The sequence below is a fragment of the Corapipo altera genome, unplaced genomic scaffold (assembly GCF_003945725.1).
Source record: "Corapipo altera isolate COAL_440 unplaced genomic scaffold, ASM394572v1 57, whole genome shotgun sequence".
In the NCBI taxonomy this organism is placed as follows: Eukaryota; Metazoa; Chordata; class Aves; order Passeriformes; family Pipridae; genus Corapipo; species Corapipo altera.
Window position 1 is genome coordinate 7,558,773 of NW_020884905.1, and position 136,310 is coordinate 7,695,082.

Sequence of the window (136,310 nt, forward strand, 5' to 3'; positions counted from 1 at the left end):
TTAAAGGATGCAATTTATATCTTCCTTGTTCCCTGTGCAAACGACTGGCAGAGCCTCCCACTCCTCGGAAAGCAGCTGAACAGCACTCAGAGAGCAAAGAACAATTATTATGATGCTTAAAAAAAAAAAATCAGTTTAAAAATAAATCCCCAGAAAATGCACGCCAGGCAAATTTTCCCCCTTTAGATTTTTAAGCTGATTTTTTAAAAAATAGACTTCATGTTCCCTCTGTGTTTTTATTGGGAAAGGAGTATAATGCACTAAGCCTTGCTGGGCTCCACAGATAAGGGAAATGCTACAGATCCCTTGGGATTAGCTGGATCAACAGTGTGGGGAAACTTAGCGTGCCACCACCAGCTAATGCAGTCCTCGATTTACTTGATTTCCTGCCCCTGATTTACTTCTTCCCCTCCTAAACTCACCCAGAGGTTGCTCTGCTCCAAGAGGAAATGTTCTCAGATCTCTCTTTCCCCTGTGGTTTTTATGGGAAGAGGAAAGTTCAAATAGGCAGCAAGAAGGATTCTTTTCCTTTAATTTTTCTTTCTAATATTAGAGCCGTGCAGCAAAGACAGACAATGACCCCAAGCTCAGAAGAGCAGAATCAAGCCTACAAATAGAGACCATCCTTGGAAGAACACATCCTCCAGAAGCCTTGTAACACAGGAATATTCCCAACCTTGCCTTTGATTTTGAAAAAACACTAAAGAATAGTGGGGAAAGATGAAATGAAAAATCAGGACAGCAAGAGGTCCCTGGAGAACCAAATTAAAGCTGAGATCTGCAAAAGAGTGACCTGGTCTAGTGGAAGTTGTCCCTGCCCATGGCAGGGGGTGGAGCGAGATGGGCTTTAAGGTCCCTTCCAAACGATTCCATGATTTCCAGATGACTTATAAAATGGGATACGAGGGGTTGAACAAGCAGGACACAGCAGCATCTTCAAACAGCACCTGGGAAAGGAGCTCTCCATGAAGCAGCCCCGTGGTTTTCTGTCCAAGACAGTGATGCTCAGGTAGGTCCTGCATGTCCTCAGAAACACAGCCCTGTGGGCCAGGAAACACCACCCAACAAACAATTTCATCACTGGGGGCCAAACCTATCCCATGGCTAACTGGAGTAAATGCTTTCACAGAGACCAGGTAACCAGCTCTTCTGACCACAGGCACACACGAAAACCAAATAAATGGGAAAAATGGGGCTCTGTGCCAGGGTAAACAGATGCTGGTGGTTTTCACCTGCCCCCGTGTCCCCCCTTCCCAGGAATGAGGATTCTGCAGCTGATAAACTGCATTTCCATAAATCCTTCATCCTAGACTGCTCATAAAAGACAGCCCTCTAAGGAGTCCAAGGAAGGGGAGATCGGAATCAGGGAGAGACCTCTGTGTGCTGCTAAATGAGGACAAAATGAGGTTACTTGTAGAGTAACAGCATCCAGCCACACACAATTTATTGTTTCTAACACTGCCTGTCTGCAGAATCATTTTTGTTAATGAAATACAAAGGATTTCTTTTCTTAGATCACAGATTTTGTGCAGCAATACCTCTGTTATTAAGTACAGGAATAATCATTCCCTGCTCTGGTGCATTGGCTCAAAAATTTTATAAATTTTATAAAATACCCTGGAACATGCACATCATCCCTTTACAGAAAGTTCCCTTTTCATCCAGGAGCAGAGAATAATTCCAATTCAACTCCACATCTCACCTGCAAAGGCGAAGCCATTGGGAGTATTAAAGGCATGATGATCAACTACAAATTTGATTTATCCTGGGTTTTCTTCCATGCTTGCAATTTCCAGAATGAAATTTCTGTCTGCCCATCCAATAAAAAAAGAAAATGAAGACTAAAAGGAAAAGCATTTGGTCTTCTGCAAACACACACACTTTCTACCAGCCACTGGCTAAGACCACATCTGTTACAATATATCACTTCATATATTTTAAGAGGCATCTATGACAACACTAATTTATAACAGGAGGTTTACAGAAAAAAATTGATTTAGAGGAATATTTAAGCTTTCTTATTCCAGGATTTTACTTGTAGCCAAAGCAGATGTTACTGTTTCCTTACATTACTGCTGTTTTCTTTTCTTCAGTATCTGATATTTTGCTTGTTGGGAAAATATTTTGCATTATCTTAGATTCCAGGCTGAAATTATCAGCATTTTTTTAAAGAAATGAAAGAATACTTCAGCTCACTCCGCAATTTGCTCCAAAATCAAGTGCTGTTAACTGAGGTGAAAGTGAACATTTGCTTCAAACTTCTCATTGTAATTTTTCCCTGGTTATTAAAAACTCTTCAAACCTTTAATTAGGGGGGGAATCATACTTCCAGCACTCGGTGTCTGCTTCTTGCTGAACACTTTAGAAAGTTTTTATCCAATTCAATCACTTCAAAGAGTGCAATTAATGAAGAGAGCCCTGTTCAGTAACCCCTTCTTGCAGCATCTCAGTGCTCTGGAGCAAGGAATTATCATTTCACAGGGATAAGCTCCATGTCTCAGTCCTTTTGTGTGCCCCCACAAAAAGTCTGGCTCTTTTTTTTTTTTTTTCAAATTATTGTCAAAATTCAAATATATGTTCAAATTATTCAATGGTAAAGGTGCAAAGGGAACTGCAGAGCTGGAAAGTCCAAAATATAGGGATGTATGACAGTCCAAGGTTGTTCGAAGTGTGGTCAGAGGAATCCCAACCTGGTCACATCCAGAAAATTCCTATTTCTCTGCATGCAGGGGGCAATTTTCAGCAATTACAGCAACTGAAAAGGGAGTCTTGATGTCAAAATTACTTTAAGCTGAAAGAGGATAGATTTGGATTGAATATTGGGAAGAAATCCTTGGCTGTGAGGGTGGGGAGGCCCTGGCACAGGTTGCCCAGAGAAGTTGTGGCTGCCTCATCCCTGGAAGTGTCCAAAGCCAGGCTGGACAGGGCTTGGAGCAACCTGGGATAGTGGAAGGTGTCCATGGCAGAGGGTGGAACAACATGGGCTTTAGGGTCCCTTCCAACCCAAACCATGATTCTGTGCAAAGTCAAAACTGGTATCTGTAGGTGCAATAATTGTCGTTGGCCTATAAAGCAAGAGAGGCTCAACTACTGCTGAAGAGGAGGCTGGAAACTCCAATTAATATTCCTCTTCTAAAAAGATTTGAAAATTTGGTGGTAAAAGGCAGTTCCTCACCTTTGCTGCCACAAAGCAAAAGAATGTATTTGAATTATTTGAGTTCTTTTCAAAACAGGCAATTCTCTTGGCCATAGATGCTCATGTATTCCCTCATGTATCTTCTTTCCAGAAATAAAATACTTGGGTATTATCAGTACATTATTTTTTTAAAGGAGCCTTTGTTTAGAGTAGAAAAATATGATAGTTTAGCCTGTTCCAGTGCAAAACAACAGCATGATGTGGACATGAAATGATCTTTTTATGTCACAAGACAAACAATCTACAAAATTATAGAATCTCAGACTGGTTTGGGATGGAAATGACCTTAATGCCCATCTGGTTCCACCACCTGCCCTGGGCAGAGACACCTTCCACTAGACCAGGTTTACAGCAGGGATTATTCTCTCTACCAAATTTAAAGCAAAATATCATCATCTTTCTTACAGTTGGAGAATATAATTATTAAGGAAAAAAAAAAGTATCAGCTTTTCACCTTGTCCTTGTCACTCCTGTGAGGAGCAGATCAAAAAATCCCATATCATACAAGAAACAAGAGTATTTTCTTGAACTCTTTACTACAACCAAATACTCACCTGCATTTTTGACACAGTTAAATATACATGCATTTATCTTGTATGAATACAGAATCACAGAATGGTTTGGGTAGGAAGGGACCTTAAGATAATCCAGTGATAACAGACCTTTCTATTGAGTAAATGGAGCCTGATTACTTTTCATCTTAATTGTTAGCAGATAAAATGTTAGGTTTGGATCAAAATTAAGTAGCTGGACATCCTTAAATTTCACCAGAAATGAACATCTACCTACAGCACATAAATCCTACATAAGCCTGAAGTAACTGAAGCTGAGAAATCAGACCAAACACACACAGAGAAATCTCCACAGGTTGTTCAACAGTCAGCTTCTTACCTCTGTATTTTTTTTTTTAATAACTCCAAATTCTTGCCCTTTTTAATATTAATTTTTAACTGAACAGATGCAATAAACCACTAGTCATTCCCTAATGATTTTCAGATCAACATAGAGCATAACGTTAGCAAATTACTTCCAGCTTTAGAGATGCCATTAGGCAATTAATTGCTCAACAAAACCTTGGTTATTCCTAAGGCAGAGGCTACACACAATCACGAAAATTATGAAATGACAAGCCTTTGCTATTGCAAAGGTTTATTATTAATTCTGGATGCAGAACTAAATATTGAGAACCAGATATACTGGGAAAAGCAGAATCACAGAATGGTTTGAGATGGTCCTTAAAGATCATCTCCTTCCAAGCCCCATGGACTGGGGGAAACATCTTACACTAGAGACATCTTCCCACCAAGCTAAAATAAACATCCCAGATTTCTGTACTGCTCTCCATTCACCCACATCATTCCCTGACATAAACACCTGGAGGGAAGCAGGTAAATGTTTATGAACTATTGGGGAAGCAGCTGCATCCTGAGAAAACACGGGCTGCAAATAATGAAAACACAGAGACACACAAACAAAATCAACCCTTTCCCATATTCTACACGAGCAGTCTTTAATAAGGTCAACCAAATCAACGCACTTTTTTGTGTAAGGTCCCACATAAATTATAGGGAATACATTCAGTAGATATCCTCCTTCCAAGGGATCTCCAGAAATGAGGTGGTGCTACTCTGCAGGACACAAGAACCCACAGATTCCTTATTACCCACTAGGAAGAGCCTCTTGGAAAGACCTGCTCCCACTATCACTTCTTTTGGGTGAGTTTTGCCAACTTTCTTCAAGGATCACCAGAGAGGCAGATAAACAAGAGGTGTAGGGTGCAGCAGGGAGAATAAGCTTGTCTTAAGGGTTTGGGAAGAACACTGACCATGCAAGGTGCTTCCACAGGAGCTTCCTGGGGCATGGACAGAGAGGAGCCCCAGGAAAGGGAAGCTGCCAGCTCTGTGTGGGCTTTCAGATCCCTTCCCCCACAGCTGAGTCACTCAGATCATACATTTTCAACCTTAGCTCCCCAGTTACTATAACAACTTAATGGATTTCTTCTCTTATTAATTACATTCAGTTTAATCTGTTCATACAGGACTTGGGGGAAGGCTCTATATCACTGCTTCTCTTCTCCTTTCCAAAGGCTCTTTCATTCCTAACCAGCTCCAACATTCAGGTGCTCCCCTCATAAATCTGCTTCCACTGAGATAAGGAAATGCTCATATTCCTTCCTTTGAGAACTTAGAATAGAAGGAAATGGGTTTTTTTCCTCAAAACAAACAAGATGCCCAAAATAAAACTGCGAAATATGTCCCCTCAGCTGTTTTCCTACAGTAAACACAGAGCACAGAACAGCTCAGAACCTGGCTGGGAGCAGCATTTCTAACACATCCCATAAGAGAGAGACTGAGCCCTTTGCAAGCAAAACCACTGAGAGCTTGAGCAAAGGAGAATCAGAATCTAATTTATTAGGTCTGCATTTCACAGCCTCAGGGTATGACCAGACCTCTGCAGAAGGAAAATGCAAGGAACTCAAGGATAATCCCAAGGTCCTGAGGTGTTGCAGCGAGTAGAACGAGCCCCTTTCATTTTCCGTTGTTCTGGCTTTGGAGCTGGAGATCACAAGTGCCACCTCTACCCAAGAGAGGAGAAAAGAGGAGACTTCACTTCCCCTGGGGGCACCGTGGGATGGGGAGGATGGAAAAGCTTCCTCAGCCTGGATGGCAGGGAAGGAGGGCACTTGCCTGTTCCATTCATACAGGGATTAAACAGCACTGGCCTCACAGAATCACAAAATTCCAGAATACTTTGGGTCGGAAGGGGCCTTAAAGCTTATCTCATCCCCATGGGCAGGGACACCTTTCACTATCCCAGGTTGCTCCAAGTCCCATTCAACCCGGCCTTGGACACTTCCAGGGATGGGGCAGCCACAGCTTCTCTGGGCAACCTGAATTTTACCCTCATAGTAAGGAATTTCTCCCAAATTTATTGCTGTATGTCCATCCAGAAGCAGGTATTAGGTGTGGGCTATTTTCCTTCCTCCACAGTTTGAGGCAAGAGGAGCCAACATATCTTTTCCCTCTCACAGGCTTGAAAGACAGTCTGTGAATCCTTACAAATGACTGCAGGTCTCTGACAGAAGTTTTGGCAGATACCCAGAGAGTCAATAAATGAAAATTACAATATCACTTTAAACACTTATTTTTAGAAACTGTCTCCTGCTCACTGAAAGAAAAAAGTCCCATTTCAAAGGGCCAGACCATAAGTATGAAGACAACAGGGTGCAATGGAGAACCTGAACTTCCTACAGCTTGAACCACTCAGGAATGAAACATTCCTGCTGCTTTCTCCATTTAGATTTCCCAATTTTAGGTGTGGATTGCAGAACTGAGCTCATCTGCAGAACCATCACCACACAGCACTCGGGATAATTTTAACCCCCCAGACATATGGAGAACACTCCTTTCACCCTCCTCTGCAGAAAAAGGAGAGATGATCTGAGCCCACAGACTTCCAACAGGGAAAGAAATCTTCTCCAGCTATTTTATATCAAAAAAAAAAAATCATGGAAATTATAACTTTGATTATATTTACAGTGTAAAAACATGCCCTGTGCTTTAGTCACCAAGGATGCACAGATAAATACAAGAACACGGGGGGAACGATTTTATGCTGCCTGCATTTTTTTTAATCTCAAATGACTAATTTTTATGAATTTAATTACTCTGATTAAGAAGTGCAGTTGTTAGACACCTACAAGTACCCTTTAAGAACCAATCATTGTAACCACACTTACAAAAAATTCATATGTCTGATGTCAAAACCAGTATAAAGTAGTTGTGGGTGCCACAGGACTGCATTTCACTTAATCCAGGCACAACTTGTTCGCTCCCAAAGGCACAACATCAATAATGAAACTCAAAATAGGCTTTGTTTCCTGAAAAGTATAAGATTTCTCAAAGAAAATCTGGTTTATGTAACCACAAAGTAGCTGGAACTAATGTAGAGAGAGACTGAATGTGCTCTGGATTAAAAGTGATGGGAATAATCAATAAAACATGGATGTATTTATCCTGAAGTATTAGAGATGGGAGTGCCATGGATCTGGGATGGGGCAGGTAGAGCTAAGCTGGTTTTATAATGGAATCATAGACCTTAAGATGGTTTTATGATAGAGTCCCAGACTGGTTTGGGTTGGAAGGGCCCTTAAAGACCATCTCATTCCATCCCCTGCCATGAGCAGGGAACCTTCCACTAGAGATTCTAATTATCACTAGCTTTATAACTATTACTTGTGTTTTCCCAAACCCACAGCCAATCTGCAGACCAGGAAAATCCCCTGCACTGTGTCAGTACCAAACAGCAGCTCAGCAGAGCTACAGCATTGAAAAACCGAATTCAAAGCTTTGCCCAGCCTAACCCATGCAAAAAAAGCTGAGCCCAGACGCAAGAGCTGAACTCTGATCCAAACACTCCCATTTCAGTTCACTTACTGGTTTTACAGTGCTAACTGGGAAGCAAGTGCTGGTGTCCACCAACACCAGCAAGTCTTGGATCCATTAAACAGTCCAAGACCTATCAAATAAAGAAATGATTACAGATCTCTGTAGAGTAAAATGGAAAAAGCAAGAGCAAAAATTACTCCAGGGGTTGCACCTCATTGCAGCCTAAATATAGAGTGAATTATGGGAAGGAAGAAGGGAATTTGTTGGGGGGGGGGGCTGACTGCAAATGCCTTTTCTAATGCATCAATCTCAGCATGGCAAATTAGTTTCCTTAAGGATAAGGAGGTACCTCATTTTTATGAGGCATCATTTCCACTGCCCTAAGGTGAAGCAGAAGAGGAACATGTGCTTCCTCCTGGTAAAGAGAGAGGTGGAAGCATGAGCCATTCCATGGGAGGAGTTTGGAAGGTGTCTCCTGCTTGGTCCTTGTTTTATAAATAACCCATGATGCTCACAGTCAGCATCAATTCCTCCTGATAGTGAGAGCAACAAGCAAAGTCCAGCATAGGAACACCTCAGGACATGAAAGAACAGCAATATTTAATTTAGGAAAATTCACCAGTATATTCTACTGATGTGCACAAAGTCAGTAAGTGTCTACTCAGAGCTAAGTTACTATTTTTTAATCATAAAGCTTCTCTATTTTACATAAGTATAAACAAATACCTTATCTTTTGCTTACCAAATTCTTCCTAAATTTTATTACACATAACTGAACTGAGGAATTAATTTTATACTGTCCCACTCCAGGACAGTATAAAATAGTTTTACACTAATAGTGGATGATTAAGAAACAAGGAAAGATGCTAAAGAATGTGTCTTTTTACTTCCTTCTAGCCATTTTTCCTTTTTTAAAAATATCTGGTTTTCTGTGAATATGCCAATTGGCTCCAGAAGGAAACCAAGCATTAAGTAAACAATGATTTATTTTTACAGTTCTTGTGCCTGACTTTATTTGAACACTGCCTTGTTCTTGCCTTTCTGAGAAAAGGCAGTTAAAATCTTCCATTTAGAATTTAATTGATTCATCAGTGACCCACAAGCAGCTTGGAAAAAACCACAATGGTCCCGTGGCTCTGCCAGAAATAAGAAAAATGGAAAAAATGCACGGGCACAATTCACCTATGGAACAGGGGGAACACTGGACACACACAAATAACACCTCAAACTCTACCAACAGCAGCAGGGGATTTCAGGATCCCAAAATATCCTGTATATGCTGAAAGCAAAGGACAAGCTCAGAATGGGAAAATAAGAGCTATAGAAGTGCCAGGCTTCTAATCATCCTGCTTTTCCAAGTATTTCCCTATAGTAAATGCTTTTCACCCAAAGGTCTGTTAGTTCCATACATACATAATTCATTAGGAAGGTGCAGTGAAGAGGTCTTAGAATAGAAATTCTGGGATGAATTCCAGAAAGGAAATGCAGAATTGAGGCAGACAAAGGAATGAAGGGAACAAGAAAAGTGACACAAAACCAGCTGAGGCACATTGACTTCTCCCAGCCCGGCACACCTGGGAAGAACCAGTGGGGAAGGGAATCCTAACAACTATTATATTCATTGTAATGGTAGCAATAAATCCTTGGTCTAGAGCTTCCTATGATGTACCTGGTTTGGAGTTACCTCAGCTAAGAACCTGCCATGAAATCTTCAGGATCAGCAGCCAAGGACGAGATCTCCCAGCTCTGCTCTTCTTACTTGGCACCTCATCATTAAGGCTCCTGGAGAAGCTGCTAAAACTATCAAGGATGACAACCTGGGATAAGTTTCCTGCTCTCCTTTGAGAATCCCAAAAGATGTAATGAGAGTTTTCCTCAGTGGGAAGATGAGAACTTCTGGAAGAATCACAGAATCCCAGAATATGCTGAGGTGGGAAGGACACATAAGGATTATCCAGTCCAACCCTCAGCCCTGCACAGAACCATCCCCAAGAGTCACACCACGTGTCCCAGAGGATCATCCAAACACTCCTGGAGCTCTGGCAGCCTTGGTGCTGTGACCACTGCCCTGGGGAGCCTGTTCAGTGCCCAAACACCCTCTGCGGGAAGAACCTTTTCCTGAGATCCAACCTAAACCTGCCCTGACACAACTTCAGGCCATTCCCTGGGGTCCTGTCCCTGGTCCCCACAGAGCAGAGATCAGTGCCTGCCCCTCCTCTTCCCCCCTCAAGGAAGTTGTAACTGCAATGAGGTCTCCCCTCAGTCTGCTCTTCTCCAGCTGAACACACTAAGTGCCCTCAGCTGCTCCAAATGACACTTAACATCCCCCGTCCAAATGTGCTTTACTCCTGCCCAAGCACAGCTGGTGAACTCAGATCATGACCACCTATTCCCAGATGAAAAATGGGAGAATCCTGTACTATTTCAGTGACAATTTTCCAAGCTGATGCAAGGGAAGTTGAAGCTGAAGCTGATTCCAAGGGATTAAAAATGTTCTCCATGGACACCTTTTCTTCCAGTGGCACGACCAAAATAGGCAGCAGTGAGTTCAGCTCCTGCACCACACTCAGGCACTGGGAGATTTGTGATTAGTATTCCTGAGCACACTGTGCATCCTGAGAATATGATTTGCTTTGAACAGAATCCCATCAAACAGAGCAGCTTCACCCTGAAGGTTTCCATATGTCTTATACTTATTTTCTTCTCAAGAGCTCTTGTGCTGTTGGATTATTTTCTGCTTCTTATTTGGGCTTGGAGTTTCAGCAGTGGTTACTCCCGAGGATTAATCATTTTGGATTCCTCTCCTCCTGAAGTTCCTGTTCTCACTATTTATAAGCACTCTTGAAAGTATCCCCCTTGCAAGGAGCTCCACTCTAGATTTATCTTTCACATTTAACAAGTGCTCTGGTAATTTCAGAAGATTTTTTGGTGCTGTTTATTCAAGTGGGATGTAGCCTATTGCTTCCCTGAGCAATTACTGAATTACAAAATCATGAATGAAGCAAAAATCAATTGCAAGAATTTATTTTCTGAGCTGAGCATGGTACTAATCCTTCCCCCAATGCTCAGGAGTAATTTGTTCCTGGGTGCCCATCTTACAGGCAGAAAACATTCAATCCAGATCAATCTGTGTGTCTCAGAGGGCGAGCTTTGTTTAGCAACAAGAAGGTTCCTCCATCAAGGGAAATTTCTCCTCATTTTTCTTGACATGCCACAGTATAGGTACCAAAGCTGATTTTTGCATGTCAGTGAGAAAACACCACAGCTCCCAACAACTCCCAGATTTCTTCTGTGTTGCAGGCAGCCACTTTATTTGACTTGGTTCCCAGGAAAAACACTGTTGGTTGTATGTGTCAGTGGCACCTGAGTTCACCAGGACTCCAGGGAAAATCAAAACTGAAAATATGATGGTTATCTATTCTAGGAAAGGAAAGGGTCATCTTCTTGTTTACAAGTTTAGAAACACTGTAATGAAAGAAAAGCATCTGAAAGAATACTGAGGAGAAAATCCTCTGTGAGCTCTCTGTGGCTGCCTTGTGCACCTGCCCTGAGGTACCTTTGTCAAAAAAACACACAACTACCTCATTAATATTGTCTCTACAACAGGTTGAGCTTAGTCCTGGGTTTAGGAGAGCAGAGCTGACTTCTCTTGCAGACATGACTTACAAACCCATGCCGTGGCATCACCTTATTTGCTGCTCCCCATTCTGCTGTTTTGCCTGGCTCTGTGTAGGCCTCCAGACCACATCATTTCCCTGGATTTATTTTATTTGACCTTTATTTCCCCTTTTTTCTCTTCCTACTTCTTCACTTGTAGAACAGGGTGTTGTTTCACAAGCTCTGCATTTAATACCTTGTGAAAACCATTCTTTCATTGCAAACATCACACGAACAATCCCTGTCCTAGTTCTTGAGAGCTGAAAATTATTTGATAAAGCAGGTATTAGTACCTGCTGTGTGGTTACTCTTCTGGTCAGCCTTTTATTACCTGTTCTGTGTCATTCTAGTCCTGTGCTGCTCCCCAACCCTGTGGCAAAGATCGTGCCACAAACAGCCACCACTCCCTGCAAAATCTGCTGCTTAAATCAGGTCAAACATAGGGTATTATCAGAGAGCAAATTAATTAGAGAGCAAATGGGTACATATTAACCATTTAGCAGCTGGGGCAGGTCAGCTGAACATTCTCAACAGGCAGCTGTTGGCAAATGAGGTGCATTGCAGCAAACAACATTCAAAGTATTCCTCAAAAATGTCATCTCACAGTTTGCGTCCGCGTGCTCCCATTGGAACACGGCCCAGACCTTCCACAGAAGGTTTTCCATCCTCTTCCAGGCAACACTCCTGACATTCCAAGGAACAAAGAGGACACCAGTTACCTCAACTTCTCTGATGCAAAAGATCCTGGTGGCCTCCACTGCTTTTCTGCTACCAGAAACTAATTTAATATATGAGAGAGTACATTATATGCTGGAATACTGGCACTTCATCCAATCACCTGAAGCCCACAGGAAAACAGAAATGCTACAAGATTTCTTGGTCAAACCACAGTGAAATCTCAGAGGCTTTAAGCACCTGAGAAGAAAAGCTCCTTTGAGTTAACTGGTGTTTCAATTACAAAAAGAAACTTCAAAAATCTCAGTCAGCTTAGTACTTTCATTTTCAGAGCATGGAATGCAAACAGTGAGGAAAATACCTCAGAAGGGCAATAATAAGGATTTAGAGCCTTCAATGATACAAAAATTCAAGCCTGCAGCTCTTTTTGATCAAGTTCATCTTTCCTGTAAGCACCCAGACAGGATACTCCTTGGGCTCTGGCTACCCCAGGATGGCCTCCACAGCTTGGTTTGAAGGAATTTCTGGAGTAGGGCACTAAAGGGGCTGACACACAATTATTACAAAAGGTAACACCAGAAAGACAAGGGACAAATGGCTCAGTTTACTGTCAAGAAAGGGTCAGTATGGGATGGAATCTTTCCTGGAGTGAAGGCTCTTAAAACCTTTCCTGCTGGCAGGAGAGCAGCATCTACATCACTGCTCACAAAGGTGAGTGTCTAACGGGGAATCACAGAACCATAGCAAGTTTTAAAGGAAACCTGGATCTTAACTCCAGCTCAGCAAGGCTGCTCATCCTCAGAGCCCATCAAAAGGCATTTTGCCTGCTTGGCTTCAGCCACAGTTTAAAGACCATAACTCAGCACACTTCTGGTGTGCTTGGTGCTCTCATTTCCAAATCCATGCTGAGAAACTCAACCGGAGCGGGCTGTGGCTTTAACTACCGTCTAGTCAAGACTTCTCCTTCAAGGCACCCCCCTGTTAGTATCAGCCCTTACCGGTGTTACAGAAATGAACAGTCACCAACCCACAGCTTGCCAGCCCTAATTTTAGCCACACTACTACATGTAGCACTTCCACACATGGGGAGAAACACCTAAACTTGTGACAGATCCCATCCCTTTTCCAGTGGCTTTTTATGCCACATTGCACCTCTGAGCTCCTTCCACTCCACCAGAACCTACTGTAACTTCACAGGAGTCAAAGGTAACTCTGTATCACCCACTCACATCCTCCTGAGCTCCAACACCAAACCCAACCCAGCCTCACCCACTATCCCACAGCCCATCACAAGCCATTTGTTTGTGCTGGCACAACTTTTACCCGTCTCTCAACTCTTTAACAACTTAACAGTAAAGATGTTCAGCCCATAAGGCACCAAGTTTTATAATTCTACCCCAAATAAGCTACTTTTTTACTACATAAAATAACTCACTCTAAACAATACCTTTGCTCTATACTGTCCCAATTCCCAACCTACATTTTCAGTACCACCAAGACTGTCCTTACTTCTTCCAGGTCTTGGTTCCTCATTGGTAAAAATATCCATAACCTTCTTTGCTTGGCCTCCAAAGAGGAGAGAACTTTCAGGAAAGAGATGGATGGAGGGGAGTAAAAAAATCCCTCAATCCACACACACAAAAACCCAAATGGACAGAAAAAAAAAAAAAAGGGAGAACAAAGACAGCTGTAGGGAGATTTTCTGGCTCTTTCTCCCCTGATTTATGAATAAACAAAGTGTACCATTAAGTGGCCAAACACGAGGAAGTGCCAAACTCAGAGTGCACATGTGCACTTCCAGAATTGCACTTTGTAAGCACCTGAAGAGGCACAGATCTAATCCCTCCCCATCCACTCATCTATTCCCTCATCACTCACAGTAACACCAGATGCTGGCAACACAAAGTGCAAGAAATCCCACTGCAGGCAGACATGGAATAATCTGCTCTCCCAGAAAGTTTCCTCCAAGTCTTATTTCTCAGACAGTGGCTTAAGCTATGAGGGATAACCAGTTATATCTTTTTTATTATTATTATTATTGTTCTCCAAAATTTTCTTTTTAGTATTTGCAAAGTTTCTCAGACTTCTGGACCTCTGTGATTTACAGTAATTATTTTGGATTCAAGTTCTGCGCTTGAGGAGCTCTCTGGCAAGTATTCCCTTGGTTTAATTGGACATCTAATGAAAAATTAAATTAAATTAAGTTAAAAAATTAAATTAAAAGTCTTGAATGCTGCCTACTTGTTTTTCTATTGCATGACCAGGGAAAAAGTTCTTAACTTACTTTCTCTGTATCATTCATGATATTCTCTCTAACTTGTTAACCTGAATAAGGGCTATATCCTTAAACTATTTGGGATGTACTGGCATGAAGGCCTCCTAGATTAATGGAACCAATTGCATTTTACACTCAGAGAACTAAGAGGAAAGAGAAATTGGCCTTTCCTAGATGTTTTTAGCAAGGAACATGATCCTATCAATTTGTTCTTCTCTTGTAAAAACAAGCTTTTCAAGCTGAAAGCTGTTTTCATAATTAAAGAAATCCAGCTAAAATGTTTTACCTACACCACTTAAACCATTCCTCTGCATTGCCTGAAACCAAAACATTGCAGCAGCAAGAAGCTGAGAGTGAAGCTGACAAATTATTTTAATTCTCTCAACTAAGGGAAATACAGGGGCAAAAAGAACATCCAGAGCATGAGTAATAACAGCAGATTAATATCCCTTTGCTTTAGAAGCAATATTTAAAGTAGACACACATCTGTTTGCAACAGTCATCAAGTTTATGGGAGTGCTTTCCCATCATTATTTGTCCTACACCTTTCTAATACTTTTTTTTCCCACCTACTAAGGTTGGATTTATCCTACTGCCCTAATTATACTATTTTATTTACTGATGGAACCAGTGTAAAGTCTTACATGCTTTATTTGCATAAGAGGCATTTAATATAAACGACTAAAGGTATTTCTAAGCATTGTTTTCTCACCATTTTCCTCACTTTGTAAGAGCTTCCCACATCTATATGAGGGCAGATCACCCCAAGGAAGGGGTGTTTGGGTAAAACAAACTTATCAGCACTTAAAATTGCCATTTTAGGAAGGATTTCACAAATCTATCCATGGTTATTCATTTCAAATATGGGAATTCAAGAGAGTTGATTGTAATGACTTTTTAAACGAGACTGGTGTTCCCAGAGACGATTAGTCAGCTAATCTGGTCTAAGCTTCCTGCTGGATAAGTCAGGCTCTGGAGCAAGGATTTGAATGCTGAATAAGGAGAGGTTTCCATGTGACGTGAAAAGAGCTGGGGAGTAAATACAGGGTTGGTTGAGGAAAAACCTGAACGTGATTTTGGAAGAAGCAGCAAACAAGGCTGAATCTCACATTTTACTTCAGGTTCCCATTAAAGCATTGCATTGGAAATTATTTACTGGAATCTAAAATGTCTAAAGATGAGGATAAAGGGTGATGTAGCTGTACATGGAGTACCTGAGCAGGCACATGGAAAATTATTAAAACAGATTAGATGACAAGAGAAACATAATTACAATTAATAATTTGCTATATTCAGCCTAAAAAGTGCACTAGAAAAGCACTCATATGAAAGAGCCTTAGATTCCAGATGATTTATGTATCACAGATTTACTTATAACCCGGCCACCCTCTCTGGACCAGTGAGGGACACAGCAAACGAGCATCTCTCTCAAATTGGTCTAAAAAGTTCTGTGTTTCATTGGCTTTACAACACGCAGATGCAATTATTCACCTTATTGGCTGCTGACATCAGAATTTCAGAGGAAAAAGATTGAAAGCATTGTACGAATTCTGCTAAAAATGTACAAATCTCTCAGGAATTCTCTCCTCAGTGTAGGTGATCTCTTGGGACGTTTCCTATTGCAACACATGCTGAGCACCACACAAAGCAATCCAATACCTTCATGGCTACATCCTACCCCGAGAGATCTACAGTGAATAGCTTGTTGCACATCAGAACTGATTTATCCCTCCTCAACCTCCACCCCAAGGGGGGAAAGGAGCAGCTCTCCTTGCTCCATGGGCTTGCAGGCAGCTGCTGCCGCGGAGCTGATGTGGAGTTACACCAAGGAAACACTCAACTTCCACATCCTCCCTAAACTCACAACTCCCACCAGGCACCGAACTGAGAAAAGGAGAAGCAGAAAAAACAAACTGACTCAAAGCACATGTCAGAGAACATGATGCAGAGCTGGAGAGCCTGAGAGGGGAAATGTCTCCGGGAGATGAACACCGGGAGGGCTGATCCCACCAGGATTCAGGAGGACCCAAGGATGCAGATCGCTCGGGAGCTTTGGGCGAGGGCTGACCTGTTTTAGAGGTGGAACGTGGCCATGGCAGCCCCCAGCCCATGTGCTGGAGGACACAAATCCTGGGCACACGATTCAATGGACCTTAACAGGTTCAGGATAAAAGGAGCGATTCCAACAGAAATTTGGAATAGAAAGCTTATAGAAAGAAACAGAAGGAATATAAAGATACAGATAGAATATCCATAAGATGTAGAAAGACTAGAAATAAAATAATTTAAAATCAACAAATAAGTACATCTTCACTCTCTGGAAAACCACAAGCCCCCACCCCCGGCCCCCCCTTTTTTTCCCCCCCCTCAAACTATCAGTTCGTAACACCATGTGATTCTATAGGACCAAACTTACTGGAATCACCCAAACACCCCACAAGTGACTCAGTCGTTTTCCTCCATCGGCCCCGCACCGGGCGCGCTCCCCAACCCCGGGCACGTAACAGGTACCGGGACCCCCGGGACCCGCCGGGACCTCCGGGCAGGGCCGGGCAGGGCCCCCCAGCCCCGGCAGCGCTTACCTCGGCCCGGCGGCGTGTCCGTGGCTCGGCCGCGGGTTCCGCAGCCCCTCAGCGCTCCATGGCGCGGGAATGGCAGCGGAGCGGCGGCTCCAAGGCGCGATCGGGGCCGGCACCGCGGGGCTGCGCCGGCGGCTCGGCTGAGCCACGATCCGCTCCTTCTCGCACCGCTCTGCTCCTTCCCTTCCCTCCTCGCTCCTTCCCTTCCCGCTCCGCTCCTTCCTTCCCAGCTCCGCTCTGTCCGTCCCTCCCTGCACCGCTCCGTCTCTCGCGGCTCCGCTCCTCCCCGCTCTGCTCCTTCTCTTCCCTTCCCGCTCCTTCCCCCTCTGCTCCTCTCCTTCCCACCCCACACCGCTCCTTCCCTTCCCTCCCCGCTCTCTCCGTCCCTCCCCCGCCGCAGCCTCTGGCCCTGCCCCGGGTGGGGTCCAGCCCCGGCCCCGCCCGCCCCGTGTCCTCCCCTCAGCCCAGGGACCCCCTTCCGGCCGCCGGCCGAGTTTGGCCCGCAGCCCGCTGGGCCAAGGTGAGTTCTGTCACACGGGCTGCAGCAAATCCAGCACAGTTCCGGGCTGGATGGTGCTTGGAGCAACCTGGTCTAGTGGGTGGCATCGCTGCCCGTGGCAGAGGGAAGAACGACGTCCCCATTAAGGTCCCTTCCAAACTAAATCAGTCTGTGGTGCTATGGAATCACTCAGGAATAAAGCACAAATTTATCAGTATATGTGCATCCGTAGGGGCAGAGCAGGGGAGGGAGCAGCTCTGAGGGCTCTCCTTAGGCAATGCTCAAAGGCAGGGACAGAGGACACCCCACACACAGAGGGACCACCAGCAGATACAAACAACAGGACACTCGTGATGGCACAGCTGGGCCAGGCTGGCAAACAAGAGCTGCTTCTACCTTAAAGATGCAATGGCAGAGTGTGTCATGTCTGTATGTGATGGTCACACCACCCCCAAACATCCCTGATGTGGGAGATAAGGAGAACTCATATGGTTTCGTTATGGCAGGAACTCCTGTTTGATCCTCACTGTCATGCGAGACCTTTGGGTGTTTGATGTCTTCATCAAAGGGCAAGTTTCTGGAGTAATAATGTGAAGAACTTGGTTCACATGTTAAAAGAGGAAGTTTCCAGTCTTCGTGGCTGAGGAGCAGCGTTTAAGAAGCTTAAAGAACCCACCCCAGCTCCCAAAACCTCAGAGTCCAGAACAGAAAAATAAAATCCATTCATTATAAAACCTTTTAAATTAAGAGTTAAACTGGTTATTTGTGGATGACACACAGCCCCTTGATTTTTTCCAGGGATTAATGACTGCCGGCTCTGAAAACTGAACAGAAGGGCTGCTGTGTTGTAATTCCTGCTCAAGTACCATCCTATGGCCTTGTATCCCACAGACCCACAGTCCAGACCATACCAGACCCTGATAAACCAGTCTTTATGCAGTAAAAGGACAATATTGAATGAAAGTTTTGTACAACATAATCACAAAGAGGAGAAAAGATTGTCTGTCCTGCTCTCCAGCTTAATAAAACTGACAGTTAATAACTGCTTGATAGATCTATATAATATACAGGAGTTTCTTTTTGCATGCACAAAATATAAAAGTAATTATCAATCAAATTTCAGTTCCCCCTCCCAAAGGCAAACTTATTTCTGTACATGTGTAAAAAATGTGTAAGACTGCCTACAATTCTAATTCAAATGATGATTTCAGGTATATACTGAATTTCTTTTATTACTTCATATTACAAACGAGGGTACAGAAGAAGGACAACCTCCATGAGCACACGATGCTGAAGTGCTGGAATCTTTACAGCCATGAAAAGTATTCTCCTGAATGTTTTCCCCCATTATAACTTAATCACCTCATCCTTTCCTTTGCCAATAAAATATTACTCCCGACATTTCCCTCCATTTGTAGCATTTCAGTGACTTGAAGGAGCAGCGGTGACATTTTCCCCTGCTCTGTTTGCTGCCTTGGACAGAGTCAGGTGTGAGAAATGTGGTTGAGAGTCTGGTGTGCAACAGTGTCAAACTTTGTGAAACTCCATAGAGAAGTCAGTTCAGCAATCATTCCCTAGATTCCAGGTTTAACCTTTGGGGTTTAGATTCAGGCAGGTCCTTGGTTGTTGGGTATGGAATATTTAGGAGAGTTGTCTCTTAACTGTAAGCACCAAACAATACAAGTTATGGGACAGAATTTTCAAATGGTTAAAAGAAATTCTTCTAGACTACAAAGACAGGAAAATGAAAATCTTGCTTTTCATCCTGCACAGCCTCCAGGCAGCACATCCCAGATTTTAACTCCCTGGCAACGAGACATCAGTAATCCTGGTTTAGACAACGATTTATGGTCATGGATGAAATTCCAAAGCCTGAGAACAGACAGCAGAGCTTCACCCTGATGGGGAGGACCTGCTTGTTACTGCTGCCTGTGAGCTGGCAGGAGCAGCCCCAAGTGTTCCTCCTCTCTTTCCAGCCCTCTGGCTGCCTGACATCCTCTTGGAAACTTGGTAGCGAGGGCTGATATCAGGAGGATGAAATTAAAAAACTCCTCAGAGCTCAGGCTGTGATTGTATCACAGGCTCGTGTTATTCTTATATCCTCCACTGATCTGCCAAGTCAACTCCAAGAAGTCATCCCTGGCATTAAGACATTCCAGAGGCCCTGAGCACTCATAATCCACACTAGAACTGAACACTGAAATCTGCAGTGCTCACAGCTCTGACACTGCTGTGCTACAATTATCAAATGCCACTCAGGAGCACAAATTTTTCATTGTCAAGAAGCTCTAAACATTCTAAAGGACTTAATGCCCATAAATCCGCCTGAGATCCTGCCAGCCTTGGGAAAAGGTCACTTCTCAGTGACTTACACTGACCAATGTTGTGCAATCAGTGCCTTTGTCATTCCCCACAGACATCTATTGAGCTCTCAAACACACAATAGTCAGGCAAATGGTCTTTAAGATCATGGTTTAGATGAGCTTTAAGATCCCTTTCAACCCAAACCATTCTTTAAGTGCCAATACCATAGAGGTGATTCCCAAGGGATCAGTTCAGGCAGTAACTCAGGAGTATTTTTGGATGCATTGTTGATGTGTTCTCACTTACCAACCCCAGTGATGCTTTTCATCATTTCCAGGTTACCATTTCCATCATTACCATTTCTGCCCCGTTATTGTGCAGGATTCTCAATCTTCTGTGTTGCAACCCAAAAAGCTGCCCAGTAGGATGAAGAATATTGGTGATACCTTCCTTCCTGCTCCTCAGTGGAGGGATAGTACAGCTTTGTGTCCAGAAAGTAGAACTACCTCTGGATCAAACCTGAGGATGTGAGCCAAGAAGTAAATATTAGTAATAACTGTGTCACCAATTATTGCTCCGTGGGAAGTGTACATCCCTTGGGCTTTGCTTTCTCTGTTATAAAAAAATAAAGAAATGCATATGTAAAAGAGGACGGGGTAAAAGTCCAACTTACTAAAATAGGACACTATTGCATTCATTTTATTTTCTTCCTGAGGAGACTGAGAGAAAAAAAAATAACCTGGCAGATGTCTGTCGTTTTGCTTAATGCACTGAGATCCTGTGGAGAAATATGTGGTAGGAGAGCTTGTACAGAATAGAATAAATGGCTTCAGTGAGGCCCTGTCAAAACAGTACAAAGATACATTTGCCATTAAAATAGAAAGGAAGCAAAAGCAAATGTGTTTGGAATGATAATGGCTGATTTTAGGTAGAAGGAAGTTCCTGTACCCTCCACCACCACTCTCCCCCCAACAGGCAGTGCAACCCCAGAACCTCCACTGACACCATTTTGTGGTTTTTTTTGCAAATTTTTCTGGGTTTTCTCTTCATTTGGTGCCCTCCTCTCTCCAAAATCCCTCTTTTCAGAGAGGAACAGGAGATTTCTTGGTGCTGCCAACACCAAGCAAAGACAGCAAGTACCCCCCCACACACACAACTTCCCTCTGTGTCCTCAGTTCAGCAAACCCAAATGGTTTTGTCATCTTCTCTCCTCTTCTGTTAAAGTTTTGGTACCAGAAAAGGGGATTCAGGTGAAAACTGGTGGGAGGCTGCAGAGTGTTAAGGGATTAATAGGACAGTATGGAAACAGAGAAAGGAAACAAAGACTTTGGATACTGTAAGAGATCAATGAATTAATTCATTGGGCAGAATTAAGGAACGTTTGTGCTCCCCTCTCTGTCCTTCCACTGCAGCTGAAGTGGCTGAAGAAGCTCATATATATCAAATAGAGAAAAACTGAATTAAAATAATTTTATTAAATTAATAACAGATGCTGTGATCAGGCAAGGAGATTTACCCTCCATATTTCATACCAGAAGTAGAAGAATTGTTGCTTCTGCTTTCAAGAGAGAGAGAAGAGCTGAGCAAGGAGGGATGAGGTGCAGGGCAGGCACTCCAGCCCTCCTTAGCTTCCTGAAGCATTATTAGGGACTTATTTGGGAGAAATGTATGGAGCAGCCAGCTGTGCTGGGAAGGATGAACTTTCAAAAGTTCATTTGGGAGGCTGCTAATAAGGCTGTTCACTCTCACCTCTCCTCAGGATGAGGAGGTTGCTGTGGATTCCCAAATCATGCATGTAAATGGATAAATACAGCAATCCAGGCAGCCTCCAGACTGGCTTCCCTAACAAAGACCAACCAGCTTTCCCTGGGAAAAGGGAAAGCTTAGGAAATCAGCGAAGCTCAATTTATTAATTTTAATATCTTCTAAAATGCTGTGCAGCTTTTAAATACAGGCACTCCCTTGCAGCCATAAAGTAATGCCAAGGACAGAATGCAACCACCGGAATTCCTCATTCCTAAACCAGCATGGAGGTGCAGCTTGCAGCTGTCAGGATGACCGGAGATGGGAAGTAGTGGTGGTATGAAAGGTTTTATCATAGTCCTAAGCCAATAAGGATAACTACATGGATGACTAGTCCTTCTGAAATAAGTTTGGAAACCAGAATATTTTGGTTAAAGACAACCATGCAGAATTACAGCACTTCCTGAGATCTCAGATTCCCAATTTTCTCTACAGGCTGGGTTCTAAGAGGGAGGAAGGGCATTAGGAGAATCCTTAGCCATGGGCATCATCACAGACATAGCTGGGAAGTGCTGGATGTCCTGGAAAATACATGCAACAGAGCAGAAAAATTACCACCAGGAAGGTGGATTGTTTTGTGCCCTGCTCTGGAAAAGGTGGATGTTCCACTGATTCAGCTCAGGGTTCCACAGCTTTCATGGCAGGCCCAAAAGGTGCCCAGAAAGGATCAGGTGTTGATTTTATCAGGGAAGACAAGATAAGTGGGTTTTTCCAGGCAAAGAATTGAGGAAGGAAAAAGCTTATGTCAATTTGCAGCTTCCCCACAGCCTTGGATCAGTACAAGCACTTCACTCCTCTTCCTCCTCCTCAGCCACAAGACTGGCAGACACGGAGCTGATTCATTCCCCTGAGCTCTTTGGGAGGATCCCAATCCCTGAGAGGATTAAGGTGGTGCTGGGGGTCGTAGCTGACACTTGCAGAGGGTGCTGCTGGTGAATATTCTCCTGCTGGCAGTGAGGACTCTCTGGCTGCCAGCCTGGAACTCGAGTGTTGTACCCAGCCCAGTTTATAAAACCGTAGGAGGGTCTGTGTCTAGATGTTGATGAATTCTGTGAAAAAACAGCCACTAACAATATTTTCCAGTTCTTGTCTTGCATAACAACAAAGGTCCTGGTATTTTATGAAGGAATCAGCCGAAGTTTCATCTAATAAAGTGATCTAAACTCAAGTAATACACGTAACAGACAAAAGGAATTGAGTCATGACATTAAAGCTTGAATTCTGCATGGAATAGAATCCTAGAATGGTTTGGGTTGTCAGGGATCTTAAAGCTCATCATGTTCCACCCCCTCCTAATTCAATGTCTATTTTCATATCCAACTGATGAGGAAAAGAGAATAAAGGACCCACAGTTACAACATGACAGATCATGGAATCATTAAGCTTAGAAAAACCCTCTGAGACCATTGAGTCCAACCATTTCCAAGCACTGCCAAGGCCACCATTAAACCATGTCCCCAAGAGACACATCCACATAGTTTTTAAATCCCTCCAGGGATGGGGACTCTCTGCCCTGGGTGGCTGTGCTAGGGCTGGACAACACTTTATGGGAAGGAATTTTCCCAGTATCCAACCTGAACCTCCCCTGGTGTGACTTGAGGCAGTTTCCCCTTGTCCCTTGTTCCCTGGGAGCAGAGCCCACCCCCCACTTGGCTTCACCCTCCTGTCAAGGAGTTGTAGAGAGCCAGAAGGTGCCCCCTGAGCCTCCTTTTCTCCAAACTGAGCCCCTCCAGCTCCCTCAGCCACTCCTGGTGCCCCAGAATCTTCCCCAGCACCATTACAAGACAAAGCAGCAAATAAAACATTGTCTGTACCTTCAGAGTGCATTTCAAAATCCTGTGGATTGAAAATAAAAAGAAACCCAACAAAGAAACCCAAGGAAGACCCAAAAAGAAACCCAACAGGAAGAGCTGTTGGAAGAAACCTCTCTGCAGCTATCTCTGCCCCTGCTCCAGGCCAGAAAGAATTTCCAGGGTATGTGGGAAGGTACCTGGTGCAGAAACAGGGATCAGGGCTGAGCCCCCACAGGTCCCTCAGGGTCCCGGTGCTGAGGAGTAGGTTGGTCCCCACTGAGGCAGCAGCCCCTCAGCTGGTGTTTTCATGCCCACCCAGCTGGAGCAGAGGAATGACAAGCTGTTCATGCAAACAGCAGCAGGTCTCTTTTGACATTAGGCAGCCACAAGACTAAATAATACTTTCAGTGCCAGGCTCTTCCAGCCCAGCTCTTTAGTCATCAGTTGAAGCTTGAAATAAGTCTCTGAGTGCTTTCTTACAGCCTGCACTGGGTCTCCTGCCCACCTGTGTATGTGCCTTGCCAGCTTGGATTTGAGAGAACTAACAGGGACTCTAGTCCTTGGTTTTCCAACCCTGTTCATTCATTGGATTATAGAATCCCAGACTGGTTTGGGTTGGAAAAGACCTTAAAGCCCATCAGTTCCACCCCCGTTCCCTGGGCAGGGACACCTTCCACCAGCCCAGGTCGCTCCTTCTCCTTTGCCAAGTGACACAGCTGGTGCCATATGGAAATGAGTTTCTCTGCTGAGAAACAGCTTTGTAGAAGTAGCACAAGGCAGTTCTGTGCTTGTTACCTGTTCTTAATGCTCCTCTCAGCTTTGAAGGCACAAATGGATGCTTTTGAAGTAATTTTCAGTGATAGCAAATGAGCTTCATTTGCATCCAGAAAGGGCCCATCCAGGACTATGGAAAGAGGGGGGCTGCACTTCACTGGCGGTGAGAAAGGCCAGACAAGACCCTCTAATTAGATCTGAACTGCAGAGGTGGGCACTGTCATGACCTTTATCACACACAGGCCCCACACAGCCCAGAGACCTCGCTGGCCACGTCTTTCCATCCACATTCAAAGCCCCCCCAGGATCTCCTTTCCTCCATCTCTCTTCATCATTTGTTTTTCCATTCATTCCCTCCCAGCAGGACGCTGCATTATTTCAGAAGCCATCAAGACTGATTTTCAGCTCTCCTAGGGAGAGTCTCTCAGTGCCTGGCCCTGCTTTGCTGATGACAGCTCTTGCATAAGCAGCTCCTGATGGGTAGTAATTAATTAGTCTCACACAGACAATTCCCTTTTCTTTTGTATGGGATCATTAGTGAACAGAATGGCACCTGCCAAAACCTCCCGGTTTTCCATCCACAAGGATTCTGTGTCTTTCCAGTTTGGCTCTTCTTGAAAGGCAGCTATTTTTTGGTCCTTTTGGTGTTGCTAGGGCTGGGTGCCAGCACTGCAGAGCTCTGCTGTGAGAGCCACAGCGCTGCCACCATGTCCTTGTCAACTGCAGCATCTGGGCACTGGGTCAGCACTGAAATCCCAGAGTTTGATTGCGGCATGTTGGAAAAATCTGGATGCACACCACGGCCTATGGACTTAATTCAAACCTTGATAAAAGTAATTCCTATTGCTTTCCCAGCAGAAGGAGGACTGGAAGAATGGGATCCTTCCTCTTGCAGAAATTCCCACCAGAAATCTGCATTTTAATTATCTTTTCTGCAACAGAGAACACATAATGTGGAACATCCACAGCAAAATCACAGGGTAATGACTTGAAGGATGTATCACTCACTTCCATGCTTTAAAATTATGGAATCCTGGGTTGAAAGGGACTTAAAGGTCATGTAGTTCCAACTCCCTGACATAAAAGCAGTTTTGTGTTATTATCATAAAACCCTGGCTGAGGGGGCACACTGAGAGTTAATGGAGAGCAACAGCAAGTCCCTGTGTCCCAGAGAGAAGCAGGGATAACTTGTTAGTGGTAGTGGTGGTTCACTGCAGTAAAATTATAATAAAGTGGGATAATAAAAGCAACTGTTTTGTATATTATATTATTACTTAAATAATAGTATTTGAGTATCATAATATTTGCATATATGTATTCAAATAACTATAGAAACTCCCTCCAGAAGTACATCATACTGAAGTATTTATTAAAGACAACCTTAGCAGTTTCCAAAAATTAATACTCTTCCCCCAGCACATTAATTTCTGAGTTTGATCAGGGTTTTTTTATAGAAGGACACACAAAAGGAGTGTGTCCTGTTCCTGCCTCCCCATCCCCAGCTATCCATTGGCTTCCCAGTTCCAAGAAGGTTCCCCAGGAGCTGGTCAGGGTGAGCCCAGCAGTGGGTGATGCAGAGGGGGGAGGCAGGTGAGGATTTCAGGCCTTGCTCATAGAGGTGTCATGGAGATGGTGGCTATAAAAAAAATATCTAAAGGGGTAATTTTCTTACTTCTGTGTTTATTTAAACACCAAAAAAACCCCCTACCAGCCCACACCAACCCACCTGGGTATTTCTTGGAAAAAACCTCAACTTCCCATGTGTTCACTGCTCACCTCCATTGATCTCTCTCCCCATCCAGTGTCCAGCTGCAAAGCCCACTTGCATCACAGGACTTTTCCTCATGTGTCCCAAAATAAGTGATCCATTGATCCTTCACACTTCTCAGGGCAGAGGTGGCCATGCCTGGCCTGTCCTCCAGGCTCTGCAGTCCCTAGAGGGATGATCAAAGTGCAGGCACATGGGGGGTCCTTCCCCAGGAGCAGGGAAGGGGAGGTGGGGACAACCCATCCCATGGGACTTGATGGCTTTCCAGGGCACTCAAAGGCTTTGTGTTGCCATTTCAGTCCCTGAACTGTGACTGTGGGCAGCAGGAGCTGCTCACAGTGATGCCTCAGCTCACTCCAAATAACAGGGAGACCTTGCAGAGTCTCAGCATGGGAGTATCCCACTCAAATCCAGGAGGGAAATGCCAAGCCCGGAGCCGACTCCGTGCGGTTCGTGCTGTGCCAGCAGCACCAATGGAGGAGGATTTGGGCAGGAAATCTGCTCTTCCATCAGTTACTGCTGCACCTGCACACATGAACACAACAGGACCAGGTGTGTGTGCAACAAATGAGCCAGATCAGAGAATTCCAGAGTCATTTCATTTAGAAAAGACCCTTAAGATCATCCAGCCAAGCAAAAGCAGAGACACCTGCCCCTGATCCTCTGAGCTCTCCCTGTGCCCGGTTGCACAGTGTGGAGCACTGCAGGACAACAGGATCTCACACTTCCAGAGCCAGCTGAGAAAAATGTGTATCAGGCAGCAGATCTGGGCTCCTCAGGTCCAGCCCCATAAAGTATAACTCTAAGGGTTTTCCCAAATTAAAAAAAACCAACATGTTGATAAGCGAGTTTTCCAGTGGGAAACCCTGGGGCAGGACCAGCTCCCACACCAGGTGATGGCTCACTGTGACAGGCAAACACCTGCTCACCAGTGACAGCCACTGACAGAGGAGACCCCATCAGACCAGGGATGAAGATGAAGGGCATCAGCTGAAACCTCTTTTGTCCCCAGCAACCCTGTTCCTCCAATGCAGATCCCAGCATGACCCTGTTCCCTACTTTCTCCCTGTTTCTTGGCAGGGACTTCCCAGGTCTCCTGCCAAGAGAGGCACTGAGCACTAACTCTCGGCTCTGTTCCACTCCAGTTTCAAGGACAGCTCCTGCTACAGAGCTCCTTTCAGCTCCTTCCTCTGTCCCTTGGGCCCCATGGACAGTTGTTTTGAAATGAGTGAGAGCTTCTATTCTGACTATAACAAAAATCACCTTACCTTCCAAAACCACCTTTGCCCAGGCACTGCACCATCCCGTCTCCGTCTCTCCCACGATATTTTGCTCCTGCCTCAAACACATGTAGTGGCTGCATCGTGGCAGAAGGAGCTGGCTGGAAACATGGAATAAACCCCTGTGATCTGCCACAGCACAGGAAGGACTCAGCTGTGTTACACAAATAAACTGACCTGAAGTTGAGGGGAAAAAATAATGGTGGAAAATAACAAGATAACTTGTCCCCGCTCCTAATTTCCTCTCCCAAAGGCAGCTGCTGCCTGCAGGAGCGGCCGGAGCTGAAGCTGTAACTGGAGCCAGGGCAAGGCAGACGCAGCAGATGGTGGGTTCAGAATATGCAGATTTTGGCTTTATATGTGAGCAGAGAGAGGTGAAGAGAGGGATCGAATGTCCGTTTGATCCGGATGAAAATGCCAGACTGAGAAGCAGTTTCAGGAATTATTTATGGGATAAACTGGTACAGCTGTGGCCTCAGCTGTGGGTCAGGACCTGGGTTCACCTGCACGACCAGGAACCCCAGGAAGGGATTCTGTCATTTGGTTCTACACTAATTACACTGAAAATCTCTTTTTGCTGAAGCAGAAGAGACCAGCTCACATTTGCTGTATTTCTGACATCCACAGCAGGATTTCTGTAGAGCAGATGAATTTGTTTTCCTAAGGAGCAACACTTGGTCCGGCCATTTGGAAAAAACGTGGGATAGCAGTGGGAGGACAGGCTGGACTCCCAAAAGTGCTGATACCACCATCCATCGAGGGAAGACCCCTGAGCACAGCTGGAGGCACAGTCCTGCATGACAGGGACAGAAGGTTAACTCCTGCATTTTCCCACATTCCCAGGAAAGCCTTCCCTGGTTCCCCCAGCTGATCCTCCCCATGGTTAATGCTACTCCTGTCCTTACAGAGTTACTGGGTAAGGACTGAGTGCGCTAAAATCAACGTGAGCTTTTCATATCTTAAGAAGATCTTCAAACACAACTAAATTATTTTTCCGGACACTCACCTCCCACATCTTCACACTCCAGGGGATGTTGGATCTGGTGGACAAACCCCCTGGAGAGGCAGAATCCAACAGCCGAGCCCATTCCCAGGATCCTGGCGTTGTGCCACATCAAGTTCCCATGCCGGCAGGAGGGAATTCCTTCTCTCAGATAAATCCTAAGTCAGCATTCCCCTCAGTGCTTGTCCTGGAATGCTTTACCCCTGGAATGCTGCAGGAACCTGCAGGTTTGTCCCACAGCCTCCAATCACAGTGAAAGCGAGTTCTGGGGTCCTCAACAGAAAACATCTTTTAATCCCTCACCACACACAATACTTTTGAAACCAGAACATCAGATCTGCATCACAGTCAACATCAGAAACAAAGCAGCCCACAAGAGCCAGGTCAGCAGCTTGTCCAAAAAAACCAGCAGTTGGGTTTTGTGTTAAGCTGGTCTTAAATTCACACTTGCTTTGGTTTTTACTATTGTCTCTCGGGTTTTCCCTTTTGGTTTTGCCTCTCTTGAGTTTTACAGAGATTTAGCTTTGGAATACACAATAAATTCATCCTTCTTAGCTCCTCAAAATAGTTCTCTGAAAAGGCACATGTACAAAAATATTTACCAACTATGAAGTAAAAAAACCCAAAAACAACAGATTTGGCTTGCAAATAGGTATGGGCTTTTTTACCTGGTTATCCCAGAAAAGACAGCCAGAATGCAAGACCTGATTTTCCTCCCACCTGGAGCTTTCCCACTGAGTGGAGTAGGGCTGTAGAGGCAAACTGACTTCTCCAAGACCTGATTTTTCTCCCACTTGGAGATTTCTGGCTGAGTGGAGCAGGGTTGTGGAGGCAAACTGACTTCTCCAAGTCCATACAGACAGGTTAGCTCACACAAGATCAAAAATACAGGGTCCTTGGATCAAATTCTTGTCTTTTCTACTGCAGAATCTTAGGAAAGTGGTTGGGAGAGATGTCAGTTTATGGTAGTACCATTTGCACTGGAATCTTGTGTTCAACAACAAAACTGTGGATGTTTAACTTCCAAACATCAGTTTATCCAGCTAACACCCACAATTAATGGAAACTTAAGAATTTTGATTCTCTTCCTCTTCTTGAGGCTTCCCTGAGCCTTTCACTGCTTGACCCCTTCCTTCCAACCACATCCAGCTCAACTTGGTGTCACAAGTCATTCCCAGTGAAATGACACATTCAAGCTTTCCCCCCCCAAAACCACCTCCCATATAAATATTTCAGTCTACATATTAGGTCACTCCTTGCTCCCTCATCCTTGGGGTCCCCAGGTGAACCCTAAAACCAGAATAAGCTCTTTGAATGCAGTTTGAGGAGACACTTCACTCCTAATCAGAGAGAAGATGTGTGCATGGGTCTGTGCTGCCAATACATGTGCTCTCCCCAGGGGAAAACTGTTGGACAACAAGAAATGGAGAGAAGCCCAAGGCTACAGAACGGGATGGAATCCACACCAGGACAAAAGGACAGTCAGTGACTGTACAAGAAAGGCACTGGGTTCATTTGGTGGATGGTGTTGAATCCTGAGCCCCTGAGGAGTGTTTGGGAATCTCCCAAAGCCTCTCACCTCAATGTCTACAGCACCCAATCTGATTTCAAGTCCAATTCTTCACTGGAGTTGTCAGATGTAACACCTCTAACAGGCACTAGCAATAGGTAACATGGTACCTGAGGTAACTTGGACAATCAGATCTCTAAAGGAAGGCCTCACATTTGAAAATTAGGTCAAGGAATGGAATTTTTTCCTACTTAAATCCTGGCACTTAAATACAGAACCCAGCTCCAAGAGAGAAGAGCTCCTGGAGGAAGTCAGGAGAGGGAAAAACAGGGGAATGCATCAACACCTAAAAAACCACTAGCAATCTCAAATTATGGTGTGATGACAGCAGAGTTTTTCTCTGTGGCCTCCTTTCCCTTGGCAACAGCCATCCCAAACTGTGGCACATATGGCACCATGGCTTTGGGCTTGAGGCTACTTTGGATAAACCCATGGACATCCGTCGGTGTGTGCTGAAGAACTCCCGTGTCTGTGAGCAGATTCCTTGTATGGAACTGACACAGCACCTCAGAACTTTCTGTTAGAAAAATACCATTTTCTCTTTTTTCCAATGGTGTTATCCCAAGGTAACAAAGGCTTCGCTCAAGACTGTCCGTGAAAGCATCGTCGTGGTCGGAAGGCTCTGAAAATCCCTCTGAAGAGATAAGGGACAGGGTCTTGCTGGGCTGCCTGCCCGGTGAGCCAGGGAACACCAGAAACACTCCACTTCCCACCTCCCAGGTGCTACTGGAGAAGGCACCTGAAACCACGGAATCTTCTGCTAAGAAGCATCGATCAAAACAACTCCTTGGATTCATTTTCCGCTCGCAAAGCCCATCGGATCGGGAGTTGCCGACAACAGTCGCATATTTGAGGTCAATTCCTCCACTGCCAGGAGGTGCAGCCTCCTGGGAGCTCTGGGAGGAGCTGCTGCTGTTGAAGTGGCTGCTTGAGCAAGCAGAGTCACGTTCAGAGTCTTGGGGGTTTGGAAATGTGGAAGCAATTCCTAAAAAATCTTGTGTGTCTTCTTTTTCCGAGGCTTTGGTGACACTGATGTCTTCCAGCACTATCTCTGCATCTAGGAGAGGTTCAAATGAGGTGGCTTCAGGGTGCTTGGTAAAAAGATGCTCAAAAGTTTCAGGCTGGAAGAAAAGAGATATTTTAATGCTCATCTCTTGCTTAAAAGTTTTACTGCAGTATCAAGGTACTGATTTTATGGATCACAAATCCAAACACCTGAGTGCATTCCCAGGGCACTCTCAGGACCCTGGAGTTTTGCCACATCAGGTTCCCACATTGTTTTTCAAGAGCATACAGCTGAAAATCCTCTACAATATATTTCCCCAACAGATTTAATAATTTATATGGCAGCTGAAGTAACTTTCCCTGCTAGGATTGTATTATTCAGGGTCAAATTCAGCCTGTCCATAGTATTTTTGGAACATCTCCATCTAAGCAGCAGCTCTATGTTTTGGGTGAAGAGAAACACCTTTACTTCAGAGAAATATAGGATTTACTACTATCTAATACAGGTGTGTACAGTAGGATGAACTGACAGCAACACCAGCACTCTGAGAGCTACAAAGGAAAACTCACTTGAAAAACATGTATTTCCTAATGAATTCAGGACAAAACAGACTAAAACCAGGTTTCATGTATATCAACAAACCATGTTTTACAGCAGGGAAGCTGCCAAAACAATGAGGAACATGTCAAAACACTCAGAGGAGTGTGCAATTATAGCAAAGAGTGTACAACTCATGTATCTTGGGCTTCCAGTCACTCCAAACTCGCTATCAGTGTTGCCTCAGCCCTCGCGTGACAGGACTGATTTCTTGTGACTTCAGTACTTGTCCCACACAAGTCCATCACCAAAATTAACAGGAAGCTTTTGAACAACCAAAAAACCTTGTGTCCCCCTCATACACCTGCTCGCCTAAGGCAAGTGGTTTATCCTGAACACAGATGTTTATATCCCTTCCCTCATCCCAGCCCCCGGGATCTGCTCTCTGGGCACCACAGCAAACACAGATAGAGTTGCCCACAGAGATTAAACCCACCACATCCAAGGATCAGGGGTGTTGTGTGGCAAAGGCCACCATCTGTCAGCTCTGACACATCACTCATTAAAGCCTGTCAGATATTTATCAAATACAATGCATAATCCAGTGTCTTGGGAAATGGAATCCTCTGGAGTATCAGCCAGGACACAGCTGGATTTCCCGGTGCATGTATGGTGTGAGCCAGGTGCAAACTGCATTAAACAACAGGCAAAGGAGCTCCATAAAACTCAGGAGAAAAGTCAGCCTCAGGTCACCAGCTCCCAGACTTTGCTGACCAGATGGAACTAGATCCAAACCCACAGGGAAGCTCAAGCATGGCCCTAAGATGCTCTTTTGGAATTACCAGACCTAAATTTGGATTATTGTCTTGGTGATGATACTCTGGGACCAGGAGAAACTTTGTTTGCTGATACAAACTAAGGTGCATAAATGTTACACCCATGGGATAATACAACTGATTCACTAATTGCTGCAAAATTTAAACATTCAAAAGAGGTCTTAGGGTCTGGTCCTGGCACTTTTCCATCTCTCTGTATTGCTGACTCCAGAGGCTCCAAGTTCTTCCTTCAGAAGTTAGGCAGGGTCTGGCCTAACCCACAGGTAGAGCCCAGTCCTGAACTCCCAGCAGCCAGAATCCCTGGGCTGGGGGAAGCAGCATCACCAGGGAAATACACACCTGCTGAAAATTAACTCCTTGTGCCCACGAGCAATTCTTGGGGTTTGGAACATCCTCCCAAAGCAGCTTCTTCATTCTGAAATGTCAGGTAAATGCTGGAGTTGGTACGTCATAGGGGCTGTACTGTACAGAAAAGGAATCTCTGCAATTTTATTTATCCAGAGCACTATGACCATGAAACATTCATTTTAGATATTATAGGTGGCTGAAATTTAATGCAAAATATAAAGAAATAAAGAAGTGACATACCAGTTGGCAGTTTTGCAAATTATCAAAGGTACAGACAGTCTGTGCTGGATGACCCCAACCCACCAATGCCTGAAGGGGCTCCAAGAGAGCTGGAGAGAGACTTCGGGCAAAGGCCTGGAGGGACAGGACAAGGGGAATGGCTTCCCACTGCCACAGGGCAGGGTTAGATGGGATATTGGGAAGGAATTCTCCCCTGTGAGGGTGGGGAGGCCCTGGCACAGGTTGCCCAGAGAAGCTGTGGCTGCCCCATCCCTGGAAGTGTCCAAGGCCAGGTTGGACAGGGCTTGGAGCACCCTGGGATAGTGGAAGGTGTCCCTGCCCATGGGAGGGGGTGGAACTAGATGAGCTTTAATGTTCCTCCCAACCCAAATCAGTCTGGGATTCTGTGAAACCAGTTCAGCAGACTGGGACCAGTGAAGCTGCACCACCTGGGACTTTTAGATGACAACAAAAAACATACCTTTGGTGTGAAACCAGCAACACTCCCAGCAACAAAACAGAGGTTGAAATAACTATTGGCAGAACTACGGAGAGGTTGCCATTATTCTCATTTTCAAATCCACCTGGAAACAAAGAGTTCAGATAATAATGCAGAAAAATTTGTCTGTGAACAAAGAGTTTGCAATAGGGAAATAATACACAATAGAAACAACTGCTTAAATGGAAAAAAGCCTTGATAAACAGTGTCATTGCAAACCAACAAACCTTTCCCCTGAGAATAAATAGACAAAAAGGAAGGAATCATTTTAAATAGGAATTTAGTCTCTCACTGAACTCATCCCACAGAGTTTTCAAATTAAAGCTACTGAAGTCTGTTTGTAGTTACATTACAATTGCTTCATTACTGATATTTTTTTTCTGGTAAGACAGAGACTTTTGCATTTAAAGGTCACTTTTACAAACTCCTATTTCATAAAAGACAAGGACAAAGATCCTGTCAGTCACCTTTGCTAAACTGATCTGTTGCTCTGGCTCTGCCAACTCCTCCAGCAAACACAGGGTACAGGCTGAACTGGTACTTCTCAATCAAAATAAAGTAATCTGGAAAGAGGAAATCAGACATTTGAATCCAAAATACTATCCAACTTTTAGACAATTCCCTCCACAGAGGCTCTGGTCACAGTTCAGAGTTCAGATCAACCCAGAGAAGGCAATAAGGGAAATAATCCTTTATAGATCCCTACTTTAATATCACAAGATTAAAACTATTAATCCATCCTGGATAATCCAGCATTATTCTGTCATGGAATTAACATCTTCATGGAGCTACTGTAAAAACTTTTAAGGTTAAAGCCAAAATGCAAATGAAAAGCACATACTAAACTAATTAGTTTCTGTACTCAATATTCCAGAACTAATTTTATTGTATTGCCACAAAATGAACACACTCCTGAGCCTCACTCTGTTAACTTGATTATTAAAACAGTCAATCCTCTAATGATCATCAAAAATTTGTCTATTGGTCCTTACCATGAAAGACATCAGAAATAAAAATAGGACTCCAAAAGCTCAGCAAAATAACATATTATGTGTTATATTTTCAAGTGCACACTCACCATAAATGTAATATTTACTCATATTTGGAGGAACTCGCACCCATTTTATCTCCTCTTCTTTGTTAAGGTTCTTCCACTCAATAACAAAGGATGTTATCATATAGATTTGGGGTGAGAGAGTCCAGACCACAATGACACAGGTGCTGTTCACGGGGTAAGCACTCAGCGACCGCACGGCATCCACTGAGGAACAGGGGGAACAGACACAATCAACATCCCATAAACTATACAGGACTGCTAAATTTCAGCACTTGAACACTTGTTTAGTTGTCTCCTACCTAAAAAAGCCTGATCTTCAGTTGACATTAGCAGAGATGTTTCTCTCTAAGCTCAGTTTACACCAACCAGTCCCAAATGCTAAATAGATCAAGTTTCTTAGACATCAAATATCCCGATTCTCATGTGCACCTCCTTATTTATCCTTAACCAAAAATTATCAGCAAATACTGAACTGTCAGGAATAAAAACAGCAGAGTGCAGCCAAATCCATGAACTGCTACTCAGGAAGTCAAGCCAAACCTCTGAGAACTCTGCACCCTGGCAGCCCATCAGGTGAGCAGCCAGAAACACAACCACATTTCATTTTGGAAACAACAAAACATTCCCCAGCAGGAATGTTGGGTGTTCCCAAGACAAAGTAGATGAAAGATTAGTTCTACAGTAGGATTTCATTTTTCTTTGACTAATTACTTTATATTCTGTTAGGAGGGAAGTCAGCCCAGTGACAGACAACTCTTTTCCCAACCCAAAGATCATTAGGATTTTCATACAATGGAAATTTCAGTTTTCACATAGCTCTCTTGGTGCTGAATGTATCCCCATAAAACATTTCTTATTCTAACAGAGGGAATTTTATTACAAAGAAAGAGCATCACAAGGATTCCTTGTGATTCCCAGAATGGCTGTTCATCATTGTTCTTACCTGTGCTCATTTGCTGTGAGAGAGTTAAATTAAAATTAACTGAAGAAATTCCAATAGAATTCATGGCTAAAACTGTGATGGTGTGAGTGTGCTCCGTCCATGGAAAGGACCAGGTGGTGCCATGATCAACATATTCCACCCAGGAGGTGTTTCCTGGTGTCTGGTGCTTTATGATGTATCGGCTCACGCTGCACAACGAGTGGTTCTTCATCAGTGGCTGTTGGAAAAATGGGCATTAATTCATTCCCCCGGCTCTGATTTCCAAAGCAAATGTTATTTGGGCAGTGCTAATTTTAAGAAAATACGACCCAATATACATATATTCTGTAGCCTGGCTCCTGTCCTTTTAGCCAAGGCACTGGAGTCCATGTAAAGACTTAATTCCTTCTGTGCCTCTCAGAGAGCTGACACTTATTCCCTCTCTTCCCAGAACAAGGAAAGACAAACTTTTAGATTCCTACAGTAATTCACTGTTTCACACATTTTTTAGGGCTCAAAACCCAGAGCAGCCAACTGCACACAACATGGGCAAACAGGAGTGAGCAGGCACTGAGGGACTTTTTCCTCTGTCCTGTCTCAGCCTTTAAAAGCCAAGAAGGAAAAACCATCTCCAACTGCATCCCAGTAGTATAACCAGTATTCACCAGGATTAGCCAAGCAAGAGGCAGATCCCAAGTCCCATAAGCAATGACTGCCTGAGTTTGCCTCACAGGGAAGCATGTGGTTGTCAGACTCCCTTTTTGGCATTTCTTGCCATTTTTTGCATCAAAATTAAAGACTGAAATGTGGCTGCTCTCACCTTCCACACAAGCGTAACGTTCTTCTGCCTCCTTGCTGGATCTTCGGTAACGATTCTCCAAAATTCAGGGCCTTGCAAGGGAGCTGCAAAATGACAGTTTGGAAGAACAGTGTCACTCCTCAGGCTGGAAAACACCGGCCCAGATCTCAAAGTGCCCCTGGAAGGACACAGACCTCTGATGTCCTGTACAAGTGTTTGGGCTGGTCTGCTCCAGTCGCTCCAGTACCCGGATCCATCCAGCTCCCTGCACCGCACCTGGACAACGTACTCCACACAGAGCTGCTCAACTTCTATCACAGCTGAGCTGCTTGGGGTGTTTGAGACTTCACAGAGCTGTGACAGAAGGTTAAAAAAATGTAAAATAAGAGCAAAAGTCTATTTAGGCAGCTCTTGGAGTCAAAATCCCTGAAAATGAATCCAGTGAGAAAGTGGGATAATCAGTAATATTCCTTTCCTAGATACTGCAAATGCTTATGCCTGTGATTTCTTCCATGCCATATATTCCACAAAAAGCAGCTACACACTAAATGACAACACTGCAGTGATTCCTGCTCCAATTCAGACTAAAAAAGACAGTACCTCCCATGGAATCTCTTCCCTGTTCACTGCGTACCGGATCTGGAATTTCAGATCACTGTTTGTAAACACAGGGTTTGTCCAGCTCACGTTCAGCAGCCCCACATTCCTGGTGAGTTCTGCTCTGACATTGGAAGGGGGAAGCGGCTTCACTGGAAAATTGGAAGAGAAAAAAAATGGCTGTAATATCTGCACTGACATTCCTCATTAAATCCAATCATCATGGATTACTTTTTCCTCATCCTGAGGGTAGCAGGTAACACGTTGTGGCCTCTGCAATTCCAAGGAAAGCAGGACTGTGCTGCAAACACATAATCCATGGGCACGTTTCCTTGTGTTTTATTGTAATTTAAGATACAACAGGTTATTTTGGTGCTGGCATTCAGTACCTGCCCTGGGACAAACAGCTAAAGATGTTCACATTTGTGTCTAAAAAATACTCAGTGAATGCTCTGAGTCACAGAACAGATTATAAACCGTGATTTGCACATTTTTGAGTCTTTGAAAACACTCAAACGCTGCTCCTGCCTCTTGATTTATACAAATTTAAGTGCTGTGTGTGTCACAAAAGAAACTTTGCATAAGTATGAAAGAGCATGAACAGTCCCCATGATCTTAAATAAATATATAACCGTGTAATAATACATATAGTGCCCTACTTATCAAAATAGAAACTAATTGAAGGCATAGGAGGTATGAAAAGTTAGATAACCAAAAATTACCTAATTAAAAACCGAGCTGCCTTTTTCAATATAACATTTGTATTTTGTGTAGGGAAAATAAACATGCAAAACTGGATGTTTAATTTTACAAGTATTAGGTGCAGTTACAATCTGCTCCTGTGCCAAGCAAAATGTATGGAAATAACGTGTAATCCAAGACAATATCAAAGTTTTTACGTTCTTTAAGTTATTTTAAATGCTGTGGAAAACTTTAACTACACCATCTAAGGACTGAAATCCAAAGTCACAAGTGAAGAGAGATGTGCATGAACCTCAGCCTACCCACATCTGCTGGAATGACACAGGCTGGGGAAGATTCAAGTGTTCCTAGGAAGTGCTTGAACTCTATCCACAGAGTATATCCAGATAAAAGGAAAATAGGCTGAAATGTGCACTCATAGGAATGATTCTTCTGCAAATGGCATTCTTTCACCTCTGATTCTGGAGATGGGCTTGGAAAGTCAGAACAATAAATCTGGCTCCTTAAAAGAGAAAAAAACCCACATTCAGTTGATACATTGCAATTCTAAGCTGCTCGTGGCAACAACAAAACAGAAGTCTGGAGGTAATTAAAACAAATAGTGTCACTGGAACCGTCCTGGGGGGTTTGATGATTATTTGGGCAGATCTTGAATCTGCACTAAATGGCTAAATAGCACTGCAGTGTCACTCCTCAAAGCTTTGGCTCTTTGCCTGGAAAAAGCAGGACATGAAGGCTCTCCCCAGTGCAAAATGTTTTGATAGGAGACTAACGACAAGAAGAAACAGGTACAGCAAGAGCAGCTCCATAAACTCATCAATCATGTGATTTGAGGTGTTAGCAATAAACACAGCAAGGCAGATCTGCTGCCAAGAATTCACTCCAGTCAGGAATGACTTCCAAAATACCAACTGGAAATCAGGGGAAAGCTGCCACACAGACCAGTCAGACATGTACAGTGAGGTCTCCAGGAGATGGAAATCCCATAAAATATCAGTTCTGGAGGCTGCTTTTAAAATACAGTTATCACATCTGGCAACAGAAGAGAGGAGACTGGCTTCTGGATAAAATGGCCCTGGATAACTTGTTGGAAATGGAAAGCTTTCAAATTTCTCCTAAGCTTGTGCACAGCTCAGAGGGTGTGGTGAGAGGGGCCAGAGAGGGTATTAGTTACTCAACCGAACCACAAGAGTTACACTTGGTTGAATCTCTCCTCTTCCTGTCCAGTTTAATACTGATTAAAGCAGTGCCTTGTGCTTTGGAGGTTTAGCTTGGCATTCCCTGTTCTCCCAGAATGATCCTTTCGGAGCTGTTTCTGTTGGAAGCACTGACTGTAGAGGAAGATGTAGTAACAACCCAAGCAAAACAAAACTCCAGCAGCCAAACCATCACACACATCACTGCAGGGCTGCATTTCAGCTGCAAAATCTAACAGCAGCAGTAACTCAGAAGATTTTTTTTTTTTATTTTCTCCTCTTTCAGATCTTACTATGAGCAAACAACAACAACAAAAAAAAAAGAACAAAAAGAAGGATCACAGCAAGCACCAGCATTTGGGAAGGATTTGCAAGCAGTCTTAAAGTCACTCTTTGATCTAGCAGGAACACTAACAAATGTACAGATTATCACCTCCTACTAGAAAATAACATTTTTAGCTAGACCTGAACAGTGAAAAGGTGGGAATAAAAAACATAGCAAGAACAGCATGGGTTTTATTCCAAACTCCCTGCCCAGTAGTACACTCATTATATTCATAGTTGTGAAGACAGTTTAAACAAAACCTACCTTAGCAGTCAGCCAGTCACTAATCCTACCTGAAAAGCCTTCACTTGTAGTTTCAAGCATTCCAGTTATTTCTTTAGTCCAGAAAACCCTATGAAATATTCACCTTGGTACAGGATACTTCAAAATTTCAGCCTATCTCCAACAGAGAAGACAGTTTGGCTTTCCAAAGGATTAGGCCCTCAGCAGTTTGCCAAAATTTCTGCATATCCAGTCCAACAGAGCAGTAAGATTGGAGATTTTTTCTCTCAGGAAGGGTTGTCTGTCTGTCTGTCTTGTTTATAGAAAGACTAAAGTGGTTCTAGGAAACTCTCAAGATCAATATATCAGTAACACAAAGGGATTCTTTAGTTTCATGGTAAAACAACACTACCAGGAGCAACTCAGGTATCTCTGGTTCCCTTCTGCACACACAGTTATACCTCTGCAGTTCCAGTTGGAAGAAATCCAGCTTACAGAAACTGGAATTTTCTAATTGCATGTATTCAGAATTCTTCGCTGGCATATTTTGAGCAATGCTTTCTTATCATAAAGAGAGAATTAAAAGCTCTACATACCTGTAGTATCTTAACTGCAAGGAACTCCCAGGGAGTAACATGTTTGGGTTTGCAGACCAACTGCAAGTCATTTTAGTCAAGTATCCATCTGTTTCACAGGTGATATTAATATTCATATCTAATTAAAACACATTGAAAGCTTATTAATAAAGATACAATGGTTTATACAAAAAACAATGCTCAAAAAAAGCTATCGGAGTTCAAATGGAAATATTCTGACCTTACTATTAAAATGCACCAAAAGGAGAATTTAAAATCCAGCTGGAATCTTACCTACTACATATAATTCAGCGTATCTAGGATGACATTCCCTACTTTGGTGACAACAGTACAATGTGTCATAGAAGAAACTTCCTCTAGGTTTGGTTGCTTTCAAGTTGAAAAGAGTAACTTTGCTTACGCGATCGCTCACAAGGGTATAAAGACTGGCTGGGATTTCTTCTGCTAAATTCAGCCACCAAACAACCTCCTGGGGCTCTACAATCTTGCTTTTGTTTTTATAGATGCAGTGAAATGAAACATTAGAACCAGCACTGGTCAGGATCTGAGGAGGGAAGTACAGGACTTCAGCTGCAGAAAAGGGAAGAAAGGGGAAAAAAAGCTGTTGAGATTAGAAACTGAACAAAAAGAAAACATAAAAGCTAGAAAATAGTAATTACAATTATTATTATCATCACCATTATTATTATCATTATTATTATTATCATTATCATCATCATCCAGTTGTACTTCTAACTTCTTAATCACTGTTAACAACTACAATGCAGAGGAGCAGAAATTACCCTTGGACTGTCTCTCTCCAAAACTGATGTTTGTAAATTCTGATAAAAATAAACTTTAATATCCCCAGGCAAACATGAGTGAAATGAGCAGAAAATCACTGGAGGGTACAGTGGAAGCAACACACAGCAGCACAAGGGAAACATAAGAAAATTAACCAATCTTTCCAGGAGTTGCTGCTCCTGCTCCTACTGAAGTCAGCAGATTAAAGTCTCAAAAACTTGTTTTACAATCTCAGCACTGTAATTAACACCAAATGGTGGCAGCAGTACAAAAATTCACCCAAGCATAAAGACACTGAATTTCCCAAGGATGTAAAGATGTGTAAGCTAAGCCTCCATCAGTCAGGGACTCAGGGGAGGTACAGGTGTTGAACACCTGCTGGAATGGAGCAGTTTGCCAAAGATCATCCCAAAGCCAGCATGAAAATCCTTAAAAGGTCAGGTTTACTTTCCACAGCTGAGGAACCACTTCAGAGATTTGTAGAATTTCCCCAAAATACAGGCCTGCTCAGAAAGCAGAGCACACTTAGGATATTGTCACTGTCAAGGATTTTCATGTTAAATATAAATCAGAACATGAGGCTGGTCAGCTGTAAAAAACCAGAACTCCCTGCATGAAGAAATTAACCCCTCTCTGCTGCCATCAGGTTGTCACATTGGGATTGTTCTGCTGATGAGATGTATTTTTAATAGAATTACATATCCCATAAATGGGATTAATAAAAATAATCTAACAGTAACTACTGCACCTCTTTTAAATCTGTATTTCTCACTACACTCATAAACCTTTGAAAATTATCAGTATATACATATGTGAGAGAGAGAAAATGTGTATTCACCCCTAAAAAATTCCCAAAGTTATATAGTTCTATACACACATTTTTTTTTTTTAATTTATATGTCTATATAAATGTAAATCCAAAACATTAAGGGCCAGTTAGGCCTCTAGACCTATAATCAGGCATCCTGTGTATCATGTTTATTTGCCTTAAGGGTCTGTGTATTTTCAGTTTTCCTGGGAAAAAGCTCCATTTCAAAAGTCTAATTCTTTCCTTAGTACTTGGTTTAAGCACACACATGACATGTTTAGCCACAGTAAGAGATGTCCATGTAAGGGCTCAGGTAAAGCATTAGTTCTGGCATGGAATGGTTCAGAGGATTCTTGTGACAGCACAGGTCAAAACATCTCCAGTTAATCCTAAGCAAAGCATGGAAAAATCCAACAAAAAAAATCAGAAAGTCAGTTTATGCATAGCATTACACCCTAAATGGGTTGTTAAATGTACATTGAGCTCTGTTCTGGGTGTTCAGTTCAGCTACAAAGTGAGAGAAAGCATTAGAAGAAAAATCTTGTAGTGAGTAGAGATTCAGCACTGCCAACTGTCTTTTGGAATGGAAAAACTCTTGGAAAAACCTTTTCCTGGGTCTGAACAGGTGCTGGGTGAGCAAGGCACAGACATGGAGGTGTCACGAGCTGCCACTGCAGTCTGCACATGTTATCCAGAACTCCTAATGCAAGTCTGGCACAGAGAAAAGAGCTGAGCCTCAGGCAAAGCCAGGCAAAAGAGGAGCAGAAGGAGAAAGTGCTTCCACAGGATTTTTCAGCCCATAACGCCCTCAAACTCATTCCACAAAACAAACAAACTGGGACATCTGTTCTGTTCCAAAAGACTACTCACTGCACGTGACCTACCTCCCAAACTGAGGTCATATGGTGTGCTCCAGTCACTCCAGAACCCCAGACCCTGGTGATTCCTGCACCTCACTTGAACCAAGTAAGAGGAATCAAGTAGGGTATTGTCAATGGCCAGTGAGGCTTCCAGAGCAACTTGAACCATCTGTTGGATTATCACAAGCCATTATTTTTGTATAATGAAACAGGAAAAGAGAAAGACGCAGAGGGAACCAAAATAATTAGTCTAGAGAATAGTTTTTAGGTAGAAAGTTGGGTAAAAAAGCTTTCTTCTTTAAATTTACTGTGAATTTGATTCTGGTAGAAGTTGCATAACTCTGTGGAAAACAAGTTATTTCATTATGGATTGCTAATTAACGGCTGCTTTTTATTCCAGAGCCAGTTGCGTGGTAGAAAAAGCAACTCACTAATAAAATCTATAAATATTAAACATACACACATGTATCATAGAATTTGGGGGTTGCTGAAAGTAAAAGGCTTTGCCTTCAGACTTCACAGAATCTAGGATTTCATCCAAACAGAAAGATGGAAGTTTGTTGTAAGACCCAAGAGGAAATGGGCCTTTCACCCCTGTGTAATGGCTCTTTACAGATGTAAAGTCCAGCTTTCCCAGCTGAGGGAAAGGCAATGTGCCACACCCAGCTCCACCAGACCTGCCATGTTCCTCAACCCACCAGAGTTTCTACCCAAAGACAAGGAGGGGTGTGAGAAATCCTGGGCTCTGGGAGTGCCCCCTGATCTGCGCTGCTTCATGGGAAAACCCTGGGAAATCCAAGAGCATGGAGCTGCCTCACCTGCCAAGTGCTGTGCCCTGGCTTTGCAGAGATCCTCACTTGGTACTGCAGAGGGTATGGCAGCAGTGCAGGCTCAGACCAGCACATCTTCACCTGACCTCCCTCTGTCATTTCCAGATGCAGGTTCAAAGGAGGTTCAGGCTTTACTGCAGACAAATTCATTGATAAGTTCAGCTCCAACCTCATTGCCTGTGACTGCTGGGTTTTACTGAGCCAAAACCCCCTCTCACACCTTTTCTTTAAATTCAGTTTTCACAAGCTGCTCTACAGCTGCTATGTGACACTGCTATTGTGTATTATCACTGGAAAAGTGTGCCCTGGCACTGTTATATAGCTGGTGATCACAAAATGCTGTTTCACCTAGTGTTAGCCTTAAATCTACCTGAATTCCTTGCCTTGGGCCATGACTCTTCCCAGCAACCAAGCACCAACCTGCCTGCCTGAAAAGAGGGGATGGGTAAGAGAGGGATGGGAGAGCTGAGCAAATCAATCTGCTCCTCAAAAGGCAGGAGATAATGTCCTCATACAAAGACTGTATACAAGGACTTTCTAAATATTCCAATCCTTCCACAGTGATTATGGTTCTGAAAGAAGGTCTCTAGGAGAGCTACCTTAGGGCAAAGTAAAATGGAGGGTCTGGAAATTTCCCACGAGGATGGAGAGAACTCTCTGGAGAGGGGAATGGATGGGCAATTGAGAATGATCACTAGGATTGTAGTCCCACTTCCTCAGACAAAGGCAAGGACCCCAGATCCTACTTCTATCTGTCTCTCAGACCTTTACAGATCACCAGTCTTTTGGTTGGCCTTGTCCTCATTCACAGTTTCGCTCTTAGAAAGCATTGCAGGGTGAGCAGCAAGTGCACAACTGAAGAGAAAACATTTCCCAAACATTCCCATTGGGCAGTGGGGACGTGCTCCCTTCCAGTTCCATCTGCACTGGGTTTCCATCTCCCTAGAGTGTCTCATATAAGCAGTATTACTGGAATCTCACTCAGTTATACCACAAACCTGTTCTTATTTTCAGTATAAATTCACTCCACTAAGTCAGATCTTATTTAATTATTACTTATAAACCATCTCAAAGCAATTAAATTCATGCAGCCCAGCAGGGAGTGATTTGGGAGGAGGCAGAGCTTTGAAAACCAAAGTCAGAGGCTTTTACATCACACTCTTATGAATCAGATCACACTTTCTGAACACAGATAATGATTTCTATTCTGCTGATGCCACTGCTCTACTATAAGCAAATAAAATACACATTACACAAGCATTCATAGTTTACATTCAAAATAATTTTAATTGAGCTGAATCTTGGCAGAACATATACTAATATTATGCATTTTTAAAACATACTTCACTAAGCAGAACTAACTAATTATGTCATTTTAAATACTGGCAGACTCAAGTTTGAATTTTTAATTTTTTCCTGTAGCATAATTTAAAAGCAGCAGATGAAAAACACAACCTCTCCTCTTCAAAACTAGCTTACCCAGAGACTTTGTACTGATCCTGTCTTCAAAGCACATCAGTTGGGAAGAAGCTTATAAAACCCATAAGTTTTTAAATTAATAAGAAGTTTATAAAACTTCAGTTTTCCCCCCCCCCCCCCCCACAGCTGACAGACTCCTTGCCTTTATGGAATTCACCCAAATCTGCAGTAACTGGGCATATTGGACAGCAACACATATCAAATTCATACTGTCAGTATAGTTTAACTTGATCAAACACAGAGGAATGTTTTCTAACTTGGACAATGATGGTGTTGAATCTATAAGGAAGGGAAGCAGCAGGACAACAAAGCTGCTTGTGAAAAGAGGTGGGCTTATTTGTTAAGTAACTTTTGGAGCAGCTTTTTTCTCCCCTCAGTTTTTAAGTCTCAGCTACATGGACAGAAAAGCTCCATCACAGCCCCACAATGAAACACAGAGAGGCCCTGATTAGAAAGGAAAGAATTAGAAATAACAAGTACATTGACTGCCTGGCCTCTGCTCACTTTGGTTTGTACTGGAGCCCAGACAGGCATTAGGAGCTGAGAAACCCCAGGAAGCCTTTTCCTGTCCTGTCTGTGCCCTTCTTTTCCAGGAGAGACATCCTGCTGCTGTTGCCCATTAAGAACAATTGAAAATATAGGTCATACTCACCTATGTCAACGGGTTTGACTGACATCAAAGGTGACCACAGAGGTGTCACACCAACCAGCACCTTCAGCCACATGATGTAGGTGTGGTTGAGCCTCAGAGAGGGCACAAGACACTCACATGTGTCATCCTCAGTGCACTCACACTGAGCAATCCTCACAGTCCCCTGGAGAGAGCTCGTGGACACATTTCCCAGGGACAGCTCCGAGCTACAAAGGGGAACACAGACCATGAACCAAAACAGACCATGAATCAAAACAAACCAGTATTTTTTCTATATCTCAAGAGGTTTGTCCATCTGGATAAGGTTTATTTAAAAAAATAATATTAATTGATGAAAAAAGTAAAAAAGTAAAAATTGTAACTAAAGGCTTTGACTTTGCTGCTTCTCCCTTTTGAAATGGTTTCCAAGTAAAGCAGTTAACACAATTTCATTAAAACTATTCCTAAGGCTTGGCTTTAAAGCAAATGTGTTACAACACTAGATGATACCTGTAGTTTAGTCAGACTAGCTCCTGATTCCTGAAGGTCTCATTCCCAGATCCTTCTCAAGCACACAAAGTTAGTTTACTTTCCAGTGGACTAACTGGCAGCTCCCTGCACCCTCTCCCTCGAGATTATGTTCTAATTCCTCTTCATGAGGCACTGAAATAATATTGAAACAATTTCATATTCCTTCCAGTTTCTGCTACAATTAAGCATTACAAGTAATAAAATAATCATGGAATGGTTTGGGTGGGAAGGGACCTCAAAGCCCACCCAGTTCCACCCCCTGCCATGAGCAGGGACATCTTCCACTAGACCAGGTTGCTCCAACCTGGTCTTGGACACTTCAGGGATGGGGCAGCCACAGCTTCTCTGGGCAACCTGTGCCAGGGCCTCCCCACCCTCACAGCCAGGAATTCCTTCCCAATATCCCATCTAAACCTACTCTCCTTGGAACCAGAAGTTCCCAAGGTATTCTTTATTCTCATTTCCAATCCATAGATATTCTTCAGTCTCTTCCAAACACAGCTCCATGTTTATGGAGTCCTGCAGGTATTCAGTGGCACAGGCCTCCCTAAGGTAGGGAATTTAAGAGTGTGAATAGTTTGTGGCCAAACTTCTCACAGCAGCAAAGCCAAGACAAATCCTGACAGTTAAACCACTTTGGATTCTTGCCTGCTTTTGACTTTTCATCCTTAAAAAAAAAAAAAAAGCTTCTGTTTTGAATTGTTCCAAAGTAATTTTGGAATAATTTCTGTACAGTAAGGGTTTTGTTTTACTAATTCACAGAAAGAAATTGAAGTTCAGAGAAAAGAACCTTTCTGTACATTTTTTAAATAGTTTTATAGCTGGCATGACCCATTGGAACACTTGAATTCAGGGAGGGCAGAGAACTAAAAGAAAGGACAAGATTTTCTGTGCTTTTTTTTGGTTTTAGTCAATTTGCTATCTAGTACTTTTATTTGAGTGTAAAGCACAGGGGACTGGGCATGATTCACTGCTTCTCTTACCATTCTCTGCCCTACTTAAAAAGGAAAAGGTCAAAACAGAAGAATTATGGATTATGGGAAGAGCACATGCAAAGCCCAGACTGGGCCTGCAGGAACCCCACCAGGGTCACTCCTGGCTCATCTTGAGTCAGGGCCTCATCCCCCCATCCTGCACTGATCAGCACACACACGGTGCATCCCCCTTGGGTTTAGGACATTCTAAGGCTGGGAGCAAGGATTTTTAGCACCACTCTGCCCTCACAGCTCTGTGCTCTGCAGTAACCACCCCAGAAGTTATGCAAGTTCCTATGAAGATGTAGTTTATGTTTATTAATGCTCCAGCCAGCCAATACTGCCATTCCCAAAATCATTTTCAGCAGGGCTCACAGACTTCAGGACACAAGAATTATGCTGATGGCATCTGGCACACATAGAGCTTTTAAATTACTTGGAATTATTTTGTTTTTATAGTTGTGGCTCCGCTTTTTTCTCCTGAATTTTCTTACAAAGACTTTGCAGAATTTTCTTTTAAGTTTCCCTGCTTTCTACTGTTTCTCACTGATTTTATTAGTCTCAAAAAAGCCACAATCAATTCATAAGAATGTAGTCTTTTCATCAAACCATGTCTTTGATCTGATCTATCTGGAAACTGGTTACCACCACCCCACCCCTAATCTTTTCTAATCATTATTTCAATTTTTAACCATCAAAATGAACTTATTTGCACCCAAAAAGTGGTGTATAGGAGGAAAAATGGTGAAGAGTTTTTTTCCTTGTTGTGCCAGAGTCAGTGCTACTGACTCATCAACCCTCACAAGTTCAGGAGAGGTCAGTGCCCTCACACAGTAGAACGAGAGGAGAAATCTGGGGCAAATTTCAAACAAGTGAAAGGCAGCATGACTTTCAGCTGGAAACATGGGATTAAAGCATAAGAAGGAGGAAAAAAATGAAATACTGCATGCCCTGAACCACAGAAATAATTAATGCTGCAGCAAGGACATGTGCCCAAGGCTTGCTTTCCTCTTCCACTCCAAACCCTGTCACAGATTTAGTCACCACCTTAACACCTCCTAAATATTTTATATTTTGGTGCACTATTCAACCCTACTTCAGAAGGTGATGTTACTTATGCTACATTAATCTGTGGCCCCCTGGCCAACTTTTAGACTTTAAATGTCTTGAGTGAATTTCAATCATATTCTTGCAATTGGAAAAATGAACTGAAAATAAAAAGTCAAAACTATTTTAGGAAGAAATACATGAACTTCTACAGTCCCTCCAATTTCATGAAAGGTACATCCCATGCAGGTAGCTATGAAATAAAGGTACTATAGTAATTCTGCTCTCAGTATTTCTATATACTGTTTGTGCAAGCACCACCTTTAATAGGAATCAGTGGAGCTGTCCAAGGTTCAAGGACTTTCCATAAAAATATTCCAGTGTATTTGATACACAACAGCTCTAGCAAAATCCTTCTTTGAAGAAGCTGCCCTGTTAAACTGCAGAACATCTGATGGCTGTTGAGCTCATGGAGGGATAAATCTGTAATGAAAGGTTGATATTCTCTGCCTGAAGAAGGCTCGGTGTATGACTGATGCACTCAACTAAGACACCAGTCTTGGGGCTAATTGGATGGTTTATCCTTCAAAAATATGGGAGTCTGGTCCCAGAACTAAAGGAGAGCCCCACAGGTACTTCAAATAAGTCAGAAATATGAATGCATTCTATAGACCACCATCTGTTGAAAGGGCAAGTGATAATCAGTGCTCCAAATGAACATTCATCTGTGTCACTCCAAAAGGATCCCTAAGGCTAAGGCATTTCAGCTCATGGAATTAACTGCTGGGGTTTACAACATTCCTAGAAAGATCAATCACTTTTGGTAGACAATTAATCTAAATTATCTAATTTGGAATAATCTTTCCTCTCCCAAAGCCAAGCCAAGTGGAAGGTAAAGCTCCATCATCACCTTTGCTTGAGCCTCTCCCAGAACACGGCACTGGTTTGGGCAGAACAAAATATTTCTATTCCAATGATACCATTTGCAAGCAGGAAAACTGTGGATGTGCAAAATAAGAGGGTATTTCTTTAATGCTGAAAAAGATAAAAGCTGGGAAGGACTCAAGCTTTTTTGTTGTGGATTCTTCTAGGTCATTATTTTTGTGCACTGCCTGTCCTGTATGTGAGAATTCTGGCTTGGTCTCCTGACTCCCAGGGAGAAACACATGCCAGGAATGCATATTTTTAAAACTGGGCATGTTTTCAAGGTATTTTGGCTCATGTGAATAAAATGTTAAGGTATCAGCAAGCCAACAGGGAAAGCTGTCACCTTACCAAAGTCTGAAATGCTTTACTAGCTGCTCTCCCAGCACACAGGGATCCTAAAGGAAAAATATAAATACAGAATGTGGGGAGTGAAACAAGTTCTCCAATGTCAGGGCCTGCTCTGTATCTCACCTTTGCAGCAAAGAGGAATCAAACAGAGAAATGCCAGGAGGACTCTGGTGAGTCCTTAGGGCCTGCTCTCCTAAATTGCATGGCACTTACTGAATTCCCTTCATAACACAAAGAACCTCTTCATCCCAGCTGGGATTCCAATCTGTTGTTCCATGGATGTTTGGCATACCAAAAAAATTCAATACAGAGATTACTGCCCTGGGATCACTGGCAAAGATTATCCTATTGCAGTTGGGACTGGATGGAACAGAGGCAAAGTCAGATTTACTCCCATAAACACCCATGTAATGGTATTTCAGAAATCAAAGTAATGAAGAACCAACTTAATAAAAATTTGATTTCAGCTTTAGATTATTCTGTCAGCTAAACAACCATATTTATTCCTAGTTAATACATTTGCTTTCTACCCTGATTACAGGGATGATTTGTGGCAAGACATTTGTGGCAAGACACTGTTTCGTTAAGTAGAAGATATCACCTGTAAATTCAACTAAATCAACTATTTAAGTTTATCCTGCTTCCTAAAGAAATTAGGTGTCTGTGTTTATGCCATTCTTTCCAATCCATCAGTAATACAGAAAGAACTGTGTGGTTTCATGGAATCACACAGATCTTTTTATAACCAAATCAGGCAGGTCATATGCACAAGAGCTGCCCACCCACAGCCAGGATGATTCCATCTATCACCATTCCAGGGAATATTTACCACAGTGACAGTTGCACAGGTGAGTGTCTCTCAGAGGCATTGTTGGGATTAGAGTAGCATTTGGCACTGTATTACGTGTGAAGCACCATAATTACTTCAAGAGAGACAATATTATGGTCAAAGGCAAATAAAAGGCAGAACCAAGAGGGCAGCCTTAAAAGTAAGCAACTGTAGCAGCAAAGAAACTTTAACAAGCCAACACTGATTTCACTAAAGCATTTTAAGAAACACAGAAAACACAAAGGAGGAAGACTCTTCATTCCAACCATTTCTCATTTAAAGAAACCTAAATTTTCCATATTGTCTAAGATTACTTTTAGACAAGACAAAGGTACATAACATAATCTGCTTTCTAAACTCAGGCTACCACTGTGCTGCAACCTGGAATGCTGATATTTTAGAAAATGCTTTCAGATTTCCAATGTCAATAGTGCTAAATTTAACAGAGTCTGTACTCACCCAGCATAAAAAAGATTAACCTTCAAGTCCTCTCTCAAGTACAATCTCAAAACCCGCAGGTTACAAACTAACAGGTCCAGCTTGCCTTTAATCCAACATTCCATGTTCCAGTTTGAATCTAAACAAAAGAAAGGGATTACCCATTCCTGACCTATATTAGAACAAAACCACAGCTGAAGAGCCAGGATAAAATTCACTCCCAAAGAGAGGACAAGTAACAGATACTCATGAAGGTGAGGCTGCACCACAAACGTGCAAATGTTTATGAATAATCCCTATTGAATTAGATGCCCTTTGACACTTGCAAGGCTCCCAGTCTGCAGTGCTGCTGCACTGGCATTATTAAAGAAGGACTGGTTTTTACCTGGCTTTATGGACAAGGCTGCAGGGTGGAGAAAAATGAAGCTGCTGCTGCTGGTTGCTGTGATGCTGCTGTAATGGGGTACAGCTCTCTGTGGCTGTGCTGTGGGTTTGTGCACATACAACTGCAACACGTGGGACACACTTTAACAGAGAGTCTTTTGTGCCATGGGGAAGTTCTTGGAAAATGAAATTCTACTCTACTGAGCTCAACGAGATTCCTGCAGGCCAGTATGTTCCTCAGAGACTGGGGTTTACAGGAGAAAAACAGTCTTGGAAAAAATAATTCTAATCCATGTACAGATATTTACTAATGCATCACAGTTCATGCAGAAATGATGCCATTCACTCTCCATCTCCCCCACTTCCTAAAGGAGTTTAAAGCCCATATCCATAAAAAAATATATAAAATATTTCTCATAGTGTGTAAACTCCTTTGAAGTTCTGGGCTTACATCCTCATATGCAGTGCTACATATTTTATTCAGAACTCCCCTAGAAAGGTAGCTAACTTTTTTTCCCCCCTTGAAACTGTGCTCTACAATTTCCTTCATCTTCCACTACAGACTCTGTGAGGAAGGATTTTACCACACTGTGTTGTGTGCCCAGGATAAAAATGAATCCCCCCCTAATACAACCCACCCCTCTCCTCCTAAACAACAAAAAAACCCAACCTGTTTTTGAAGAAGTAACTTTTGCCCTTGAATGCTAAACCCACCTATTTCTTGAGAAGCAGAGATATTTATTTCTGAAGGAATAAACTTCCTTGTCTGCAGGCTTGCTCTGTACAAAGAACAATCAAGGTTGTTGTCACCCCAAAGGCAACACAGAAAACTTTCTTCCTTTGTTAGAGGCTTGATTTCAGATGTCCTATGATGGTCTCTCCTCAAACCAAACCAACTCTCAACTCCAGCAGAGAAAGGGTTCAAAGATGTCTCATTCAGCAGCACACAAGGTAATGTAAAGTTCCTGGGAGGAATTGGATGGACCATACAGTGGGCAACTGCCATTTGAAGGAAGTCTGCAAATATAAAGGCAAAGATATTGGAAACAAATGAAAAAGTTGATCTTGTCAGTGAAAAGGGACTGGTTGATGTTATACAGAATCACACAACATAAAAATCAGGCTGTTTCCAGGGGCTATTCTATGAGTTGCAGACACAATTACTAAAAACATCCCCTCTGAACTGGTGCCCAGCTGACAGATGTCAGCCTTTCTGCTTAAAACTCACAACACCTAAACTTTGGATTTCTCAGCCTCTTGAAATAAGGCCAAGATTGTAGGGGAAGAACCTCTTTGGGTTAAAATGGCTTATATTAATCCAAAACACGGTGAATCCTATACCCAAGTTCATACACTTTACAGGTGTGAGTCTCATCTCCCCTGCAGTGCTGGAACACATTCACTCCAGCTCCTATAACACAGCTCCATTTCTGTAGGAAAAAAAAATAATCCTGTTGTAAATATAAGACATAATCACACTGGAACTGTTAAATACCAGAGGATAGTGTTAAAAGGATGTATGACTGGGTGCATTATCTGGGAAATGAGATGCAGAAAAAAGAAAAATTTTTTCCATCAGATCCTTCAAAATGAAATTGCTGCTCTGACCACATTTGCAGCTCTTGTTGGTAAGTCAGAACTTGAATTCCACTCCCAAGGATTTTGAGAATGATGAGAGTGTGGGTTTTGGAAACAGCTTACTGTAAAACACTATGATTTCAAAGATTAAACCCTAGTTACAGAAAAGCATGTGGGTCATTTGTGCACTTTGCACTTAGCTGTTTGCTCAGTAAGGGCATAAATATTTTAAGCAGTTCATTAGATAGAAATTAATTGATGCTCTATGCTTGCAAGGGCCAAAATAAGAAAAGAACAGAATTTCTCTAGCACTGTTTGATTAATAGCACAGAAGCACGAGCTAAACAATATAAAAGTACAAAAGTTCTAAAAAATAGTAGATGCAGTGTGTCATTATGCAGAGTGTTGAAGTGTTTAGTTTTCTCTCTCCACAGATTTTGTGCTGCCACACTCTTGGAGGGTCCTGCTCTTTCTCCTCTCCCAGTTAACAGAGTTTGTGCCTCTGTAAATACCAGCTTCAACATGCCTCCTGGCTGCATGGGGAGGATGCAGTAGAGCAAACAGACTCTTAGTCCCTAATACATGATTAAGAAAGGACAAACAAGTGACAGGAAGCAGGACAGACAACCAGCACACCACCCAATCCACAGCCATCAGCTCCCCTTCCAAGGAACAGCTTCCCCCTCACATATCACACCCCAAGGGATTCATTAAATCTTATCAAGTCAAAATGTGTGCAGCTCCTTCCCACTTCTTTAGAAATGTAAAAAATGAAGTTCAAATGACCCAGAGGAAGCCCAGAAGAGCAGCATATCTGAGTTAACAGGGCTAAAGATGCCAGCTGTGGTTATTTGCTTATGGCCAACCCATGGATACACTGATTTTCAGGCATTACAGGCCATCAGAGAGCAACAAACTGCTTGGAAGCCTCAGGAAAACTCCCTGAGGCATCCAAGTTTGTCAATTAAAGGTACACATGTTCAGATCACATAAAGTATTTAAAAGAATGTCAACAATGCAATATTTGATACTGAGTGGATAAAAGTACATATATAGCAAGATAAAAAAGATGTATATATATATAAAAAATATGTATATAGAAAAGATACAGAAATCTAATGATTTATTCATCTTTTATAAGGATATAAGATGACACAAATTTTGAGATTAACTTCACTGGATTAAAGTCTTCTTTCTCCCTGAGCATGATCATCAAAAGTCTTTAAAAAGTTCTTATTTTAATTAAAAAATGAGAGGCAAATACCAGCTGTCCCTGAACAGCATCTGCCAATATTGTTACAGACATTTCCCGATTAGAAAACTAGTTTATTAAATCCACCATTTGCAGTTAGTTGAGCACCCTTTAACAGCCCTGTGCCCATGGAAGCAGGAATGTCAGCCTCCTAAAAAGGCAGAGCTCAGACTCAGTGACACCTCGGCTACACTGAAACTTTGCAGTTCTGGTGGAAAAGGGATCTTTTCTTATGCTTTTGGACCTATTTGGGTAACAAAACAAATCACCCACAAATTTCTCTCTTAGCAAATTCGGACTGGGGCATTTATCTGAATGTCTCTTGACTTACCACATACTGATGTTTCCTGAGCTTAAAAGTCAGTTCACTGCTTTTTTGGGGTAAGACATAGGCACAACCCTGAGAGGGTCAACATTTCAATCCCACACAATGACAACATCAGGTTCTTTGTACATTCTAGATGCATGTTGTGATAAGATACTAACCCAGTAGCATGCCTTGAGACACCACTGTGAAACAGAAACATGATTCTCTTTATTCTACACAACTTCCAACAGACCCATTCTTTTAGTAACTCACCCAACAGCACAAGAATGGTCAGAATGATTTGCCAATACATCTTGTTTTGTAGAGCTGATCTGAAAAACACACAGAAAATTAACTGAGAGCTGACAATTATCAGTCTATTATTTCATCAGGGTTTCATTTTGGTGCACTTCAGGTAATTTGACACTCACACCTTTGTAAACAGAATCGCAGAATTCCAGAATGGTTTGGGTTGGAAGGGACCTTGAAGATCATCTCATTCCACCCCCTGCCATGGGCAGGGACACCTTCCACTGGACCAGGGAAAGGAAGAACAGGCCAGAAAGCCATTTGAGGAAAAAACTTTGCTTAGAATATCAACTAAATACCAACACAGCTCTTTCACCATTAGGGCCCTCACTCCTCCAGGCTTTTGCTGATTATTGTTCACCTTCTGGGTTTGGTCTGAAAGGCACTACAAACCCAAACAACCAAAATGTCCAAGGGATACCTAATTTTCCGAGTGTAGCACAGACAAAAGCACTTGGCCACCCATTTCAACAGTGAAGACTTCACTAAATTTTATAGTACTGTTTCAATATTGTTCTTTCATTTCAGGTACTTTGTTCTTTTTTATTTTTGTCCAATAGCTATATAAATTCTGTTAAAATCTAAATATAAGCATTTTTATGCTTAAAGCTCCATAGAAGATATCAGAATAAATCAGAGTTTGGCTGCTGCTGTATTTAACCAGAACTGAATGATGAGTAAAATCTACAGCTCAAGTCAGACAGCAAATGCCAGGGCAAGAAATTATATTGAGGGAATCCCTCCAAAGTATTCCATTCCTTAAATATTTCTGAGAACAGTTTCCTTGAGAACATCAATGTAGCCAAAAGAGTCAGTGCCAAGGTTATGTAATCCACTGGCCTTCCAGTTTCAGGCTGCATGTACTGTCATATATATATATAAATATTATATATATATATATATGCAGACAACTGACCAGTGAAGTGACAATATTCCAGGATTCTTGTCTCCCCCTTGAAAATTCAGCTGGAGCCAGAGCTGAGCCATTTCTCCAGCACAGACCATCTGCACTGTGGTCTGCAAGATGACTCAGTCCCATTCACTTTTCTTCCCACTCACCAGGTTATAATCAGGGTACATTTAAGCTACATTTTCAGCAATTAAAGAGGAAAGCTCAAATTTTCCCAACCCCTACTTCAGAGGACAATTTGCCTCTCAGCACAGCTGCCACTTTCTTCCTGGAAAGGGTGGTCAAGCCTTGGAAGGGGCTGCCCAGGGAGGTGGTGGAGTCCCCATCCCTGGAGGTGTCCAAGGAATGACTGGACGTGGCACTCAGTGCTCTGGGCTGGGTGACAAGGTGGGGATCAGCCACAGGCTGGACTCGATGGGCTGGGAGGGCTTTTCCAACCTCAAGGATTCTGCCATAAAAATGACCAGATAGAGTAATCAAAGAGATTCTGATGTCAGCACTAATTCAACCATAATTAACAATATTTGGACCAGGAGGTAAAAATAGAGTTCAGACCAGCTTGGACATCTTCTCTTCCTACTTGTGTCACATTGATTTTTACAAAGAAGTTATTTTCCTATCCTGGCTCCAACGACATTCATGAACCAGTGCTGTACATGATCAAAAAGCTGCACATCCCCAGCATTTTTCTGTTCAATCTTCCTTGTGTAAACTTTACAGGGGAATTAGGTAAAAAGAGATACCTACAGATAAATCCCAGGGCAGAATAAATGTATTACTGGACCACAGAGGGCTTCCCAAAATCTTTTCCAGTGAGAATATTGAACTGGCCAGAATTTCTAACTTCACTCTAAGGAAGAATACAAGTGTACATGAACAGTTACAGGGAACAGGGAGCTAAATAAGGAGACTTATTAAAACTTGTAACTATAGCTTTATCCCAGAGAGAGTAAGTTAACACAGCAAGGACAAACCATTTTACGCATAATTGGGAAAGTGTTCATAAAAAGGAAGGAATCAGAGTCTGTTTTAACACATATATCTTAAAATACTGTGTTCCAGAACCACTGACTTTGTTGCTGTGTATAAGAAATTTTCCAATTTCTTATGTAAATAGTGTGTTCTTCTCTGTGCCAACCACTGCACAAAACATTTCAGCAAGTAGAGTCCCTGCCTTGACAAAAACACTGGATTAAAACCAAAAACCAGGCAAAGAGAACAGCAACGAAATAAGATCATTTTTCTTCACAGGTCGAGTGAGAAGTCATAGAATCCACCGTCATTTCAACAGGGGAAACATTTTCAGCATAGCCTGAAACAAGCAGGACCCACAAACACCTGCACTGGGCAGGGAAAATATACTGAAAGTTTTCCTTTTCCTTCTGGAGCTGCCTTTTTCTTCAGGTTCTTGTCTCAACAACTCACATTTCTGCACGTCTCCTTTCTGAACCTCAGGAAGAGGGTTGAGGTGAGGAGGGGATTGCAGAACGAGGCAGGTCTCTACCTGTCCAGTTTGAACTGAGGGTGGCACTGGTGGATCCCTACAACCCATCCCAGACACAGTAGAGCAGCACAGCCCCAACACCATTGAACTCAGCTGTAAAATCCTCACCAACTTTTACAGGGACAGAGACCACATGAGAAGTGTTGCAATGAGCCAATGATGAATTTCAAAGCCTACAGAAAACCTAATTTCTATAGAAATTTCTATAGCCTATAGAAACCTAATTTCCAGGATCTCCTATTTTCCCCCAACGAATATAACATACACACACAGGGTCTAGAGCTCTCTTTTTCTCATTCCCACCCTCCCCAAAACCAACAGCTAACTGCTAATGGGAAACAGGAACATAATACTGCAGTCATATGAACTGTTTTTGCAAGCACTGCACCACAGCTGTTTTTAAATATTTTAAAAATCTCTATAAAGCATAAAAATATTTTAGTAATAATGCCTCGGCACAGCATCTTCTGACCTGCTCTTTAAGGGTGCTGAGGGCTTCCCAGTCCTGTTGATTTGGGCAAGATCCTCTGGGCATGGAATTTCATTGCACTTGTCTGCCATTGAGTACATTAGATATCATTATTAATAAAGAGTTTGGAATAAGTGGAACACACAAAGTAGAAATGTGTATGACTTGCACTGAAAAATTTTGCTTTCTAATACTAAAACTTTAACCAAGGCAACCCAAGCTGGGCAAAAGTACAGCTGCAAAATAAGGCCCCAAGAGTGCTGGTGGAGCCTCTCCCCTGAGACTCAATAGTAAAATGTCGCAAACTCTAAAGAGTTTCTCCAGATTGTACAATTTCTCTTGTTTGTACTGAAAATACCCTCTCATCCACAGATGTTCAGGCTGCTCACAGGCAGGTTCCCATCACCAGCCCAAGATCCAGCAGCATTTTCTCCTGCATCTTCACTCCACAGCACCGAAGTTTGCGCACAGTCACAACACACAATCTGAGAGACTTCAGTTTCATAAACACTCCTGATTTTAAGTTGGCAATAGAGAAAAGCATTTTTAATAAAAACTTGCCCTCGTGCTTTTTCACACGTATCTGTCTTTTCTTATGTGCTGCTGTGAGCAGAGCTCCGCACTTACCTGGCACTTTGGGGTTATACCACGTTATAGCCATGCTTGGTAGCTAAGGGCTCTCATTATAAACTCTGCTTATAAATGCTGTATCACTAATTAAGTTTCCAAAGTGCTCTTCTATTAGAGCGGGCTATCACAGCTCCTGAAGCATCAGGAATTTACAGCCCACATCCACTGAGATTTTTCTTTTGCTTCAGAATTGAATCTCGGGGAATAGACGGAGGGAAAGGGCCGGTTTGGGTACACCGTGCCTGCCTCTAAAATCTGCATTCTGCCAGAGGAAAGCAAAGCTCCCCCACCGGCTGCGATCAGGGGTAATCTCAGGAGGATGTTTCGGAAAATGAGAGAGAAAAAAAGTAAATTCACCGACCTGCTTCTCTTCGCTCCCGGAGTCCCGACCGACCGACCGACAGCCGAAGTGACGCCGCCACCGCTCCACTGCCCAGCCCCGGCCGGGCGCTCCCCTTAGCCCCGATCGCTCAGCCCCGGCTCCCTTCAGCTTCTCCCTGCTCCCCTCAGCCCAGCTCCCTCAACCTCTCCCAGCCCGGCTCCCTTCAGCCGCCCCGCCTCGCCCGGACGCCCCGCCCGCCCCGCTCCCCCTCACGGCTCCTCACAAACACAGGGGGTGCCGGGGGAAGGAGCGTTGGCGCTGGCGAAGGGTCTGGAGCACCAGGAGCGGCTGAGGGAGCCGGGGGGGGGGCTCAGCCTGGAGAAAAGGAGGCTCAGGGGGGACCTTCTGGCTCTCTGCAACTCCCTGACAGGAGGGTGGAGCCAGGTGGGGGTCGGGCTCTGCTCCCAGGGAACAAGGGACAGCATGAAAGGAAATGGCCTCAAGGTGTGCCAGGGGAGGTTCAGGTTGGATGTTGCGAAAATCACTGCCCAGGGCAGTGGTGGAGTCCCCGCCGTCTTGATGTGGCCTCGGCAGTACTGGGGGAACGGTTGGACTTGGTCTTGGAGCACTTTTCCAACTTAAAACCATTCTGTGATTCCCTGAACACCTGTCCCCTTCAAAACACAGCACTTCACTGAAGAAAATAAAGTTCCAGCCTTCAAAGAGCTGCCAGGCACTGGGACATGCATTTTGGCCCTTCTGTACTTCAGTGTTTGTCCTGATGAATAAAGGGTTGATACATGTGAAGCAATACCACTTATTTAACAGGAACTTGCAATTAAAAAACAACATCCAGAAGTTATTTCAAGGAACTTAAAAGTTGAGGACTGAGCCCCGCTAGAAAAGACGGACTCAATGATCTTGCAGGTCTTTTCTAACCTTAATGACTCAATGTGCTTTTAATCTTTCTTGTGCTCATCCTTTTGGAAAAGACAGCAAGAGTTTAGAACTAGCAAAGCAGAGACTGATAAGTCCCAGATGGGTGCAGCTGAGGGGGTTTTTTAACTTTTTTTTTCTTTTCAGCAATATTATTTTAAAAGAAATGCAAAACCAGTATCTCTGCTTCATAAGGTATGGAGAAAAAATATTTATATTTACCTACTGCAAGTTCTTCTCAAGCAACCAGACTGTGACTATTTTTTGAATGGTGTAAACAGTTCTTGGAACAAAACCACTGCTTGGCTTTAATTTATTTATTGACTTTCTGTAATTCATGATCCATTTCCTCAAAGCAGCATCAGCCAATTTCGCTCCTTATTAAAATGACCACCATCTCTTAATTGATAAATTCTATTTTTAAAATGTTTCTTTGTTCTAATACCTCAGTTTGGGAAATCTGACCACATACAACTTGTGCCTGAGGTTAGGAAACCACTGAAGTTTTTGTGTCCCAGACTTACACAGCATAAGCAAAAGCTGTCAAAAGCTACCACCAGAAAACCCCTTTTTATTTAGGTTAGAACATCTTAAGACAAACATTTCACAGAGCAAGGTTTTTTTCACTTCCCTGTGTACCACTGGTGTTCAGTGAACCAGAAAAAAAAACCCTACACAGCCTCCACTCATGCATATTTATTTATTTTTAAAGGGTTTTTTCCTCCCTTAATATCTAAACTAAATCTTCCTGAAGTTTAATCCTCTTACTTTTTGATAGACATAGGAAGACAGGTATTTCCTCGTTTCAGAATTCTTTCATGTGTCTTACATTGTTGTCTCATACCAATCATCCTTTGTGCAAACTTAAGGTCCAGTTCTTTCTGTCTTCATAGATCATCTTTTCTGGAGACCTACTAAGGCTGATCTTCTCACTCTTCTACAACTCCCTGACAGGAGGGTAGAGCCAGGTGGGGGTGTAAGTCTATTCATTTAACAAAAATAATCCACCTGTCTGATTTAGAGCAGGATTAATTCCTCCCCGGTATTCAGAAGTTCTCTGTGAACTCGTTTCATGAAAGGACAAAAGGTTTAAGTGTTGCTTTGGCTGGAGAAACTCTCAGAGCACACACCTTTACCTTCCAGGACAGAATCATTCCTTGTTAGGTGTCCAAACCTTGTTGACAGTGATTCACCTTAGAGGCACAAAGGAATGAATCCCATCATTTAACAGCAGAGGTGCTGCAGCAAAACAGGGATATCAATACATTGACTCATTTTCTGTTATCATCAAGAGAGATCTTTGAACAGGGTGTAATATGAGAAGATCTTCTCCTTTTTCTGCCCTTGGGGTTAAATTTAATATTAATGAAAAACCTGCCTCATATTGTAGAACTGTATTAACCTTAAACCATTTCTCCAGTGAACTTCTTGGTTTAGATACTTTCCAAATTTGCTATGAGGGGACGTTCCCTCTCCCAAAAAGCATGCAGGGATCATAGAATCATGGAATGGTTTGGTTGGGAAGGACCTTAAAGCCCAGCCTGTTCCACCCCTGGCCATGGGCAGGGACATCTTCCACTATCCCAGGTTGCTCCAAGCCCCATCCAACCTGGCCTTGGACACTTCCAGGGATGGGGCAGCCACAGCTGCTCTGGGCAACCTGTGCCAGGGCCTCACCACCCTCACAGCCAAATTCTTTCCCAATATCTCATCTAAACCTACTTTCTTCCAGTGTGAAGCAATTCCCCCTCATCCTGTCACTCCAGGCCCTTGTCAAAATTACTCATCTTTTAAGTAACCAACACAAGTTTATGCCACAGCAAGCCCAGGGAAGTTTTCCAAATAAAAAGGATGAGCACAAAAAGCACAAAACCTTGATATTCATAAGATATGACTCTTCATTTATGCAGATCTGTAATTACTTTATAATCAAAGTATAATTTGAGAAGGCAGAACTGCCACCCCAGGGAACAGCACTGGGCTGGGAGCTCCACAGCAGCTGCTCATGGAGTGGGAGGAAGGAAGAAAGGGAAAAAAACTTAGTGGCACTAAACACCCTTGGCTTTCCAGGTGTTCCAAGGGACACTTCTCTCCCATTCAGCTGCACCAGTGGAATAGGCAGAAGGAAAATCTAATATTTTGCAACGTATTCCTAATTCTTTTTATGGTTAGATAGCTCTAGCTGCTAGAAACAAGCTTTCAAAGGAGGCAGAAGGGAATGATCTACAGAAAATTCATTACAAGGGATTTTCATCCCTTTTTAAGCCTTCTCATGGCTGCAGGAGAGGTCCCAGGTAATTAGTGCTGTCACCATTAGTGAGGCCTATTTCCCAAAGGCTGAAGTGTAATTTGGCAAGAAGAAGATGCTGAGTGCATTCAAGGGGGAAATTGCAGCAAAAATACGAGACGGACAAAAAAAAGTGGTCCTTCAAGTAGCAGGCTCTGTAGTTTAACTTCCATTTTGACATATCTATTTACTGGGCTTTTAAATAAAAACACCAGTTACTATAGTAACATTTACATCAGAGGTTGTACTTCTGCTGCCTCTGAGGTACAGAAAACCCATCTGCTCCGTTCACCTTTGTACTTCACTCCTGCAATATTTTAAATGACAATCCTGTTTTCTAATAAACTTTTTTTTTCCTAAATATTTTTCTTCTCAGCTTAGAAATTAAAGTACATTTGATCTAGTTTTCTTTTAAATGACTAAGCCCTGTGTGTGGGAACATGACTCCTGGTTCCAGGGAGAACAGGATGTAAAAAGAACACTGGAAGTGTCCAAGGCCAGGCTGGCTGGGGCTTGGAGCGACCTGCTCTAGTGGAAGGTGTCCCTGCCCATGGCAGTGGGTGGAGCTGGATGGGCTTTAAGGTTCCTTCCAACCCAAACCATTCTGCAAGTCTAGGAAATAAGACAAATTTTGCTTTTCTAGTCCTGCTGTAATTCAGTTTTCTCCTGTAGGAATCATGGTAAAATGACAGATTATTATTACTTCCTTGGACAAACAGTCCCCTCCACAGCTTTTATTTTAGCCTGTTAGAATGGCAAAGCATCACAGCTCATTCCAAGTTCTCCTCTGCTGCCTTTTCCATTTTTATTCCAGCCTCTTATCAGTAGATTTGTTACGAAATGCTTCTGTATCTCTGCTTTATTTCCACCCCTTTGTTTACTTTATGAACCCTACAATGAGTAAACAAGACAGAGCTCCTAATGCTCCTGAGCTTGCAGAGCCCTGGTTTAGTGCTGGAAGGCCTACCATACTTTCCTTGAGGTTTTCATGGTTAAACTCTGTTCTTACTCTAAAGAAGGAAGGTATTTACATAGCAAAACATGACCCTTTAGGGCAGATGGAGAAATGAAAACACCCAGGGTTCTCAGTTCCACTAAACTGAGATCATGCCTGGACCTCACAGGAATTACAGCTGGAAAGTACAGGGAGCAGAAGATAATAAAGAGTGAAGGTAACTCAGATGACTCTCCAGTGGGTTGACTTGCTTTTTCCTTCTATTTTTCCTCCTGATGAACACACACTTAAATCAGATTGTAGTGAAAACCTGCATGGATGGGACTGTGGTACAGCCCAAATGCTGCTGGTCATGTAATGTTATGCTTTGCTGATGTCATAACCATGAGAAAACCAGGATTTGCTTTTAATTCCAAAGAAAAGCATTGTTTAGTCTGTTATCCCCACAATCCCTACCAGGATGAGAGCACCACTCAGACACATCTCAGTGAGAAGAAAGTAAATACTACTTTTTCCCCAAGGGGGTCGGGGTGGAAATCTATTTGCAGAAGCACTTTCTAAAACCTGGCATCAATCTGAGTTTCTCAAGTGTGTCATCGAGCCCAGAGGAGATGAATTCACAGAACAGAACTGGCAAGAGAGATAAATGGGGGAGAAAATGAGAAGGTATTTTGAATAAATGCCTTCAAGAAAAAAAAAAACCTAGGCCTTTTAGCAACTTAGATGTTTCTAAACCTAGCAGAAGTTCAGCTTGTGACATTCATGCACTCAGAGAAAAAAACACCCAATAAAATGGTGTAATTCAAACTTTTGTGCTTTTGGCTATGGAAACAGGATTTTACTTCAAGGGTTTATATATCAGTGATGAGTTTCAGTCAACACCAAATAGAAATTTTAGATACTTCATGCCCATAATATATTAAAACCATGGAATGGTTGGGAGTGGAAGAGACCTTAAAGATCATCTACTTGATGGAAAAAAGCCACCATTTTTTCATGAAAACTGGGGAACTTAAGGGAATGGGGACAAGGATCCTCATCTACCTTGTCCAACCACTCTAAAAGGGAAAAAAATCCTAAATAAGAGAACATCACACATCTTTCATGGCTGTTTTCAGATGCATTGTTCTTCTCTAAAATCAGATCATTTTACCTAAAAATAGCAAAGTCCTACCATAGTGTGCCTAGTTTACAGCTACTACTAACCACAAGTTTAGGCACTAATTTTAGGTAATTCAGCATCAACCCTGGAGGATCTGGGTTTCAGTCTCCAAAATCTTGGCAGTATTGCATCCCTAATAAGATGCACTGTGATCAAGACCTATTAGAAAGCACATCTTACACACATCCCAAACCCAGATGCGCTGCAGTGATGAGACATCATGTGCAGCAGCAAAGACACTTCTGTCTCAGTAACTTCTCAGAGCCAGATCCCAATTTCAAAACATCAGGGAATATTCCAATGCAAGTGGCCAATTATTTTGGAAGGAAATCAGAAAAATAGAGTGGGGAAAAAAGGTGGGGAATGGCTGGATCCATATGGTGAGATGTTGACATTGTGCATGACTTATTTTCTGGACAAACAGTAATGCGTGAGAAGGAACAGCACAGGGGGAAAAATAAAAGGTTATAGAGTGTGTGGTGAGAAAACAGGAAAAAATGGGTTAGGAAGGGGTAGATATGGGAAAAGGCAAGAACAATAAGCAAATGGACCCTGCCAGGGTGGAAATGATGTGTCCAGATAGTGCTGGCACAGAAGAAGTGTGACCAAAGGGATGATCATGGGATTCCGACAGGAGGGAAAGGGTCAACAGGGACAGAGTCCCCACGAAAGAGGAGTGAAGTCCCTGTGGAGAGGATGGTGCTGCCAGCAGGATGGGTGCAAGACCCTCCAGGCTTAGGGGCTGGTGAGAGCACTTGGACACTGGATTTTGAAAATATTGCCCTCTCCTTGGCAGAAAAATGGGAGCAGTAAGGCAGAGGCACCACACTCAAGCAATGCCTGGGACAGCTGCTCCCTTTATAACAGCCCCAGTTTTTGGTACCATGTGGATTAGCCTGGGAGTAGCACGTGGAGAAGGTGTTCTGTATGGCTTAATTCCCACATGAATTCCCCATGGGAAACAATTCCTCAGACAATCCCACCACCCTTTGCCTCATGCTCCTGCACAAGCAGGTGAAGGCTAAGCCAGTGCTGATGCCGGAGGAGATGAGAAGAACGAGCAGGGAAGAGATCAGCTCTGTCACTCTGGGTTCTTTGGCAAGGACACCACCAAACAGCAGATCCTGGAAGTCTGGCTCTCAAGGGGAGCAGGCACAAATTTCAGTCCTTCCACACACACAAACGCCCTGCTGGATGCAGAACTTTCATCACAAGACTAGACAAGAGCAGAAACGATTCAGAACACACTCCAGTCTTTCACTCATATCCCAGCCCTTGCACCCTGTTTAAAGTGTCAGTTTTGCACATTTACAGATACTCTCCATGTCCAAACATGAAGAGTCTCCCTTATTGATTAGGTATTTGAGCCAAAACATCTCCACTTGAAGAGTGTCAAACACAAATCTAATTTGATTATTCTGTTCAGACAGGCTTTCCCTTCAGAAAGGTCATATTTAATCCAGTGTTATTCCATCATGGATCTGGCCACAGGATATCTGAATGGCTACCAGTAATATGGCACCCATGAACTAGTAATATGGTACCCATGAAAAACCCAGCTAAACATCATTTTTTCCCCCTCCACATCCCCACTTTTTACTCCCTCAATTCCAGTTTCTTTGTATGTGGCTTAAAGCAGAAAAAATTTACTATGGAACATGATTCATAAAAGTAACTCCAAAAGGTTTCATTTTGGGTCAGAAGTTTTGATGTCTAAATGGGAACAAAATAGACTAAATCGTGCTCCAAATAAAAATACAGCCACAAGGAATGACCTATTACTGCAATTTAAAAGGTAACTGTTATCAACTTAACATGATTACTTAAAGTGCTACAGGAAAACAGGCACTGACTGACCCTCAAAACAAGTTTACCCACAAAATTCCTCATTACCTGCCCACTGCAGACCAGAAAATGCAATTAACTCCAGTAACTTGTACCACCTCACACAAAACTGAGAAGAGCTGGGTACAATAACATCAGGCACTGCAATATCAGACAAACAGGTGGAAGAATGATGGTTTTACCCTTTGATTTACTCACACAAAGCCTTCTGCAAAGAATCATAAAGTTCAGGATCTGTTTGTAAATGATCCCCCAAAATTGGCTTTATTTCTGTTTTAGGTGTAATTATTCTCATCACTAAAGGAAAAGGAGAGTGCAGAGGGATCAGTGTTGTCATTAACTGTGACTTCCATCACTTGTCAGAATCAATCACTGTATAAACAGAAGATGAAACTAAAATTCAATTAACTGGCCATTTTCCAAGGTACACAAATTTTGAGAAACTGTTTTTGCACAAACTCTTCTAGAGCACTTACTTTCAAGAATTAATAAGCAGACTTATAACTAATAACAATTGTTCTACCCTGTACAGAGCTTAAGACACAACTAAGAGTTTCTATTTAAAACAGAACATTAAAAACCATCCAAATATGCCAAATCAGAGCTAGGGGAAAAGTTTAAAACTCAAAAATTAACAGAGCCTTTAAGATTTAGCACAAGGAACTCACTGTGTAGTTTAGGATTGACTGATTTATTGATGCTGGAGTCCTCTCACTAATCATGATCAATCTATCACTATCAGTTAGTCCAATTCAACCCCTAAACAACTGATTTCCAAGAGCAAAGTTTTTCTGTAAGATATTCTGGTTTTTCAGTCTTTTAGGTGACTTGCTGCAGGAAAACAGAATTTTCTGTTTAATGTAGACATGATGATTTTTAGTCAGATATTTTGTTGCACGTTCACATCTGAGCAGGATCTCAGACAGAATTCACTGAAACCACCAGGAGGCTTTTTGCTGATTTTTAGGGGATTTGGGGTTAAGCTTTTAAGTGAAGATAAATGGTGAATTTTTAACATTTTTCTCTACACAGGGGCAAATCAGGGATATAATCCAGATGCTTCTGCTGTGCCAGTTGCACTGGGAGATGAATGAGATGCATCTTGGTGCGTGATTACTGGCCTTATCTAGTAATGCTGTATTTGCATCAGAATTAATACACAATGTCAAAAGGCACATTCCTTAAGAGCATGTGCCAATTCCTCTGGAAATAAGGACTCAGTCTCAAGGCTGTCCATACACCTGTTCTCCTTAGGCTCTAGATAATCCTCACTACACCCCAAGGTGGAACGAATTTGTCCTTCCAGCCAAGCCCTCTACTTTAACTCATGCGTTTGACAGAAAAGTCGCTACAAACAACACAATTCTGCATCCAGCACCTCAACACAAACCCAAATTCAAGGCCAAGCCTCCCCCTTGGATGAGAGATTAAGTTTTAACAGTTAGGCAGTGCTGTGGTTATAAAATGCAAACTCAAATTCATCCTTAAACCAGGTTGTGTTAAAAAAAAAAAACCAAAACCAACAAACTAACATATAAAAGAAGCACTATAGACCACAACTATAGGTTGTGGCTGTCCCATCCCTGGAAGTGTCCAAGGCCAGGTTGGAACAACCTGGTCTAGTGGAAGGTGTCCCTGCCCATGGCAGGGGGTGGAATGAGATGAGCTTCAAGGTCCCTGCCAACCCAAACAATTCCAGGATTCTAGATACGAAAAGTCCTGATTTTAACAAAGACATCAAAAGGCAAATGAAGACATGGCAATTAAGACAAGAGCACTCCAAAGGAGGAACTGGAATTGCCCAACTCCCTGGTTAAAGACACTCATTTCAGAGGGGTTTCTTGATGCAGCTGAGGAAGCTAGTCCTTACAGAAGAACACTGAATATTTTGAGGCTCTTTTTGTTAAAAACCAGTTTTAAGTAATTAGAAACCAGAAGTCAGAGTCATCAATTCCCATCCAGAACTAATGAGTATTTTATGACATAGTTCTTTCTAAATTGCCACTTGCCTGCCCCCCCCCTTCCGTCTCATTAATACCATCCAGAAATCACTGTTTGTGAGTTCTGAATGCAGGGCTGGCCTTTGGCTCAGCTTCTCCTGACACCCAGAGGTAACTACAGCTCAGTCCCATCAGGGCAGGGAAGCTGGGATGGTGGAATTACTGACTGGGGGAGCTTAAAATTAACTCTCCTATTCCAGAGGATCTTGGAAGCGACAACCAGTTGCTTTGGGTTGGTTTTTGGTGGAACTAGCTAAAGGAGGAGCAGGGAGGGGACTCTTAGGCCCTACTGTAGGCCAGGGTTTGTTCAGGGATCTGAGGGTTCCAAGGGCAACCCCAAGAGTTCAGGTGAGGGCTGGAGTCAGGGCAGAGCTGCAGCTCAACACTGGCACCTTCTGTGCTTCCCTTGCAGGGCTAAAACTACTAAAAGGAGATGAAGAGAACAGAGCAATGATGGGGCACAACGCTGTAAAAGAAGAGAGGGACAAAGATACCTGTGTTGATCTTTAGGTGACCAAAGGGAGTTGAATAATCCCAATCCTGAGGATATTTGCTGAATCCTAATTAACTTTGCACATTCATCACTTCTGAGACTCCCAAAGGCTGTGCATTTTGAAATTATTTCTAATGATTACCTGTCCAGCTATTACGAGATCCTTGAAAACTAAGATATTTTCTGCTGTAGATTTTAATTAAACAGGAAAATATTTGTTAGAAATACAATCTTCTTTGAAGGAATGGGGAGAAAAGAGAGCATGTTCTGGACTGGCTACAGTTTCTATTACCTGACTCAAAAGGTAAAATTTACTCTCTGTATGCATGAAAAAATATGCTGCATTTCTTAATATTTTAAAATGAAACTAAGAGCAGTTCTCTTTTGGGACTTATTCCATGGGAAATGGTTTTATCATTATGCAGTTGTTTGAAACATCTTAATGTCTCCTTGCAATCACTATTTAGTGATAAAAAAACTGGCCACACAGGGTGACACTGAGTTGTGTTACTGGAAACAAGGACAAGCTGTTAAATCCTCTCCTGGGTGAAGTGTCCTGTGTTTAAGACAGGGATTTGTGTATCCAGCATCCTGTGAGGCACAGCCAGGAGACACAGACCCCCAGACAAGAGGGCCAGTGTGTCCCACAGTGACTCATGAGCACACTCAGATTGTACTCACACATTAAAGGGTTCAGCACACAACTGGATTAGGCCTTTCATCCCTCCTTCCCCACCCCAGTGATCCCAAATTCCCATCAACTTCCAAACTTGATCAGCAGCCATCGCAACAACTATTGCAGCTTTTGTTTCTGTGTGGTAGAAAGGTTTTTTTTTTCCTTTTAAAGATGGAAAACCAGTAACAAAAGCTCCTCTTATATTGGGATGCCCAACATGCCCCAGGCTTGGGCACAACAAAATGAGGAACAAAATCCCAAGCCCAGATCAAACAGTCCCAACAAAGGGTAAGCAAGACATACAAATGTCACCATCAATCCTCCTGTTCCAAGCATATGCTTTGAGGCACAATAAATACAGTTTAACTTGTTCCCAAATCCTCAAGCAAACAAAAACATCCAAGCAGCAGCTGTCAGTTATTCATATTGACCAAGAAAACGAAAGCACCAGTCAGTATAGTGGAAAATGAAGCTCAAAGCAGGTGATAAAAATCAAAATTCACTGGCATTGAGAGCCTCAGCTGAACTCTTGAATCTACCAGACGCAAACACCCCTGCTTTTGTCTCAACACTCCATTTAAGGATTTCAGATTAACTCTATAAAACTTGAGCATGAATATGATTTCTGGGGTTTTGTGCACGTGGTTTGTCTTTTTAACTCCACAAAAGTGAGTAGTTCATTTTATCAGCATTCTCCAGGAAAACACGTAATTGAAAATACAATATAACAGAGGCAGTGAATGCCAGTTTAGCTGACAGCAAGCAAAGAACTAAGAAGATCTCAGGGTTTCAGAGCACAACAGCTGGGAGCACTGCTGGAACTACATATTTGAAATTTCCCATTTTAACAGACAGCCCTGTTCTAAGTATTCCTCAGTAAGGTCTTCCCTATATCCAATGATCCAAAAGCAAGGCTGTTCTATGTGTAATTTTGCACAATTTTGTTCAATACACATAAATTTCTCTATTAAACAAAGCCATGGGTTGAGTCTCAGTTCGAAGACAATCTTCTTCCTATCCTCCAAGAATTTTGTGGGAGAAAACAGGTATGTTTTTAGAATTCCTCTCCTCTCCCCAGCAGTATCTACACTTCCAGGTGTTTAGGGCCAGTGGGAAGAGTCTCCTGCATATGGAGACAAGGAATGATCATCCTCCTGGGAGAGGAAGCAGTCCATTAGAAAGATAAGTATCCGGAGTACTTGTTACAATCTAGAACTAGTCTACAGGAAGTAAAATTTCCCCCAAAAAAGCAGAAAACCTCCTGCTGAAATATTGGTCACAGGGAATAAACAACTGTGACCCATTTTTTAATATAACCCAGAGACAGCTCAAACAAACCTCAGCATAAAGGACAAAAGCAAAACAATAAAACAAGATAAATACAAGGACAAGGCACTGGAGAAAATGTTTCTCTAAGAGTGTCCCAGCTGATCTTTAAAATTTAATCACAATTCACCAACCAGAGCTTTCTTACCTATTTTATTGGGAGACATTTCCCTGTAAAGCCCTCCAGTACACATTGGTCATGTATTGCAGGGGCCACTTAAACAAATCAATGACTCATTAGTACCTGGTGAGCATCTAGCTTAATGAAATAGTCTGTTCATCCGTTATCAGAGACCAGAAACAATCCCTGCAGAGTGAAAGATGTAGGATCTTAAAAGTCCTGCTGTGTTAAGGATTGAGATCAGGGTTAGAGATCATTTTAGAGCTTTACATCACTGTCAGTTTAACAATACAATTTGATATGTGGTTTACCAGGACAGTTTGTTTGGGTAACTCCTGGGTATTAATGAGTTTACATTCATTTTATGGGATTGAAGTCTGTTTAAAGGGTTTAGGAAGTTACCTGAGGTCATAACAACTAGTTAGGAAGGTTACCAGCTTTCTTAGAGGAATGAAGAGCCTTCAAAACCAGTGCCAGCCTGACCAGCACCCCCTTATACAGGTTTTTTCCCTTCAGCTAAACATATGTTTTCAATAAACATCTCTGTTAAGTACAAAAACAAGCAGCTACAACAAGGGTGGGAGGGATAGGAAATAAAAGTTACACCACAAAGATAATACTCACAAATCCAGCAGCAGGTTAAATAAGGGAGCTCAGGAACTAAGCCTAGAGCCTGAAGTGACTCCCTGTGTCAAACTGAGCTGGGTAGTTCAGAACAGTATTCCCAAACATTCCTTTTCCAAACCAGGACCAATCCAGCAGCTCACTGATGTAAAAAACAATACACTCACCTTCTCCAAAGCCTGGTTGCTCGAGGTACTGCTGGGAACAGAAAGCTCCAGCTATTGAGAACAGACACTCAACCTTCTCCTGATGGTGGGGACCTCAGAAACTGATGAAAAACTGAGCAGGCTCCACCTTCACAAGCTCTGGTGGGATCAAAATCACCCAATTTAATACACTCACCACCTTAATTGCAGGAGAACTGACCTGGAAATGAAAGAGAGCTTTGATGCCCTCTGCATCCCTGCATACCAGTGCTGGCAGGGTCCAGACTGGAAAGTGGAAGAGGTCAAGTACTACCTTACATCCCATCTTTTTTATGGAAGGCTTTTAAAAAACTCACAGATTTACCATGTACTAAGAGATAAGTGATGATAATTTACCTGCATGTTTAAATAGAGCCTCTACAACACATCCTACAGTAATTCCACCTTCATGACTTCTGAAATTTGTCATTTATACCATCAGGAAAGTACCACTGGATACATTTTATCTTTCTTCTTGCCTCTTGAAATTTAAGACAGACAAATACTTAAGCATCAGATATGTTTATTAGACAACTCGAAAAGTCAGTTTTATTAGACAACTCAAAAAGAAAAGTAGAATGTATTTTAATGTCCATGTTTTAATACTTCATGATCTCAAGAACGTGGCAATCACAGAAGATAAAAACAGTGTTTACAAAAGTTCCAAAAGCTGCACTGCATTCCCAGTTACAGGAAACAGGATTAGAGGACAAGGAAGCTTTATAAAATGCAGCCACAGATTTTCAGCTCATTATGAAACACAGTGATATAGCCATGTATATGCATTCACAAAAAAATCGGCACAGTATGGAAATTAAGGCACTTTGGATACATAGTATTCACTTCCATATAGGAAAACAATTTCAGAGAAACCACAGTAAATTGCTACTGGAGGATGGTGACAGTATGCCCAGTACAGACCAGCAGAGCACCAGGGTTGGGTGAGTGAGTGAAGTTCTGGTTAAAAAAAAAAAAGCAATGAAATAATTTTTTTACCCTATTTGATTCAAGCAAATTTACTTTTACAGAGGCCAAGGAAGATTTCCACGATTTAAACACTGATAAAAACAATTTTAAGAGTTAAATGTAAGAAGTCCATGTGAAAACTGCATGAAGTTCACATTAAGGATTAGTGCATGTAAGTGTTTCAAAAAGAATAAAAATAAAAAGCAATGGCCTTCTGCATTCAACATTCACCTGCTGTTTCATGAGGTCCCCACCAACCCCAGCCAGACCAAGGGAATACAGTACAGCAGGATAATTTGGCAAAAAGCAATTTCTCCTCAGAGCTGCACTTTCTGCTCCTCCTGTTTAGTTTAGATTGTCCCTGTTTCCTTCCTGTGTCCCCCCGTGCCACCAGCACACTGATATTTAAGACATCTACAACACATTCCACAAATAATCATTCTCTAATTGAAAGAAAAAATCATCTCAGCTGGTTTTCCCCCCCACTGTGAAAGCAAAACTTAGTAATTGAGTAGTTTTGCAGCCTATGGTAGGTAAATGCTAAGGAGTGAAACCACTCCAAAGTTCAACTTTAATCCACCAGGAGTTAAATAGAATTGTTAGCAATGGCACTGGGCATTTATAGGATCAGGCACTTAAACTGGGTATTATTGTTGCTGTTACACTTTATTAATTTGAGTAAAAAATGCCATTTTGTACGAAAAAAAGGTAAGTTCTTCAAAAATCAAAGCAGGGCTTAGACATGGAAATGATGTTTACTCCAAAGAACTTGGCTTTTAATTAGGCCAAATAATTCCCATGGGAGTAGGGTCCAGCAGATTTCATCCAGAGCCAGGAAGAAGACACTAAGATACATCTGGGCAAGTATATCCTGCTCTATCTCCAACATACCATTAACATCCAGGAGAAACTGTCTTTTCATGTTAATTCTTCTTTTACCAGAACAACAGCCTGGACACCCTTCAGTACAAAACCCAGCATTCCCCAGCACTGAACTGTTCCCCTCACACACAGCTGATATTTCAATTTAAAACATGGAACTAACCTTCCTGAAACCTGATTTTCCATTCCTACTTGAGCCATATTCCAGTACTTGGACCACAGAATGATTTCTGTCCCCAGTATCTGAGTGTTCACAGAAAATCCATCCATTTTGAACCTTTGCTCTGGGTTGTATCAAAATCTATTCTCACAAAACTACAGTAATAAAACTTACTTTTCTAAGTGTGATGATGTGCCTCTTTATCAGCATAAAGCTATTTGAAAATATAGTGTTTTATGTAGCAATCATTTTTTTTACAGACAAAAAAATAGTAATTGAATAAGTCTGTTTTAAAAGCAAATGAACACAAGATTGTAATTTTAAGTGTCCTGAGAGCAGTTTCTCCTTTCATGAACCTTCATAAGAGAAGTAATGTCAGCTCTGAGCACTAAAATATATTATTCCCCAAATATATCCCCATATATTAAGCTGAATAGGGACACAGAGTATCTTGGTGGGGAGAAAAGTATCTTTTAAACAAACATCATAAATGGAAAGAAGGATTTTTAACCAGGGTTATTTCCTTTTGCTTTCATTAGGTAGTAAGAGAGTTGGCATGACTTATGTTTCTTTTAATGTTATCAAGAAAAAAAACAATAAAATTACAATCCATCAGATGAAATTAAATATTAACTCATCCCTAATCAAGGCAGAAAGATTGATCAAGTTAAACAATATCAATTAGGATAATCTTTATACTGTTCTACTTTGATTACATGGTTCAAAACCCAACAGGAATGTTGACCAATGTCACATGTATCAATGTGATATCAGTTAATACCAATTAACCCAAAAGTTAATGCACTGATAGTGAAAAAACAGGGAAAACTCCTTGTTTTGTAAACTTAGAGGACAAATTTGCATGATAGTAATTCCAGATTTGACTGAATACTTTAAGCCAACTGTCACCACTGTCCCTTTGGCTGAAGTGCATCATAAAAAAGCACATTATGGACTGATAAAGCTACATGTTTATGCACCACATGTTATAATATCTATACATATACACAGAGTATGGTAAGAAAGGCTGTAAAATAGCAAATATTACCAGCACCAGAGTGAAGTCCTACCACTGCTCCCAGCTAAAGTCATCTCCTCTCCCAAACACAAGGAAAAAGCCTAAAATAGTAAGGAAAATGACTGCATTGCCAGCCAGCACCAGGCCACAGGCTCCCCATTTGATCTGAAATGCAAGGAAATGGAACAATCAAAGCAAATCAAAGTCCAGGGCAGATATTTCTATGCATTAGAGAAACTAAAAATACTACAGGAAGGTGCTAAAAGCATACATAAAAAGACAAATAATAAATAATTCAATTTATGTGGCTAATTATTCAATTAGCAGCCACTCATACTGCTAATACAGCACTTCAACAGGCTAATGCTATGATGTAGAACAAAATAAAAATAATAAAATAATAATGAAAATAATATAAATACATAAATAATATAAATAATCTATACATAATGTAAATAATATAAAAATACAAATAAAATAAAGTAAAATAACTAAAATAATTTTTAAAATAATAATAAAAAAAAACACTTGCCATAGAGATCATTAAAACATACCTAAATCAGAGAGAAATGTTATGAAATTAGTGCTCTCCTTTAATTGCCATGCAATAAAATAAAATAACTTTCAAATAACTAACAAGCATTAAAAAAAATGGTCTTAAAAGTAAATAGCCTTTCTTTTAACAATTTGTCCAACTGATTTTACTCAAATAAGTGACATTTAACACTAAAAGTTACAGCTGTGAATCAGAGTTCCCTCTCGTGGTCATTCTGCTTCTGTCTGGCAGCTCCTACTGCCAGATCCACGATTTCAAAAGTGTCGGGGAAATTGGACATTAAAAATAAACTCAAACTCAGTGTACAACTTTCAAGAAAAACTCAAAGACTGAAGGGGAAAAACAACACAACAAAAAAGTCACTGGGTAGTTCGAGAGATGGGACAAAGGAATTCTTTGCCTGGCAAATAAATGTGACAAAAATCTCACCCCTGAAGAGCAGCTCAGAAAGCAAAGAGAAAAGGAGTTAAGTAGAGTTTCCTCAGACTCTGAGGGGACAAAGCAAGAGCTTGGGAAATGCTTTGAAAACTAGGAAGGGCAGTTCTGGAAGTTTGGCCTTTTATCTTTTAACTGACAATGGACTCCAGTCACCAAGTTTTCAGCATCCTAAATGGAGAAAGCAGATAAAAATAAGGAAGTTGGTGCAAAGGGTCATGAGATACAGAGGCATGAGATGGAAGAGGAGATGTTATCTTGTATTAGATCAAAACAAATCCAGGGGAAAGAAAAACAGCTAAAAAATTTTCAGTCATGCAAGTCTTTCATTCAGGTCAAAAAGCAGCACTGACACAACTTCAGCAGATTGTTTTCATCTGGAGACATCAAATAATAAAATTAAAGACAGGATTTACAGGCAGCAACAGTGCATTTAAAGATTATTCTCAGCAACTGGTGTCTAAAAATAAAAATTAGCAAGAACTTACTGCTTCAACCCGTGCAAGGATTATTGGAAATCCAAAAGCTGAGACAACAATTCCTGTGGTGAAGAAATAGGCCAGTTCTCTGCAGGCACTGCTGGCAGCATCACTGTCATCACTCACTCTTCTGGCAATGAAGTGGGGAATGGGGCAGATGAAGTAAAATATCAACACAAACAGAGGCCAGTACACACTGGGAAGGGGGAAAAAGGAAATGTATAATCAGTTAAATGGATGCTTCAGTCAGAAAAATTATTGCAATAGTTCTAAACCCACTTTATAGTTTGAAAAGGGGATCACCCACAAGATTTCACCCAAAAAGTGGCAATCCCACCTCACTTTCCCTGGCACAAGCACTCACAGAGCAGAAACCACCCCTCTCACACGACCAAGTGTTAATTTGTTTTACATTTGCATCACTCTGCTGATTCAAGTCTCACCACAGAGGGAAGAGGAACGTGAGCAGGATAGGAGCAGCTTTCCCAAATTAGAGGGATAACCCAGCTGGCTGAAGGCACACCCCGGCACTCCCATCTCTGTGTCAGGGCTCTCAGGAGCCTCCTCTGCGTTTTCAAGTGTTACAGACACAGAATCACAGAATTCTAGAACAGTTTGGGCTGGAAAAGACTCAAAAGCACATCTAGTTCCAACCTTCATGGGCGGGGACATCCCAACTGGAGCCTTGTGGGAGGGTGGTTTAAAGAAACAGGAAATTAAGGGAAAGGACTGTGCGAGGTTAAAAATCGCTGTTTAGCAACCTGGCACCGCGTTTCCAGAGACAGCACAAAGCTGTCTACAGTACTTTTTTTTTTTAATGGAAGTGCAAATATCGGCTAAGGAAGTGGGCTTTAATCACAACAAACCGCCACGTGTCAAGAGCCAGGAAGTAGCAGACTGCTGGAAGAGCCAAATAGCTCAAATAAACAAGAGTAACATCTCAATTAATAGAATTGAAGCAGGAGAAACTTTGGGAAGTCAGCCGGCCCGCTCACCCGTAGTACTCCAGGGCGCAGCCCAGCATGAGGAACGTCAGCCCGATGGCTCCGCTGAAGGACAGGGCCACGAGAGCTGCAACGGCACAGGGCGGGCGGTGAGGCGGCGGCCGGGCATCCCCCCCCCCGGGAACCGGGCATCTTCCCCCCGGGGACCGGGTACCACGTCAGCGGGGACGGGCATCCCTCCCGCGGGACCGGGTACCACCTCACAGGGGACCGGGAACCGCCTCCCCGGGGACCGGGCATCCCTTCCCGCATTCCCGGCCGCCAGCTCCCGCGCTGAGGCGATGCCTGGACGCTCCCTGAGCGGGAAGCCTTGGGAAGGAGGTAGGGAAGAACCTCTCGGTACCTTTGACGCCCGCCATGTCCGGCCTCCTCAGGTGACTTCCGCCTTCTGGCCACGCCCCCGTCACGTGACCGCCCGCGCTAACAAGGCGGAGGGGCGGGACAAGAGGTTCCCGCCCTCGCGGCAAGGGGCGGGGTCTGCTGAGGGAGCGGCTCCCGCGAGGGGGTTGGAGTGGGTGCCCGCACCAATATACGTGTTTATTTTATGTATGGTGTGTAATAAATGTATATATGTACGTGATAAATGCATGTATGTGTGTGCACAGCCGCGGTCTAAATACAAAAGCACCGTTTCAAAGAGCCCCTTCAGTTGCTGCCGTTTTGCAGGGTTCTCCTGGAAATCCCGTTTTCACCCCAAAAAATGGGCCGGGGCGCCCGTTTATCCCATGCACTGCCTTCTCAGGGTCTGCATCGTCCCTTCTGCTAATCCACACTGAGAAGGGCACGCATGTTTTTTTTAAAGAAATATTTTTCAAGCCTTAGATTTTTGAAATGCCACTTTCGACCCCACATTTTTTACCCAAGAGCTGCCTTTTGGCCCCAGGAACGGCCTTTTTGACCCAGTAAGAGCCTTTTTGTCCCAGGAGCTACCCAATCTTTGCCCTAAGACTGATCTTTTCGGCCTGAGAACAGCCATTTTGATCTTAGAACAACATTTTTGCCCCAAGAATAGTCCTTTGATCCAAGAATAGTCTTTTTGAGGGAGATTTTGGACAGCCCTTTGGATACCCCTCCCCAGGGACCTTTTCTTCAGATACCTCCCCTCTCTCCCTCTTATTTCTTCTTGTTTCATATCTCTCTGATACAGATTTTTTTCCCATTTTTCATTATTAATTTTAAATAGTTTTGAATCAAGAAGGCTAATTAAAGCAGGCTTAAACATCTGAATGCTTCAAGTGAAAATTTTGGGGTTACTGACTTGCCTGACTATGGGTCTCTGAAGCACAGTAGCATAAGTACAGCAATGATAAGTTGTTTCCAAAACATCTTAAATTGGTAAAAGCACCTGGAATGCCAACCTATGGATAACCACAGGCATTAATGACCACTTACAGCAGCAATACTGCCCCTGTCCAGGGCACACCACCCCTGACACAGGAGCTGTTGTAGGACTTTAACCTTTTGGGCTGGTCACAAGCACAAAACATACCTGAATATGTTAATTTGAGCTCTTTAATGTATGTACAAATGTTTTAGACCAGTCACAATTTCATTGAGTATATACTGTATTTACAAAAATTACAATAATTGAGTCAAACAGTAAACCTGAACATTGATAACCTCTGTCACTACCAGATATGACAAGAACTTTTTTTTTAGTTAACTATTTTGATATACATACGTCCTAATACTTTCATGCATCCATAAAAACATTAGGGATGGAAGTAATCAAAGCTTAAGTGGCAGAGAGGTTTTTTTGGTAGATAAAGTTTAATGATGGATTTGTATTTCGTGAAGGGATGAGTATCCAGAGTTATGTGCCATGACAAACTCCATACAAAGCTAATGTTGTTTTCATCATTAAAAAAGTACGTTATAGTAATGAGATCCTTTTTATTATATAGGCATAGGTCACAATATCTACAAATGTGAATGAGAAACAGTAAACCAACAAATCACAGGAACATGATTCACATTCCAGTTATCTCTTTAAATAAGACAAGCACATACTGGATCAAAACATTAATAAATAACATCCAGTTTGTTACTATTTTCTTAAGGTCTTTTATATAAAAGGAGACCTATGTGTTGGTTTCACATTTTCTGTTAATGGTAGTAAATAATGGACCAATACAACAAAAGGATGAGTTTTATACAGAAAGCAATGTACTTTGACACACTGTCTTTGCAGTAATAGCTTTGCCACTTGAAAATGTAAGTGCAACAAGTAGTGGATTGTCTTGAAAAACCACCAACTTTAAAGACTCACATCAGATGGCAACCTGTTCCTGAAGCAGTAAATACAATTTCCTGCCCATCTGCTGAATATCCCTCAAATACAGATACAACATGTTGGTAAATAAACTGCTACCTTTAGTAACTCTACAAAAGAATGCCAGAATTTGGGGTGAAGTTTGAATTTGAACTTGCTTTTTAACTAGGAAAGCTGCTTCAGCTTTAGCATCAGAGATATTTCCTTGTGATGTTACTGCTTTGGTCCAATATAAACTTTTAAGAGAATCAATTTGCACTATATTTACCTCAAAAATCAGACCTGGTCACCACGATCTGAAAGGTGAAGTTGCAACAGGTTGCAGCCTGCCAAGAGCCTTGGCCAAGTGCTCTGAAGCTGATAAAGGCATAAAGGTGATACAAGTGGGCTGGGAAAAGTCTTCTGAATCCTCAGGAAGGGGAAATGTTACCTATAGACTAGGGAGTTTCTAAAACTTTGCAGCAGAGCTTTAATTTGTTGATTTTTTTTGTTTGATGGTTTCAAGCTGCTGGTGAGAATTTCATGGGAAATGCAGTACATGCTCATTCCTCACATTTACAAACATGGGTTCACCCTTCCCCCCAAAATTGCTGTTTAACAAACCAGTCAGGTGCTGTTTAACATCGATGACTTTTTGCTTGCTTTAAAAGACGCTGAGGAATTTCTTCTTTTACTGCTGGACTGTGAGGTGAAGTACAGGATTAATGCATAAAGCAGTGGGCAGCTGCCACGCTGACCTAACCCAGGATTCAGCTTTGGCTCTATTCAGGTAGACTACACTATATGAGCAATTAAGCAGCAAATGGTGACTGTTAGAAGTGTGTCTAAACCACATCTGAGCACTTAAATTTGATGAAGTTTGATCCAAACCCAAGAAAAAAAAAAGTACATCGAAGTTTGGGCTTCACCATCAGTTGTTGAACTCAACTGAAGTGTTGCCATGTCACGTATCACCAAAAAAAAAAAAAAAAGTAGGAAATTCACCAGCTACACTGTATCAGAGACAGAACAATTTCACCTTTTCCCAGTATGTGTTCTCTCTTCCCACTGGAATCCAAAGAAAAGTATGAAAGTTACAAGAAACTGTAACCCCGAGGCTCTGGTAGGGTGAGCCAGGTGGCCAGATTTCCTCTGAGCTCAGGATTCTTGAGACAAGTGTTAGGAAACCTTTCTCTTGTTCTTCATGATAAGTATTAGGCTCTTAGTTTTCTGAAACTTCTGAATTTCCAGCCGGAGTTTGGTTGTTCTGTGACATTTGTAACAAGAGACTATATAAGCACTAGCACGGGTCTGTAGTGGAGACTGAGAAAGTACCTAATACAAGGGTTTTTGTCCTTGGTTTTCAAATTCTGACCAGGCATCATTTAGCTCCATAAATATCATCTTTGCATATTGTTCATATGGCTGTCCAGTAGCCTGGAATAAAAACAGAGAGACGGATATCACAGCTACCAAATCCAACCACACACAGCTGCCATGTGAGCAGGGAGATTCCCAAGCAGCTACTGTTCACTTTCCACAAATTTACACTTACTCCTTGACAAAAATGAGCGACTCTGGAGGGCTGCTTACCTTCTTTACACCCAAAGAATATCTTGGCTCTTCTGGTCCTCAAAGCTCACAACCCCCCAGGTGTGACAAAGCACTGCCCCAAGGGCATAGTAAATGTAACGCAGGCATTGCAGGAGGCCTTTTACCTGCACTGAAGGTGAAGAGTTGCCACCTGACACAGTTCCTTGATAAAACCAGTATTCTTGCAAGCCTTGGGGCAGCCTACATCTTCCCAAGCCTCGCCCACTGTCCTGAAACTCTCAGGGTCTTACTTTCCTTAAAAGTCCTCACCATAGGTTGTCCCAGGTGGAGTCATTGCACTCTGATCAGCAAGTGTAAGCAGCAAGACCACAAGCTGGGTGATCAGATAACCTGATTGTTCCATTTGAGGAGTTCGATTTGAATCTCCTTTCGCAGGCACGGTATTGTGGGCTGTTGTCCACCAGCAGAATGGCTGAGAGTCAAAGTGAGGGTGACAAAACCTGAACATTTGAGTCTCTGCTGCTTGGAGCAGCAGGTACCAAGCAGTCTTGGGGCTGGGATTGGTTACAGAATCACAGACTGGTTTGAGTTGGAAAGGGCTTTAAAGCTCATCTTGTTCCTGGCCTTGGACACCTCCAGGGATGGGGTGAGAGTCCTCAGCTTTCAGAAATCATCAAAAATAATGAGCTGCCTTTTACTAAGCTGTTTGCACAATAAATTAAGCAATATACCCCACACTTTATAACAACACCAATGTCTGAACAAGTGAAAGTAGGAGAGCCTTACCTTGTCAGGATGAACGACAAGCACTGCCCGTCGATACACCTTCTTCACCTGCTCTGGTGTCACAAGGTCTGCCATACTCACAGGTTTCCACCTGGTCTCCCCTGCCCACAATACTGTGTGCATTGTGGACAGCAGGGCTCTTATATTCCTCTCCTTCCCTTCAATCCATTCCAGAACCTGGAGAAGGGAATGTGTCTCAATTTATGCCTTACGTTAGATATTCCACTAGGACAAAGTTTCTTCATTTGAATAGCAATGACTCCAAGGAGAAGCTTACATTTCTTTCCATGCTTTACAAAACCTTTGGAAGACATTTGTCTGTCTCTAACTGATCATTAATTTTTATGTCCCTGCTAAAAATACTGACTTGGTAACACTTCAGTCATTAGATGGAATAGTCAGAAGTTGTGGTTTCATATTTCAAACATAGAGCAGGACAGACCGAATTTCCTTCCCTTCTCAATAGATCTGCAGTTTGGCAATTTATTGAAGAGAGATGAGAGAATTCCAAACCAGGCAAGATTAATGAGGCAGAGGATTAGTTCAATTAGCTGTACCTGCTAATCAGGGCTGGAGTGATGTGGAAGACCAGCAGCCCAGACAGTAACACTGAGTAAGGCACTGTTGATATGGTCTGGTTGAGGACAGAAATGTGACCTTGACGTTTTAAATCTATTCAGGATGAATGACACATTGACTGTAAAACTATCACCAAGAATTTTGCTTACTTTTAGTTTTTCAGGGTCCATCTCCTTCGCCATTTCTTCTTTTCTCATCTCAGCTATTGTTTTGGGGCCCTTCTTGTCCTTGTGAGCATTAAAGCCTTGACCAGATAATAGATCTTCGAAATCTGCAGACACTTTTGGCTTTGAATCTTAAAAAACAGATTTGAAGTTGGTATCACAATATGGGTGTATTTAACCCAGATTTTCTACCCAGGCTACCTCCCTCAATCACATTCAAAATCTCCCAGTGCTAATGAGCATGTGGATTCTCATAGAAGATCTTAAGGCTAATTTTACTTTTGAATTGTTATTATTGAATCACAGAATCAGAGAATGGTTTGTGTTGGAAGGGACCTTAAAGCTCATCTAGTCCAAACCCTGCCATGGGCAGGGATATCTTCCCATGGGTCGGTTTGCTCCACACCCCATCCAACCTGGCCTTGAACATTTCCAGGATTATTATTGAAGGCCATTTGGAATACAGGATTTCCTAAATAACAGCACACTTTAGAGTCTAGGACAGGATATATCATCAAGTGATCAACATGACTTACTTGCTTAAGTAACCTGCAAAGGTGTTTGAGCATTATATCAAGATGAGGAGCTAACCTGTGGGATGGAACTCCGTGGCCCTTACCAACATTAGCGGGTCCTTTCCCCCGTTCGCCCTGTGCTCCGGGCATGGCTGAGAAGCTCACGTTGTAGTTGGGTTTGTTCTGAGGGGAAGCGTGGGGCACGCTGGGCTGAGCTTTGGGCTGAGCCTGCTGCCAGGTGTACCCAGCTCCCTGCTGCCAACCACTCCCGCCCATGGGCTGCGGCGACGGCTTCTGCGGTGACGGCGGGAACCCCCCGCCCATGCCTGTCGGCGTGGTCGGCTTGCTGGCAAAGGAAGGGCCACCTGCAGGGAACAGGGAAAGGAGGGATGGTGGGTGTTACCAATAGGGTACTGACTTGCCTTCCCAAAAGGGAATCTAAGCAAAATACCCCAGGTGTCTGGTTTCAGCTCTGCCACAAACTTGGTTTTGCAACATCAAGCAAAACCCTTCAAATTCCCTGTCATTGCTCAGTGAGTTGGTTAAAGGACAGCACCTGCCTTTGAGGATTGTACAGGAATTGGAGGAGTGGGTGGCTGCAGAAACACAGGGAAAGCTGTGTGTAGCTAATGAGGAGTCAAGCTCTGTGTGCATGGTGGCAACACAGAATCACAGAATGGTTTGGATTGGAAGGGACCTTAAAGATCATGTTTCCAAAGCCCCCTGCCATGGGCATGAACACCTTCCACTAGACCACGTTGCTCAGAGCCCCATTCAACCAAGCCTTGAATGCTTCCAGGAATGGGGCAGCCACAGCTTCCCTGGGCAACCTGTGCCAGTGCCAACATCCAGCTGACGTGTTGAAATTCTATCTCCTCATGCTATGCTGATGTAATACCATCCCACAGAGTTGTGTGTTTCAGCCCCTTATTACTTAGGGGATGCTTCTGTGGCTCTGTTTGGGGTGGGAGGTACCCAGTGTTAATGTTTTATTATTTGAGACTGACATCCACGCTCGACTCTGAGCTCTGAAATGTGTCATGGAAACTGCATTAAGTGCTTTAGACTTAGGCATGAACAACAAAATGTGGTTAAATGTCCTGGGGATGCCAAACCATTTGTTTTTAAACCCCACAACTTTCCTACAGAATCCATGCTTTAAAAGCACCTCGATGGCTCCAACATGGGTCTTGGCAGACTTTTTATTTTGCTCCTGCAGAGCAGCTTGAGATCCAGCAGAGGGAACTGGGAAACCTAATTCCAGAACCATGCTGGTACTGACGCAAAGGGGAAAACAAACATCAGACAAAACCACAACGGCTCCAAAGAGCTGAGGGCAGTGACAAAGGGAAGAAAAATCTATTTACCAGAGTCAGAGAAGCCAACATGCTGGGGCTTAAAGAAAACTTCAATAATTTCTCAGAACTGCCTTTTTAACTCTGGAGTTGAGGGTTTGCTGAGTGTTTTATGTGATAAAACAAGGGGGAAAGGCTTGTCTGAGCAACCAAGCAAACAGCCCTTTGTAGCCAGGTGCAAATACTCCACCTTTAAAAAATAATGCAAATTAGAGGCAGATTAATGAGGTTCCACAGGTTTCCTCACAAAGCACAAAAATGAGTCAAGTCTAGAAAGAAACAATTCCTCTAGAACCCCAGTAGCTTTGAAAAGCCAAATTCTCCTCCTATGCCTGTTAGTGGCAGTTCTCCAGTCAGAGTTGAACACAGAGCATCCTTAGCCAGTGTGTTTAGACTTATCAGAAGTTATGCTTTGCAATTCATGGAGGTCCCAGCTGAGGTCCCAGCACATTGCCAGCAGATTTTTTGACAGAGGATCAAGAAAACCATAGATCTGTGAGAGCTTCCAGAGAATCAGGCAGAAGGCAAAGCTTGACAGCAGCACTGGTGTGCAGGTAGGTTGAGAGGACCCTCACATACCAAGCTGTTCAGCCTATTTCTCTAAAAGAATGCCAGTAATTTATTCTTTTATTTACTTAATAAGAGATGCAAACCTGCTAAACTTGCTCCAAGAGTCCCCAGGTCAGCAAACGGATCCAGTGTTTGGGGTTTAGGCTGATGAGTGGGAGTGCTGTGGAGGGATCCTGTAGGACTGGTGGCAGCAGACTTACTTCCCATTCCTAGGCCACCTTAAAGGGAAAAGACATATATATGTATAAAACAAAAAATAACTTGTTTTTTACCCCTGTTTGACATGAGTGCAGCCCTTACCCAGTGCTCAGTCACATGATGTTAGTAGACTGTTAAAATTGAGGCAGGTTCCTAAGCAGCCTCAGCTCAGCGTTGGCCCAGACTAGTTGCACACCCACTCACAATTAGGCTCAGCACAGGAATGTTCCCTAGACTGTCTGCAGTGACAGAGTAATTATGGCAAAAGGATATATTTTAAGAACTAAAAGCCTTCAGGAAGCAACCTCGGTAGGACATACCAAATCTCAAGATTAGAAAGAATCGTGCAACTATTTAGTGGCATCCCAGGAATGCACAGCACTTCCCAGGTCCTTCTGGTGGCTCTGCACTGGAATGAAACACACCTATGTACACCCTCACCAAGCACCTATCTGGCTTTGAGGAAACAAACACAGATTTTTTTGAACAGAAGGAGTTTAGAAGTCTTTAGCCAGATCCTCACCTGGATGGCTGGGAGACCAGGACAACAGGTACAGCAAACCTGCTGCAGTTCAGCTGACATAACTGACATATTCATTGAGGTTTTGGTGTGTTCCTCAAGGCTTTAAGCAGCAGAAAGAGGGAGCCTGTTCTCTGCCCCGCCTCTCTCAGGGCTCCTTAAGGTTTGGTTTTGCTAAACACTCTGAATTTTTGTGATACATACCTGCTTTGTTGGGCCAGTCCCAACCACTGGAAACATCTGGTTGTATGGAAACTGTTGGAGTACTAGAAGCTGAGGAGAATGGTTAATATAAATATCTCAAAGTAGTACAGGAAAACCAACATAATCCAGTGTCTGGTAAAAGATACTGGAACTCTATGAACAAGGTCTATGAATCTCTAGTGGAAGGTGGCCTGAATAGGGCAGGGGACTGGATGATGTTTCAGATTCCTTCCTACCCAAACCCTTCTAGGATTCTATGAGTCCAAGAGCAGGGGACAAAGAGCAGGAGACACAGTATTGTGTCCACCCATATGAACTTCTCCCCCATGATGGGCATTACAATTTTAATGGTTTTTTTCTGATCTTTTGCTATCCAGAAGTAAGTGGGGAAGGACACAGATTTACAGTGCTCATTTTACGATAACTTTGGTCAGAGCCTTTATATACTTATTTATAAAATCTTTCCTACCAGAATAACACATGGGGGGTTGTGTTGCTGAATACATCTCAACCCAAGGAAATATTCTACATGAAAAGGGCAAGAGAAAACAAACAAAGCAAAGCAGCCCACACAGATGTAAACCAGAAAGGACACACATAGCCCATCCTTTAACCCTGTCTCACATAAAGCCTGGATGTCTAAGGCATTCACCCTGGCAGCATTTCATTATCCACAGATATCAGCACTGTCATTTAATACTTCACCATGCTGGGATGCCATTGAAATTCCCTTCATTAGTGCAGCCAGCTCCAAGTGTGACCCCATGTCTTAATTACAGAGTGAATATCCAGCACCCAAGTCTGGAAAAGCAAGGATGTGAGCAGTGCCAGCAGCACACTACTTGCCTCCTTGGACATTCCAGCTTTCCAGGGAGATGGTTACACTCAAAGAACATGTGTTAGATGATGAGACACAAACAAATCCATTTCTGAATGTGTTTCAGAGAAGGTTACAACATTAAATTTTGGCATGGGGGAGAAGGTTACAACTAAGGAACGTTTCAAACAAAGATAAGAAGGTCCAGTAAAGAAAAAAAATTCTTTCTCTTCATATAAGAGTCAAATTCATCTGTGAATTTGGTCAGGGTTACTACAGAATCTAAAGAAAGTAGATGCCTGTAACTAAAATTACCAAAAGATGTGTGTTTTCTCTAGCAGACCATGCTGTATTTAGTCAATTAATGGTAGTTTGGTTCAAGAGAGACCTTATAGCCACAGGAATATGAGAGCAGACATTCTTCATAGTCTCTTTTTTTTTCATTTATATAAATAGCTTATTAATTAAGTCTAAGACTTGAGCAAAACTAGGCTCATCCTACCACACTTAAAATGATGAATATGCTTTAAGTCTGAAGAAAAAATCTCTTTCCCGTTTAGTGGGGTTTCTGTGGTTTTGAGCCGTTTTATGGTGAACATCAGTTTGTACTTAATGGCTCCACAGCTATTTAAAAGCAGCATGTCACATTTATTTAAATATAAAATAACCTCCCTTTCTTACCCATGTGAAAGGGATCACTGTGCACAGTTGGTGAAGGGCTTCTTGTGGCTTGAAGGAAAGGATCCCCAGGGACAGCAGATGAACCAAGGAAGGAACCTAGGAGGTCGGGACCAGCTTGCTTGGGGCTACTTCCAAACGGATCAAAGGCAGTGGCTGTAAAAACACATTTGAGAAAACTATATTATTAACTTGTACAATGAATTGGCTTCAGGGGAAAGACACTGGGGCATGGAGAATAAAACCTAATACCTGCAGAGAGCAAACAGGAGGCAGTGTGAGTCTGTGGGGGAACAACTGGAGGGTGTCAGTACCCCAGCCAAATTCTGGGATCCTAGAGGGCCCCATGACTTGGTCATTGACCCCATCTTGACATTGACCCCATCTTTAATTTCCAAAGAGAGGGGTTGAATTTAGGAGCGAGCAAAGTGAGTATTTAAGTACTCAGACACTTCAACTTGCACGAACTGCCAGTACATATATGGATGGTGAGGGACAGCCTGGAGCTTGAAGTTAGTGCCCTGATGCAATTCCTGCTTCCTCCCAAGAGCTGAATGCAATTCAAGATGATTTCAGGCTGGCAAAGGTTACAAATGTTGGGGATAAAAGGGTAAAATTTTAGAAATGCTTTAGAAAATAACTGGTATCTTTTCTAAGGAGCATCACTTGTTACAAAAATCCAGTTCTTCTCAAACTCCATTTTTTATCAATTTTTTCAGTCATCTCTCTTTCATGTAAAAACCCCAACAAACCCGACCAAAACAACCTCCTATGAAGTCGCTCAGGTTCTTACTTGACAACAAATTTAAGGTAAAAAGCATCCTGAACAGAGATGAAATATATGCTACTGTAAGAGAGATACAATCCATACAAGCTGTGCACTGTGTTAATGATGCTACTCATTACTTATGTTTCTCAGTCAATTACTACTCTCATGTCACTTGCTCTTATTCTTGCTTTCTTGGCTTGGAACAATTTCGCTGTGTGATCCTGGCTCTACAAAGCACAACAACAATATCCATAAATATTTTTCTGATCTGTTACTGCACCTCTGCCTTGTGAGATGTGTCTGCACGACCTTCCCACTCCTGGGCAAATGCCCCAGACTGAGCCTACAACAGCCACAGCAAGATGAACTTTCTCCAGGTAAAAGCAACCCAGTTTCTTCCACTGAAACTTGTATTCTTCTCTGCTCTCTTTTCCCTTCCTCTGTTCACTTAACCGTCCAAAAGATCCCTCTTTCTAATATCTATCCAGCTGTTCCTTCTGCCTGCCTGGTCCCAGTCTACCTTGGAAGAAACAAAAGTTCTGTGTTTCCTAGTCCAGGATCAATATCACAGCTCCATACCCACTAAGTTAAAAGAGAAATTAAATTCAAAGTGCTATGGGTCTATCCAAAACCTGAGAGGATTTTTTTTTTTTAAACTAGCAAGCTCTTCATATGCATTATTGGACACATAGGAAGAGTAAAACTGAGGATCTCCAGTGGCTGTCAGTGTAAGGAGCCACCAAACATTTGGATGTGCTCCAGCAGAGACTTTAGGGAACAAACTGATTCATGTTCTTGACTGCGAAGATGCACCACCAAGGCTGGTGTCTTGGGATCCCCCACAGCTCTTAATTTTCATGAAATGGGGGTACCCAAGAGGAAAACAAGAGGTCAGAGCCTCTCACCCAGTGGGTTCTCAAAGCACATGCCCCAGGTCCCACACGGCACAGCCACCATTACCTTCTCCCACCCTTGGGGACGGGGATGGGGACGCTGAGGCCGCGGAACGCCGAGGAGTTGACTGCACAGATCCAGGTCCCCCCACATGGAAAACCTCCTCAGCAGCAGGCTGTCCGCTCTGACTCGGGGCACTCGGCCCTCCAAACAAATCACTCAGCAAGTCTGAGTTAGAGGGGGCAGCCGTGGGCTGTGAGGGAAAGTTCTTGCTCATAGGGCTGCCATCCAGGCCCAGCAGGTCCACATCTTCAGGAGGGGGTGGTGCTGGAGGTTCTTGTTGCTTTTTGCTGTGTTTTGGTGTCCCGTGGGGCTTGTCACCGCTGGCATTACTGTGCTGACTGGAAAGGGACAAGAGTTCGTCATCTGACTGTTCGCTTTCCTCATGCACCAACGCTGCTCGATCCTCTGAGGTGGGGTGAGAGCTACTTTTGTCAGATTTCTGATCTAAATGATGATTAAAAATAAAATTAGGTATCTGTTAGTTGTGTCATCACAAAGGTCCCATAAAAGTCAGCTTACAAGCAGAACACAAAGCTACTGAGAATATCACAGCAGGATATCACCCCAAAAGCTACTGAGAATATCACCCCAAAAGAGGTGTCCAGCCCTGGCCCAGGCTGCTGAGGGCAGTGGCTGAGTCCCCATCCCTAGAGGGATTTAAAAGCCGTGTGAATGTGGCACTTGGGGACATGGGTGGCAGCCTTGGCAGCGCTGGAGAATGGTTGGACTTGATGACCTTAAAGGTCTTTTCCAGCCTAAATGATTCCATGATTCCTTTGCAAAGATTAACCTAAATTTTATCATCAACGTTTATTTAAAATTTTAGCATCAAGGAGGCCTCAGGTGAAGCTTCACACTAGAACTATGTCAATAATCATCATAGGCCAGCAGCACAGGCCAGCTATGTTTGAAGAGGACATTGCAGGAAATTAATTCCCACTCAATTGCAACATAAGGGTGTGCCCAGCTACAACACTGTGATCTAATGGGAAAGCCATGCTACAGTGGGATCCTTCAGCCTGATTCTGTGCTCCAAGGAGGGGGGGGAGAAAAGCTGTTTATCTTGTTCAAAGCAGATTTTACTTTGAAGACCAAGCCTGTGTACCTTGCCAGCTGAGAGAGGAGAAGAATGCACTCTGCCCAACATTCCTGATGTTATCCTGGGGTGAATCCGTGGGACCTCTGCCTGCAGCACAGAGCACCAGAGACACACAATCAAGCTAAACCAAGCTCAGCCTGTAGGTAAGCGTGTAAATGGATAAATCTCTGCTGCCCTTACCTGCCAAAGCAAGAGTGTCCTGGTGCTCCTGGTGAGAGGAGAAGAGGATGGATGGATTGATGTCTTTTGTTGTGAAGTTCTCCCATGGGGGAGTTAGTTCAGTTTGTCTATCTGTGGACTGTATTTCTATGTCCAGTATAACATGAAAGAGCTGAGGATATTTGTCTGGAGAGTCACAGGCATCCAATTCAGGCCTAAAGGGGACAAGAGTGGTAGAGTTTTAAAGGGAGGAATATTTCTGGGAAGCTATATAAAGTCTTTCAATATATGCAGGCACAGAGACTTCTCATATTTCATCTGTGACTGTTCTCCCTCAGCCTTCATAAGGCTTTTATGTGTCAGGTATGATTAATGTTCAGCTTCAGATACTCACTTGGTGAATTTTAGAGTGGTTGTTCCCAGGGCTATGAATCCAGTATGAAATTGAATTTGGAATATTTGTGTGTTGGTCATCTGAAAAAAAACAAACAAAAAACCAACCTGCAGAGCACCGGACTGAACAAGTGCTTAAATTCCTGAAATTAAAATAGCTGTTTACATGCAAACAGTTAGTTAAGTCTACCCTACTACCAGCTACTATATAGACTATTCTTAACTGCTGCATAAGCTTATTCATTCTGCTTGTTCTACAGGCAGCAAAGCTTTTCCTTCTCAATATTCCCAAATATTCCAAATATTTCCATCTGCCTTAAACCCTGCTGCTGCAGCCTCCACATAGCAGAAAGCCTTCATAGCCTTCAGGTCCCTGCTTCCCTTTATTTCTGGGATCCACTCATTAGTTTTGCAATTAAATGAAACTGTTTCCACAGTTTCATTTAATTAAATTATTTATTTGCTATTTTATTTATTTATAAACAAAAGAAATAAATAAAGTAAATTTTATTAGTTATAATATAAATAATGAAATTAAAATAGGTTTGGGAGCAACAGGTTTGGACCCCAGGAAAACACAAGAACCTTTCACTTGCAGTAGAGGCTTCAGGAAAATATTATCTCTACAGCAACCAGCACCAATAACAAATGGGGAAGACAAAAACATTCACTGGTCACTCTGCCACTTGAATATTAAGGTTTCCAACATATAATCAGGCAAATTATCAAGGTCCCATGTTTAGCCACCTCTTGGTTCCTCACATTGCCTCTACCACACAAGAGAAGTTAAACAAGCTCCTACTTTGGCTTGAAGACGTCCCCCAATGGTGGATCTCATGTGGTAGACAGAAACAACAACATCTCCATGGACAGTGGCTCCCAGTGGAATTAGGACTTTCCCTTCTTGCACACGGTATTCTCTTTGAGGGGAAGAGAAGGAAATCCACAGTTAAGGTCCCTCCTACCACCCATCATCAGGCTCAACATAAAACTGTCATCTCCTTCAGGGCAAGCAGGGAGAAGGAGCATTCAGTGCTCTTCTTGGTGTTAGGGTGAGTTAAAACAAAATTATTTCAGCGGGGAAACCAATACAGCACTGAACAATCCCACCACATGACAACCTCAGCCTCACTCTGGCTTTTTATTTCAACACTAAGCACTAACTTTCAATTAATTTTTATTAATATCTTCATTTATCAGGCAGCCTGACAAAGTTATTAGACATATTCCAGCAAAATGAAGCTCCTAAGGAGGAGGTCACAGAACTCACTTCATCCTCTCATACTCCTGGGCAGTGGTGAGGATCCTGGTCTCTCCGCTGAGGATGTCGCAGAAGGGCCGGCAGCCGTTGCGTTGCTTGTTGAAACAGGGCACAGGGCTGAGGGTGACTGACTTGATAGTGAGTGGTTTGCAGTGAGGAATGATGGGCTTGTCTGCTATTAGATCACAAATATATCCTATGTACCTGCAGGCAGAGAAAACCAGTGCTGAAATCACCATCCCAGGTGACCAGTTTCCATTTCATACTCAAAGTCTACTTTGCAATCCAGTGAAAGCGCCATTCTTTCACACGTCCAGGACTGGAGTTTCATGTACTCCAGCATCCTTGCAGCTGGCACAAAACCTACACCTCCGTTTCTGTAGGGATGCAGCTGACACAGGAGAGGGATTCACCCAGGCCCTGTTAACCACAGGTTCATCACAGGAAGGTTTGGGTTAGAATGGACCTTTAACAGTCATCTAGTCCAACCCCCTGCAACAGGCAGGGACATCTTCAACTGAAGTAATAGGATAATTCAGATTGGAAGAGACAGCTGAAGTTCACTTCTCCAGCTCTTTGCTCAGGGCAGGACCAGCTTCCCAACTGTATCTCAGAACTGGATTATGTGCTAGGGTAATAGCCAACCAGGAATCTCCAAGGACAGCAATCCCACAGCCACTCTGGACAATCTATTCCAGCATGTGTTCACCACTTCACTACTTATTTCTGAGGAGCAAAGTGGAGTCTGAACTCCTGTCTCAGCCTGGGGCTGGGCACACAGTGCCAAAACACACGACAGGGAGTCGAGCAGTTTCTAGCACGAAGAATACACATCATAGAGGTTAGTCAGGATCCCGTACCTCCTGTGAGATGGCCACAGTACAATTCCAGGTCTCTTTGTGTTCAGCAGCTGCATGGCAGGGCCAGGACTAGAGAAGAGGTGACAGAAACAGAACATGGCACTGACCAGAACTGCTGAGGCTGCACGGCCGTCCTGTCAGAAGGGGCAAGGAGAGAAAAGTGTGTCAGTATCAGAGAAATACTTAGAACTTCAGCTCTCCACCCTTCCTTAAATCACAAAAAGTCATTTGTCCAGAAAGACTAGGATTGAGACTAGCTGACTAGGACTTCTCTGTTCTGTGTCATTTGTTTAATACCCAGGACTTCAGTGAGTGGCACCAGCCTGGATCAAAGTTAAGATAATATTCAGGGAGCAGCCAAAGCTGAGGATAGTTTAGGCTTGGTTTTAAAGCCCATAAGTACATTTTATCTGCAAATGGTTGGTGTTTCATGGCTGCTCTCAAACTGTAATATTACAATTATTTCAAACATAGGCCTAGAAGTGACTACAGAGATCCGTGTACACCCATCCCACATGTACAGGTACTTGCGTAAGAGAATTATCCTGGAAGAGTTCATAAACAAAAAAATCCAGCCCGAGGCTCCCTCACCCAAACACCTCCACAGCCCTCAAGCTACAGAATGTTCCTTAACAAGTCTATGGGGCTTTTCAGGGTGATTAAGGATGAAAGTATGATGAGTAGGATGAGTCAGATTGATGGACCAAAAATACAGAAAGAGCAGGAAAAAATCAGTGTATCCCCAGTGCCCTGAGTCCCTCCTATATTCAGGAATATAGGAGGTGATGAGTCATATGGACCCTACCCCAGCTCTGGTGAGCCAAACAAAAAGAAAAAGCCCTTCCACCAAAATCCAGGTCTGGATATTCATGGCACAGTGATGGATATGAGAACCTGCTCAATCCTGCCAGAGTACCATGACACCCAGCTCATGTCCCCCTCGTGTCAGAGGGGACAGAAGATCCCAGAACTCAAAACTCATTTCCAAGGAAGAAGTAGGAAAGCTACTGTCCCATCAGGCAAGCAGCCCCCCTCAAAGTCTGACACAAGTTAAAAGTTATAGAGAATCATAAAATCCCAGACTGGTTTGGGCTGGGAGGGACCTTAAAGCCCATCCAGTCCCAACTCCTTCCATTAGACCAGGTTGCTCCAAGCCCCATCCAACCTGGCCTTGAACACTTCCAGGGATGGGGCAGCCACAGCTTCTCTGGACAACCTGTGCCAGGGCCTCACCAACTGCTTATTTCAGGCACCTTTTAGGCATTCCAGCCATTTTCTGTAGGATTTGCCATGCTGGAGCTGACCCAGACCCTGGGAACCTGCTTGACATTAACAGGCTATTTCCTTTTTTAAGGTTTAACCCCTTCCAATTGCTTCTGACAAGATCTCTCAGATTCATATAAACCAAGTGGGCTTCTGCAGACTTGTTAGTGTTGGAAAGGACTCCCTATACTTTACAGCATTATCCTGATATGCATTGCTCAAAGGACAGTAAAGGAATTTGATTCTTGAGCCAATTTCCAGGACTGGAGGCATCAAGTGCATCTTCCTCTCTATTTGAAGGGAATTTACATCTGGTAGCCTCTGGCTGTGCTGTGCAAGGCAGAAATGCCAGACTCATATGTGAGGTCTATGCAATTTGGGATCAGTCATTTCCTCCGTTCCTCCCAGTTTATGCTGATCAGGGCTGACAGCCTCCTGGATTTAATTTAGGCTCCAGGAGCAGAACACAACTCTGCTTTTGGGCATTGCTGTCTGTCAGCATGAAAGGCTGTATGGGGTAAATTACAGATTAGTCCTACAGAATCACCACTCTCCTGCAGCCCATCTATACTTTGCCCTGTGCTGAATAACCCTTGTGAGGGATTTACCATTTCAGCTGTGCTGCACAAAGAGCAGCAGAAGGCAGCTTGGCTCCTTCAGCCAGGCCTGACAAGTACTGATAACAAGAGACTTCAACATTCTCAGATTCACAGTCTGACAGAATTGCCATCTATGTGTGTTCTGCCCAATTTCCTTCAACCTCCTCAGTCTGGAGGCTCCGTTTTATCCTGCGACTACTTAAAATAAAGTGTGAAGTCATAGAATCCCAGAATGGTTTGGGAGGGACCTTAAAGCCCATCCAGTCCCACCCCCTGCCATGGGCAGGGACACCACCCGCTAGATCAGGTTGCTCCAACATGGCCTTGAACATTTCCAGAGATGGAGCAGCCAGAGCTGCTCTGGACAACCTGTTCAACTGGGCAAATCACAGCAGCCTGACAACTCTTACAGTCGGTTCTCAGGTGAAATTCAAACGTTTTTGCTCCTCATCACCTCTACAGTTCACTGCTAGAACAATTGTAACCTCTCTGGCTTTGCATTCCTGCTTCTTGTTCAGTGTTATCCCTCCCAGATTATCTCTACAGCTGCACATGGAAGATGATGTCCCTCTCTGTGAGTTTTATTACATCCCTTTTTGTTTTAGAAGCTGTCCCCCTCCTTGCACACAAACTCCAGACATGCAATATGACTTATGGCTCATCATGTGGTGACTTTTTGGTCACTCTGTACATACCATGCAGTGGATGACACAGACATTTTTGGGGTTCTGCTGCAGCCAGTTGTGCATGTTCTTGCAGACAGCATAGAGGTTGTGCAGACTGGGTGCCTGTCGGACTGGCCAGCTACATTCAGACACCTGCAGGAAGGGCACCAGCAACAAAACCAGCTTTGTAAGAGCATTAAGCCAGGCCTGCTTTACAAATGCTTTCTCCCCAGAAACCTACTTCCCTTTTATAACCTACAGTTATGTGCTTGAAACCTGCTCCATCTCTCCCCACACATAATTCTGCGACGTGATTTCCATGAATGATGAGGAGGCAAACAAAAAAGCATTCTCAGTCAAATAACATAAAACTGATGTGTTGGTCCTGACTGCACATTTTTAAAAATTTACATTCCACGTCAGATTATCTCGAGTGGCCCTTTCATAATGCTCCAGTCTCACATTGATGTCTGCCATTTCTAAAGCCTTTGTACAACGTGTCCCTAAAAACTACTGCTCTGATTTGCAAAGGGTACTGAGCATCTGTTGTTCTCAGTCGTTTTGTGTCATAGGATTCCCAAGCCCTATGTGACAGATATTAAGCTGATGAAAGGGAATCTTCTGTTAAAAAAAAAAAATTATATCTGAGTAAGTATAGTTAATATATGAACCAGGAAAATGAATGACTCCTTAGAGCTGAAAAACCACAAATCCTAAAGTATATCTAGTTACTATTCATCAGTGTACTAGTTCTGAGTCATAACACTTATCTCTAGAACAGTCCTTGCAGTCTCAAGCAGTACATCAAATAGTCTTAGACAGATACCTCCCTTTCATCTGGTTTTAATCAAAATATCTTTTTTTTTAAAGGCATTTCTGGCTAGAAGAAATTTAAAGGAGAAATGTCATAAGGCTTGTCCTCAGACAAAGAACTGGTTTTCTCTCTTGGCTGACATTTGGATCCTGCTTAATGAGAACAGGGAAGGAAGGAGATGATCTGCCCAGATGTTCTTAAACACACATATGGTTCCTATACCTGTTTTATCTCTCAGAGGAAAGAAGGGCTCCAGGTTTCATAAAACTTGTGCTCAAGGTTCTGTCTTACACCTGCACAACATCTTGGAGCAGAACCAGGCATCCTGACTCAAATCAGAGAACCACCAAGCTGTGTGTTGTGTCAAGTGACAGCTCCAAGGACTCCCAGAGGATGCAGGGACAGGCCAAGTGGGCAGGACTGCCTAACCCAGGCATCCATCCTGCTGGCAGAGCTCTGCTTAACATTTGGTAGACTTTTGCCTAATTTAATATCTAATTAGATATTCGTCTAATCACTTTTTAGACTCATGAAAGCATTTGTCCTCCAGAATATCCCAAAATTCAGCTGTGCCCTTGGTGAGCAAGTGCAGGTTTGTGTTGTAGAAACCACTCAACAAGTCAAACCATGTTCAAAGTTTGGAAGGCAGGGAATGACCATTCCCTATTTACCCTCTCTGCAGCATTATACTCATCCCCCACCTTCTCCTGTCTCAGGAGTTGTGGTTTGTCTCACTCCTGCTGTTGTACATCCTTCATTTTCCTTTTTCGAATTAATATGACCAATGACTTTCACTGATGATCTTCTGAACAAACCTCACACCAACACACTGTCAAGCATCTGGAAAAGTCATTATCACTTGTCTAGTAAATAATATACATTTCCCAACAGTCCATAATTATATATTTATGTTGCCTATAATTACACATCTGCCTGTTGGTTGGCAATTAAGAAATTAAATCTACTCTATGTAGCATTTTGTTTACATCAAACATAACCTTCCCACCACTCATGACACACAACCTTGGGGAAAAGTAACAGGAATTCTTCTAGAGCTCTGGGAATGAGCAGCCAGAGCTTGTTTTACTTGAACAGTAGGGCAGCAAGTGCCAAGAATGTGACCCATCAGGGACTTTGAAGTTTGGGTTTGTTTAATGTTATATTTGTGTTACATGTTTTGAAACTGCTCAGGCTTCCTCAGGCAGATGTGAGCTCTCCTCTCCTTTCCTGTTGGGGACACAGAGAGAACAGAGCACAACAAGGTCTCAGTGTGAGGAGTCATAAAATGGGTTGGTTTGGGAGAGACCTTAAAGCTCATCTCATTCCACCCCCTACTGTGGGCAGGGACACCTTCCACTAGCCCAGGTTTCTCCAAGCCCCATCCAACCTGGCGTTGGACATTCCCAAGGATGGAGCAGCCACAGGTTCTCTGGACAACCTCTCCCAGTGCCTCACTAACCACTCACAGTTCCCTGTCCTCCTTGATAGACTGGGGACGTGGGGCTTTGTGATCCACTCAGCCACATCCAGGCAGGAAAATAGCCCAGCAGGACACTAATTCATCTCTCTCCTGTGCCACTACACAGCAGAGTGACCTACTTTGATCTTAGGAACAAAAAAGTTTTAAAGAGTGTAGGAATTCAAAAGTTCTTCATCCTGACATCTTCACCCACAGCAGAAAACACTCTGAAGGTGATTTCATCTCCTTGATGGCCCATTAGTATCTTTAACAATATATATGAAGTTCAACCTTATAAATGTTTCATGTGTTGTGCTATGCACCTTCATTTTCATGTAAAATACTTGGAATCAGTACTTCCTAGCTCATAACCTGAAAGTACAATATTTTATTAAAAGATGCATCATTTTTTTTCCTGTGAGAATCAAGGCAATGGTTCCAAAACACCAGGTCATGTTTTGAGAGTGATATACAAGGTCATCTGCTAAGATTTTGAGTAGGTAAAACTTAGGATTGGAGGAGTTATAGACAGATCATATAACAATAGAAGTTTAAAGCTGGGCTTTCAGAAGTAGATGGATCTTCCTTCACCCACCAATAGCAAGTGTTGCACCAGAACCAATCAAGACTGAAGATTCAGAGTCCTTAATATCTTTTAATTAGTCTTTCCTTTTCATTTATTCATCTTTGAAGTCATGGCTGTTTACTGAAGGTCTCTGAGAAATTTGCTTTATGAGTGAGTGATTTCTGGTGATCAGAGCAATTGCTGAAGGTAAATTCAGCTATACTTCAAATTAAAATTAAATTAGGCTTATAGGTTAGATTAATTTACCCTGACTGAGGGTTAAGCCTGGCAACTGCTTTTGGCTTTTTTGTTGAAGGCAACAAAAAGTTAGAAATTTAAAAAAAACCCCCAGCAACAAAACATATCACTCCCTTCTGGGAGAAGGAAAGAACAGGAAGTTTTTGGAAAGATTAAATCTAATCTTGCATTTCACCAGCAGCATTTCATAGAGATTTCCTCTTAAAGCCATTAATGAACCAGAGCCTCGCAATGCTCCCGTAATGCTGCTCTGGTTTTAGAGAGGGAAACTGGGCCACAGAGTGGAGGTGAGTTTTTAAAGTCACAAGAGCCAAAATGTCCCTTAGAACTAGTTTCCAGTCCTGTGCTTTGCCTGCTAAGGGCTCCTACTTGTTTAAAGCACAGGATTGTTCAACATGAAAATAATCTACCTTCTTATACTGGTAATTTCTTTCAAAGCCCTTTTATTTTATTCTTTATTTCTCTTCAGCAGTTTCTAACAGCTCTGTAGGAGATCAGAGCAGTGCAGGCTCCACTCAGTGCCTCTTTCTGACATGAGAATTATGCCCTGAACTTTCCAGCTCTTTAATCCCTGTGATCCCAGGCATCAGCTAAAACCCAAAAACCACCACAGCAGCTTAAAAACACCTCTAACTCCTTAATCATCTTCTTATATTCTGCCACGCTCAGAAACAGGACCTGGTGCCCCTTTTCCCAAGGAGTTTCACCCCTTCCTCCTGTTAAACTCTTGGGAGACACTCACCCTGTTGTGGAATTTGGCACTGCGATAATATTTGGGGGACAAGTTGAAGACGGTGTAGTGGTCGGGATGTCTGGAATCCAAAAATGTCCTCACATCTTCAATGTGGTTCCTGAATCCCAGCTCCACACCTTCAGCTGGAAAAGACATCACTAGGAAAGCAAGGAGAAGCCAGGCTGAGTCTTTATGTAATTCTGGGGTACCACAGGTTGTATTTATTCACTAAGCAGCACTTACCTATGATTCTTGAGGTAATGTAAGAAATATCCAGCTCCCCCTTAGTGTAACTAAAAGAAGACAAATCAGGAGACAGACATTACAAAAGCAGCACATTTAAGGAACCAGAAGTGTTTTCAAACAAAAATCTGCTTATCACACAAGGAAAAATGATCTTAAAAATAACTCTTAAGAAGAAGGAGCAAATGGCTTCCTGCAGACAGTGACCCAGCCTTCCTCTCTACACATGCAATTAACCGACTGAAGGACTTGCAAAAAAGGTCCCTTTTCCCTTTTGTCATTAATTTTCAGTGCCAGTTTTCAGGAGAAATCTCTGGTAGTTCGCCGCTTTGCAGATCCCTCAAAGCCTCTGAAGTCTTGCATGCATTAAGTTTCTTTAATTTCTTAAAGCCCCGTATCCCTTGGAGGTGGGCAGAGAGCCAAGCACAGGGGAGCATGCCAGCAGAGTCACCAAAGCAAAGTCACCTCAGCCCTTTCTTAGATTCAAAAGGTGGATTTAGTGATGGGAGCATCAGCAAGTAGAGCCTCAAGGGAGGGCATTGATATGAGCCAGTTTTCAGTGACAAAATATTCCAGTGGTAGTTGAGTAGGACCCCACAGGGAATCCTCCAGGAATTGGAGACCAAGTGCTCCACTTGCACTGGGAAGGCGGTGCTCATTTACTATGAAGCTTAGATTGTTTTACTTGAGGTCAAATTTCCTGCTTCCTTGAGGTCAAATACCAATTATGAGACAGAATCAAAGAAGCCACTTATGATTTTCACCTCCTTCCTTCATTGTGTTCCCTGGGAGTTGTGCTGTGCTATTCAGTTGGCAGCTGGGACTGGCACTTTGCAGCCAGTGGTTTTACCTGCTTCAGCTGTACTGTACCTGGCAACAGACTGCATGACCTTGGAAGATGTGTCTTTCAGGGTATCCTTCAGGTTATCCTTCAAATTGCTGAAGAGTCTCCCTGCTCCTCCTTTCACCATATCTAGCAAGCCTCCCCCATAGCTGGACTCCATGTCTGGTGATGAGGCACCTTCAAGTACAACAAAATCAAAGGCAACATCACTTGTTTGGAACAAACCCACAGAGCCAACAATCCCACTACTCTGGTCAGACACGACATATTCACAGGGGCTCTGTCAAGCGAGGGGAAAAGTGGGTTTACTCATCAAAGTCAAGATTTCCCAGAGATGAGGGATGGCACATTCTTGCCAGCTGAGCTCAGAAAACAGTCTTAAGATGCACCAGAGGTGGTTTAGGTTGGACTTCAGGAAGAAATTCTTCACAGAAAGGGTGATTAGACATTGGAAGGGGCTGTCCAGGAAGGTGGTAGAGCCTGGAGGTGTTCAAGGAACGAGTGGATGTGGCACTCAATGCCATGGTCTGGTTGACAAGGTAGTGTTGGGTCATAGGTTGGACTTGATGATCTCAGAGGTCTTTTCCAACCTAATTGATTCTGTGATTCTGTGACCTTTAAGATCCCTTCAAACCCAAGCCAGTCTATGATTCTAAGCTCCCTCACCTCTCCAGCCAACCCAAAGCAAGAGTAGATCTTCAGCATGAAGCTGATTTGTTGGTCACAACCAAGACCAAACCAACAACCACCTCCACAGGGGCAAGAAAAAGGCCCTCACTAGTTTATACAACACTAAATATATACAAATATACATTTGACTGCAGCTGGATGACTGAAGGTTTTCCAACCCAAATCATTCTATGATTCTATGATAAAATGATATTTTAATTGCTTATCAACTACAAATTAAGCTCTTGACTACTTAAAAAAATTACTGTCTGTTTACTAGGCCTCAAATATTGTGATTTTAACAAATTTTAACTACATTAGTTATATATATTTGTTACCTCATTATGTCTAGTTCTAGAGCATGTCCATGAGTGTTGTTAGATACACACTACTGAAATATTGTTCACATAATAATCATCACCAAAAGAAATATTCTAGAGGCATTCAGAATGTTAAAAAACATGAAAAAATCCCATTAAAATGCTCCTACTGATTTACTCTGTAGATTACCAAACCCATTTAAATGGCATTTACCCTTTCAAACCTACAGTGAGATATCAATAAATCCTTAAACTGGAGATTCATGGGCAAAGTGATGTTATTTATTCCCCAGTGCTTAATGCACTCTGATGCCATGATCCACATGCACTTCATCCCTGTGCTAGACTGGTAAATTTAGAGGCCACCTCTTTTCCTCTGCACTCTGCCAGCTTCAGAACAGAAGATACCTTCTCAAGGCACAGTGATATGTCTTTTGCCAAAGTACTTGCAAGTATTCACTTCAAATATGATTAAAGAAAAAGAGAAAGAAAAAATCAAACTAACTCGTCTTGGAAGTAAGGAATCAGTGTTAGATCTCTCCTCAAAAAGTTTGTTTTCATGTTACTCTGTGTTAGAAGAGCCAGGGATGGAAGGAGGAGGAGATGTTCAAAAGGCACTTTCAGTTCTGAAGGTCAACTTTTAAAAGAAAGGAAGGTAGAAAGGTGGTAGCTTGGAACAGGGAAAAGGGGACAAAGGGATCAGAGGGCTCATGGCTCTGGACAAATTCTTACAGTTGGAAGTGCTGTAGGAGAGGACAGAAAGGCTTCAAGAGTACAGAAAACCTAGAATCTTTAGAAATCCATCTGAAGATTTTAAAAAAGGGAGAGAGGAGGAGAAACAGGGAGAATTAAAATATCACTGTATTTCTAAAAGAATCCATTAACTGCAAGTTTCCTGTGCACACTAAAGCAGAGGAACAGAAAGGATGGCTAATGAAGAAAGATGGCACCAGAACAGGGAGGGTTGAGCCCCGCATCCCACACATCTTCCTTGGACACCAGCCACCTCACAGGCATCACCACCACTGCCACTGCACTTCTCTGAGCTGTGCTCAGTGACAGCTTTGTTTGCTCTTATTGAGAATGAAAGTCCTGAGAAAAGAGCAGCTGAGTTGTCCCTGAACCCCTGGCCAACCTGCAGGGACTGTGGCCTGTGGCACAAGAAGAACCAAGGACACTCCCTGAGGTGGAAGGGATGATCCAGTGGCTGCTCCCTCTCTGGAGGAGCAGGAAGGAGGGTCAGGTTTCTCTTGCAGATAAGGTGATCACCAGGAGCTTGGTCAGGTGGTGAGTGAGCAGCTCAACAGCATTTCCCTGCTCAGAAAAATCTTCCTACCAGACCCAGAAGAGGGAAACAGTTCTTTCCCTCAGCAAAAAAGCAAAGGGCACATTATACATCGAAATGAAGTGCCCAAGGCACATGACACCCCTTCCTTCTCCTTCATCCCACCAGGAACTGCATCCCAGGTGCTTATTTGTTTATGCTGTGACCAAAGCCAAAATTAAAACTCACGGACCCCACACAGGTCCCAGAAGCATCTCCCAAGGAGAACTTAGAGCACCTTCCAGCACCTAAAGGGGCTCCAAGAGAGCTGGAGAGGGACTTTGACAAGGGATGGAGGGACAGGACAAGGGGGAATGGCTTCCAACTGCCAGAGGGCAGGGTTAGATGGGATATTGGGAAGGAATTGTTGGCTGTGAGGGAGGTGAGGCCATGGCACAAGTTGCTGAGAGCAGCTGTGGCTGTCCCATCCCTGAAAGTGTTCCAGGCCAGGTTGGACTATAACCTGGTTATAGTGGAAGGAGTCCCTGTCCATGGCAAGGGATGGGACTGGATGAGCTTTAAGGTCCCTTCCAACCCAAACCACTCCAGGATTCTGTGGCTCTGGTAGGTCAGGAACAGAAGCTCACAACCTTATCTGCATGGAAATAGTTTGCTGCAAGTTATCAATACAGGAGCTGCCACAGGAGTTGAAGTTGCTGCCTGGAAGACTCACTATGGAGAATCAGCCTCTATGTAAATGAGAGGCACCTTGTTCCTTGCAGGACAAGAACCCTGTGTTCACCCAGTTGTTGGATACTCCTCAAAAGGCTCAGTGAGAGCTGTGCTTCTGACCTGTATTTGTAGCACACATTTCAGTGGGATCACTTACTGATAGCAGCCTTTTCCTTTTTAACCCAGGAACTTTTAACCCGGGAGTTCTACTGCGAAGAGGCCTCCTCCTGACCAGCCCTGTTCAGTGATGGCAAGGATGATGTCATTGAGGTGCTTCAAGTCACTGGGGCGGTGTGGACAAGAGGCAACTTCATCCACTGGACTGATGAGGTGAAGTTTAGATTTGTTCTGGTGGAAGGACTTGCTCTGACCCAATGCCCCCCCTGAGAAGAGACTATTCCGTGTTCGGAATAAACCTCCAGTAGCCACCAAATACAGCAACAACCTGCTGCATTTCCTTACAAACTAAAACATCCTATAGCAGCATCCTGGCATGGTCCTTCCTCAACAGCAGCCAAGGGATGGGATTCCAGCTAAAAGAGCCCTTGCTGACAGCACTAGCCTTGTGTTGTACAGGATGGGAGCTGGAGAGCATAGAAATCTTAATTAAAGCACTTGAGTGCTCTGCTGGCTGATTTTACAGCATATCAGGGCAAGGATGTGCAGTGCAGGAGGAGAACATCTCTTCCCAGGGCAGAGAAAGCTCCAGAGGAGAAGGCTGTGATCACCAGGGGAGCGCAGAGGGAGGTGCTCATGTACGGAATGGCTGAGGGTGGTTCCCCTGCCTGCTGTCCCACCATGACCTGCTCACCAAAGACACAGGTACTACACCAGCACCTGCAGTGCTTCCCCAGGACAGCTCTGAGGTGTTGGGAGCTTACAGAGCCTGATACTTGTTTTTATTGTCAAAAGAGACCCACTGTCATCTGTCTTCCCTTAATAGGGCCAATCCATCAGTGTATGTATCAGCCAGACTAAGAAATGCATCTTCTGCACAGGAAGAGGTAAAGAAATTGTGCTGTATTCAGAGGGGAAATACCCACCTCCTCCCTACCCCCACAGAGGAACCCTCACCTCAAATCCCCTTGCTGCAGTCTGATGAGTAGTGTTTGTGCTTATCCTCAAAAGAAAAGACACTTAAACCAGTCCAGCTTTCAATGCTGGGGTTTGGGGCCAGAAATGGGTGAATGGAGCAGGTGTGACTCTGAGTGATGGGGAATGTTTCAGCCTTGCCGCCATCACCTGCAGCCAGAGATTTTGCAGGGGACCACAGAGGGACCAGAAACAAAGGGTCACACACTGCCACCAGCTGATGAGATGCTCACTGGTTGGAACAAGTGAGAAATTCCTAATTTTGAAGCTTTCCCTGCAAAATCTGCACACTGTGGTCCTCATCTGCCTGAGGAGGTATCTGAGCACCAGCCACACCCCAGGCAACCCACAAACCCTACCAACCACAGGGAATGAATTCCAGCTCTCCAGAGAACCAGGGAGGAAATGAGCCGACATTTAAAAGGCATTTAAGACTCTGTCAGTCTGAATATTTATGCTGATGAAGCAATTCTGAGCTTGAGAGCAGGGAGGTGAAAGCAAGATATCTAGAAATTGAAGATCAGCAGAGAAAGACTCTGTTTCACAGGTTACTTAGCAAGAGCAAACAGACCTTTTTTGCCTGTAAAGGGCAGACAAAAAGCAGACATGAAACCATAAGAAAGGAAGCAGGTTTCCCTCAGTCTGTCCAAACTATATGTAACAGTATCTTCAATGTCAAATGATATATTTTTGCTCAGAGAGCTACTGCCTGTGCTTTCTTTAGGGATGGAGGGAGGAAAGAGATAAATATTCCCTGTTCCTTATCTTAAAATCATAGAATGGTTTGGGTTGGAAGGGACCTTAAAGCCCATCTCATTCCAACACCCGCTGCCATGTAGAAAAGCATTAAAGCCTTCACCTCCCACTCTCCCAAAATAGTGGTTCGGGAGTATTAAATACCCCTCTGTATTCTTTTCCAGTGGTACCGCAAGATGCTGACACTATGATGAGAAAAAACTTGTTTGCTACTGTCTATATGTCCCAAATTCCACAATTCTGGAAGTTTTTAGCTACTCTCTGCAGTAATCTCCCTCCTCACAATTATTTTTGGGAGGAAGGAAGGGTTATTTGCTTGTTTTATCCCCTGAGACTCTTACCCAGGCACAATGTGAGAGGGCAGCACAGTGGAGATCACCCTGTGCCTTGGCAGAAATGACCCTTTTAAAGTTCCCTGAGCTGAAAGAAGTCGAGGCTGCTGTTGTTGTGGCCTTAACAACAAAGCCTGGATTGTTTTTAAGGAACATTCAACAAAAAAAAGATACTATTTGTGCCTCTGCCTCCCCCATCAGCCCCGCCAGCCAGCGGAGAAGCAGCACAGCTCACGTTCCTCCCACACGCAGCTCTCCCAGCAGAGCTGGGAATGTGGGATGTGCTTTCCCACCAGCATTAAGGGATAGAAAGCTGCTACAACCCCATCATCATATTTATGGGCTTTCCCTTGGCAATGCAGTGTGTGGAGGGGAGGAGGAGAAGCCCTGGGGCAGGAATTCCTGCAGCAACCGTTATTGGAGCATCCTTGTGTAGGTACCTCATGTATGGGGGGATATTGCGTGCAAAAAATGGAGAAACAGCCAAAACGACCCAGGCAGAGCAAGAGTCACAGATCCCTGGGTACCCTCAGCATTTCCAACTCCTGCCATTCCCCATATTCCATCTCTCAGGGCATTGCAAAACAATCCAAACATCACTGGAGGAGTTTAAACTCCTGTGTCCAGGGCCAGGGTGGCAGGAGTTTCTAACTGCAAATCTCTGGGCAGGTGGCTCCTTGGATCCAGTGAGATCCAAGGGCTTCATTTGCCAGCTAGGCTTGGAGTAACCTGATCTAGTGTCCCTGCCCATGGCAGGGGGTGGAACTGGATGAGTTTTAAGGTCCCTCCCAATCCAAAGCAGCGATTCCATGATTCTAACTATGTTTTAAGAGCACAACTTCAGTGTCCTGAAGCCCAAACCTTCCTTCCAGCTCATACCTCTCATCTGGACAGCTAAGATTTATCATACTTAATCAAATTCTCCAAACCATCTATGCTGTTATAGGCATTTGAATCCTTTCTTAGATCAGATGCTGCCCAAGTGTCATAATTACATCAACTCTTTAACAGTCACTGGGTGGTGTTTTGCAAAGGGACTGGGGAGAAATCAGCAGCAGCAGAGGCTGCTAAAACAGCAATTAAGGGGCATTCACAGGAAAAGAAACCTCTTCTACCTGCAGAAATTACTTGGAAAGTTCCTCAGACTCACATCCCCCCTGAAGACTGATTTTTTTCCTATTTTTTAGCTACCAGTGTCATCTGTCCCCTCCTCCACCACTGTCCCAGATTCCTAGTAGAGTTAGATTCCCTACAAGGCTGAGCACAGATATCTTGAAGTGTTATTCCATAAAAACAAGCAGCCAAACACGTGCAGAGTAGGACTGCAGGACAACAGCAGCAGAACAGCCTCCAATCATTGAATAATCCCATCACTGAGACCCCCAAACCCAGGTTTCACTCATCCTGACACTTCAAGGAACCACTGTGCTAGTGGAAGGCTGTTTTAGGGAGTGTAATCCCCAAGAAAAAAGGTTAAAGCTCCTGGAATTGATTTCAGCATGGACAAAGACAAGCTTAAGATCAGGTTATAATGATGTTTGGACTCTCTAGGGGCACAGGGAAGCAGAAGATGCATCATGAGCCAAGGAGCCTAATGCAAGATAAGGGCTCATCAGATCCCAAATCACATGAGATTATAAACCAGTGTCATCTCTCATCCCCAAACCCTGTGTGGTTTGGCTGTTTAGCAAGAAGTGTATTAAGAGTGCAACTGATGAAGACAAGACCCGGCAGTTCTTGAGCAGGAGGGAAAAGCTGGATTCACCAGAGGTGAGTCCCCCAGAACACAGCCAGCTCCAACAGGAGGGTGTAGAAGAGAATCCCAGAATGGTTTGGGTTGGGAGGGACCTTAAAGCCCATCCTAAACTGGCAATAAGCACGAGACACATCCCCAGCATCACATCTTAAATATTTATTCAACTGAGGAAGTAGCTGGGGCTTTTTTAGTTGTTGTTTGGATTTGGTTTTTTTACTGCAGCTTTCCAGCAATTAGCTGGTACTGCTCTATCCAGGCCTTTTGCTTGGAGTAGATGGAAACAGCCTCAAAACAGGCAGGTTTAGGTTGGATATTGGGAAAATTTCTCCATGGAAAGGGCTATCTAGCCCTGGCACAGCTGCCGAGGACAGTGGTGGAATCCCCATCCCTGGAGGGATTTAAAAGCCATGTGGATGTGGCATTTGGGTCAGTGGTGGCCTTGGCAGTCCTGGGTTGAACTTGGTTGTCTCAGAGGGCTTTTCCAATGTGAGCGATTCCAGGGTTCTGTGTGTTCCTTCTGCTGTTGGGCAACATAGGGTCCCAGACCTCCCTTGGGAAGCGCTGGGAGCCGCTGGCAGCACATCGCAGGGTAGAGGAGTTCAAGAACCTCTTTTTGTGCTTTGCTATGACAAAATTGTAGAACAAATATTGCATGAGCCCAAGGCTTTTTATCCAAAGGTTCATTGGAGACTGCTTAAATGTAAATCTCATGGAAATGTGAAGAATTAAGGTATTTCTGCTTTTACTTGAGAAATAGTAGCTAAGGAGTGCTGCTTGTGCCATCAACCAAACAATGCAGAGGATTTACAAAAAGAGGGGGATTTTCTCCCTTTTTTAGAAGAGCAGTGATATTGAGAGGGGAGGGAGGGAATTACCCCCCAATATCTGCCAAATTTGTTCCATTTGTTATGTATTTGCCCCTGTGAAGCTCGTACTACAGTGAACAAATTGCAGGCAGGGCCACCAGCACAAACCATGAAATCAGTCTTTGAGTTTGATTGACATTCTCTCTGCTTCTCCTCCCTGTCAAAACAACTAAAAAAAGACAAGACTCCTGCCAACACCAAATCATTCAAGTGTCCAAAACACACCAAGCAAACAAAAGAGTTGTTAAACTGAACCTCCCCATTTGAAAACGCAGCGAGGAGAGAACACAAGACAACATTGTCAGCGCCGCTCTTTGTCCCTGTGCCAGTGACATGGAGATGTCTCTCTTCTGACTCAGTGAAAAGGAATCACCAGAGTACAAGAGATTATGTTTGCAAGTGTAAAACAGTTGAAGAAATCTCAACTTCAACACCTGCAATTTATTTCAAATGCTTTTCTTTTGCGGGTACTCTGCCTGAGGAAGCACAAACAAGTCTATCCCCCAAGTGTTCAAGAGCTATTTTCTATATTATCTAGATTATAAACACCACAGAAGAGCACAGAAAGAGATTTTTTTTTTCCCTTTCATAATATCTATTCTTGCTGTTACTTTTATATCTTATTTCCTAGAACCTCTTCTTCTTTCAGTGCTCAGCCAGCTGCTAAGAAAGCTGGAAGAATGCTAAGAAAGTATTGAATGCCACAACAAAAACCCAAATAAATTGCTTCTTCACTGCCTGTCTCTCATCTTGTGGGCACTTCCAGCAACTTGAAAATAAAGAGACAAAAGCAGTGCTATGCTGATGCTCTTCTTGGAATCTGCTTTTTGAACTCACAGTGTTTTGTGTCCTGTGAGCTTCAGCTTCAATTCAACTCTCTCTTTGATCCTCCCTTCCCTCCATTCTCAAACCTTCAACCCAAGTCCAGCACATTTTCTGGAGGAACTGGCAGTTACCAGTAACACAGAGTAACATGTGCTGTGATCCTGTTCCTATACTGCATCTAGCATAGTCCATGGAATTTCCCAGACACAGCCACTGGACACAACCTGGGGGAGACCTTAGAGCCCCTATCGGTGCCTAAAGGGGCTCCAAGAGAGCCAGAGAAGGACTTTGGACAAGGGCTTGGAGGGACAGAACAAGGGGGAATGGCTTCCCACTGCCAGAGAGCAGGGTTAGATGGGATATTGGAAAGAAATTCCTCCCTGTGAGGACAGTGAGGGGCTGGAATGGAATTTTCAGAGAAGTTGTGGCTGTCCCATCCCTGGAAGTGTCCAAGTTCAGGTTGGACGGGGCTTGGAACAACCTGGGATAGTGGAAGGTCTCCCTGCTCATGGCAGGGGTGTAATGAGATGAGCTTTGAAGTCCCTCCCAACCCAAACCATTCTGAGATTCTATGGCAGGTTCAGAGCCCCTCTGGGCCAGCTCCCTGTCCAGCCATGAGGAGATCCTGCCTTCCAGCAGTGAGCCCCTCCCACACAGACCATGCTGCTGGTTCCTGGCTTTTGTTTCTTTTCCCTCTCCACACTAAGCAAGACCAATCCAAAAGGGTATTATGCCAATAATCAGAAGCACTGGGAAGTTATAGCAAAGCTGTAACCTCTGATTATTTTCCTTGTAAGAAGCTGTTTATGACACTGTGAGTCTGCATTAGGAGAGGATGCTTTAAGGTCTAATACTCTGCATTAGCTTAAAGAAATTAATAGAAAAACCCAACATGAGCCCACTTTCTCAGCTCATGTGAGGTACTGTCACTGCAGAGACAGCAAATACAGCCACATTTGCCAAACCAGCAGTAATTTGCCCCAGAATTGCCAGTACTTGGCCTTCAGTACAAATCCTCATCCACCCAACATCTCTAGTTGCTTGCTATTAATCTACACACACATCTCCCACACAGCAAAGGACAGTTTCCTGTGCCCAGAGAGCAATGCCCAGGTGCAGAGGGAATTCAATATGTGGGGAGAGAAGAGGAAGGTTTGATTGTCCAACTCTTTAACTTCATTGAGGATGGTCTTTAACTGCAGAGATGTGACCAGCAGGACCAGGACAGTGACCATCCCCCTGTCCCTGGCACTGGTGAGACCACATTGAATCCTGGGATCAGTTCTGGGCCCCTCACAATAAGAGAGACACTGAGGGGGTGGAGCATGTCCAGGGAAGGGAACAGAGATGGGGAAGGGTCTGGAGCATCAAGAGCAACTGAGGGAGCTGGGGGAGCTCAGCCTGGACAAAAGAAGGCTCAGGAGGACCTTTTGGGTCTCTGCAGCTCCCTGACAGGAGGGTGGAGCCAGGTGGGGGTTGAGTTCTGCTCCCAGGGAACAGGGGGCAGGACAAAAGGAAAAGGCCTCAAGTTGTGCCCAAGGAGGTTCAGGTTGGATATCAGGGAAATTTTTTTCCTCGAAATGGCTGTCCAGCCGTCGCACAGTTGCCCAGGGCAGTGTTGGAGTCCATATCCCTGAAGGGACTTAAAAGCCATGTGGATGTGGCACCTGGGGAGATGGGTCAGTGGTGGCCTTGGCAGTGCTGGGGAATGATTGGGCTTGATGGTCTCAGTGTCCCCCATCCTCTGGTGACACAGTTGTACCTCCAGACTGTTCCACTTCCTCAGTTGCCAACTTTGATAGCTCAGGCAGCAGCTGTTCCACCCCACAGGAAACCATTAGTTAAAATCACGGGGAAAAAAATAAACATAAGGACAGTCAGGCAACTGGGAAGGACATAAAGAGCTCAGAGTTGGCCAGGGCACCTCAAGGATTTCACCTTCAGGGTCTGACCCCTAACTACTCAGAGGAGGCTCCCTTGCCCACGAAAACCCAGAAGCACAGTTCCCCTCCACTGATATGTGTCACCAATTTATCTCACCCTTCTCCTTCACAAGGAATTCAGGTCTCTTTTTCCAACTGAAATGTGCTCTACCACTGCCCATTTTGGGTGTTTCAACTTTGGCACCATTTGTGGGAGGATTCTGAAGTATTTATAATATGAATCTATTCTCTACTTGAAAGAAAAACCAACAAAACACAGGGATGGGTGGTGGTTTTTCCTTTCTCCTATTAAGCCAAAATCCCAGCCATCTTATTTTCCTATCTTTCTCTTACACTGCTCCCTAATCCCCCCCTCAACTATCCATCTTCAGACTGCTCCCTAATCCCCCTCCCACTCCAACCATCCATCTTCAGACTGCATGAAAGATAAATCATGTCCCACCACTCATGAGCAACTTCAATTACCAAATCACTGGAATTCATAAGCCCACCTGAGGGGTGGATGTGGTTCTTTAAGCTTTTGTGATTTCATACTTGGCAAAGAAAAATGGCTTTGCAGTGAACTGATGGAAATTAGACATTTATCAGCATAGAGTGTTCAGATGAACAAGGCAGACACAAGGATGGAGTTCAGAGCATCACACTCAACTTAGGGTTTTTTTTAATTTTTTGTGAAGATTTAGGAACCCCCACCAAAAAGTCCTTATTAAACAAAGAAGGTATTAAAAAATATCCTATAAACACAATTCAAGGGCCACATTAAGGCCTCATGTTTGTTGCTGCTTAAGTGTCAATGGTGTTGTTTCCAGCACCTGTAAAATTTAGGCAGTGAGAGTGAATTAAAAGAAGCAAACTCTGGTCAATACAGATCTCTAAACCATCAGCTTCCAGATCCCACAGACAGTCCTTGATCAAGGTCCTGTGTTTAAGGGAAGAACATCCTAGAGATTGATAGAGGCCATTAATACAATTAATGCTCTGAGACAGAATCGTAGTAGCTGGATTGTGGAAATCCTAATATTGCACAAAACCAGTAAATAAAGGTATTTTCTGGCTGTCCATGAGTACTTTTTTTTTTTTTTCCCAGTAGGGAGAGGACAGGTTTGGAAAAAGCAAAGAGAATGACTGCAATAGCTACACTGAGATTATACACCAAGATGATGTGAGACAAAGCCTTGGCTTGACACCTGCCTGGGTGTGAACACTCCCTCCCACAACACTCCTGTCTCCGGTCCCTGCACTTCTAGGAACTCATCCAGATAATGGCTTTGATGATAGGTATTAAACTGCCCACAACATCTAACCATCCCAGCAGATGGAAGAATCCAAACCACTGGAACACCGCAGCCTACTGTGAGTAAGGAGCTGCTGGCACATCCTGTGATTACGAGCAATTGCAGCAGAGATATTGTGGCAGCAAATTCAAACACATTTCTGAAGTCCAGGAGTAAAAAAAGTTAAAAAAACAAAGACAAGCCCTAAAAGAATCATGAAAACAAATTCAAATGGCAAGGGTGGGGAGGGAGGAAAACATGACTCTCCACCCTGCAAGTGTTCACAGACAGGCTGGATGAGGCTTGAAGCAACCTGGACTAGTGGAAGGCATCCCTGCCATGGACTGGAATGAGATGAGCTTGAAGGTCCCTTCCAGCCCAAACCAGTCTGTGATTCTATGAGTCTTATCACAGAGAAATTAAACCAAAAATTGAAGTAAGACTCTCTCCACCTAAGCCCAGCCACGACTCATTAGGGTGTTTTATTCCCTGGAGAAGAAGTCATCACATTAAAACAAAGATGATGTGCTTGTGGAGTGCCTTGGGCCCACCCTGTCCTTCATGGAATAGTACAGGAGTTTTTATCGGGAACTGTAGTGATAGGGTAAAGAGCAATGGGTTCAAACCCTGTGAGTGTGGTGAAGCCCTGGCACAGGTTGCCCAGAGAAGCTGTGGCTGCCCCATCCCTGGAAGTGTCCAAGGCCAGGCTGGACAGGGCTTGGAGCAACCTGGGCTTGTGGAAGGTGTCCCTGCCCATGGCAGGGACTGGAACAAGATGGGCTTTAAGGTCCAACCCAAACCATTCCGGGATTCTATGATTCCATGCTGCAAGATCACCCTGCTCTAACTAGTGGACATCATATGTGGTCTCCCACAACCAAACAGGGTGTTTCCTAGGATGAGTCTGAGCTTTAGAAGTTCTCTGCAAAGGCTATGAATGTTCATGGAGATGTGCACAGCCAATGAACCAGGACCAGAGCCAGTTCCTTCCGAGGGACCACTTCAAATCCATCAGATGGGTACTCTCGATTCCTGGCCATCCAGGCAAATTTGAACCTGTGATTTAGAGGTGAAGAGCTCTCTATCCCATTACCAGCCATAAAGACCATCTGGTCCCTTTACTCCCTGATTAAAAAAATGGTGCATGCAGTGCATCATCTACCAGAATTAATCCAACTCAGTTTGACGAGTGCTTTTCAGAGGAGGGGGCCAAAAAAAAAAGAAAAAAAGAAAAAAAGTAAGGATGATTCTGGGAAATAAGTCAGTTGGGGAAAGATCCCAAAGCACCCCATCCATTTTAGCTTCGGAACAAGCTTTGTCCCTTGGCAGGGGGTGAGGCGCTGGATCCCTCCATCCCACCGCCCGCGCGTGGACAAAGGGCCCTCTATTGTCCCCGGCCGCCACCCCCAGGCCGGCGGGGCCCCCCCACTATCGCGACAGAGCCCGCCCCGCCCGTACCTGAGCTGTCCATGGTGCTGCCGCCCTCGGCGCGGGGCTGCGGCTGCTGCTGCTGCTGCCGCCCGGGGCTCCGGCCCGGCCCCGGCCCCGCCGCGCCGGCCCCGCCGCGCTCAGCACCGCTGTCCACGAGCTGCAAGGATTCATAGCCGTCACCGCCCGGCTTTTTCCGGTAGCTCCCGAGAAGGCTCATGGGCGAGCCGGGCGCGCCGGGAGCTGCTCCGGCGCCGCGGGCAGGCAGGGAGGGAGGGATGGAGGGAGGGAGGGAGGAGGGATGGAGGGATGGAGGGAGGGGACGGAGAGCGCTCCGGCCGCCCCTATGGGAGGGGAAGGGCGGGACCGGACCCCCCCGCACCCCCCGCCTCGCCGGAAGCGGGCGGGGAGGACGCGGCGCCCGGGAGAAGCATCTTGCGATGGATGGAGCGGGCGCGTCCTCCCCCACCGCCAGCTGCTGCGAGCCATCAGTGAAAGGAAAAGTGCGGGGCTGACACCATTTCTTCTCCGGGCGGTTATCCCTGCGTTCTGGCACGCACAGCCCGCTCCCCGGAGCGGTTCTTGGGCTGCACAGCTGGCACGGGGAGGTTCTCAAGCGGGGATCGGCATTAAGAGCTTTCTGTCACACCAGGGAAAGGTGCGTTCCCTGGGAGCGGGCCAAGGTCTCTGAGTTCCGGGCTGACACAGCCAGTTCTGCAGTCTGAAGAAGGAGGGATGGCACAGAAGTGTTACACTGAGCCTCCAAAATCCTAAAGAGCATCCCTGGTCCAGTTTAACGCCACGGCTGGATGAGTAACCAGAGAGGGTCCTGGACCACAGCACTGTATCATGATGGGCTACATGGGATGATGCATCAGCATCCCAAGCCCCAGCCTGTGCCACTGCTGGCTTCAAACTGGTGTCACCCAGCTGAAGAAGCTGTCACCTTCTGCTAAGCCATTTTTGTTGTTCTCACCAACCCATTTTTAGCTGTTCACATGCAAACAGATTCTAGACTAACACAGAGTGTGGCTTTGGACAACTGATGAGTTGTATCTTGCTTGTTTGCATTTTGCAGCCAGAGCTTGTAGATCATAATTTCATTTTGCACGGAACAGAGGAACTGAGGGATACTCCAAAGGAAATGGCCACTATTAAACTCTTCTAAATGGATTTCATTTTAATATAAGGAAAAATAAAGGCTAAAGGAAGCCCTGGCATCTAGACATGAAAATGCCATCAGTCTCTTGCAGAAAGGAAAGTCCTTTGCTGAGAAAAATACTGTGGATTTGCTTCTAAAATAATAACACCAATAAACAAGGTCAGGTTGGACAGGGCTTGGAGAAACCTGGTCTAGTGGAAGGTGTCCCTGCCTATGGCAGGGGATTGGAATAAGTCCAACCAAATAAGGTCCCTTTCAACCCAAACTGTTCCATGATTCTGTGATTCTAAGCACTTGTGTAGCAATACCCATAACTTGAAATATCACTGACACTTGGCTTAAACTTTTCTGCTTAACCCTGTGAGGCAGTGGACATCTGGTCCAGCCATACCTTGTCATGTGCTATTGTTTATGTAACTCCTGAGATTTTGTGTTGCGGAGCAGATAAGGTACATCTGTGACCCAGAATTTTCCCAGAAAAGCCCGAGCAGATTTACAAGCAGCAAACTAAAATGAACTAACCTGACGTAAATGTTTGCAGTCAGGAGCAGTAACAGCTTGAACTCAAGGTTGGGATTCTGAGTTTTCTACCCCTCATTACCAGGCTCAGTAACTTGGTCTGAACAGAGCAAAACATGGATTGCAACACTTAATAGTAGGAATGGGTCTGACTCCCTCTTGGCACCCACATTCAGCAAGCTAATCAAGAAAATATGAAATCACAGGTATTTTCAGAGCTATTTTCTATATTCGAAGAAACTTGGTCTACTGGAAGGTGTCCCTGCCCATGGCAGGGGGTTGGAACAAGGTCTTTAAGGTTCAACCCAAACCATACTAGAATTCTGTGATTTTACTAGAGATCATCTCTGTTTGTCTCTACTGGTCAATTCAGGATATGACAATTCCTGTGCTCTGGGATAAAAATGGGAAATTTGGGGGTTCAGGAGGATTTTTATGCATTTTGCTTGTGCAGATAACAGCCTAAACACAACAAAATAGCCTCTTAAAACAGAGGGCACGTGAAGGCTGGGTGAAATTTCCATGAGCACCCAAGCCCACTTGCACTGGAAGGAAGAGCAGCCTGTTAGAGGGAATGACCTGGGGAATCTGGCACAACACAAACTCTGCACAACCTATCCCATCTTAAACCATCACCTATGGTCTCCAGCATGCTCTGCTGCCTCTATCCACCAGCTCCAGAAGCTCAGCTTAGGTAAAACTCAGTATCCTAAATCCAGAAATCATCTCTCACTGGTGAGCAGGAAGGGTCTGTCTGCACTGGGCAGCAAAAGGGAAGTCCAACTGAAAATGTTCTCATGGAATAAGGGTACAGGAAAGAGGAGAGGTTCATTTCAGCAGAAATTACAGCTCACCCTTCTCTGAGGACCATAAGAGGTCTGGAATTTTTACTCCTCCAGCCACAGTCTTGTTGTCAGTACCCAACTGACAATGAGCCTCACAGCACATCTGGCTCAACCTTGCTGATCCAATGTTCGTGCCACCCTCATGTCTGAGAGGCAGAGCACAGTTATACTTAAAAAGAAAAAATGTTACTCCTTGTTCAATCCATTATTAATTCATTTCCTTACACATTTGTCCCAGATTTTGGGGGGTCATGGCTGTCTTTCCTTCCAAGGAGCCCCAAATAGGAATCACTGCCATAGCCTGAAGCTCCAGCCTGGAGAAAGAGGATTCTGAAAGCACCAAACAGGGACAGAGCAGCCTCTCCGGGGGACCTTGGGACAGAGGAGGGAGAAGGAAACAGACCTCAAAGTCACACCCTTGCTTGTAATTGCCGTTGCTACAAATGCAAGGAGATGGGATTAGGGAAGCTTGTTGGGTGAGACTCAGTGGAAACTGTGCTTATCCATGTGTTTTCTAGCCTTTTGGGAAGTTTAGCTGAAGGGAACATATAAAGCAACATTCCTCTCTCCCCCATTTCTCCCTTTAAGTTGGGCTCATGAAGGGCCACATGGTTTCTCTCTCTCAGAGATCTACAGTATAAAAAATGCTACAGCAAAAAAACCCAAACCACAATCAAAGTACGTGTTGAACTGCACATGACTTTCAAAAGTGAGGAAGGAAGAGGTAGGGAATCAGCTCCTCAGAATTATTCATTGCCCTCCTTGCAGATATATTGATTGGTGGCTGATGCCACAACAGACTGTAGATGAGCCATGATTGAGTGGCAGGGCTGGCAGGGGCCACGAGGGCTGGGGGAGACGTTAAGGACATGCTAAGGAGGATTATGTGTTGCTCAGGTCTCAAGAGATACAAACCCTCCCTGTTACTGACCTTGGAAAAAAATTGATTTGCCAACCTCTACCTCGCTGTTTTGCTCTGTCTGGGTTGCAGCCTCTCCTGGGTACAGTCTCTCTTCATAGCTGTAATCAAGCATCAACTGTACTGAGGTGCAATTTCATTTTCTCCACCTCTCCTCCAATTAGCTGAACAGTTCAGGTGAAATATTACACTCTTAATTCTTCATGAACACAATTAAGCTGGGGGGCTGTTGTTAGAATTAAAAATATAGCTTGAAAATTAATTTAATATCTGGGGCAATGCCTTTAAAACTCGATATAGTGAACATTTGTTCCAAAGATATCCCACTGTGAGTGCTGAACTCTCCCTGTGCAAGGTGTTTCTGCAAGTCTGGGTGTATGTGCATAGATTCTTAGAATCACAGGATCATGGAATGATTTGAGTGGGAAAGGAACCTTGAAGATCATCTAGTTCCAAACCTCTGCCATGGGCAGGGACACCTTCCGCTAGACCAGGTTGCTCAGAGCCCTCAGAACCTCAGAGTTACAGACTCACAGAGTCACAGACTGGTCTGGGTTGGAAGGGACCTTAAAGCTTATCTTGTTCCACCCCCTGCCATGGGCAGGGACACCTTCCATGTGTTTTGTGAGCTGTACAGCAAGGATCACACTTCCTTGCCTCTCATCTGGAGGTTCCATTCATGACTGGGCAGTGCCATGGGCTGCCCAGGAGCATTGATCCCCCTGCACTCCTCTGGGAACAGGTACGTGACAGCAAAATGGGTCCAGGCTCTTGGTACTGGGCCAGAAATATGATTTCAAAGCAGTGTCTGGACTTGTGCTGGGGATAATAAGTGTTATCTGGACTGGAATCAAGGATGGCCATGTGGTCCCTTTCTCTGGATATAGGAATATGTCCCTGCATGGCTTTGCTGGAGGAATAAGAAGCTGTCACCACCTGCCCGTGAGCAGTGCAGTGTTCTCAGCGTGGGATGTGGTGTGCCAGGGGCAAACAGGGCTGGTATGTGTGGATTCATGTGGAAATGAAGGTGGATTAAATGACCTAATCCCTTATTAACCTGCCATGATATTCAGAAACTTCCAATCTGGGTCTTCCTGTCTTGTTCATCTCTAACAAAAAGCAAACAGGCCTCTGAGATGGTTTGAGTTGCCTTTAAGCATTAGACTCAATTTAACCTTTGTTTTCCTTCATTAGAGGAAGCCTTGAGCCTTTGCTGCAGTGAAACCCAGCACAATGTCAGTGCCTGGTTGGCAGCTGGAGCTTCAGCTGCTCAAGTGTCCCCACTGAGGATGACTTAGGATGTGACAAGTGTTCAGCTCTCTCTCTATCTTCTCTCCCATCCTTTCCTCTCCGTGAGAGCCCACACCATTAAGTGCAGTGCTGTGTCAGCATATTTTTTATTTCATGCCTTTTAGTCTTGTTAAAGTGCTGTCAGGGATGATACACAACTTACTCATTCCAGCCCAAGACTTTGTTTTGGAGTATTCAAGGATTTTCATGGCTCCTCAGCAATGCTGAGCTGCAGAACTGCTTGCCAAGGGCTGTTGGAGATGCTAAAAATGTACATGGTTCACAAAGAAAGAGGATAAATGTATGGGAAACGGATCTATAAGAGGCTGTTAAATAGGAACTGTTGGCTCAGGAAGTCCCTGTTGGAAAATCGAAGGCTGTATAGCCATTCAAAAATCAGGTATTTCGGTAAAAATCAGATATTTTGTGGCCTAACTACCATTTATTTATCATTTCCCATTCACTGTGAGGTAAGTGGTTAAATCCTAAGAAAAATATGAGCACTGGGTGTTGTTTGCACTGGAAAATAGCCGTTGGTAAAAACAGGGAGAAAAATTATACAACCAAGTGTCGTCCTGGGGTTGCATCAGCTCCAGCTGCTGTGCTCAGGGTCAGGCTCCAGCAGCAAATAACTTAATGAAAATGGTCAGGTCGTGGCTCTCAGGTAGCTCCAAACAAGGATCCCTCAATGAAAACAGTTTTTCCATGAAAACAGAGGGAAATCACAGCTGGCACTACCTACACATGCTGAAGACTGTCACCCACCTCGCCCACTCCCATGGTTATTGCACTTTAGGATGTATGGGATGAGAGTTTCAGGGGAGGAATGGGCCAGGGGAAACATCCTCACTCCAGGTTTCAATGGGACAGATTGTCTTGGATGGATATAGAAGAGAGGTCATAAGGGACAGGGTGGGGAGGTAGAGGTGAATCTGATGGCACAGGAGTGTTGGCCAGAAACCCAACACCTCTCTATTAATGTGGTTCTACCATCTGCCAGAATTTGGTAGCACAATTTTTATCTAATACTAAAGAGAAAAATTATATTATTGGGGTTTTGTTGTTCTGACTGCAATATAAAACATTAAAAAATTATGTCTGTCTCAGCTCATGCAATCTGCATCATCCTGAGGCAGTTTGGGTTCAGATTTATAACACTCATCGTTTCCAGAGTGATACTCAAGCAGACTCCACAAGGCCAATGTGCTGTTGCCCACGGTGATGGTTCAATCTATGTGGTTCTCTACAGTTTGGGATGAGAGTCAAGGGGAGAGACACCCAGTTGCATTGGGGTGTGAATAGATTGCAACTGGCACAGGTTGCCAGGAGAAGCTGTGTCTGGCCTATCCCTGGAAGTGTCCAAGGCCAGGTTGAACAGGGCTTGGAGGAACCTGGGATAGAGGAAGATGTCCCTGCTCATGGCAGAGGGTGGAATGAGATGAACTTTAAGGTCCTTTCCAACCCAAACCATTCCAGGTTTCTATGACTTCGCATACAGGATGCCAGAAGTCTGGTCCTCAGGGACATCACAGCCCCTTGGAGCCAGGCAGGGATAAGGCTGGGGATGGACACTTTCATCCTTCTCCTGGTGACCCATTTACACCAGGTCAGGTAACAAATTCCACTTTGCTGTTTCCTACAGCACTGACTGAATCAGGCTCTTGTGGATCCCACAGCTTGGTCTCTCATCTGGGAGTGTACTCCTGGAATGCCTTCAAGACACAAAAGCTCCATGGACATGCAGATTAATTGTGCTGACTCAGCAGAAAGCAATATTGCAGGGGCTGGTCTGCACCACGTGGCTTTGGAATAATTACACCATGTGGCTCCCAGGCTGGGAGCTGTGTGTGGTTGTGCTTCAGTTTAAATACCTGCAAAAATCTGCCAGGGTGGAAAAGAAATTCCAGGAGGAAATGTGTGCCGAGAGGAAATGGGAGAACCTGGTGCATCCCACCCCAGCGTGCCTGGGTAAGAGACCCCCACACAGACATCAAACCACAAGGAAACCTCTGCTAGCTGAGAGCAAACTGCTCTGTCTGGAAAGTTTTCCATGAAAACTATTACTTGGAAAAGGAATTCAAGTGGATGTTGGGTCATTTCTTTTTTGCCTTACACGTGGTTTGGGAAAAGGAATAAATTCCCAAGTTTCCTGCGTAGCAAAAATCCTGTTTCAGAGGGTTTGGAGCAAATCCTGGTCCTTGCCTCAGTCTCCCTGCCTGATTTTTTCTGCATACCCAATTTCTCCATGTCTCTGCTTCCCAGGCATAATTCAGGGATGTAAATGATATAATTTCCCATCCTCATTATTTCTGGCTACTGGAGACAAGAATTTATTCAGTAGAAAGAAATCCATATGTTGTTTAAAGTGCCTATCAAACAGGGCCTCATACACTATTGGGATGTAAACTACTGTAAGGGCTCATAAAATATTTTTTATAGTTCAGTATAATAATATTTAAAATTATGATAAAATACTAAAAATACTATAAAATATTAACTTAATAGAAATATTAGCATAAAGCATTAATTATTTATACTTTCATATAAATAATAAACTACTATGTATAGCATTTTAATGTGGAGAGCTTCCCACGGCTGCTTTCTCCACCCCTGAAGAATCTTCTATAATCTAATTTTTATGGCAGATGGGAATTACAGTATCTCTGTCTGGTACAGGCACAGCTGGGATTTCCAGACCTTGTTCCCCCAAATCTGAGCACTATGAGATGCCACACATCCAGCAATGATCAGACCCCCCATGAGAAGCTCTGTAGCAGCTTCTGATATCTCCTAATCTCTGGAGCATCCCATCATCTCTGGAGCTTTGGCAGGGCTGGGTTGATGGTTGGACTCAATGATCTTATAGGTCTCTTCCACCCTGAATGATTTCTGTGATTCCAGGAGAGGAGTAGCCACCCCTTTGGGTCCAGCTGTTCATTGTGGATGGGTTATATCCTTTCCTACATCCCTCTCATGCTGACGGTGCTAATTCCCTTCACAAGGTGATTTTCAGCCACCTGATCAGAGCTGGGGCTCTGGTAAAACCCACAGTCTCAAGCCCCAACAGCCCAATTTTCACCCCAAAACCTAGGTGGCACATCTGGGTACCAATCTCTCCATCCCCACGATCCAATGATTCCCTCTTCCTCATACTCCATAGGCTGCTACCATATTTTTACAGCAAAGCAGGATGGATTTCAGCAAATCCTGCCCCAAAACCCCAGCTTTGAGCACTGGCAGGTCGCAGGTGCAGCGAGAGGCCCCAGGATTAGGCTGCAGCAGGGCAAAGCCGTCGGCACGGCAGATTAGTTGGGTCAGCAATTAAACATTGGCACTTACGCTGCCGGCAAAAACCGGGCTCAAGGACAAAATCAGTTCCTCCTTAATGGCTGCAGCCACTCCAAAATGCTGCATCTATCAGCTGGGAGCATTTCTGGGATCATAAACAAGGCGGCTGTGTCACGGCAGGCTAAATATAGTGCCACCCGGGTGGCCGCCGTGCCGCCTGTGCCACCGGAATTGCTGGGTACACTGATTTTATTTTTTTTTCCTTAGGGATGGCTATGACGAACAGAAATACGCGGCTGAAGGGATAGCAGAAGATGAAGGCCCTGGTCCAAATGCAGGAGAATAAAGTCTGGAGTTTGCACACCTGATCAAAATATCCCTCACCTTCCTCCTCCTCCTCCTCCCTCTCCTCCTCCTCCTCCTCTCCTCAGCGGTATCCAAAACAAGACTATAGTAACAACAGGCATAAGTACACCAGCAAGACATGAAGTATGTCCTGGTTTAAAGTCACAGTGCTCCCGTGGTTATGCCAAGGGGGATAAACACCTACCTGGAGCTGCAGGGGGTAGAAAGCCCCCACAGCCACCCCGTCCCTGCTCTCCCCTCCCACAGCACCCAGCTGGGGCTGGCTCAGCAGGACCACAGCAAAGGCAGGGATGTCTGCATTTAGCTACATATTTGATCTCTTTTTTTGGCCTGAAAAGGGGTTTTTAAAGGCAATGCAGCTCCGTGCTTGCCTCAGTATAACAAAATGGGGGGGTTGAAGGTCAGCTTCGCGGGGGATTTGCAGCGAGAGGCATTTCTGTACCGACATCTCCACCAACCTCTCTCCTGCAAGAGGGACAGTTCTGTCCACATAGAAGCTATATAAGTAATAATCCATTACACTTCTTATTTTAAGCCTGAAAAATCACCCTTTTTAATTCAATCAGCCTAAATAGCTCTCACAGCCCTAAATGCACAACCCCCTGTTTTGGGGTGCAAGAAGAGATGCTCACGTTCCTATCGAGGTCTGCGGAGCCGGCGGCATTCGGGGTTATCAAACCCTCCATGCTCAGGTGTACCTTCCCAAATTTCAGCACCTTCCCAGCAGGTGCTGCCCTGCCAGCAGAAGCAGTTTTCTGTGCAATTCCTTCCCTCCACCCTATTATATAATCAGGCTTTAAAGCAGGGGGTTTTTTTGCTTTATCCAGAGCTGCGGGATCCCACCGTGTCTTCACGGTGATTACTCAGCACAAATGTGCCGTAAACAACATCCCCAAATTTGCTCTCGCCCCATCTCGCTGGTCTTCCATGGAAATCTCATGGAAGCTTTGCTTACCTTGTTCCTCAGCCCCGTGCATCCTCCTCTCCCGGCTTCTGCACAGCGATGGGGAGCCCGGCCGTGTCCCGCACGCCGGTTTTCCGCTCGTCATCCAGCGACAATCCCGGGTCACGGGGCGACGGCCATGGGTTGGGACGCTGCTGCTGCCTGGGAACTGCGCGACGCTACGGGGCCCTGCTGGGTTATTTTTGGGATTACAGAGACTCAGGAAAGGATGAGGATGGAGGCAGACATATCACATCGTCTAAAATGTGGCATGGATTGGGATCTGGAGTCTGCAGGTCTGAGCCACCCAGCACAAACCTCAGCCAGCTTTTTTTTCCTTTTCTCTAATTTTTTTTTTTTTTTTTTTTTTTTTGAGAAGGTTACATGCTGGATGGATTCAGCAGAGATGTGGCATGTTAAAGCTTTGCAGAGCTGGGAAAAGGGCAGTGTGCTGATCCAGGCACACTGTAGGCACTTCCAGGCAGGCAAGCAGTAAGTGATGCTGTAAACATACAATTGGAAATAGAATTATGGAATCATTTAGGCTGGAAAAGCCCTTTAAGATCGTAAGAGTCCAACTGTTCCCCCAGCACTGCTGAGGCCACCACTGAACCTCCCAAGTGGCATAACCACGAGGCTTCTAAATCTCTCCAGGGATGGGGACTCCACCACTGCCCTGGGCAGCTGTGCCAGGGCTGGACAACCCTTTCCATGAAGAAATTTTGCCTAATATCCAACCTGAAGCTCCCCTGGAGCAATTGATGGTGATGACTGGCCAGAGGCATTCCAGCATGTGCTGCAGGTCAGGCTGTAGGGATGGAGACGCGTCCCTTGTGCCCCCCAGCTCCCCTGACAACAAGGCTTTGGTCCCAGCTGGATTTTGGCACTCTTTACATATTCCTCTGATTTTGACCTCTAAACTTTTGTTTTTAGACTGAGTTCATTTTCTAGCTTATATAGATTTTCCTCCTTGCGTTTGTCTGCCCTTGCACCCTCAGGCAGAGCTGTACAGATGCAACACATCCCTCCTCTGCCTCTGGATTGCCATGATCCTTAACCCTGGCTTCACCCACATCCCTCCTGCTGGCTCTGGCTCCTTCACCCAGGGACACCAAGGCTGACTCTCAGCTGTGCCTCTGCTCTCTCACCTCCCAGGCAGCAGCTTCACTGCTTATCACCCTGTTGTTTTACTCTCCTAATAACTCCTGAGTCTCTGCTTCCTCCAAACAGGGAACTGAGAGCCCCAAGCTGCTGTTTGGGAATGAAAGGAAAAACCAAAAGGTGCTGGGATCTGTGAACTGGTGGCGCTGGGAGGAGGCACTTCAGCTTAGGGTGTCTAATTCCCAGTCCCAACCACATGTGACAGATTACACGGGGCACAGGCAACAGCCAGAGCCTCCCTGGACCTAATGTTCTCCAGGACTTTATTGGGGGAAGTTAAATAGGAAAAAACCCCTGACTTTTTATGCAACAAGGTGTCCCTGCCCACAGCAGGGGAGTGGAATGAGGTGGGCTTTAAGGTCCCTCCCAACCCAAGCCAATATGGGATTCCATGATTCTATGATCAGGATGGAAGGGCAGGAGGAAGTGGTATCATCTGCATTGTCAGGATTGGATTTTTAACCAATATTTTTGATTATACCAAATAACGTATATCAAATTATATCAAATTATATCAAATTATATCAAATAATGTATCCTGGCTGTAAGACAGGACTCAAAGAGTAGCATTGCTCCCAAGCCCAAAACTGGGGGGATTTTCCATGTTCAAGTGGGGATGCTCCTCCTCCTCAGCTCCTACAAAGAAACCCAGCCTTGCGAAGGTATAACTCACACACAAACACTGCCAGCACAGGGATCAGCAGGAGAAAACCTTTATTTACATCGTTTGAGCAGTAGCAGAGCTGCAGCGATTCACCGGGAAGAAACTCCAGGAAGAAAACTCAGCTTGACATTCCAGGGGGGAGACCCTCCTCCCACCACACAGTATCTCAGGTCAGTACAAAATTGCTATCACTTTACAAAAGGTCTAAGATTCACAGTTAAGTACCAAAGGGGAGGGTGAGGGGGATGGGAGGGATGGGACTCCATCCCTGCTGGAATTTGGTCTATGAAAATGCAACGTACGACAAGTCTGGTAGAAAAATCCATCCCGAGGGCTGGACATGCACAGTCACGGGATTTCTATACCTACTATAGGGCTCAGAGCCTGGAAAAGAAGCACTCAGGTGGCTCTCCTGGGGCAAAGGCATCTGCAAACACTGTCCTGCCACTCAGCATTGCACAGGAGAAGTCTCTCTTCAGGAGGGATTTTGCAGGAGGGAAGGATGAGACACAAGAGGTGGGCAAGGCAAAACAGGGAGCAGCTCCACTGCCCAGCATTCAGCCCTGGCAGAGCCACCCACCATGGCCAGGCTGCTTTTATAGCCTAAAAAACTCCACCCCACCCCCCATCATCTCCTCCCCTCGTGCCCAATGCTGTTAGAAAGAAAACAGCACACACGTTTTGGCTATTTCTAGATTTGTGTTAAAACCAGCCCAGACCTTTGTCTGAGGGTCATGGGAAAATCTAAAATCTTTCTTAAAGAGGATTTCATTGGGGGGTGGAAGATTTGTGGCCTCCCAGCAGGGGAGCTCCAGGGAAAAGGAAAGGCCCCCGGGGACAGCAGTGAAACCTGACAATCCCTTTGCTCCCATCTGGAAAATTCCCACCCAGAGTGGGGTGGGAGCACTCCCCTGGCACTGCTTTCACCCACAGGCAGGTGATGAGCAGGTGGCACATGGGCAGTGATGGTGTTTGGAAGGTGCCCCTTCTGGCTCCATTGGTGGGAGAGCACCAGGACAAAGCTGGCTCTGACAGAGAGAGCAAACATCAGGAGCTCTTCCAACAGCACAAGGACAGAGGAGGCTCAGCTGCGATAAATAAACCTGGGAGTGTGCTGAAGTTTCACGCGTGGAGCCCATGCATCCCTAAAAAACCACTCCCCCTCTCCCGCTGCAGGGCCACTCTCCAAGCAAAAGTAAACCCAGTGACAGTCCAGCAGCAGAAACGTGCCCAGGCTGCTCTAATTAATCAAAGAGGTGGCAGGAAGTGACAGGTTTGTACCCTCCTATGAGCACCCCTGGCAGACAGCTCGTCCTGCAGATCCAGCAGCTCCCTGCAGAGATCCCAAAAGACAATGCTAAAATTCAGAGCTTTTTGTTTGTTTTAAACCTTTAAAAATACACATCTTGCTTTTTTTTTTTCTTAAATATATAGGCTATAAAATAAGGCAACTTGAGGAGACAAGGGGAATGTCCCCATTGCTTAGGTACTGCATCCCACCACCAAAGAGGGTGACAGTACTTCCAGTTGAGAAAAGTGACTCTGCCTGGCCCCAACACACTCCAATGGTGCTGTAAATCATGGGGAAACACCTCAGCAGCCCCTGGATGCATCCCAAGAAAGGAAGGATCTCTGGGATTTTATGGATAGGGAGTCATTTAGCCGGGGATGCTGCAGCCACAGCAGGAACAGCTTAGGGAACCCCCATGGCCAGGAGACCTCAGGGACAAAGGCAGCAGAGAAGATGGAATGAGTTGGTTTCTCCCCAGAACTGAAGCGCACATAAATCTTCGGGAGAAACTCTTATAACATGACTATCTTGTAGTATTAAAAGCTATAAACAAGGTAAGCACAAAGGAGTGCTACTCATTCCCAGCCCAGATCCTGCTCAGTCTCACAGCATTCCAAAAAAACAGACTGTACAGCAGCTTTTTATAACATGGAATTCATCTCTCTCTATGGAAGGAGTACAAGTGTGTGTTTTTCCTCCAATGTTTTCCCTCTTTTATGTATATTAATGCTGGAAATGTGATCTTCACATCTCTGAGCTTTGTAGTATACACGTTTTCCATGTTGCTCCCCAGTTCCTGCTGGGCTAAGTGTTGCTTTCTAGAGCTTTATTTCTCTAAGAAATAAATTTAATATAAAATAATTTATAGGAAAGAAAACTCAGCCTAGAGAGTACTCAGCAGTAAATAGTCCTGTGGAGCAACAGGATGGCACATTGTAGGCTCAAACAGGGACTGGGGGTTGGAAGGGGGTGGCAAGGACACCATGGCAAGCTGTGTAAACCTGGAATGATCATTACCTGGGTCTGCATCACTGATCCATGATGGACCATAGGCAGGAATAATTTATAGCCTCAAAAGAGGAAAAAAACCCTTATTCTAACAAATCTGACCTTATAAACAAAGATCTTTTCACCCTGAAACTGGCTATACTGGCACCCACCAATGGCACCCAGTACACCATCACCTAATCTGAGCACAGCCCTGGCACTGCACAGAGGAACCAAATCCATGGTGGAGTGAACTCCTGGTCCTTGGCACAAGTGTTTAGTTCTCCTCGTCCGAGAGAACAGGTGGGATCTTGCTGGACAGCAGGGTGTACACATAGGGCCAGATTTTGTTGGTCTCAGTGCCCGAGAAGGAGTGAAGGATGCCTCTGCTCCTGGAAAGAGATGGGAGAAGAGGTCAGCACTGGCCTTCCTGTGGACAGGGGTATCCACAGGCAGGTCGGATGGGGCTTGGAGCAACCTAATGGAAGGTGTCCTGCCGATGGAACAAGATGGTCTTTAAGATTCCTTCCAACCCAAACCATTCCAGGATTCTGTGATTCTCCCCCCTCTCCTGCAAGGGTGATTTTGGCCCCTCAAGGACCACTTCTGCACTTAAAAACACTCCCAGGATCTTGCTCCTTTTCAGCAGTGGATTGTCATCCTATGTTAATCCATCTATTCCCAAGTTGGCCAGGCCAAAACTGCCCCAAACTACCAGGGGACAAGCCCTGAAACACTCCTGTGCTCCCAGCAGACCCATCCGAGCCAGCGCCGGAGTCTTGCCCTTCTCCTGTCCTCTTGCCAACCACCCCATGTTCCACTCAAACCCCCTAGGGCCCTGGACTGATTTTTGCATGGCATGGACCACCCTGGATCTGTGCCTTCCACCACAGCCAAAATATCCCTCCCATTGGCCAGCCCCAGCAAAGCTCTTTATGGAGCCCAGCAAGACAAACAGGAGTTGTGAATTCCTTCAGATCAACCTGCTCCCTCCAAGGGAGGCCCCTCCAGGGCCAGGGCTTGGCTGCAATGAAAGGCTGGGCTTGTGCTGCTGAGCACAGTGACCTGCATCCCAAAAATCTGCTGGGGCCGTGCTGGGGCTCCTGGGGCTGTGAGGATGTGGGCACAGGACTGGGCTGGTGAAACAGCACTCGGGCCTGTTTTTACAGGCATGCTGTGATTTTTTTCTCATGGTCCAACTCACTTGTACAACTCTATTACAGGCTTTGCAGCATCTTTGTACTTTCTGAGCCTGGCAGCCACAGCCTCAGGTCTGTCGTCCTCGCGCTGCACCAGGGGCTCTCCAGTCAGGTCATCGATGCCCTGCAGGAGGGAAACACCATCAGGGGATGTGGCCACCAGCCCCATCATCCAACTGGAGCTCCCTGACAAACACCTCATCCTGCTCTGCATCCATCCACCATCTTGGACAGCATTTAGCATAAATCCCATATTCCTGTTAACATTTAGCATAACTCCTCAGGCAAATCGGTGCTCAGTGCTACTACCTGGGATTGCTCTCTCAATGCTTTTTTCAGGATCCCAGCTCATGAAGAGAAAAGCTCGTCTGATCTTTTCCTTTCGTGGATCATTCCCAGGCGGCTCCATGGGCTCTTACCTGGACATGGGGGGGGTTGAAGTCCATGTTGTAGACCCTCCCACTGCCCGGGTGGACCCAGCGGGCGCTCAGACGATCTTTCAGCGTCTCGAAGGGAATGTTCAAGCTGATCACCAGGTCCAGCTCACAGATCCTGTCCAGCGCCTTGGCTTGTCCCAGTGTGCGAGGAAAACCTGTGTAGTCACCACAATGTAAAGGGGCTGGAATGAGAGGTAGGAAAGCAGCAAGAATGGAACCAAATCCATCCATCACGCAGCTCCAGAGCTGCAAACCCACTGCAGCTCCTCCCTGTGCTGTAGCACAAGTGGTGTGAAAGGCAGACACCACCATATGGCTACAATAAAAAATAGCTCCCACAGCACCAGCTCCTGAAATATGACACATAGGTCGCTGTGGGCTCAGGTTTTCCTGCAAAGACGTGTCTGGTGTCCCTGCACGGGGGCTGGGGGCAAGTAGGAGGGAACAGGCAATAGCAAAACAGGAAGAAATGCTGGAATTACAAGGAAAAACCTGAAGGAAACAAAGTGCTGTACATAGATAAGGGACAAGCTGCTGGTTTACATGGAGGGCATCAAGGACACTGTGATCAAATGGTCCTGTCCTCTGAAGGTGGTGGGTGGTACCTTTGCTTTGGAAAAGCCACTGAGTAGCTGGGAGCTCAGAATCATAGAATCCCAAGATGGTTTGGGTTGGAAGGGACCTTAAAGACCTGAAGGGAGCCAACAAGAAAGATGGAGAGGGACTTTTTACAAGGGCCTGGAGGAACAGGACAAGGGGGAATGGCTCCCTACTGCCAGAGGGCAGGGTTAGGTGGGATATTGGGAAGAAATTCTTCTCTCTGAGGACAGGTTGCCCAGAGAAGCTGTGTCTGCCAAATCCCTGGAAGTGTTCAAGGCCAGGGTGGATGGGGCTTGGAGCAACCTGAGCTACTGGAAGGTGTGCCTACCCATAGCAATGGGTGGAACAAGATGAGCTTTAAGCTTTCTCCCACCCCAAACCCTTCTGGGATTCTGTGATTGATTCCAGTTCCAACCCTGCTACCATGGAAAAGGACACCTGGCCTTACCTGTTTGCTCTCAGCGTCTCCTCCCCCTCCACCTCAGGTGGCTTTTGGCTTTGAGGAACCACTTCACACACATGTGGAGGCAGTAAGAGGTTTTTCTTGGCGTGTCTTCAGCTCTGCTCTGCTCTCTGGCTCTGCTTCATGAACAACCCATCCCCTTTCCCTGCCTTTCCCTTTCCCAGCCGTGTGCCAAAGGCTCAGCTGGACACGCACGTGCTACTGCCAAGGGCAGGGGGAAGAAAGACCCGCAGGCAGATGTCCCTGCCAGCAGGTCGGCTCCTGCCTCCCCTCCCTCCACCAGCAAAGGCACCTTCTGGCTTTTCTCTCTCCTGGTATTGCCAAACCGTTAGCAGCAAGATGATGTTCTGAGGGGGGCTGGCATTTTCCTGTCCAGAGGGGACTCACCATCGAGCAGCCAGTGCTGCTCCCGCCGCTTCTCTAGCTCCGTCATCATCACGCGCGTGATGACGTGGTCGGGCACCAGAAGGCCTCGCTCAAGGTACTGCTTTGCCAAGACACCAACTTCTGTTCAAGAGAAGAAATAAAAAACCCAAGAGCAATAAAAAAACCCCATGACATTTCCAGTTAAAAAATATCGCTCCCCCTCAAATCCTGCCTGTCCTCTCAAATGGCTCATCCATCGCTCTGTTCACAGCTGCTCTTGGTAGCTGGGGCCACCTGGTCATTTTGGTGCTGGAGAAATGGAAATACCTGAGATACCTGAGAGCAGGAACATGGTGATACCAGCCAAGCCTTTGGCTGACAGAGCAAGGGGCACTGGCACCAGCTGGATGTGCCAACACATGGAGTTCCTTTGGTTCAGGAAATGGATCCAGTGCAGTTACAGATGACACTGGCACAGGTATGAAATGTCCTGAAGACAGTGAACCTGCTTCCCATCCACAGGGCTTGAAGATTTCAGAGCCTCTATTTAAGATATGCTCCGATAAGAAAGTTATTCCCAAAAGCAAATCCTTGAGAACGTAATTGCAAGGTAAACACTCCTTCCTGGGCTTCTGCCTGGCTCCTGCATCACTTGGCTTCAGCTGCTCCTGGAAGCTGGAGAGGGACTTTGGACAAGGGCCTGGAGTGACAGGACAAGGGGAATGGCTTCTCACTGACAGACAGCAGGGTTAGATGGGAAATTGGGAAGGAATTCCTACCTGTGAGGGTGGGGAGGCCCTGGTATGGTTTGCCCAGAGAAGCCCTGGATGCCCCGTTCCTGAAGTGTCCAAGACCAGGTTGGACAGGGCTTGGAGCAATCTCAGCTAGTGAAATGTGTCCCTGCCCATGGCAGGGGGTGGAACTAGAAGATCATAGAATCACAGACTGGTTTGGGTTGGAAGGGACCTTGTTCCAGTCTCCCCAGTTTAGATGGTCTTCCAACCCAAACCATTCCGTGATTACAGTTTGCCTGTGATTTTTTTGGAGACACAAGGAAACTGTTTGGGGAGTGCAAATATTCTTTGCCCCTGTGTGTGACAAGTCCTGCTCCTGCCACCAGGAGAAGTCCAGCCTCTTTCCCCTTGGACCAGGACCCGACAGACACCTTCTCTTCTTCCCACAGCAGCTGAAATAGCATTTGTCACCAGAAATGAACAATTTTGCAATCTGTTTGTTGCACGATTTCTGGTGAGGACAGCACATTTTAGCCCTCTCAAAGTATGAGTCCTCTCTAAAAATAAGCCACAGGATCCTGCATTTTGAGGCAGGCTCTGGTTTTCCAGGCAGCAGCAAGATGCCAAAGCGGGCAGCACGTGCACCTGGCTGTGGGATGAATTCCTGAGCTGCAGGAGGGGGTTTTTGCAAATTATACAGTTCTTGGAGAGAATTCATCTGATCTAAGGGAGAAACCAGCCCAAACAGATCCCCCTGGGTGTATGGGGTTGGGTGTGTGCAGGAAACCTTGTGAACTCCCAAAATGATCTGCAGAGGATGCCTGGCTGGAAAGCAGGGCAGGTGGGGCTCCCGGGTTGAATCCAAAATCCAAAGAAACTACTGGGAAAATGCAAATATTCTTTCCCACTGTGTGTGACAAGTCCTTCTCCTGACACCAGAAGAGGTTCAGCCCCTTTCCTCTTGGACCAGGGGCCAAGAATCAAGAATTTTGGAATCCAGAATCCAACCTGCCTCGGAATGGGCAGGCAGCCGGCGCTGACTCACCGGCCTGCGAGGCTGAGTCACCGCAGGGACCGGGATCACATCCCACTCCCTCTGATCCATAAAGGCATTCCAGCTCACCCTGCTGAGCAGCTCTTTGCTCAGGGCCACAGTGATTGCCAGGAACCGAGGGCAGAAAACACCTTTTCTCAATGACAAGTTCTCTGTCACTGCCCAGACGTCACCGGCGCTGCCAGCAGTGATCCTGCTCGGGAAAGCAAAGGACTCACGGATGGAAATGATACACTTATGCAACCAGCATGGAGACCTGCGAGGGCAGAAATAGTATTGCATCTGCCTACATGGTTTGATATTTATTCACATGGTCTGCACAGTGCAAGAGGCTCGCAGGGAACATGCTCCCTGGTAGGGCAGGGCTGATCCCGGGGGCAGGGCTGATCCTGGGGGCAGGAATGTCCTCGGGGCAGGGTTGTTCCTGGGGCAGAGCTGGTGACCACAGAGGCTGCAGCTGCCACAGAAGGTCTGGTTGTCACCCTGAGGAAGGGTGGCCATCCGAGGGACCAGCTGTGGCTCAGCAGGGCTGCTGGAGCTGGGCCTGGAGCTGCAAACCAAAACACACCAAGCCCCAGTTGGGGCTGGGAATACAGTCTGGGAATACAGGCCCACAGTCCTGCATCCCAGAGGCTGCAGCTTTCCCACGGCCCTGATACGGGTGGTCAGCTCTCCACCGCTCTGTGGTGGACAATTCCTGCTGTTGGGAATGCTGCTCCTCTGTGCCTGCCGTGTGTGCTGGGGGGACACACCAGCACGGGGACATGGAATGCATTACCATGGGGGTTCACATACCAGCACAGAGTGCTGACTGCTTCCAGAAAGCTCCTGGAGCTTCTCCCTCCTCCAAAGCACAGGCAGCACTGCCACTCCTTCCCTCCTGAAGGAGGAACAGGCATGGATTTTACATGAAGGACCTGCAGAGCTGCCCAGTCTCCAGACCCCCAATACCCAGGATGTGCTGGAATGCATTATCCCAGCAGCCACAGTCCTTGGAGTTTCTTCCAGGCAGCCTTTAACTCAAAGTTGAACAGTTGCTATCCCCTTCCCAGTCCACCAGCTGTCAGTCCTGAAGCCCAGCCTGCTCCAGGTAAGACTCCACCCCGATGCAGCCCTCCCCAGCCTCAGGCCAGAGGGAAGCAGCGTGTGGGCAGTCCTTCCCAAGCAGGGTAGAAAATCGCAGTCCCTCAACACAAGGAGCTGGGACTCACCCCTGTGGAACTGCACAGCACCAAATCCCCATTGCAGTGGCTGGGTGCATAGAGGGGGTGCAGGCATTACTCTGCAGTTACTCCAGGTAGCAAAGGGCTCCTTAGGTGCTGTTTGTGCTGAGCTCAAACCCAGCCTTTTGACCCATGAGATTAATCCCATTAATCTAATGACCATGGGTTTAATCTGCCCTTTAACTCATGGGACTTCCAGCTCTCAGTGGCTTCCCCCATGTGGCCCTGATCTGTTCCTCTTTATCACAGCAACACAGTCACAGCCCTGAGGGACATGTCCCACTCCCGAGGCCATGATCCACACAACAGCCTCCCAGGGCCAGGAAGGACAGGCTGGAGGAGAGGCTGTTCCCAAACACAGCACTCAGCAGCCTCCAGACCCTGTATGATAACCCCGGACTTTCTGCCCTATGGCAAAATCTTTAGCATGTTTTTTTTCCTATTATTTAGGCTGCAGCAACATGATCTGGACTAACAGAGAGGAGAAACCTTGGGTGTGAACGGGGCAGTGACACAGTTGTCTGTGCTCCACTGCAGTTAAGCCACACCAGATGTCACCCCAGTTCTGGGACCTCAGGACCTTTTTCCTGACACAATCCAGGGCCTTGTTCCAACCCTGTCCTCAGCATCAGGATGTCATTTTGGGGAGTCGGATCCTGGAGCGTCCTCAAATTCATGCCATGACACTGGATGGACAGCAGGATCTGCCTGGAGGGCAGCAGCCAGTGCTGGGGGAGACCCCGTGGCCAGAGCACTGCAGCTGCTCCCACACACAGGGTTATACCAGGGACCCCAAGGAAAAGCAGAGGGCTAGCAGGCTGCATCCCCTGAGCTCAGCTTTGACCACCAACCAGGACAGTGTGGCTCTGCCAGCAAAAACCCTGGGAAAGGTGGGAGAAGGCCTGTAGGGCCAGTCTACATACCCCTTGGAATTTTGTTTTGTGTGTACCCTGGTGGATGCTAACAAATGAAATCCATCACGAGGAAGGGATAGGAACCACTTCTGTCTCCAACAAAGCACCTGAAAGGGAGCAGTAGGGCAGACACAAGACTCACAGACTCTCAGCCAAAGCCAATTAAGTTGTTTTGCAAATTAACTGCAGAGTCCTGGAGCCTGGAATGCCACTAGCACCAGCGATGACCACTCGAGTTCCGGGGCAAGTACTGGCCAAGGAAATGGCTCACCACCCTCCAGCAGCCCTGCCTAGCACCAAAAACACAGCCTCTAAGATTTCCAAGATGTTGAAAAGGCCTTTTCCTGCAGCAGAGCAGCCACTCACTGAGAGACTCTAATTAAGAGACACATGGGCAGGAGCAGATGCACTTCAGGGTTGCTGTAGCACACCTTAGAGCCCTTCAGGAGCAGCCACGCATTCAGCGGCTTTGCCTGACTGTGAAGTCCTTGTTCCCTGAGAATGCCAACATGGACACCAGCAGCGGGCCTGGAACGCTCTCCATGCTGGGTTCTCCAGCTTCTTCCGGCAGCTGGAGCCCTCTGTGCCTCCCCAGCCTGAACCCTCAGCCACGGCCACTTTATGTCTGGCACTGGCAAGCAGGAAAATCCCTGGTGCATTGACTCTCTAAAAACACTGGATTCATGGCTCCCTCTGGGATGATGAGCCTGTAATGATTCTGTTGGTATTGCAGAGCCCCAGCTCCCCCACAATGCAAAGCCAGTGGAACAGTTGATAAACTTGGGAAGAGAATCTACTTCCACCTGGTTTCCCCCAGAGCTGGCACACAGCAGCACAGTCATGTAACAGCTTGTCCAAAGCAAATAGCAAAAAAAAATAGCAAATAGCTGGAGCTTACTGAGAGCTGTAAGCAGAGGCTCAGTCAAAGGTGGGACCCAAACGTCACACATACAGCTGGTTTCCTTCTGAGTAATTTTCCCTGCACTTCTCTGTGTTGTTTCCTTTGGGATACTGAATATACGCGAGACACTTTGGGAAACACCTTCAGCTAACTCCATTCACAGCCCCTTCTTCCTTCTCCAGTGTCCCCAGAGAAGCTCTACAGCAAGAGACTAACTGAAATATAAAATTCAAGACAGTGACTCATTCAGAACTTGATTGTGGAAGTTCTCAGACGGGCTCGGTCTCACCACGCTGCGCCTCTCCACATACTGCACCTCTGCTGGCTTTTCACCCCATCTTTCCGCCCTTCAGCCAAAGCCCTCATCGAGATTTTCCAACTTTTCAACCTCCCTCCAAAAGAAATATTATTGTCCTTTTTATTTACCAAAGGAAATCTGGATATTTTTACATGAGTGACCAGCACAGGGCTGTGTGCAACGCCCTTGCACCACGTACCTCTCCAAAACTTCACCCTCCCTAATTTTTCTCCCTGTTTTCATCACCCTTCTAAAAAGGGAAATCACTTCTATGTTCTCTGGCTTGTTTTGTCTCCACACCGTTTCACCATTCCTCTGCCCAGTGAGTCAGCTTCCCCCCCGGGTCAGTCTTTCACACATTAGCAAAGGAGAGAAGGAACTGCTGGAAAAAGAAATATACTGGGATTGCCTAATGGCAGCTGCAGAGGAACCCGAGCAGGAGCTGGGGGGCAGCATGGCTGCTTCAGAGCCTCACCAGAACCAAGAGCACCTCAGCAGCCTGGGACATGGGCACAGCACATCCCATCTCCCACGGGGTTGGGAGCACTTGGATGTCAGACACGGAATAGGCAGGATTGTTGCCAGCCCTAAAAAAAAGTCTCGAGGGGGTAACCTGTGCAGAGGTGGGCACTGACACCCACCTCCTCCAACTCCCTGCTTCTGGAAAGGAGTTTCATAAGGAGTGGGGAGCACACACCAGCACCCTGTAACACCCCCAGCCCTGCCACAGGGCACAGCACAGCCCCTGGCCACAGCACCCCATGACATGAAGCAATATTCCCAGCAGGGTTTCTCCTGTGGACAAGTGCGTGTTCCCAATGCATCCCTCCCACCGTGGATGTTGTGCGGGCACAGCGTGCACCAGCATTCCAGCCATCTGCCATCCACCGCTTTAGGTTTTCCCCCCATCCCTGAACAGCCACCTGAGGCAGGATGAAGTTATTAATAACACATACACGCCGCCGTTAACCATCAATGCACGGGCAGGTGGGATATTCCTACCGACCTCTCCGGAGCTTAATCACCTGGGACAGGGATAAAACCGTCGCACACCCACGGCACCCGCGGCATCAGACCCCACTTTTATCAGGCGGCTCCGTCAGCTCAGGCTGGAGGGAGAAGGTGATGAATGAGCTGTGCCAAATCCACGGAAAGAAAACAACCTGTGGTCGATCCGGGGGGGGGGGAGGGGGGAATGTGGATCCCATCCCATCTCCATCCCCATCTCCATCTCACTCCCATCTTCATCCCCATCCCTACCTTGTCCTCATCCCCAACCCATCGCCATCGCTGCCCCGTCGAAGATGCGCAGGGCAGGAACATCCCGGTCCCGCCGCTCCCCGCGACGGGGCGGCCCCGCGGGCACTCACCGTCGCCGCCACCGAGGCTCTCCCGCAGGAATTGCCCGCTGGAGAGGTGCTGGAGCCCGAAGCTGCGGGCGATTCTCTCGCACACCGTCCCCTTGCCCGAGCCGGGGGGTCCCAGCACCACGGCCCGCAGCAGCTTGGAGGCCATTCCGGCTGCCGGAGCCGTGCGGGGCAGTACACGCGTCAGCCTCCCCAGCCCCGCGCCCGCCGCTCCCCCCGCACCGCCCGTACACATCAGCAGGGCGGGGGGAGCCCCGCGGCCGCTCCGCTCCCGCCGCCCGCCCGCCCCCTCGGGCCGCGGCACCCTGGGACTTGTAGTCCCGCAGCCGCTCGCGCAGCCCCGCGGCCCGACGGGGCCCCCGCGGCTCTGCCCGGCTGGGCTCGGCTCAGCTGGGCTCGGCTCGGCACGTCCCGGCTCCGCGCGGGGCGGGCACAGCGGCGGGAGGTCCCGGAGCCGCGCCGCCCATGGAAGCGGCTCCGCGGGATCCCAGGGCACGTCCCGCACGCCCGGCACGGCCGTGCCCGCAGGGAGCCGGGGGGGCCGCGGGGGACCGCGACCACCGGGACGGACACAGCGGGGCGGGAGCGCACGGGCTGCGGACACGGCCGGCAACTGCAGCCCTTGATGGTACCGGTACAACCTGTGGAGGTACAGCCTGCAAACAGCCGGCAAACACACAGCCGGGGAAGGCACAACCTGTGGCTGCACAGCCGGAGAACGCACAGCCCGCAGAGGATGCACAGCGTGTAAACAGGCTGAAAATGGTCGCACATACACGGCGTGCGATCGCAGCTGCACATGCACAGCCCAGACAGAGACCGCAAAGTACAGCCCGCGGTGCTCAGGGGCTGGTGGTACCGCGGGGGGTGTGTGTGTGACTCCGTGTGTGTGTGTGTACCATTCCCTCTCTGTCTCTGTGTCATTCCGTATGTGTGTGTCACTCCCAGTGTGTGTGTCCGTGTCACTCCGTGTTTGTGTCACTCCCTGCTCTGTCCGGGTGGGCTCTCCCCCGTGTCTGCGTACGGCCATGCCCGTGCACACGCGTGTCACACTCGTGGGCGCCGCTGCCGCGGACACGCGGAGGCCGTGCCGGGGCCGTGCCGGGGCCGTGCCAGGGCCGCGCTCCCGCGCTGCCCCGTGCCCGCGCGCGGGGGCGCGCACCGCACACACCCCTCCTCCTCCCCCCCCCCGCGCGCGCCCCCGCGCCGCCCCCGGAAGCGGGCGCGGGTCACGTGCGCGCGCGG

General features: G+C 44.7%; 4 protein-coding genes across 9 annotated transcripts; all 4 read right to left on the reverse strand.

Moving 5' to 3' along the window:
• Positions 1 to 27,997: 27,997 nt before the first annotated feature.
• On the reverse strand, positions 27,998 to 57,751 carry LEPR (leptin receptor). Of its 3 annotated transcripts, none has more exons than XM_027651790.1 (19): positions 57,615 to 57,751; positions 53,705 to 53,763; positions 51,009 to 51,311; positions 49,932 to 50,049; positions 44,838 to 45,043; positions 42,695 to 42,840; positions 41,901 to 42,045; positions 39,699 to 39,995; positions 39,426 to 39,543; positions 37,389 to 37,588; positions 36,388 to 36,536; positions 35,982 to 36,141; positions 35,809 to 35,891; positions 35,010 to 35,226; positions 34,088 to 34,270; positions 33,477 to 33,572; positions 32,992 to 33,094; positions 32,283 to 32,358; positions 27,998 to 30,685 (listed from the first exon to the last, which is right to left on the reverse strand). In XM_027651790.1, exons 2-19 carry the CDS (start codon positions 53,742 to 53,744, stop codon positions 29,876 to 29,878), a joined length of 3,450 nt encoding a protein of 1,149 aa, XP_027507591.1. In that variant the 5' UTR covers positions 53,745 to 53,763; positions 57,615 to 57,751; the 3' UTR covers positions 27,998 to 29,875. The 3 variants fall into 3 exon arrangements, 2 of the variants coding, with proteins under 2 accessions (XP_027507591.1, XP_027507592.1); XR_003529052.1 differs by having other exon boundaries at positions 30,649 to 30,685; positions 32,283 to 32,405; XM_027651791.1 differs by lacking the exons at positions 49,932 to 50,049; positions 51,009 to 51,311; positions 53,705 to 53,763; positions 57,615 to 57,751 and adding an exon at positions 45,327 to 45,466.
• A 12,940-nt stretch (positions 57,752 to 70,691) lies between these two features.
• On the reverse strand, positions 70,692 to 76,095 carry LEPROT. Its single transcript, XM_027651789.1, has 4 exons — positions 76,029 to 76,095; positions 75,677 to 75,752; positions 74,691 to 74,877; positions 70,692 to 73,376 (listed from the first exon to the last, which is right to left on the reverse strand). The coding sequence occupies exons 1-4, from the start codon at positions 76,042 to 76,044 to the stop codon at positions 73,260 to 73,262; spliced, it is 396 nt and encodes a 131-aa protein (XP_027507590.1). The 5' UTR covers positions 76,045 to 76,095; the 3' UTR covers positions 70,692 to 73,259.
• A 1,084-nt stretch (positions 76,096 to 77,179) lies between these two features.
• Positions 77,180 to 121,666, reverse strand: DNAJC6 (DnaJ heat shock protein family (Hsp40) member C6). 3 transcript variants are annotated; one of them, XM_027651716.1, is made up of 20 exons: positions 121,419 to 121,666; positions 112,105 to 112,234; positions 98,844 to 98,994; positions 97,974 to 98,023; positions 97,740 to 97,888; positions 93,932 to 94,054; positions 91,375 to 91,508; positions 90,524 to 90,718; positions 90,056 to 90,173; positions 89,255 to 89,334; positions 88,882 to 89,075; positions 88,708 to 88,788; positions 87,606 to 88,046; positions 85,880 to 86,032; positions 84,382 to 84,450; positions 83,543 to 83,677; positions 81,639 to 81,899; positions 81,005 to 81,150; positions 80,277 to 80,453; positions 77,180 to 79,373 (listed from the first exon to the last, which is right to left on the reverse strand). In XM_027651716.1, the coding sequence occupies exons 2-20, from the start codon at positions 112,115 to 112,117 to the stop codon at positions 79,272 to 79,274; spliced, it is 2,772 nt and encodes a 923-aa protein (XP_027507517.1). In that variant the 5' UTR covers positions 112,118 to 112,234; positions 121,419 to 121,666; the 3' UTR covers positions 77,180 to 79,271. The 3 variants fall into 3 exon arrangements, with proteins under 3 accessions (XP_027507517.1, XP_027507515.1, XP_027507514.1); XM_027651714.1 differs by lacking the exon at positions 112,105 to 112,234; XM_027651713.1 differs by lacking the exon at positions 121,419 to 121,666 and having other exon boundaries at positions 112,105 to 112,309.
• A 2,934-nt stretch (positions 121,667 to 124,600) lies between these two features.
• AK4 (adenylate kinase 4) lies at positions 124,601 to 135,213 on the reverse strand. 2 transcript variants are annotated; one of them, XM_027651788.1, is made up of 6 exons: positions 135,069 to 135,165; positions 134,724 to 134,807; positions 128,596 to 128,715; positions 127,128 to 127,300; positions 126,714 to 126,832; positions 124,601 to 125,901 (listed from the first exon to the last, which is right to left on the reverse strand). In XM_027651788.1, exons 2-6 carry the CDS (start codon positions 134,767 to 134,769, stop codon positions 125,787 to 125,789), a joined length of 573 nt encoding a protein of 190 aa, XP_027507589.1. In that variant the 5' UTR covers positions 134,770 to 134,807; positions 135,069 to 135,165; the 3' UTR covers positions 124,601 to 125,786. The 2 variants fall into 2 exon arrangements, with proteins under 2 accessions (XP_027507589.1, XP_027507587.1); XM_027651786.1 differs by lacking the exon at positions 134,724 to 134,807 and having other exon boundaries at positions 135,069 to 135,213.
• Positions 135,214 to 136,310: the final 1,097 nt, after the last annotated feature.

Excerpts from the sequence above, each read along its gene's own strand:
- LEPR (XM_027651790.1), bottom strand. The coding sequence starts at position 53,744 with ATGTATTGGCAAATCATTCTGACCATTCTTGTGCTGTTGG. Across the intron at positions 36,142-36,387 it reads GGGAAGAGATTCCATGGGAG|CTCTGTGAAGTCTCAAACAC; the intron begins GTACTGTCTTTT and ends CTTCTGTCACAG. Across the intron at positions 32,359-32,991 it reads TTGCTGGTTTCACACCAAAG|AATGAAGAAGCTGCTTTGGG; the intron begins GTATGTTTTTTG and ends CTGACATTTCAG.
- LEPROT (XM_027651789.1), bottom strand. Across the intron at positions 74,878-75,676 it reads TGCGCCCTGGAGTACTACGG|TGTGTACTGGCCTCTGTTTG; the intron begins GTGAGCGGGCCG and ends CCCCCTTCCCAG. Across the intron at positions 73,377-74,690 it reads TCCTTGCACGGGTTGAAGCA|ATCAAATGGGGAGCCTGTGG; the intron begins GTAAGTTCTTGC and ends CTTGCATTTCAG.
- DNAJC6 (XM_027651713.1), bottom strand. The coding sequence starts at position 112,294 with ATGAGCCTTCTCGGGAGCTACCGGAAAAAGCCGGGCGGTGACGGCTAT. Across the intron at positions 94,055-97,739 it reads GTGCCAAATTCCACAACAGG|GTGTCTGAATGTAGCTGGCC; the intron begins GTGAGTGTCTCC and ends CCCTTCCTGCAG. Across the intron at positions 80,454-81,004 it reads TGGACCCTGAAAAACTAAAA|GTTCTGGAATGGATTGAAGG; the intron begins GTAAGCAAAATT and ends TCCCTTCTCCAG.
- AK4 (XM_027651786.1), bottom strand. The coding sequence starts at position 135,213 with ATGGCCTCCAAGCTGCTGCGGGCCGTGGTGCTGGGACCCCCCGGCTCG. Across the intron at positions 128,716-135,068 it reads GAGCCTCGGTGGCGGCGACG|AAGTTGGTGTCTTGGCAAAG; the intron begins GTGAGTGCCCGC and ends TCTCTTGAACAG. Across the intron at positions 125,902-126,713 it reads CCTGTAATAGAGTTGTACAA|GAGCAGAGGCATCCTTCACT; the intron begins GTGAGTTGGACC and ends ATCTCTTTCCAG.